Below are 144,179 nucleotides of genomic sequence, written 5' to 3' on the forward strand. Positions count from 1 at the left end.
AAATACATACTGTAGCACTATTATTAGACAAAAATCCAGTGGTTGTGTCATTAAAACATACGGGCTACTAAGAAAGAAATATAAATATTCGCAGGGACTTTGTGATCTCTCATTATATCAACCTAATATTTACTATCTTTATTTGTATAGTAAAAAATATTAAAATTGCATTAAGACATTGTTAATAAAGACTGTTATAGTCTGTGCAGCGTTAGCTTGAAAATAAGCTAAGTTTCTCATAACAATTAAAAGTATCCATAGCATGTATTACAATGTAATTTCCTAGCTGAAAAAAAGTAAATAAATTGAAATATTTGCATAATTTTAAGTGAAGAACAGAACCTGTTTACAAAATAAAGATCAAAAAAATAAATTTGTAAGCAGCAATTCAGTAAATAGAGGAGAGGAGAGGAGAGGAGAGGAGAGGAGAGGAGAGGAGAGGAGAGGAGAGGAGAGGAGAGGAGAGGAGAGGAGAGGAGAGGAGAGGAGAGGAGAGGAGAGGAGAGGAGAGGAGAGGAGAGGAGAGGAGAGGAGAGGAGAGGAGAGGAGAGGAGAGGAGAGGAGAGGAGAGGAGAGGAGAGGAGAGGAGAGGAGAGGAGAGGAGAGGAGAGGAGAGGAGAGGAGAGGAGAGGAGAGGAGAGGAGAGGAGAGGAGAGGAGAGGAGAGGAGAGGAGAGGAGAGGAGAGGAGAGGAGAGGAGAGGAGAGGTTCTTATTAGTATCTCTTGTGTATAACCTCTCACGCTAGGACATTCTGATTTTGTCTTCTATTTCCAATTCCTTAGGTTGGAGAGAAGATCTGTAGCTCTGGGATGTGCATATACACTCTTCCACGCCCCCACCCCCCCCAGCACATACACACACATAGAACTACAGAAGCTTCCGTGTACACACATACATTAACATAAAAATGTATGTACATGTATACAAATGTCTCTGTACATGTGTATCTATAAATATTGACACACATCCATAAACACATTGTAAAGTAAATGTTTAATACTATAATAATAAAATTGTGAGTGTTCAGATGCTGTGCTAATAGAAAGCAGTCTAAAAATTCATGCTAGTCAGCAAAACAGATTGCCAAAGCATTTCAGTACTAAAACGTATATAAACTTCAACATCCAGGTAACAAAATTCTCTACTCACAATTGCCTTTAATTAAATATATAATCATAAAAAAATGTAGAATTGTAAATGTTCCAACTTCAAGGTTATTACGTATCATGTATAGATCTTTGTTGCTTAAAAAACAAACTTCAAAGAATTCTTTGGAATGTGAATTGATTTTGATTTTTTTATTGATTTTTTTTTTGACCATTCAATATTCAGTTACAAAGTACAAAATAAAATTGTCAGTTATCCACAGGAGAATTGTGGCCCTTTTTGATTTAAGTTGGTTGATAGCATGTAAATGTGGTAACCTTTTGACTCTACTCCAATATTATTTCACTGCAATCTTTTTCATGAAAAGTAGATATTGTATAAATCAAATTATGAGTGAAAGTCTTCTCTTATCCTGCTTTTCAGCACAGTTGGTTGCAAGATTGGCTCTTTTACAGCTCCACTGCTCAGTTTTCACAGATACATTATGATTTAAATTATCTATTGTCCATATTTCCACATCAATGACCAAGAAAAAACTAAGATTAAGAAGATAAATAACCAGTGCAGAAATGAAGACAGATTATGGGGCAAATTTTCAGTTGACATAAATGGGTGCCACTCTAGAGAATTCAATGAAAATAGCTTGGTAAATGTAGCTGAAAACCATGGTACAATCCATCTTGCAAAAATAAACAACTTGATACTTTTTATACTGCACTATATATGGCCTAGTTGAGCAGATGATTTGCTCATGAAAATAAAATATTTTATTATGGTGGAGGTATTCATGCTTTTAAGATGAAGTTTCTCTTAAAATGGTTGATATATAGCAGGAAAAAAAAAATCACAACCAACAAAAAAAACAGCAGGCTGCATAGATCTGAAGAAGAGTTGAAGAGCAAAAAAAGTTAAAAAGCTGGGCAAGAAATGTAAAATAATGAGAATGGGATCGTGAAGTATTGAGTCAGGCTAGGGCATGTAAGCCATGTTAACAGGTACCCCTTTGTGATGTAATGTTATTAAACGTGTATCTACGGAATGTCAAATTGGTAAGTATTGCACATTGTTTTGCCACCTAATTTTCTGATCCTTTTACTCATTCTATACATCTATAGGAATTTGCCACCAGAGAGCAAAAGATGAGCTTACAGCCAGGAGGCCTACAAGATTCAGCTCTGCTCTATATTTCCTTAACTTCCTATCATTCACTTTGAAGGAAAGTATTTTTCAGGAGTAGTTAAAGATTACAGAGAGGAACCTAATGGGATTTTCAAAATGCCTAGACACCTAAATCCAATTAACCTTTATCTCAAGTGCCTTTAGGAGTTTCTGAAAATTCTAACCTAAGAAAATACTCAAACTGGAAGTATTGCGGCAACACATGTAAACTTGGATGGAGAAAAATAAAAGTAAAGTTGAAGTCCTCCCTCCCCCTTTATATTTTATCATGCAAAATATAACAGGCTCAGTGTTCACATTTTTGGTTTTGATTTTTGTGTAGAAAAAATGTCTGATATCTTAGTATCTACTGCTATGCCTGCCTTTCATCCTTCTTCCTCTATGCTGCAATTATTGATCGGCCAAATTATTTGCCAATGATAAAATATTAACATAGTCTTTACATATTGATTATGTGAACTTAAAACCCTGTGTGTTTTCTGATACAGACTTGTTATTGCTGTGAATTCTAGAGAAGTCATTGATTATTTCATCCTGTAACCTACCCTTGCTTCAAATCCTTTATAAACAGAATTCTCACAGACATGACTCCTGTCCGACTTTCGAAAAATGCAGGAGACTAAAATTAGGCTTAGCATGAATTCATGAACCAAAAAGTCATCGAGAATGACAACTCTGAAAACTTTCATTTGCAACCTTAGAGTTTCCTAAACTACTTAATCACCTCAGCAGTGTTTCTCAGGCACTTAAATTTATGCTTCCTTCTACACTTAGATGCATGTTGATTTGTCAGCATGCATTACCTGCTTCTTTTTCAAGAATTATTAATATACTAGCTCACACCGTTCTTCGAGAATAAATTGGAACTTATGATCCTGTTCTAACAATAAAGCTACTGAGTCATGCTCTTTTCGCCTCTCATTTCATCTTACTGAGTCCTCTTCTCTGTGAAATGGCACAAGTTCAGCAAGCACAGGAAGATTCACGTTCCTTCTGTTAGATGCCTGGTTCTTCAGGAGGCAGCAGTTGGAGCACCTCTGAAGTATGGAAATGCACTTTTGATTCCTGAAATGTAAAGAAGTAGTTGAGTCTTACCATCTGATGATCCTCACAAAGCTCTAATGTGGTTTCACTGTGATGTGACTTCATTGACTATCCATACCTCTATGTTTATGTAAGTTGTCTGTAGATTGTTTTCCATGGTTCTTTTTATTATATCTTCAGTTATTTTGGTTTCATACTGATGAGACTACAGTCCCCAAGAGTGTCTGTTTTTGAAATTATACTCTCCATTGAAATCTGAGGGATAATTTTGCAGTCATACATGTTGAGTATGATTGTGATGGATAATGCAAAATTTAGACTCATAGAACTATTGAAGCTAGAAGGCCCCTGTGGAGACCATCTGGTACAAATCCTTGTGGTGGCATCACCGTCCCTGGGGGTATTTAAGGAAAGGCTGGACATGGTGCTTAGGGACATGGTTTAGTGGGTGACATGGGTAGTAGGGTGATGATGGAACCAGATATCTTGAATGTCTTTTCCAACCTTAATGATGATTCTATTTTATGATTCTGCTCAAAGTAGGGTCAGCCAAAGCAGGTTGCCCAGGAGCACATTGAGACAACTTTTGAATATAAGGATGGAACTTCCACAACTCTCTGGGCAACCTTTTCTAATGTTTGACCACTTTCTCTGGAAAACATTTTTTTCTTAGGTTTAAAGAGAATTTCTCTTATTTCAGTTTATGTCCTTACCCTCTTGTCCCATCACTGAATGCCATGGCGAAGAATAAAGAAGCCACTCCACCCCCAATCATGTATTTACACACATGGATAAGACCTGCACCCCCCCCAATCCTTCTTTCATCCAGGCTCAACTGTCCCAGCTCTCTCAGCCTCTGTTCACATGTCAGATGTTCCAGTCCTTTAAACATCTCCAAAGTCCTTTGCTGGACTTGAAGCCGGATATCCATGCCTCATCATGGGTAGCCCAGAACAGGACACAGTTCAAGTTCTCTCAAGGTGTGTCTTACTGGTGCTGAGAGGAAGGATCACCTCCATCTACCTGCTAGCAACACTTCTAATATACCCCAGGAGACTGATGTCCATTTTTTTTTTTTCCACAAGTGTGTATTGTTGGTTCATGTTCAACTTTGTGTTTACCAAGATCCCCAGGGCCTGTTCTGCCCAAGGGCCAGGACTCCCCAACAAGCAGGCTTTATGTGCTTGGAAAGAGAATCTTACACTGTTCCATCTAAAGTATTGATGCTATCTGTTCACTTTGAAATTGTCTGTGTAGAGGATGATAGGTTTGACTAAGATACTGAAATAAACTCTTATTTGTACTGACAAGTATGATGCATGTGCCATGACAGCAGACTTTCTCCATATTCTTTTGTTTGTATATTGTTTTCTTTTGTTTTGTTCTTCAGTAATCAGTCAGATCAGGATAAATATTTCATCAGTTAACGATTCACAGACACTAAGGACCATATTCTCGAAGACTAGTCAATACTCCACCTAACCTTGCAATAGCATGCTGCCTGAAAACAACTTCTATGCACTGGAATCCCAGGGATTTAGTGTATACTTTGTGGAAAATAAAACTGCTGAAGAAAGAATCCTCTGAGACGAGTGCATCAGAAACTACTTAATGTGGCTCCGAAAAAAACAAAGAAGAAGAAGAAGAACAAACTTATTTTCTGAATAATAGAAAGTTCCGAAAGAAATGTTAAGATCTTGTCTCCCTTTTGTCCTTCCTCCTTACTCCAATTCAGACTTAAACCACGTTTAGAAGTTGTAGAGATTCCTGCACTAGTGCTGACTCAAGCTAGAATGAAAGTAGTGCAACATGTCTAGAAGAAATGCAGACTTTTCTTGAAGAAGTCCAGTGCTCATGGTGCTGTAAAAAGACGTGAGCATCAAGATTTTGAATGATTCTGATTTGCCTGGAATCAAGTGTAGACATCCCTTAATTGTTTGCACAAGGTACAAACAGACTTGACCTTACCATATGCTCTTGGGTACATGTTTTTTCTTCCAAAGTCTTTCCCTTCCATCAGTCAAAAACTTGACAGAACGCCAGAATTTTGTATACAGGAAGCCAGGGAACGGAAGTTCCAGGCAGTCTGGCAGCAGCAAAGTATTGCATTAGTTTAGACAAGTAATAGCCAACACCTGCTTTCTATCAGTTAGATTTCCAAAGTCACTCACGGAAACTTAATTTCTATACTACAAGTAAACACTGCTTTGTATGTTTACTAATTATTTTATGGTTTGCTAAGTATCCTTACTTGGCTAACACACACATATACCAACAAATATCCTGATTATTCATTTACCACATGCATCGCATCTGTCATTGTACCTTTTGACATATTCTATATATACGATTTTCTAAAAATCTTGCTTAAATCACTGGAACTGCAGGTTCTTGATTTTAGTTAGCATAAGAATAACTCTGCATGATTTATCACACTAAATAGCTCCTGCCTAAACTAACAGCTTCCTTTGTCTTGTACAATTTTAGGCTCAGATAGGTTCAGATTTACGCTGGAGACTTGGGTTCATGACTGTATCAAAAATGACAATTACTGCCCCAGGGCTTTTGTGGCTTGTTACATAGGAATGTGCTTTCCAAGACCTTACACCAGGCTTGGGTTGCTTTCCCATATACATCTGTCATTGCACAATTAGAAGTATACAGAAAGGAGGCACCTATTTTACAAGCTGGAGGGGACTTTTTTTCTTTCTTTTTTTCTTTTTTGACTATCAGCCTAAAAGATATTAAAGCATACCTAGCCCTACAAACCTAACAACCTAAGAATTCAAGTGCTGAGGATGGGAATGTACTTATATACCTTTTTTTTTTCAGTCAGTGATGATATTTCATAACATGAAATGAAAGAAAAATTGCATATTTTGACAATAAAAGAATAAGCTTATCAGTCATGAGTTTTTTCATGTTTGTTTTTTCAAGTGATACCCTTTCAAGCTGGACTGCTTATGTTGACTGTATTATTTTTTGTGTACCAAATATATACATGCAATTTTGTAACAACAAGAGAAATGGCACTTGTTTCATTTTTGGACAACCCATTCTTCACATGCATGGTCCAGGCCAAGTTAAGATTCATGAGCCAGGAATTACATACATTACTACAGTAAGATAAGGTGCCCAATCAGCATTTTGTAGCATATTTTTAGTAGAAAGCGAAGTCCAAATTTCAAAAGGTTTTCTACTAAAATTTATGGAGAGTCATGAAAATTAAGATATAGAAGATCCTTCTATATCCTTCTAGTGGCAAGTCAGGTCCCTCATCAGGTGGGTTATATTATTATAATTAGTTTTTTAATTTTAAGAGGAGGATCCTGAATACAGCATTTTCTTTTCTGTAGGTTTCCTTCTAATAACATTTACAAGAGCAATTCAGTATGCATTTTTTTAATGTTATCATGTTTTGATTTACTGCTTAAAATGATGTGGGTGGCTAGTTTAGACTATATCATTGAAAAGAACCCTTCCATATGCCACCCATAAACAATGAAAAACTGAGGGTAGGAAAGTAGCTGAATCAGTGATGAATCAGTATAAAACTCAATAAAGGTATGTACTTTATTAAAAGGAGCATAAGCAACCTTACCAAGTTCTTCCTATATAAAGTCAGAGTAGCTCAAATGCTAACTCTGATATGTTCAAATTAATCACAGGTGGACACAGAATTCTGGTATAAGCTGCACTTATGTATGTATGACTGTCTGTCTATGTACACACAGGTATATGCGCATACATTTTTTTCTTTCCTGTACCTAAAATACTCATAGACAGTAATGCTAAAAAATACCTGTTTAAATTAATTCTGTTTACCAAGAAATTCACTTTTCTAAAGTACTTATACAAATATAATAGCCTTGTATTCATTTTTTATCATTATAGGAGTTTTTATTGCTGCAAATCAGTAGCAATTTTTATATTAGTTTCTATATCACTGATGACAGTATTGAATAGATTCAAGACTGCAGACAGTGCTTTTGAAATACTTCCTTTTGAGATTGATGTGACTGTGACTTTCACAATTATTTTGGAGATCATATAACCTATTCTTAAATATAGCATATAATGACAGTTTTTTTATCATGATGTCATGTTTTACTACATCACTGTTTTCCAAATTTCCAAATTGCTCAGGGACCTGGATGCACTTGGTGGGTAATGCAAAAGAATGGGGAGGTCCGGTGTGTACCTCAAGGGGATTTAATACTGGGTGAGAATAGCCCATGAGTTGAATTGTATTACGTTAATTATTATACAATACTGTATGTCATCACTACCATGATTGCTATATACCATAGATGTAAATGGTGATTAATTAGAATGTATTGGAAAGAGTGTAACCTGAGCATGACATAAATGGTATGGAATAAGGGGTGGATATATGTCCTGGTTTCAGTTAGGACAGAGTTAATTTCCCTCCTAGTAGCTGGTAGGGTGCTATGTTTTGGATTAGGATGAGAAGAGCGCTGATAACATGCTGATGTTTTAATTGTTGCAGAGCAGTGCTTACACCAGGCCAAGGACTTTTCGGCTTCTCGCTCTGTCCTGCCAGCGAGCAGGCTGGGGGTGCAGCAGGAGCTGGGAGGGGACAGACCCAGGACAGCTGACCCAAACTGGCCAAAGGGGTATTCCATACCATCTGACATCAAGCTAAACAATATATAGGGGTGGCTGGCCGGGGTGGGGGGCCGGCTGCTCGGGGATAGGCTGGGTATCGGTCAACGGGTGGTGAGCAATTGCATTGTGCATCACTTGTTTCATACACATTATTAGTAGTAGTACTATTATTATTATTATTTTCCTGTCTTAATAAACTGTCTTTATCTCAATTTTCACTTTCTTTGTCAGCCAAACTAAAATTCTCTTTCCACATAGTAAGAGTTATTTGTCAAATTTTATTTTCCATATAATCTCTTCTACCCTTTAATTACTTATTAATATCCTGTTTTCCCATCTAGGACTGATACTATACTGTGAGTCTCTGGATAATCCAAGTGTGTTGTTCTCCCTTACAGAATATTGATTGTAATACAGTGACAGTATCTTTAGTGTCGAAAGCTGGCATCAGCAGAACATGCTTATGCGGCATTCATGTAGTAGATTCTGCATAGTGCTGTTTCTGAAAAGTAATATATAATATGGATGAGATGCCGTTGTATTAAGTGCCACACATATTTGTCTTCCCAAACTGAAGAAATTATGATCACTGTATTTGCTTTCAAATGCTAAAATGAATTTATACTTTCAGAATCAGAGGCATGTGATACGTCTGTGGAAGACTATACCATTACAGCCTGTAAAACATGCATGTAAATGACTAATTTGGTAGTGTTCTGAACTCAAAATATTTCTGACGGTGTATACAGAGTACACCTAAGTATGGTCTTTGTAGGAGTCTTGAGAGATTCACAGGTATTCATTATGTAGAGTAAGATATTTCCTACAGGATTGCTGGTATTACAAAGTATTCAGTAAAAAATAATTTACAGAGCAGGCAAATTGAACCTTTATGAGGTGACTTTTTTGACCTCTTCTTTCATACCCTCTCAGCTAATTAAAATAAGATCTGCTACGTCTGGTGACCTTCTGAATCCATTGCGTGGCTGGAGATCCATGCCCTTTTATCCCATCCAGTCTCTCTCAAAAATAAAGATGCCGTAGGTAACACCTGGAAATTTTATCCTTTTGTGCTGACGCAAGGCACCTCAGTCTCTCAGTGTCTTCATTCTCAGCATTCTTCATATGTTGAAGAATGACCTAGTCAGGCTTGAGAAAAGATTGTTAACTATCAACCTATTAATATACTACCACTGTAAATAAATTTAAATAGTAAGTAAAGAACCAAAGCTAATAGAGAATATATATAGGTGGCTTTATATCATGTGTAAACCCATCTCAGATTTTTCACACGTTGCTATGTAACAAATCACGTCTCTCTAATAATAGTAAAAATAGATAGGAAAAATTAAACTTTGTCAGCTACAAGTCATTTTTTAATTTATAGAAATACAATCTGTCATTGTTCAAAGTATATTTATTTTTGACCTTTGTCTTTCAAGAATATTAGATAAGAATTCTAGTACCAGAATTTCTCTTATTCATGACCTTTATTTGAATAGCTGCTATAATAAGAAATACTTTAACATCAGATAGTGCTTTGGATGAGCATAACATTTTTATGGATATATTTTTAATGCTCCTTATTAATTTTTGTCGGATAGTGACTGATGTTATCACATTTTCTCAGTGTAGGCCACAAAGTTGGTTAAATAACCAAACAAAATCGCCTTTGAGACAATGGACAAGAAGGGCAGGGAAAGTTATACAATTTATTGCAGTTTATAATACAGTTTAGTTCATCGACATATTTTAAAAATGTTTTTATACTGGAGTCCTACCAAAAAAAAAAAAAAAGTTACTTTGATGACAAATAAGTTTCTTCAATTACCTCAGATACCTCAAGTTCCATATTCCATATTAAATCTTCTATTTGATAGAGTTACATTAATTTCTGGAGTAATTTTGGTGATCTCTCCTCTGCCTGCAGTCAGATGTAGCTGATGATAGTGTCCCAGGACAGATCACCTCCTGGTCAATGTAATACAGACAGGGGACACTGTCATTACCATAATGCTCTTGAGCACTGTGGGCTTTTGATTTGTTTTACCTGCAGCATCTTGTCAGTTGATTTTTATGTCCTTGCAATTCATGCAGCATTTCTCCTTCAAGTTTCCTCAGACTTCTCTTCTCTGATGAGAAGATGAGAGGTGCATCTAGGACCCCTCCACATCCCACCGAGGGAATAAATAAATAAATAAATAAATAAATAAATAAATAAATAAATAAATAAATAGTTGAATAGGACTTCCCAGAGCAGAATGACCATGGGACTACACAATCACAAATATCTGGTTCTGATCTTGTGTTAGCAGTCATTTCAGGTGCTGAAGGTCAGTTAACAGAAACCTAGTAAAGTAGAGGGCATATGGGACTAGTCATGTGCAGTGGGTTTATGTGGCAATGGTTTGGTAGCAAGGGGCTGCAGGCGTGGCCTCTGTGAGCAGAGCGCAGCAGCTGCCCCATGTCAGATCAGAGCCAGCTCCAGCCGGCTCCAGAAGGCTTTAAAAGGGACCATGGCCACAGCCGAGCCATGGAGCAATGCTGGGTGGGCCTCTGGGAGAGCAGATTGAAGGAGGGGGAAAAATAACTGCTGCACAACTGCAGCTGGAAGAGAGAAAGGTGAGAGAGCCAGTCCTGCAGTCCCCAAGGTCAGTGCAGCAGGAGGGCAGGAGGTGCTCCAGGCACGAAAGCAGAATTTCCCTGCGGCCTGTGGAGAGGCCCCTGGTGGAGCAGGCTGTCCCCCTGCAGCCCACGGGTCCCACACGGAGCAGATCTCCACGCTGCAGCCCGTGGGTGGAGGAGCCCCCGGTGGAGCAGGTGGATGTGGCCTGGAGGAGGCTGCGGCCCATGGAGAGCCCCCACAGGAAGGAATATATACCTTAATTATATATATGGCATAATTAAGGCATATATACTGTAATTGCACAGATAAATAGCTGAATTAATATACTGACCAGCTGAAGAACCTAATTTAATTTGACCTGCTGCAACAGAAGAATTAAGCATCTAGACATCTACGTGACAGAAAGGAGCAGAGCCTTTACATTTTGCAGGTGACTTTATATTATGTCACTTGAGTATGGCTGTATTAGGCAATGTTGATGAGAGGATTTTTTCGTCTTACATCTCTCTTGTTCTGGTATGTGGCTTGGGTAGACTATTGCAAATGAGTATTTGCTTAATAATAATAATAATAACGCTTATTGAAAAATGATTAAAATATTAATTTTATATTATATAATAAAGTTTAATAGTTCTGGTCATACTGATAATTATTCTTCATTCCCTGTCAGTGAGATAATATAATTTAAAAAGTTGCCCCTGCTTCCTGAAGTGAAGCTCTTCAACTTTGTTGGCACAACTGGCTTTGAAATTTAAGTTGCAGGGCACATTGCTGATGAATTTGACACTAGTTTTACTCTCGATTCAGTGCAGATGCTCCTCATTTATGCAGGCAGATGTGAAATCAGAACCAGGCCCTCAGGAGCTATTTCCTCATTAAATAACTGTCTTGTTTTAAAACCTGCAAAGTTCCCCATCAGACACAAAAAAAGTACAATGTGAAGACTAACTCTGGTGGAAAAAAAATAATCTGAAAAGCAAATTTCATAAAACATATATGTATATATATAATGGAAAAATATCTATCTGTATCATCTCTATCTCTGTCTACATATCCTTTCTATATACTTCTGAAGAACACCCCTTTATCCTTGCAGCTAGTGATGGGGCCAAAGTAAAGTAGCCTTGAAATCTTCAGCCAATGCTGCAATCACTAAACTTTGTTTAAACTAGGATTCATATCTCCTTTTCAGGTACAGACAAGCAATAAGGGTGAAAGAATTGGCTAGCAAATAAAGACTATTTCCTGTGAAATTGAAAATCTAGGCAGACTCAAGAATCCTTACTTAAACCTTTTTTCTCTTCTGCTGGCTTGTCAGAAAAAAAAAAAAAAAAAGAACAGTTCAGCTGTAGAGTGCTTGAAGTCAATATGACAAAGTAGACAGATGTGTATACCTGTTAGATATCTATTATGTGACTGTTAGGTACCTTTGGCATAAAAATGACATTCCTGCTGCTAGCTTGATTTCTTTGTCACAGCATGACCCTTCACAAATTAAAGCTTTATATCCCCAAAATAACTGTAAGGTGCTTAAATTGGTATAATTACATAGTCATTAGTAGCACACTTTTTCTGTTTGGTGCCATAAAAATATCACACGTCCCAGATACTGTAACTGGTGCTCTCTCTTCCTCATTTCATGTACTGTAACTTACATAAGGCAGACAACATTGACATTACATTTCTGCTTTCTCCCAGAATTTACTTTGTTGTGATTATTTTACCCCCAAACTTTTTAATTGCTTAGGAATTAAAAGACAGTAGGAAGTGGGTGGTAGAATGAAATTTCATAGTTTCTTTGTTTCTCAAACTATTTCTTAGTTTAAGAAACAACTTTGCTGACTTATCAATAGTGTTAAATACTTCCTTTGCTACTAGGGAGACACACTAAAAAATGCTTAAAGAACAATACACTACCATAGGCATTCCTTGTTCCTGATGAATTAGCAACACCTAAAATTTAGGAATAGATATGAGATTTACCTATTATATCTAATCTCCCTTTTCTTCATTTATTTCCATAAGATTCTGCTCTTCTTCCACAACCGCACTCTGTGTTTTCTCCCCAGCTGCTTGAAAGGTGCCACATAGTCATGTGTTTTGCCAAAATAAGTTGAACCTTTAGTTAGTTGGCTCATAGAGGAACTAGACATGGAAGGACAGATATTTTTTATTCTTGAAGCTTTAATAGAATTCTCTTTCAGGAGTTTTGAAATCCTATCATTTTGCTTTTAAATACCAGTTTTATGTCAAAAGAGATTTCACATACACACACACACACACACAAAGGATAAATCAAAGGTAAAAGAGGTTACCTTTGTATTGCAGCAGGCACTCCTGAATTTCTAGTGGATGCAGAGGCTTTTCCTTGCCCAGGCCAAGAGCAGTTTTAGAGGTGAGAGGCTGGGGAGGCCCAGTGTAGACCCAGTGGAGGTGGTGTAGATGTCTGCCAGACAAAGCTGATGTAGGTTGCCCCTCACAACCACGCTGGGGATACACTTTCCAGAGGCAGTAACAGTTTGATAGCAAATTTATTTGATAAATTTTTTTGCATGAACTTTGATTTTTGCCTTTGTGCTTCCCTCTTTTTTTTTTTTATCTTTTGCTTCTCCTGTTTAACATTGCCCCTTTCTTGGCATGAACGTAACCAAGGCCCCCCAGTTCAGACTCTGCTGAAGCTCCGTGGCTGATTGTCTCCATCCACTTTTCCTTTCCTTGATGTCTCGTGTCATGCACAGAGACCTCACCTCTGCAGAAAAGCACACTGTCCCTGAGGCAAATACAGGAGCTCCAGTCTCCCTGCATCTCACACTGCAGCTGGTAGCGCTGCCCCATCTGTCCCTCCTGCACTACCACCTGCACATACTGTTTTTTACGTTGGCACTCTTTATCTCTGAGCAGCTTCCTTCTCTTCTGTATGTCAATGCACCACACTAACAATTACTTTCTCTCCTACTCCTACAATAACTGTCTTCCATCCAGCTTCCTGGCTTACGATTTGACGTCTTCAAACTTTCTATGTTCCCCTTGGGACTCACAATTATGTTGTCCTGCTTGCTGCTCTGCCTTCATTCTCTCTGTTCAAATGCTCTGCACTCTGATGTTGTCTCAGTGATATTTCCATTGTTTTCTACTTCTGTCTACCACCGATGTCTTACTTAATGACCTCCTCAAACAAGTTCTTTAATCCAGCCTGGACAAATAGTCTCTCCATGGGTGCTCACCAGGCTACCTCCTGTCTAACTGGATTTCTCTGAGTCCTTTAGTCTCACAGACCATTTGATTATGCTTTTTTGTTTCCTTTATATCGTCTAACAACACTGAAAAGTAAACCCATCTTGGTGGGAGTCTCCTTTATGGAGAATATACCCTCCATGTGCATGCAATTGCATACAAACGGCAATAAATAGACACAAATCTAGTGTTTCACTATGAGAGAGACTGAATGAAAATGCTACCTTTCCCTATAGGTGTACGAGATTGGGGGGATGATGGGTCTATTTCTTAATTAAAATAGATTGAAAGATTTTTAATGTTTGCCAAAACACTTTGTGATATCCTCAGAGTTTTAAGGGGGCCTTTTGTGTGTTGTTTGGGTTGTTGGCAGGTTTTTGGTTTTGGTTTTGGTTTTTGCTTAGCTGGCCCACCAGTACAGACAAAACTGAATAACAATGTTAAATTAGATTTGATTTTCACTCAAATAGAATCTCCATGAGTGTCAGAGGACTCTTGTAGAAGAATGTGCAAAGGAAGGTTGCCAATGTGCATGAAGAAATTTCTGGCAGTCTGATTCTACTCAGGCTGATGGAGTATGTCTTTTCTAAGAGCAATGAAATGGGATGGGAGTTTATTATGACTATGTAAACTTGCAGTATCATTGTATTTTTGTTATAAATGGGGTAGATGTTTGTTAGAGACAGCACAGTTCCATCAAAGAGCTTGGGGAATTATTATAGTGAAATTGCAGGCAAGTGCATTATAAGGTTATTAATTATATTGTTACTAGATTCTTTGTTTAATAAACTAAGAATATTTTTACCAAAATCAAAGTCGGTGTAGGTATTTCAATCTACAAAAATAACAAGGCAAAATAAGATTTTATCAAGCATCAATATAGATAAACAATGCCACTTTACTTGTGTTAATATGCTGATATCTTCTGCTAATCTGTTATACTGGAAATGAATCTTGAAATAGTTATGTTTCATTTTTGATAACTATTAATATTCTTAATTTTGGAAGAGCAAATTTACAGTACACTAGCAAAGCATGTGGGTCTAAAGACAGCAAGTCATTTAGATAATGAAAGTCAGTATTTACATGGCAAATACTTTGTAAAGTAATATGTTATCTTCTACATGAACTGCATTAGGAATCAAGAAAAGCTGAATTTTTAGTTAATGACTGTGATGAAAAATAAATATGAAATTATTTTTTTCCCTTCATAAATACTGGTTCACCTAAGTGTGAGTGTACTGATAAATTATACATAGGCAGGGAACTTTATTTGTTTCTGGAATTTCTTCATCTAAACTGACAAATTGTTAAATGGTGCCTGATACAGTCAGGCTACCTAGCAACATCTCAGGCTGTCACTGAGAATAGTACAGGAGTTGGCAGAGGCTGAGCAGGTGGGTCAGGGTGATTCATGTCACCCAATATTCTCCTTTAAACATTCAGAGTGACGTGGTACAAGCAGTCAAACCTAGCCTCTGCCTTTAATCATTTATTTCATACTTCTCTCACAATCATTATGTTAGGAGTATTGGAAGGTATATCTTTTAGTATCTTTTTAAGGAGCTATTTAGAGTGGTATGCTACTGTATTCTCCTGCCTCCCTATTGCATACTTACACATGAATAATTTTAGCGAGCAGTTTGCACCACTTGATGCTTGAGCATCAGATGAGAAAAAAATGATTGAATTGTATGTAGCGATAAAAGTTTGCATAGAAATAATATTTTGAGACAACAGTGGAGGAAGGAAATTGGGAACTACTTTGAAGATGTTGAGGAATCCAGAGATGGTATCTCTGACATGGAGCTTTGCATAAGTGGAAAATCAGTCCTATGGCTTTGAAGAATAAATATGCTTATTGAAATGTTTATTTTGAAACCATTGGCTCCATTGCTTGTTTCTTCATTTTCTTTTAAATATCATTATTCTGTAAATATCATTATTCTGTATTCCATGGGGAAATTCTCTATTTACTGTTAATGAGACTGCAGATGTCTCTTGACAGACTACTTCCATCCATCTTAAGTAATTATCTCAAATTCATGTTCTTCAGTCATTTATCTCAGCTTCGTATTAAGACACAAGGATCTTCCGGCATTTTCTGTACTTCTTAGGGTGACATCTTCCATCCCAAGAGATGGGAATGAAAGTACCTGTCCCAAATCACACAATATAGGTATTAGAACTTGAACCTTCCATATCTAGAGAATTAACCAAAGTGCAGTTTGCTGTCTGGATATTAATCTTATGAGGTATATCTATATTGTCAATTTGAGGGTAATGCTGAAGTCTGGATTTATATCATGCCTTTCTGCAAATTCCTCTTCAGGACAAGAAATGGTCACATGCCATTTCATCCTATTCAGGGAAATGTGACCATATGGGCCAAGAGGCAACCACAGCACATGTTGATAGATCTCACAGTCTTACTAGGACTGAGACCAAAAAGCATACTGCAGACAGGACTTGGCTCACAACCTTAATCTGATTTATCACTGGAGACTCCTACAAAAGACATCTAATTGAATTCTGCTTCTTTTTCTCACCAGTATTGGAACACTACATGCTCTCTCTTGCAGTTTCATTAAATTCCACTTTTCAGCAGTCTAGTAGGATATAATATACTCTGAAAAAAATTATTTGTTTTTAAAACGTAATAGCTATTAATGGTAACTTAATATTTTTGTTGCTGATTAAATACAATCTTCTGCACATAGTTAAAAATATATCAATGATAGTGTAACTTTCAGAAATTTTCTGAACTATAAATTGTTTTAGCACATTACAGCATGATTTTAACTTGCATTAAATTTCTTTCAGAAAATTGCATGTTAGGAAAACATTGTAGCAAAATATATGATACTCACTCACTGTCCCCCAAATCGGGGTACGTGCTATTGCCTTCTCTGTTGTGATTTCTCTTTTTCTGTGAGCTTTCCTTTTTCTTTCCAGTTTTCAACTCAAGACTTTGACCAGGAATTGCTTAGCAAAATGACAGGCACAATTCCAGTGTGTAGCAAAAAGGGGTTTCTTGAGGTCAATAAGATGTGATTAAAATGCTTTTGCTGGAGCTTTGAAGGGTAGAGAGTTGGATCTAAGTTAGAACAGTTTTTATTATGCTAAGAACTGCACAGTTCTTGACTGGCATGAAGAGCTGGTCATTTGTTAATGTAATTTAAAGTAATGTTTTTCTGCTGTGTTTATGTGGTGTTTTGTTGTTGTTGGTGGTGGTGGTGGTGGTGATTTTTTTCTTGCACTCCAGAGGTGTGAACAGATGCCTTAGAAATTATCTAAAGAAAACAGAACATGGGGAGTAAGAGGCTCTAATGTCATTAAAGCCATAGATCATCTTTCTGTGGATTTTTTTTTAAATTTTTATTTCAATTTTCTTTTGAGCCTTGTATTCTGACTTACCTCAGTGGCCTCCACAGAGCAAAGTCACTGACAATTCTTCATGCTCATCTCTATCATTATTTGTTTCTTCTGTGTACCTTTGGTCTTTGCACTTGACCTCTTAATTCCAAGAGAACCATAGAATGGTTTGGGTTGGACAGGACCATAAAGATCATCTAACTCCAACCCCCCTGCCATTGGCAGGGGCACCTTCCACTTGACCAGGTTACTCAAAGAGCCATCCAACGTGGTCTTGAACACCTCCAGGGATGGGGAGTTGAACCATCCATGTGGGAGATAATGTATACTAGCCATTTAAAATATTTTGCTACCAACGTTTTTTATGTGTGGTGAAATTGAAAAAATATTTTTATTTAATAAGTTTATAATGTATTGATAAAAATTGCAATAGTTTCATCCCATAATGAAAAGCAATTTCACTGTAGCCATTCTTGGTTATTTGCGAGAATGTGGTTATATGAGCTTTGAATGATGGGAAAGTACCACACTGCCAGTGCTGCCAGGACATCCAGCACATCAAAATCACCTTTACTTGCAATACTTCCTGACGTGTCTTGGTGATTTAGCTTTTTAACAGAGAAATGTACTGATTACCAGCTCTCAGACCATGACTGACTGCAGTGAAAAAAAACTTATTTTTCTCCCATTTAATTAAACTACAGAAATTTCAGTGAATGTTGAACAAGGCAGACATACATTGATTTTTCCATGCCTTGGTTACATCTATCTTTATCAAAATCACAAAGCTGTAAAAGCTGTAGAGACTTCAATCATTTCATATAGTTTATGTTTTTTTCACCTCATACTTTATGTGGACAAAGAAACACACTTCATAAGTAGGCCACAAATTTATTAGTAGTCTAATCAAAACTAAACAAAAGAGTTATTATTTCAGTTAGAATGATACTAATAATCATAGCACAAATTGCCCAATTATTAGAAAATATAGAAATTATAGAATTATATTATAGAAATTATAGAAATTATAGAAATTATAATTATAGATTATTATATTATATTATTATAATTATAGAAAAAAAATCCTCATTAACCATGCAGTTGAGAGTTTAAGATTTATTTCTCTGTTTTATTTGTTGTTGTTGGGTATTTTTGGTGGTTTTTCTTAGATCACTGTTCTGGTTCTTTGCACTGTAAGGTCAACGATGCTTATCATACTCAAGGAGAACAGAGCAGGTGGGAGTCCGCAACAAAGTCATCATCTGCCTAGGCTTTTCATAAGAAGTGTGATCGTGATACTGGAGGATCCAGAGTCCTCCCACAGTTATTTTTCACTGTTTTTACATGGTCTTTAGCCCACTGTTCATTTACATAGCACTTACTGAGTTTTGTTACCATATAAAGTTAAACCAAGCTATTGCAATCTCGACATTAAGCTATAGCAAAATAAAATGTTAAAAACCATTATTATAGAAAATACTCCTCCTGGCCCCATCCTGTCTTTTGCAGTTTCTGCAGTCACTACTAAAAAAAATATATATATATATATATTTCCAGTTAAGTCCTGAGACCTAAATATTAAGATATTGTGAAGCCAGTGACCTGCTTCTTGCAATTGCAAAACTACGTTTACTCTTTACTTCATAAAGGACATCCTCTTTACTTTATAAAGGACCCACTAAAACCTTGCAATGTCAATGACTTTTTGATCAAATTCACTTCTTTACAAGTTACTCCTTAGCTAACTGTACTTGCAAAATTATTACCTCAGAATGATAGTAATAATATTTTGCAATTAATGGTATAACTATCTAGGTCAGAATATGGTCCTAAAAAATGGATTTTAGACAATAAGTTCTCCATAGCAGGAACCATTCTGCTGTTGATATTGGGGGTGGGGAGAGTGTGTTTCTTTTGTGTCACAATAACCAGAAATGTGCTTTTATTTTCAGGTAAAATCACTGATAAATTGTCATAATGCTGATAAAATGTCATAATCAAATTGTTGTAATATGTTCTTCAGCAAATATTTAGAAATTTTAGATAAAAATGTAGATTTTTTCTGTCTTCAACACATGATGGGCTCTGGGACCCCAGCTGAACTGAGTTGGAAGGGCCGTGACCGCGGGAATGATAAACTCCCAGTTAACCCCAAACTCGTGTGGGATTTGCTGCTCCACCTGGATGCATACAAGTCCATGGGCCCTGATGGGATTCATCCCAGAGTAGTCAGAGAGCTGACTGATGTCATCACAGGACCTCTCTCAATTATTTTTCAATGGTCTTGGGAATCCGAAGAGATCTCAGTTGACTGGAAGCTGGCAAATGTGGTCCCAATTTTCAAGAAGGGCAAGAAAGAAGATCCTGGCAATTACAGGCCCATCAGTCTCACTTCAGTGCCTGGTAAAATTATGGAGAAGATTTTTCTGAGAGTTATTTAAAAACACTTAAAGGACAATGCAGTCATTGGTCAGAGCCAACATGGGATCACTAGGGGAAGGTCATGTCTAAAACACTTAACTTCCTCCTATGATGAGATCATCCAGCTTGTTGACCAAAGTAAGCTTATTGATATGATCATTCTGGATTACAGTAGAGCTTTCAATACTGTCCCTCACAGTGTCCTTCTGGACAAAATGACCAGAATACAGTTAGATAAAAGCATAATGAGATGGGTGAACAATTGGCTGATGGGTTGGGCCCAGAGGGTTCTTGTAAATGGGATTACATCTGTCTGGCAACCTGTCACTAGTGGAGTTCCCCAGGGCTCCATTTTAGGATCAGTCCTCTTCAATGTTTTCATAAATGATTGGGATGAAGGACCTGAAGGTTTTTTGAGCAAGTTCATGGACGATATCAAATTGGGTGGAGCTGTTGACTCCTTCAAGGGTGGTAAGGCCTTGTAGAGAGATCTGGACAAATTAGAGAGCTGGGCAATCACCAACAATATGAAGTTTAACAAGAGCAAGTGCCGGATTCTGTACCTGGGAAGGGGCAACCCTGGCAATATGTACAAACTGGGGGACGAGATGCTGGAGAGCAGCCCCACAGAAAAGGATCTGGGGATTTTGATCAACAGCAAGCTGAACATGAGCCAGCAGTGTGCCTTGGCAGCCAGGAGAGCCAACTGTACCCTGGGGTCCATCAGACATGGCACTGCTAGCTGGTCGAGGGAAGAGACTGTCCCACTCTGCTCTGCACTGGTGAGGCCTCACCTTGAGCACTGTGTTCAGTTCTGGGTGCCACAGTACAAGAAAGATATAAAACTGTTAGAGCGTATTCAAAGGAGGGGAACAAAGATGGCAAAGGGTCAAAAGGGAAGATATATGAGGTGTGGATGAAATCATTTAGTTTGTTCAGCCCAGAGAAGAGGAGACTGAGGGGAGGCCTTATGGCGGCCTGCAGCTTCCTCACGAGGGGAGCGGAGGGGCAGGCGCTGAGCTCTGCTCTCTGGGGACAGCGACAGGACCCGAGGGAACGGCATGGAGCTGGGACAGGGGAGGGTCAGGCTGGGGGTTAGCAAAAGGTTCTGCACCAAGCGGGTGGTCGGGCACTGGGACAGACGCCCCAGGGAAGTGGTCACAGCACCATGCCTCAAACACATGACCTATTCATTTTTTGTATGGCCCTTTGGGAACCCAGGAGTTGGACTTGATGATCCTTGTGGGTCCCTTCCAACTTGGATATTCTATGATTGCCTGAAAGATAATCTCTGTCTCTAAAGAGAAAATTCAGAAACTATTGAAGAAATGCTTTATGATCTGATTCCAAGTTTTTTAAAAGAACATCACTTATAAAATGTAATGTTGAGTACATTCCAAAATGATGCATGTCTTGAAATCCATCATTGTATTTTTAAAATGCCATTGTCTATTTAACTTCTATCCACTCTTTAAAACATTTTCATTTTTTTTTCAAATTACAAATACATTTCATTAAGCAAGCCTGTAGTCTATGTGTGTGAAAATTTCTATATATACATCAATCTTTATGTTTTTCTATTTTTTTTTCTCTTCAGAAATATTTATACTGAGACCAACTTGATCTTATTGTCTATGGTGTTTAGCAACAGCTCATTGGATCGTCATACTGTTGTAAGTGTCATACTAAAAGGGAGAACATTAACAAAATGTTTTGCAAATGAATGCATAATACTTTTAAAATTATAATTGTGTGGGTTTGAAACACACTTCAGAGAACCCTATTTTCATGCTACACAATATAGCAATTAAGGGAAACATTAGAAAGGACAACGAATTCATGTTTTCCTATTATGTATAACAAAGGGCCAAGAGATTATTTTTATAAATTTTGCTTATCTGCTTTTATGTTTCGGCTGTGAGTGGGGTCCAGAGCTGCAGTTCACTGTGGCTCAGGGGTACATCTACAGCAGTGATAATGGCTCTGCAATGTTTGTCAGGGTAGACCGCTTTTCCTTCAGCTCTCCACTCCAAGGCTCTTGTACCACTGCAGTAGGATCCAGCAGCTTCTGGGAAGGCATTCTTTGGTTGCCAGCATTTAGAAACACTTTGTGAGAGATGATGCTGAAGACAGCTGGAGCCCTTGAAAGTTTCTAAGTCCCCAGGCACTGAAGGCTTTGTAGTAATCACAGCGATTTTTTGCGCCTACATAGCACTTTAGAAACATTCATTTTTTAATTGTCAGAAACTTTCTGCGAGTGTTATCCTCACAGGACGAGCACACAGAATGAAACACAGAAATTAAGCCAATACTTCTGCAACTGCCTGTGCATAGCTACACTTGTGAATAATGATCTGCTGCTCAGAGCTGCTCAGCTTGGGCACCTCTCACGGTCTCTGTGGTTTGATACTAGCGCTAGGTGTTCAGGTTTCCCAGTGCAACCTGTCAGCTGTGACAAATGAAACCTCTGTCAGGATTGAGACCATTTCTTTGGTCTTCATTCTTTGTTCAGTGTGCTGGAACTACTGCCTCTTCACTGTGAAACTTCATCTCCTCATGGCTGGAGGAACACAGATGCATGGTGAAGGTGCCCAAGGGCTGTGCTCCGAGCTGGAACACCTCTCAGGGAAGGGGTGGCATTGCCTTCTGCAGCTGCCAGCTCAGTGGTGCCTTTTTAAAGTATCAAATGCATCATGGGTATGATTTTCCCCTAGCTTCAAAGCTCGTGATTATGAAAAACTTTAGCCTTAAGGCTTTGCCACTTTTTTCCTTTCTTTCTTTCCTTCTTTTTTTTTAAACATGCTAGCTGCAATAACACATTTAGTATGTATCACCTTATCTTTTTAAGAATTATTTCTACAATAAAAGATTAATTGGGCCTATTTCGTTTCATATTTTTGTTTTCTTAAGGATGCATTGACCTGCAGAAGTCTGAAGTTTTACATTAATAAACTCATGTTATAATAGCAATTTTAACAAATCTAGATTTCAGAACAGGGTAAGGGGAAGCAGATAGCAAGCAAAATTCAGAAGGCCTAGGCAAGGGACATTCAAAAGCCATTCAAAAGCAACCTGCTCTAGGTGACCTTGCTTGAGTAGGGGGGTTGGATCAGATGACCTCCAGATATCTTTTCAAATCTCAGTCATTCTGTGATTCTGTGACATTACAGGCTTAGATCATATCAAAGAAGGACCATATATAAATTGACCTTGTTTCAGGTAAACTTGTACAAAACTCTGAAGATGATCCTAAGGGATTATATTAGTATTCCTGAAAATACAGGCAGTGATCTCAAAGAAATGAACTTGTATCAACACTGAGAGACTGAAATGATGTTCAGACTTACATTTATGAAAATAATAATTTAACTCTAACTCTTTGTTTACAGATCACGCAAAATAGATCATTTTCAAAAAGAATACCTCATAGCCAGAGTTACAGGCGCTTATCCCAAGACTACCGCTACTCCTGAAACAGTTTGTTCACTGTTGTGTTCATTCTCAAGCATGATCTAATGAACTACATACATTTCTTGGCACATGAATTTACAGGTAGTGATTGTCAAGGTATTTTTATATGAATTATAAGTTTACATAAACAAAAATCTGTATACCAAAACCTGAGCCTTGTTGGGAAGAGGCATTTAGAAGAAAGAAGTTAGTGATTTCCTTAAACTTAAATATTGGTTGAGATGTTAGCACTTTCTATTTATTGTCTAGACAGAGACATTAGCACTTCTCAGGTTGGGGCAGGAAGGGCAGTCAATAAACCTATAGGCACAATGTTACAAACTGACATCCCGATTAAGTGATGAACTACCACAGAGTTGTGGTGCAGCAAGGACAAATGTCTGAATCTGAATGGAACCTGCAAAAAGCAAAGGGGTGTATAGTGACAAATGCATCCCACAGTCTAGATCTCCTTCAAAATAAAGCAATAACCAACCTGCAGGTCTTGCCATACAAATGGATTTCAGCCAGTAAATCATGTCAGCATGGTTACAGTTTGTTAGCTAAGTGAAACAGATAGACAACCTAAAGTGTTATTGTTGCTTTTATATATAGATATATCTCTCTAAGCACTGCAGTGCTTTATCTTGGTTAATCTTTAGATTTCTAAAGATTAATTACCTACTTCTACTTTAATGCTTGTCTAATGCAGAGGTGAGTTTAAAGGACCAGCAAACTATGCCTAGATTTGGAGTGATTCATAAACCACTTGCCAAACATACCACTAAAAGATATATTAGGTAACAAATGATAGTGGGAATATTCTTCAGCTAACTGGCTTTTTATTCCATGGTAAATATGCTATTGCTATGGCAGAAAAGTTTCTTCCACTAGGAAATCATATTCAACATATACTTGGTATGGGGCAAGACTGGGAAAGGGCCTAAATTTCAAGGGTCAGTACCATTACAGATGTCGTTCATGAAAAATCATAGCAGGATCTGAATTCTAACCAAAGTTAATGGTGGATTTCTCATACAACCTCTCCTCCTCATCCAATAAAGCTAAGACCAAAAACAGTGGAACATCATTCTGATAAAACAGTGACTAAGCATTCCGATAAATATTGAAATAATTATTCAATAAATAAATATTGAAACATTTGCTTATTACTAAACTTTGAGAAATTTTTGAACTACAAAATTATTTGAATTTAGTAGTCTTCAGAGCTTATTTAAAAATATCTAATGGGCTTAAGCTTCACTTAATCCTCAGTTGTTTTCATGGCCCAGATACCTGATTGGTTAATGGTGTTGTCCTTCCAGATCTTCTTTTAGCACTAAGTCTTTGGGGAAAATATATATATATTTGGATTTTCCAAAGGGATCCATGACACTAAGAACTGTTAAAAATAGTTATTATTTATAAAACCATATGTTTTTGTGGCTGGAGGATTTTTGAAGGATTTTATACTGCCTTTAGTAAAGAATTTGGTGGTAGATCAGTTAATATAAATTTAACCAAATATTTCTGTAGTTAAAATCATTTAGTTACTAAAGGCATAGTAAGTGAAGGTCACTGATGACTCCTCTATGTTTAGATAGCAACAGGTTTCATGGCAATTAGTATTTCTAGTATATCCTAGATTGTACCTTTACAGCCAAATGCAAGTCTTTTCATGGAAAAACTTCAACTACTGCACACTGTCTGCAAGGTGATGTTCATGGTGTTGTTCAATAATCCTCTAACAAATTAAATATGTTGAAAAATGCCAATTCATTGAGCTAAAAATGACTAATCTGAAGTACTTTGGATTCCAGAAACCCTCACCAAAATGAGAAAAGGTTTTGAGTAAAACCTTCTGTACTGGGTTTACATGGCAGGGGTTTGACAACACGGTGGCTGCAGGGGTGGCCTCTGTGAGCAGAGCCCAGCAGCTGCCCCATGGCAGACCAGAGCCAGCTCCAGCTGGCTCCAAAAGGGACCTGCTGCTGGCCAGAGCCGAGCCAGGGAGCGACGCTGGGTGGGCCTCTGGGAGAGCAGATTAAAGAAAAAGGAAAACTGCTGCACAACTGCAGCTGGGAGAGAGGAGTGAGAACATGCAAGAAAACTATCCCTGCAGACCCCAAGGATGCTAAGAAACAGAGAAAATTAAAACCATTTTCCTCCCACCTAGCCTCAAATTCACTCCTTTATTCCTGACTACTGTCACCTCCTCCTTCCCCTGTGAAAGAGTGGCACAGGGAGACATAGAATAGGGTTTGAGTTCAGTCCATAATGCTACATCTCTAGTGCTCCATCATCATTCTCTTCTCCAGCTCCAATGTGGGGTCCCTCCCACAGGATGTCATCCTTTCCAAACTGATCCTACTGGATCCCACAGACTGCAGTTTTTCAAGAACTGCTCCAATATGGGTCTTCACCATGGGTGCAGTTCATCAGAAACAGACCGCTCCAGCATGGATCTCCTGTGGGCTGATAATCTTCTCCAGCATAGGCTCATCTCCAGCCAGGGGCTGCACTTCCAGCTCAGAGTCTGCTCCTGCATGGGTTTCTCCATACGCTGCAGAGTCCCCTTCTCTCACAGCTGCTGTACAGCGTCGTGGTGTGGTTTTTATTTATTTATTTATTTTTATTTTTTACACGGTTCTAAATTTGTTGTCACACAGGAGCCTCCAACATCACTGATGGACTCAGCTTTGGCCAGTGGTGGCTTCTCCTTTTGGAGCTGGATGGAACTGGCTGTGTCCAACTTGGGGGCAGACCTCATCTCTTTGACAGAAGCTGCCTCTGCAGTTCCTCTATTACCAAAATCTTTCCATGTAAACCCAATACAGACTAATATTGAAATGATAGATTATGGGTGCATATAGCTGATTCCACATATACTAGGACATTTAATTTACACAAAAATGTTAAGCCAGACCTCATGAAATGGCTTTACATTCCTGTCCATTCGTTATTCTGTTTGGTATATTTTCATCTTTTGGTGCTTTCTAGGGCAGCAGCTGTTGGAAGGTGGTTGTGGAAATTGCTGCTTTAATCTCTGAAGCTTCACATAAAAATACTGTTAATTCTAAAGACAGAATGGAAAATATCCTGAAAAATAATGTCTATTTGTGATTAGCTTTGAGCATTTTTTTTACATTGGATTACACAGTGTAAATTTCCATCCTTTTTTTAAGACAAGCTTATGTGTAGAACACCGTCCAACAGTGACAAATTTCTGCTGCTTCACATCAATTACTTATAAAACAAATGGAATCAAGACAGTACTCTTCATCTGTTCTCTTAGAAATTGTACTGTCCTCTTGCATCCTGCAGGATAAATTATCTCCTGATATAGTATCTTCTATCAGATCAAAAGTATGCCCTCATGATAACGTGATTTTAGTTCATCACTGCCATGAGCCTTTTCTCATCTCCATAGCCATCCAGGCTCAGTAGTTGATTGAAAAGAGTTTGAAGTTATGTTCTAGAGAAATCCATATGGATTTCCAGTATGGCTTTCATGTGGTCATAAATGAGTAAAATATCTTGTGTGGGTATGAAATGCTCTCTAGCGAGTGTAGTAAGTACAATTGTGAAAACAGATTGATAGTATGCTTATTTTGTTAAGAATACAGGATAATCAATCTCCAGTAGGGGACTAGAACAGAGGGCTAAAATTTTGCCTTCCATGTCAAACTGTCATTAAGAGTATCTCCACTGAGGTAAGTCAGATTTATAGATGAGACAGTATTTGATACTAAGTCTTCAAAACAAGCTAAAAGAAAACTGCTCACTTCTGAAGGGATGGCTTTTATGTATATTCCTGAGCCCCAAGGTATGTCAATTTGTGAGTTCACTATAAAATTGAAGGAAGGTTGAGCTGAAGCAACTAGAACACTAAGCACCACAGAGACTTTTAGATCCAGGAAGGTCAAAGCCTTTTTTCTTACCTTTGGTTTCAGATCTGTAAAGATAAGCCTATGGGCTTATCTTTTTGCATAGTGACATATCCCACTGAGGTAAACAGTACTGCTTAAGTTATATGAAATAAAACACTTGCATAAACCTTTGTAGAACATCTGTAAGTAGTTTACAGTAACCTTGGTTATTTTGATGCAGTATGCTCAAGCATAGTAAGTAAAATATTCAGAAAAGAGGTGTAGTTTAAGTAGCATAAAAATTAAAGAGCTACAAAAGTTAAGTAGGAGAATAAAGTTTAAGTTAAACTGAACAGTAAGAAGAGTTATGTGAGTTGAGTGCATGAAGATCCCCCCCCCCCCCCCGACTATTTTTTTTAAAACAGAGATACATATCACTGAAGGAAGAATGGGATGGCCATTCTGATGAGGAGAAAGTCCTGAGACAAGAAATGAGATAAGATTAACAGTAATAAATAGGTTAATTCCATATTATCTATACTATCTATATATACTTTCTTTATCTACTCTGAGCAACAGCTGAGTAGTTTAGGATGCCAAAAAAAAAGAGGAATTTACGTTAGAAAAATTAGTCTAGGCTTCATCTAAAATTTATGGATTGTTATTGTACACAATTCAAGAGCTATGTTCTCCTCGGATTAACCATTCATTTAGAAGAAGCTAAAGAAGGTGAACTGTTTTTAATAACCCACTGCCCAGTCATGAAAAAACATGTTGTTGATGCTTTTATTTGTTTCTTTTATCATGTGTCTTGCTGAAGACAGAAAAATGCTGAATGCATTGAATGAGAAAAAGTTATTTGACTCCTCCTTTGTCATGGCCAGACTTTTGTCCAAACCCAAGTTGCCACAGAGTATCTTCCAAAGGGAAACTTTAATTTTCCTAATATAAGTAAATTATATAAGTGAGAATAGAAGGATTAAACAATAGAAGTTCAGCAGCCCAAAAAGACAACCGCATCCTGGACTGCATCAAAAGAAGCATCACCAGCAGGTTGAGAGGGGTGATTCTTCCCCTCTACTCTGCTCTTCTGAGACCTCACCTGGAGTACTGCATTCAGCTCTGGGGAAGCAACCCAGGAAGGACATGGTCTTGTTAGAATGAGTCCAGAGGAGAGCCATGAAGATGATCAGAGGGCTGGAGCACCTCTCCTATGAAGCCAGGCTAAGGGAGTTGGGGTTGTTCAGCCTGGGGAAGCGAAAGCTCCAGGGAAACCTTATAGCGGCCTTCCAGTACCTAAAGGGGACCTATGGGAGAGCTTGGGAGGGACTCCTTGTCAGGGGGTTTAGGACAAAGAGTAATGGCTTTACACTAAAAGAGGGCAGATTTAGGTTAGATATTCAGAGGAAATTCTTTACTGAGGGTGGTGTGTGGTAAGGCACTGGAACAGGTTGCCCAAAGAAACTGTGGATGCCCCATCTGTGGAAGTGTTCAAGGCCAGGATGGGGCTTTGAGCAACCTGGTCTAGTGGGTGGCATCCCTGCGCACGGCAGGGGGGTTAGAACTAGGTGATCTTTAAGGTCCCTTCCAATCCAAGCCATTTGATGGTTCACAATTAACTCTGTCATCAAACCTAAAGCAGAGGCCCTGTTATTATAACTATCTTTGATCCCAGTAAGATTTCTGAGAGACCTGATGTACTTCACAAGATTCACTGAGTTCTACTACAGGCCATGTAATTTAAAATGGATTTTCAATTGAAATCAGATTAAAGCTTAAATTAAATGAACAAATGAGAAAATGCATATATATATGCACCTAACATATAATATACACACTTAGCAAATGAGGTAAGACCAGCATCACAGTAAATACACCTTCAATCCAGAGATATCATAAGCTGCATATTACTCTTCAAAAGGGGGGGGGGGGGATGATAATAAAATTTGCATCTTTTTTTTTGAGCCTAGAAAAGTCACCTCTTTTTTTTTTTTTTTTTTTTTTCCCACTCTTATGAAATGCTACCAAAGAGAGTTGCCTGTTGAACAGCATCAACAGACAGGAATGATACAGAAATGTGAAGGCAATCTTCCCAGGAGCTGCTAATGAAGGATTTGAAGGTGTTAATAAGCTTCTCCAACAAAAGAAAATGAGGCATTGGAGGAATCTAAATAGTGAGCACAAGAGTAAGTTCTCAGGAGCCCAAGTAATTTAAGTTGATTAATATGTTTGTTTCTAATGATTAAAGGAATATTAGGTTTTTGAAAGACATAGAGATTTTGTTAGAAAATAGAAGAGACTGTAGTATCTATTGGCTAGCAGAAATATAGTAATAAGCTTTATTATATGTCAAGCCACTAAGATTAACTAAAAAGTCCTCATCTTGACATCTTAGCAGCCGCCAATATATATTGGCATACAGCATTGGACTCTGCATATCTGGCATACACCTACAGAGTTAAGACTGTGTGATGTAACGTATGTGTGGTCACACTGGATCAGTCACCTATGGTACTCTGCACTAGTTGTACAGTTTTATAGCAAAAATAGCCAGACAATAAAACCAGTAGAAATAAAAGGGGTATTGAAGATTGGTATTTTAAAAGTGTTCCCCCACTGAGACGTTATAATGCCTGCCACTTATATTTCTGGCAAGCTGAGAGTTTGAGTGAAATTGCATGCATATTTTGTTATTATTACTGACTTTGATTTTTGCTTTGTTTAGTTTTTGGCTGTGAACACAAACAGCTCAACAAGAAGCTTTTTATGTTTGAAGTGATAAATAACAAGTGAATTGTAACAGAAATAGCAAATGAATTTGGAATTTAATTTACTTTGCTTTTACCTAAATGTTCTTATGAGAATGGCAAAGGTTATTTTAAAATAGTACATTAGATCTGAATTTGGATTTAACCACAAATAAAACAAATAATCATAATAATTAAAAACAAAAACAAAACAAACAAAAAATAGAGAGGGATAATTCTGTAACAGGATTTAGAAAAGAATAACCAAAACTATTCCATTTCTCAGCTGAACCTCTGATATTTGTACCTTTTATTTTTCCTTCTTATCTACTTATTTTTTAATTTTATTTATTCTGGTGTCTTTCTATAGCATTTATTTCCACATAAAATAACTTTTCCCTCTTAATATCTTGTAATAAGTGGTGGAGGCAATACATATTAGAAAATTATCTGATAAATCAGCTGTTCAGTATGCATGTGTGTATGTTTGTATGCTTACACACCAATCTTTTTATGTATGCAGACTAATAAATATATGTTGTATAAATATTTGTATCACAAATGCAGTCAATGATCCCAGTCATAAAGAGTTGGTTGATTTTCAAGTACATATAGAAAGATAATAGAAAAAGTATATTCTATATAAAAACTTTAAAATAGTATAAAGCACTGCAATCAATGAGAATTGGTGTCGAGAATAGCTGTGAGGCTGGAAGCTTTCTTTTTCCCTGTACTTTTACATTTCACTTTTGGAAACCTGTGCTGTCCTCACCTCATTTTTATTTTTTTTCAATAGAAAAAAAATCTACTTAAAGTACAACTGCATAGCTTTTCTGAGTTTTGTAGAAAGATTTAAAATACAGATATGATTACTAGAACTTTGAAATAATGGAAAAGTTTACAAGATATTTTATCAATTAAATCTTCCAACTACATCTTTTCTGCAGAGTACTGAGTAATAATGAAGGTATTTAACCATCACTGAGTCTTTATCTTCACATGCTGTAGGTATTGAAAACAATTAAAAACAGTTTAGGAGAAGCTGTAAGAAGAAAAATCTGAATTACTAACTTCCATGGTGCTGATATGCAGTTACATGAATTACAGTATGCCAACATAACCAAATTTGTCCAGAGCTAAGCCCCTATCAAGAGCACATTCTTTAAAGGACAGTCACTTCACCATGAAAACAGTAAGAGAAGAAGCTGACAGCTATCTCATCAAGTCAAATTTCTTTCATCTCTTCCTGGTTGGAGGTAAAAAGGAATTAAGTCTTATTCAGCGGGTAAAATGTTGCTAAATATTTAGTTAAATTAATAACAATTAACTTTTCTTTTTTCTTTGTGCCGATGGCGTTCTGAACTGCATTTATCATTTGAAATGATTTGTGATTTATTTTTTCTTTTTTACAAGCTTGTTTTCTGTTTGAATTGTGCAATATAAGTAGTTTATGAGAAATTTGTTGTTTTATTTATTGGTTCTTATGAGATTGTTATTATGTTTTACATTGTACTGTTTTAGTTTTAAAGCCTGTGAGCTTAGTGCTTGCTTTTGTACTTATTCCTGCCAGTAAGGCTCAATTACTTGAAAGAATACTGAAAGCAAACATGAAACAGCAATGTTATGGTTCTACTGAAATTTACCTTTGAATTCAAGTGGATCATCAAAGGAATTTAAGAAGATGGGCTTTGTGCATTCTTGCCCTCTTTACATCGCCAAGCAGTGTCAAAATGTTTTAGAGTGAGTCAGACTCCAACTCTGCATTTATTTAAACTCACAGACATCAAACTGCACCATTACGAGCACTTCCTTTCCTTACACATAAATGACTGCCTCGGAGTACATGGCTTTCATAAACTGAAAGGCAAAACTTCACAGATGCTGGGATGTTTAATTATTCAACTTTTATAAAAGACAAAATATTCCCTGTATTCCCTGACTATTTTTCAAGGTGTTTTGTTGTTGTTGTTGTTCCACCCCCCCACCCCCCCCAACCCCCATTTCATAGTCCTAAAGTGCAACTCAATTCATTGTATTCTATCCAAAGAATAAAACAAATTTATTTCCAGCTTTCTGCCAGGTCTCTCATGCTTGCTGCCATGCTCATTGAACCTTTCTTTGATGCAAACTCCAAAAAGCTGATGAGAGAAGCCCAGCTAATAATTGTCTCTGGATTAGGCTCTCTGTATATTAACAATTTTCAGAGTCCTAATTACAGTTCTACTTCAGTTCTGCTTGTACTGATGGTTACAGCTGATGGACAAAAGATTGGAAAATATAAATTTGAAAAGCGTGAAACTTTATTTGAAACAAATAATTATATTTTTCTTCAGAATTTACAGTAAATCAGTATTTCTTGGAAACCCCCATTGCAGATGGAGCTAGCTGTTTTGTCTGTTCCCTGGTGAGCATGTCTAAAATTTACAGTATTACTGAAAAGCTACAGGAAGATTTATAGCTGTCCTCCCAGGACTGAATTCGCTAAAGATTTTCTGCTTTTTACAACTGCAGCAAATCAGCAGAAATGTCCAGCATTTTTCTCCAGATACACACTTTAGAGACCTGTCAAAAGCTCAGAAACCCTGAGAATAATAAATAAGCAAATACCTTTATTTATTTATCTATTTATTTATTTATTTAATGGAGCACTATTTTCATCTGAAAATTAAGTTCCTTTCCTGAAGTCCAACCAACCTCTACAACTCTACCTGGCTTCACAAAATAGGCATCAACTATCGTTGAGTTGAGTGCTCTGGCTCTTTTTGATAACATCTTAGAGTACAGTTTGCCAAATAGCCTCTAAGATACTCGAGAGCTGAAATTAAGTCCTACATCTCCTTCTGAGAATTTCAGCTTAAGTTTCTTCTTAGAAATCTGCAAGAACTATGCCCCTAACATAAATCATTTGTTGATTTTCTACAGGGAACAGTCTGTTTAACACCATTAAATATATAAATCCTTAAATAATAAAGAAATGAAGAGAGCTTGATTCTTCACTGGGTGGTTATGACATAACCTTAGCACAGGAAGAACTGTTGGATTTGTCATTATTCCAGTAAATTCTTAAGATAAAAATACAGAGTGAAAATATTGAATGACTTATTCACTGAAACTGTTCGGGGCTTAAGTTGCACGTAATACAATGTGCTTGTGGTATGGAAATGTATGGAGGACAAGATGACCCTGTTTCACTTTGTTTTGATTTGTTTTCTGTAAACTTGATCATTACTTTATGTGAGCAAATTCTTGCGAGCCCCAAACAAAAGCTGTCTTCCAACGTTGTACAGGGATCCAGCAGTACTCAGCATCATTACTTCTATGAATCAAAACCTCAGACGACCACACACTAGAATGTGATACCAACTGTTTCTAAGGCCACATATTCTGGTTTGTTGGATTATTGCATACTGAAAAGCTAATTCGTCTCAAACACATACATAAGCAGTTAAAATACCTTGATACTTTTCTGGTAATAATATATACTAAACACCAAAATAATTCTGAACAAAGACACAGCTGTATCTATTAAAAAAATAAATAATTTTTTTTTGTGTCCTTTAACAATTTTTTAATCATTTTTTTCAATAATTTATAAATCTTGAATATGGAATTTCTCACCATCTTGAATTATAATATTTTAATCTTGGAACACAAATTATTTCACAGTGCAAAACAATTTTAGGCTACTTTTCCCAGTGGTTAACTGTTGGAGAACTTTGGGGTCCATGAAAGACTACATTTTTCATCAGATATTACATGATGGAAGCTACTATGACTAAAGGAGAAGATATCACAGAATCACGGAACCACAGAATCATCTAGGTTGGAAGAGACCTCCAAGATCATCTAGTCCAACCTCTGACCTAACACTAACAAGACCTCCACTAAACCATATCACTAAGCTCTAAATCTAAATGTCTTTTAAAGACCTCCAGGGATGGTGACTCAACCACTTCCCTGGGCAGCCCATTCCAATGCCTAACAACCCTTTCAGTAAAGAAGTTCTTTCTAATATCCAACCTAAACCTCTCCTGGTGTAACTTTAGCCCATTCCCCCTCGTCCTGTCACCAGGCACGTGGGAGAATAGACTAACCCCCACCTCTCTACAGCCTCCTTTAACCTATCATATAACTTTGTCAAGGGGCAACAAGTCCTGACCTGCAGTGTTAAAAACAATTTACTGTTTCCACAGTTTAAAATGAAATCTTCTGGATAAATTCAACAAAGTGAAATGAGATGTTTTAATTTTATCTATATCCAGCCAGTCTCATACAACCAAAAATCACCTGAGCAGTATTAAAGATAAATCATGCTGAATGCCCATCCAATGAAAAATTCCCTATTATATCAGGAATATTAATGTTAAAATGATGAATTTCCTTTGTATAGCAGAACATACAAATGTCCTTTTGTTCTAATTTTAACATTAACATCAACATAAATATTGTGAAAAGAAGTAAACATGACAACAGCTTAACTGGATTGACATTCAGTATTGGGTTTTATGTAGCATGACAATTAAGGATGCTTAAGTCCTTTCATAATAAAATATCAGATTGAGGGTTGTGGAGTGGGTTCAGGAATAATTTCAAATCCTGCTGTTCTTGTTCTGCCATCTCTGTGGCAGTTCCTTCTTGTAAAGGTAGCTTAGTGCTTGAGACATAGTGAAAGATACTCTTCACAAATACACCTAACAATCTTCCCACTCATAAACTACCTGTAAGCAGTTCAGTATGACTGTGCTCATCAATCATTGTGATTAAGGAATGCTTCATATGAGAGAACATGGTCTTGTATCCTATACCGAAGCCTTCTTGCAAGACCCTGGGAAAACATTGTGTTCTTTTCTATTCCAGTGTTAAAATATATAGAGATAATACTATTATTTCCTTCAGTTTTGTCACTTTTGATTTTAAACTCTAAGAGTAAGGAACCAAATCAGGAACATGAGTTCGATTCCTACCTTGTAGATATGCCCGTAGGACAATTGCACATGACAGAAACCCTTGGAAAGATGTTTACATTAAGCATTATTTTTATTGAGGTAAAGAACTGTTTGAAGAATGCAAAATGAATAGTTGTAACTTCAGATGGTTACAATTTTCTACTAGTAGACCATATATGGTCTAAACAAGCAAAATGTATATTAGATCTCTAATGGGTTTTAAAATATTATTTTTCTGTGGAAGTAAAACTTTTATGAAAAAAACAGAGGGAAGAAAAACTAAAACTAAACTAAACTAAACTAAAATAATGAATACCTGTGGGAAATGCTTAAAAGATAAATGCAGCAACACCCTTAATGCTGGCTGAAATTCTTCATGAGGTCCACACTGCATTCAGAGGGAGCTGAAGATAACTATCATCCAGATTTGCCCACCTTTAACACAATTAGGTCAAATTAGGGCACAGGGGCTACCTTATCGCTCTCTATAGGTACCTTAAAGGAGGCTGTATTGAGGTGGGGGTTGGTCTATTCTCCCAGGTGCCCGGTGATAGGATGAGGGGGAATGGGTTAAAGTTGCACCAGGGGAGGTTTAGGTTGGATATTAGGAAAAACTTCTTTACCGAAAGGGTTTTTAGGCGTTGGAATGGGCTGCCCAGGGAAGTGGTTGAGTCACTATCCCTGGAGGTCTTTAAAAGACATTTAGATTTAGAGCTTAGTGATATGGTTTAGTGGAGGACTTGTGATTCTGTGAAAAGGACTGCCTCTGGCATAGGGGCTATGAGAACCTGCACACTTTCTGGCACATATGGGAAAGCCACAATGGCACATCCCATGAATGTAGGTCCCCTCATCTCTCTGATGCACTTTTTGGTAACTGTATGCAAGAGAACCTAACACAGCAGTTTATAAAAAAGCCAGTGATGAGAAGATATTTGGGCTGTAACCTGCCCATGTTTCTGACTCAAAGTATTCAGGGATATGAGGGACCTGGTTCTCAAAATCTGAAATTCTCTCAGGTACAAAGAGCATGTCTAATAGTGGTGGACAAAAGTAGAATTTAAAGAACAAAGGACAGTGAGTCATTATTTTTTTCATAAATTCTTCACAATACAGTTGCCATCAGAGATGTCAGATATATGCATTTTAATTCTCTCTCACACACAAAATCTACAGAATTCTCACCAGTTATATGAGTGTTTTTTTTTTCCTTTAGTTCAGCTACAAAGTTAGAAAAGTTTGAGTAATAGAAGTACCCAGACACAAGATGGTGCAACACCAAAAGACTACTTCATTAAAATTGCCAGCCAGAATACAGCTTAAGAGTTCACTTAATGGAATTCTGACTTGGGAATCACAGTCTCAGTTAGTATTCAGTTAAACTGACAGTATGTAGAAGTTCCCTACTTACAAAGCACCCTGGTTCATGACAATTTATTATTTTCTTGACTATAAATACAGTGAATTCCTATTTGTGTAGTATGACTATTAATTTCCTGGATACTCTGTATGTGAATGAGAATGAGATTTTTTTATTTTTTTATTTTTTAACTGTCTTGCATTCATGTAATTGGTGCTGCCCCTATGAACCTGCTCACTTCTTTGAGAAAATTAGATGGCTTGTGAGGACAAGAAAGGTCAGTGTCACTGAGAATATCAGCATGACAAGGCCAGACCTGGAGCTGGAATATCACCAAGGTAAGTGATTAGGAGAGACCAAGGACATGACCACAGAACAAATCCTGAAATAAACAGAAATAGACATGTGCATACCTCCCTTTTGGCAGCGGGATTTTTTTTATTTTTTTTTTCATGAAGTTGTGGGTAACTTGAGTTTCCAGACACCTTTGTTTAAAGAGAAATTTTCTTCTGTTATATTGTGTCCTAAAGCAAACTACCCACCAGGTTGCCTTGGGCAAACATCTTCCTCTTCATTTGAATTAAGAGGGGTATGTATATTGGATAGGTTTATGGGGAACAAATATATGGATTTGGTTCAGGACAGAAAATATCAGAACTCACATGAGTTCTTTTGAGTTACAATTACAATGCGATTAATGTACATTAGAGTGCAACCTCACTTACATGGTTTGGAACCGCAGCACTAATAATTTCAATAAAAGCACTCTCTGATGCAGTTGATTTGTGCAATGTGTGTAACTCTGGGCTAGGAGGAGGTTAGTTATTGATATTTGTATCCTGTGATTTGACTAAATCTTAGACCAGCAGCGTTTGGGCTGAATTCTTCCCCCTAATCATCCTCTACCTTATACACACACATAGTGCCTGTACAGCACTTTAAAATAGCCATTTAGTGTCTGTTACAATCTAGACTTAAAAGTGAAGATAAGCCACATGTATAGGAACAAATTAACAAGAATAAAAGGAAGATTAGGGGACTTTTAGGCTCTCATTGTCATTGGGATTGGTTGATACAGAACATGGTACCACATTATGTGAGACATTTTGTGACTGTGCAGCCCCTACATCTAATCTTGGTTGTATCCTACTCTTTTTATTACACAAACTGTACAGCTAAATATATCCCCTGAAATTTAGCTTTCCTCACTGTAAGGTAGCTATATAAATAAGGCCTGATTACTTCTACACTATTTCCCACGCAAATCTTCTTTAATTGACACATTTCTGGTACTGGTCAATCAGGCTCTATCAGGTTTCTTGCTCACAAAAACTGTGTTTCAAATAATTAGCCAAAATGACAAATCAAAAAACTTTGTTGCTAAGAGATTCTTTCCAAATTTAACCCCTTCTCCTTCTACAATAAAAATATACTTTCTTAATAGTTTTGTAACTTTTCTAACCCTTCGAATATTGCCTACAGTTAGAGGAGTTATTGGATGACCTGGATTCAGCTCCTGAATTTCAGTCTTTTGTTTTTATTTCTGCATTACACTTTAAATATAATCAGGTTTTCTGAAACCTTTTTTTATATAACAGGTGGTACTGGTCTTCAGTTGAGTGGTGTATGCTTAATACTTTTAACAACTAGGTGCTCAGGGAAAAACTCCTTCAGGAACCATAAAGGGCCAGAGTTGGCTTAAGTTCAGCACTGTGAAAGAAGTCAAATATGCTGCTTTAGAAAGCAGAAAGCCTAGCTAATTTGAACTCAGACTCCCTCTTGCTTTAGTTCCCATTGAACCATAAATGCCTGCCCAGGGCAGAGAAATAAGGAAATATGAGGAGTCTGCATTTCAAAGTCATGCCACCTTTACAAAGAAAGAATAGCCACTGATTCAGATGCCGATTATACATGGCAGTTTTGTACTCGGGGAAAAAAAAAAAAAAAAAAAAAGAGAAAGAGAAAGAAAGAAAGAAAGGAAGAAAATCCATACAGATTAGATATAGCTACATGTATTTTTCATTTCCAATAGCTAGGAAACTAGGTTGTCCTAGATCATCTGTCTTCCACTTTCTTCCATTCATACCCAGAAGCAGCCACAGTCTGGAAAAGGAAGCAGTCATGGGAATGTCAGCCCTGTCATAATTAATGAAATATCTCTTTAAATGTCAGCTAGCCAAACGTATCATGAACATTTCTAATCTATCTAAATACTGCCTCATAAATTTTAGCCCTAGGTATGATATTGCCTTGCATTTAGGACAGCTAATATGCCATTGTCTATTGCAGCAGGCTCTACAGCACAAAAGATGCATTCTGGAGTCTTGTTTTATTTTAATGTGTGCCATAAACAGCCCTAAAGGCAAGTGTCCATTTCTTCCACACATGGTTTCATTGAGTGAATACGTTTCTTTTTTTAACCTACAGAATATAGATATGTTGGATACGAAATGGCCTTATCATGCTTGTAAGTCATTCTTTACAATGGTAGCTAGAAAAGCTTTAAGTCCAGTCCTCCCAATGCTATGTTCATACTTGTCTGTAGTTGCATGTGCAGTTCAGTTGAAAGCTTTACTTTCTGCACCACACAGCATGTAAATGGAACTGCTCAGGCAGGATGCAACATTTTCTTCAGGTGATTTCCTGCCCAAAGAAACAAGTTATTCTAAGAAGTAGCCATGTTCCTGATCCGCTTTTTTCGTCACGTTTTCAGTTGTCTCATGGAAAGTAGAGGACAAGGAAGTAAACAGGGCATAAATTTGGCCAGGAAATTAGATTTTAAATTCTCTCCCTTTCCGTGACAACTTTGCTACATAAAATCTCATGTTCTAAATACCAACATGGACCAGTAGGTAAACCAGAGCTCTGAGTTAATTTTCATGTCTAGCAATAGCATATATTTTGCATCTCACATATATATTAAAAGAAAAAAAAAAAGGAGGGGAGGGAGAGGATAAATTCTATTTCTATTGAAATATAAAATGAACATTCGTTATTGTGGTGTCATGAAAAAATTGCCCAATTCCTGAAGGTCTGTTAAGGTCCATTTAAAGATGCAAATTAGTCATCAGAGACTCCTCTGCACCTAATAACTAACTAAATCTCATTTGGAATAGAACAATTAAATGATGGAAGGTGAAATATTGCAAATCAGTGAGTGAACAAGTCTCCGATCAAAATTAGGTGATGATAAGTATTCCATCATGATAATGAAATCAATTTCTTAGGGAGGGAGAGAGAGAAAAATATATGGAAGACCTGTGCTAAAAGTAATGTTTGCCTTCCTTTGGCTGTTCTTCCCTGAAGAGAAGGTATTCCCTTGTATTAAAAAATGGGCATTTTTTTCTGCTTTTATTGCACAATAGCCAAAGAACCTCTATTCAAAATATCTAAAAAACAAAATTTTATAAGTTAAGGTCATTTAAGGAAGGACGACTATTAATGGAGAAGAGCAATCACCTGTTTTATCATTTCTCTTCAAGAAAAAAAAAAAAAAAAGAAAAAAAGAAAGCAAACCTCTCAGACTGCTCATATCCCTTAGGCAAAAAATGTAATAATAAAAGTTATGTAAAGACTGTCAAACAGTACAAATTTTAGAAAATTGAAATCATATACAGAATAGGTCAAATTCATCCCAGATGAAACTCTATTGACTTGAATGGGCTTACAGTAGCTATTGCAATTGTATACTACATAATAATTCAGACAGAATTGTTTGTGCTTCAGTTGTTTCTAAGAGCATCTGTACTTGAAAACTCATGAATGCTGAGGATCACATTTTCATTATTCCCAGAAACATTGCTTTATGTTATGTTTGATGGGAAAGTAACTTGAGCTACATGTCACTGCTGTTTTGCATTAATTTTATCATTAAAGTGTATCTTCATTAGAGACAGCAACAAAACCTATGATGAGAGAGTCCAGACGTGTTTTCTTAAAAGCAAGGAAGTATTTTTATAATGGCTAGATAAGGCCTAATCTGAAACATTAAATCACCGACAGAGGTCTGTGGTGGTTTGTTTGTTTGTTTGTTTAGTTGTTTGATTCTTGTTTTGTATGTTTGTTTTTGTTTTTCAAGGAAAGGATCGTTTACTTACTTAATCGCTTATTTACTGTAAGTTGGATCTGGACTTCAGCTTCAAGTCCAGATACCCAAAGCTGTTTAGGTTTAATTGTTCTCATGGGAATTAGGATCTTAGGCAGCTTTAAAAATTTTCACATAAGAACCAAGGATCCAGTGTGAGGCTGAGAAATTTCAATTCCCTTTGAAGTCAGTTGAAATCAAGCAGTCCTTAGACAACAGTCTGTACATTGCAGGTTTGAACCGTAAGACAGTATCTCTAGTTTTTAAAGTTTCTCACTTTAAATAAACTGGGAAAAGAAAAAAAAAAAAAAAGAGGAAATACTGAAAAAAATCAATTTAGAAATGAGTCTATGCAAAGGGTTCTTTAATCTTCCATCATGCCAGAAGAGGAAAACACAATGTATCTAGAGCAAGACATTTTATTTCTTTCTAGCTACTGTTTCCTATATTGTCTTAATTTTCATAATGTCTCAGTTGCTTTTACACAACAGAGGGGAAACTATGTGAAATCATAAAGAGGAGAATTTCTGCAAAGGGGGCACTGTCACACTGCTAAATGTTTCAGTAGCAAAGATTTTAACAATCTTGTAAACAAACGAAACCTTCATCCTCAAATTTTGTGTTCCTTCAAAGAGCAGGGGAAAAAAAGTTAAAAAAAATAAGTTGAAAAATGATGTACTTAAACTCATCAATAGAAAATGCTGAGGAGAGGCACCTATTCTAGACTAGAAGACAGTTCAGCTACATTTTTGTTCTATTTTTTGAACAGTCTGTTTTCTTTTTCACAAAGTCCATGATTAACAGTATACACAGCTTGACTAAGTATATCTTCACCAGGTTTAGGAGAAGTCTCTGCCTGGAGTGCTCATTGAGAAGAGCAAAGAGAAAATGCAAATGTAAGCTGTATATTACTAGGATATTGCAAATAATGTAAATATATTCTGTTGCTATAAATCTTTTGAATGAAGAAGGGGTGAATAGTACATCTCATCTCATGAAATCAGCTAAACCTAATTTCCTCAATGAACCCTAATTACAACAATTAAGAGTTATGAGAATATTTTCTGCCTCAAAATATTTCTGGACTAGTCTTTTGTGATCACACAGGACTTACATTAACAATAAAAAATCCTTGGTTGTATGTAATAATACATGCAAAACAGATTAGTTAGATTGAACTCCCAGTTAAAGACATGTATTAAAAGTCCTGTTTATGACTTTTGAAGACAGTATAATGTAATATAAACATTAGACTAATTCTGCCCAGCTCCCCAGTACACTGCCAATCAAATTCATAGCATGTAGTGACAAAATCAAAGGGTAGCTTTTCAACACAATTTTAGCAATTAACAGTTTAGGTTTATAACTGAAGAATGACAATACGCTAAAATAGAACTAATACTATAAAGTATTTATTGGACAGGATGACATATTTGCAGTCCAGCAAGATGTCATTTTGCTTTGCACTCAAAAAAAAAGGAGTCGTGCTTGGGATACAACCTGAATGATTCTATGATTCTGTGATTCTACAATCATTAGAGCACTTCTCTCTCTTCCAAAGCCATGAACTTTCTGGTTAAAATTAAGATCTTACTGCTGATGTTTAAAAGGAAAACTTAGCATTTTATCTCTAAATAGATGAAATCATGAATACTCAAAAGCAAGAAAAAGAAGCCAAAAATCCTTTATTCTATTCCTATAACTGTCCTCTCTCTCTCTCTCTCTCTCTCTCTCCCACTCTCTCTCTCTCTCTCTCTCTCTCTCTCTGACTCTAAGTTTATTGAAATCAAAACCCCATTTCCAAGCTCAGCCTTCCAGCTCTTTTTGTTAACCTTTCTGGTGACATTACTTATTCCCGATTTTTTATACATTTTCTTCTTTCAACTCAATTTATTGAGTTTATGAACTATCTACTTGGAATATATAATTATATAGGCATAAACCTTCAGAGTCCTCAGGGGTAGAGAGCACTCCATTCCCTTTTGTTAGGGAATGGGAGGAAGAATGACCATGGAGATTCTTTGTTAGGTATATTCAGAAGTCTAAGAAGCACCAGAAAGAAAAAGGGTGTTTGGTCTCAACTATTGTCAAACAGAGGAAAGCATAAATATAGTAAAAGCCGGTTTATGAATTTTCTACAAGGACATTTCTGAATTTAGTAGAATAGGAGAATAGTGTATGCAGAACTGAACTGAAAGACGAAGGGAAAGAATCTGCCTCATGGTGGCAAGAACCCTCTTCTGGGTGTTAGTCCTGGGGTTGCTCTGCTACAAGGAGGAACTTGTCATGTGAGGTGATGCAAAGTAGCTCTTTCATGTTATTCAATGCAGACCTTTGGTGAAGTTGCAGAGAATACATGCAGAGATGAGAGACTAAGTACTTGTTTGCATAAATGTCTTTTGGGATCCTGAGATTGTCCTGTTCACAAGCCCTGAACTGTGAGTGCAGTTTATTGGTTTGGTAAGTAAATAGATAAGGATAATGAATATTTCTCATCAGAACATAGAAAATTTTGGTACTGAATTACTATTACCACAAATGGGTAATGGGTATTATTTGTCATTCTTACATTTAGAAATATTGCTACTTTGTTTTCCCATCTCAATGCAACTTTCCACCTTACCTTATTATTATTCCTTATTATACACTCTGTAAGGATTTATGAGTAGCAAATTACTTCTTCTTAATAGTCCCAGAGAACGACTTTTGGATGAGAGCTGGAACTAATGGTAACTGACTAGGTGGTTATGACTGCATAAGGTTCCCTGTTTTCTTTAACTTACCATTTGAATAGATAGCTGTATAAAATAAATAAATAAATAAATTTAAAAAAAAAATCACATAATGATCAGCACTGGCTAATAAAGAAAGGAACTCTCAGCTGCCCTTCCCACACTGTCTTTTCCGGTCTGTTTTCTGTTGTATTCTATCAACACTACTACAACACAATCACCTTAACAATCTCCTTCATATTTAAACTTTTAGAATCCATGCTATGTCTGAAATGCTAACACTTTATAAAAAGTCATGAGATAAAGAGCTTCTGACATACAGTTGTAGAGTAAAAGTAAAGTAGAAAATACACAGGAGCATAATCTCAGCCAGCATATTGAGTACTTTCTCCTAAATGTATGGTTTTTCTCTTGTTGCCTCCTCTCCTACCATTCAGAGGTAAGATAGAGCCCCTTCTCCAGGCTGATGCTTTCGCTTCTCTATATACAGTTAGTGGGAGTAGAATGGAAATTAATCTGAACAAAATATATACATTTGTGACAGGCCTTTGCATATAATCTGATTATCTGGTTCCATTTTATGGTAAACAGAAAGGAACACAAATTTCCAGGGGCAATTCTATTTATCTACAAACATACATCAAATTCATCAACCTTAGTAGGTTTCCATTCTTCCTTTGTGTGTAATGGGACTCCTCTTGACTAACGGATGTCTAGAAAGGTGTCTAGATGTTGGAGACTGGGTAGGTGTATCCCTTTCTGAATATTTATAACTGTTTCTGCTGAAGTCAGCGGTAAAACACACTGATGTCAGTGTGAAATAAAGAACTAAAAATCCCCTACAGAAAACTTATTTATTTATTTATTTTTGTTTTGTTTTGTTTTCTTTTTCATTCTTGCCTCCCACAGGCATTATGTTTACAATAACGTAAGAAGTGAGAAAAGGAGATTATTTTGATCAGGGTTTTTGAAAACTCTGTTCCTCTTAGATACTTCACTGATAAAATGGCAATTGATTACAATACAGCAGTTGAATAAGAGTCTCTGTACTGAAAATGTGTTTCTTCCTTCCTTTTTTCAGCCCTCCATACAATGGGTAGACTGCTCTGTAAAGTCTACACATCAGGATATGGAATAAAGTGACTATTTTCTGAGTTTTCTGCAAACCAAATACTTAGGCAAACTGCAAAGTGTTCTGTAAGAAAGAGATCTGGCTACTTTGGTTCTGTAAATTTTGAAAGGGAGCTAGAGAGGAGCTTTGGACAGGCAAGCTTGCTTTGTAACCTAGATGAATTATCTAGGTGTTGACAAAATATATTTCATTTTAAATAGAGATGACAAAATCATCTATTGTCCCAAGAACTACATTTTTCCAGGAAGTTTTGTATGAAAATTACAAAGAAAATAAACATTTGTTTCCAATATAACTACGTTGTTAGGATTTTTTTGTTAGTTTAACTTTCTCTCTTCTGAACTACCTTACATAAGACAAAAGTCAAATGGATAATGAGACTTTTTTAAACAGTTTTTTGGATTTTATCTTCAACTGTATTTAATGTTGTTGAAAAGACAGTGTCCACTCATTCCATCTCACTGCAGAAACAATCATTTCCTGTATTAGTTGCAATGATAAAAAGTAAAAATATGTTTTCCTTTGTATTTTTTCTCCTGTTAGTTTCTCTTCAATGGCAGTGAAATTATTTTAGACTGATTAGTAAATGAGGCAGTAACTATAAAAGCCTTTTATGGATGCCAGTTTCACACAGATAAGGCATTTCACTGCATTTTACCTCTGAGAAATTGTGCTCAGGTTCTTCTTTCCTCTACTCCAAATTGCCTGCTCCGTGTAATTCAAGACAGAGAATTAACAAGAAGCACTCAGATAAATGTATCCTCATACAGTCAAATTACTTTCATGTTCTTTTGGTGCCTTTTCTATTGTCAAATTTTGTTTTGTTTTGTTTTGTTTTTTCACATTTTCTTAATTATACAAACTTCATAATTACATTGTTTTCTGAAGGTATTTCTTATGAATTGTTACACATTGAACTCATTATAATTGTTACTATAACTTATGCTTGAGAACTCACGTTATGTTATTAAATTGTGATGATAATAGTTATTGATCATTTTTATAGGAAATATGGAAGATATAATAAATTATCACAGTGAGCTGTTCTTCTATGAGACTTAAATGTAAGACTACAGATCCACAGTTGATGCAATAATTTCCAAAATCTTAAATTCTTTTTTTAAGGATATTTTGTTTGATTTATATTATATATATATTATTATTGTTTATTCTAAATAGAATCATTCTGAAGAAAGATTATTCAGATAAAATAATCCCAGTATAGGTCATAAAACTGAAGATTAAATCCATATTCTATCTGGGACATATTTATTGTGGAAATTTTCTTCATATCCTTCATCAAAATGTCTTCAATGTAAACCTGATCCTTCACTTAATGGCACTTTTTCCATTGACTTCAGTGGTAGATGATTAAAGTTACGGTTAAAACAAAACCGAGAACTACCAACTGTATGTATGCATCTCTCAGTCTTTCTAGAAGAAAAACAAACAAAAAATCACTCTAAAGCAAAAAGTCTCATTGCTTACAGGAAGCAGTAAATAGCCTAGAAATCAACTAAGGCCCAAAGCTAGCTCAAATCACTCATGATGAATCTGCAAGCTTGGTTCTGGAATTAAACACCTGGAAAAGGAGTTAAGTTTTCTTTTGGTACTGAGCAACTGCTCTCAGACAAGGTGGATGAGGTACGAAGTATCTTTGTGGCATCTGCTGAATGCTGCCATTTGATGTTCCCTAGTATAGAAAAGACTTATACACGGCTGAATTACTTTGTTGTTTTGTTCCAGCTTCTAACTTCCTTGAAACAAGAGTTCTCTCATCCCTAATATTAACAGTGATAGACCTAAGACGAGACAGGCATAAGTTAATAGTAATGAAGGATGAATTATATAATCGCTTTTTTTTTTTTCAACAAAAAAGGGGGGTTTGGCATGATGTAGCTGTTATAAGTAGATATACAGAGTTTAGAGCATTAGCAATTGCATAAGCTTATTTTATGACCAGAAATGTATCACCTTTCAGAACATCTAGGAAGAAATGCATCTATGAAGGTAAATGCATCCCAAAAACTTCTTGAAAACATGAACTTTCTATACTTTCAGACTTTCTACATTTCTACGCAACAGACAAACATGCTGCCAGTTGCACTACCAAAATAACAAAGCAGATGATTTATAAAGTTCTATACATGCTTCTGATCCTCAAAATACTACATTTCATATTCATTACTGAGTAGGTCTAGAATATCTAAGACCAAAATATAAAGCAGTGTACTATTCCAAAGCTGTAACACTCTGTAACCAGCATTGATTTTATGACCATAAGTTGTTCAATGAATCAGTCAGATCTCCAGTGGTGTTTGCAAGAGGAAAATATTTAGTCTTCCCAAGATACAAACTGCCACAAAATCTTCTGTTGTTGTAACACATTTTATCACTATGGTAACTCATCAGTATAATTTTACAAAATCTGTCGCTACAGATATTCTTTACTTTTAAAAACAAAACAAAACAAATACAACCAAAAAGCTCCCTCCCATATGTTTTAATTTACCTGTGACAGATCTAGATATGTCCATAGAGGGGAGTAACTCAGGAAAATAGGAGTGTAACAGTGAATTGAAGCCTTTAAATCTCAGGCCTTACGTAGTCCATAGGTTTTATTTCAGGCTAGATTTAATGCAGTCTCCACAGCAGAATGTCCCTACTGTGTGTGTGGGTTGAGACTACTTGGTGTGCAGCAGCTGATCTGTGAATCCAACTAGCAAACAGGGAATGGAGACTTCTGTGAATTCCTTTCAAAACTGGACTAACACTCAGGTCCAAAAGACTGAAGTAAATGTACAGTATTGAGGATCCCTTTCTTCAATGAAAGAACACTCCTTATGTCAGGGAATAGTATTATTTCTACAACAAACAATGCTAGTCTACTACATTTACAGAAAAATATTTACCTGTGCTCATATTTTCATAATTCTGTTAAAGAAATATTACAGTTGCAAAGTAATGAAATCAAAAAGTGAAAAGGAAAAATGGGCTTCAGTATTTTGAGACTTCACATTTTAATAATGCTTTTTTCCTAGTTTTCATGACACTAAATGAGCTAGGACCATTCTTTAATGGTCCTATAAAACATTAAGAGATAATGTTAATATTATATTATCCGTTGCTTTCACAGGAAATATATTCAAAGACATGAAAACAGAGAGAATTTGAATAATGTTGGAAAGAGAAAGTTCTGGGACTCACTGACAGGTAGACAGTCATCAGACAGTCATCTCCATTTGAATTAGTGATCGAGGTTCTTTTATAGTGTATGCAGGAAAACAAGCATTTTTATGGTAAAATTCCTTTTGTTATAATCTAGATGTCAAAAAATAAAAATCAGATGACTCACACCATAGTAGTCCTTCAACTTCTTTCTCATCTGACTATACAGGAATTCCAGATCACTATCTCAGTTGTAGGTGTCTTCAAGATAGACATCTAACATTTATGCTTTTGTGCTCTATGTCATTGTCGGTCTGCATATAATGTTGATATGATGCATATTTTTAAATGTAAAGAGGTTCTTTTACTCAAACATCTTTATTCTGTCAGAGCATTTTCTGGCACAGTGTTTTCTGCGTTATCTGTATGTAAATCAGTACTAGAAGGCAGAACTGAACATTTAATACTGGCGACATATTCAGCTATTAAAAATTAATCCTTCTGATGTTAAGGAGGGAGGAGTGAGATTCTTGATTAAGGTCTTTTGGCCAGCTCAGAAATTTCAATTATTTAAATAATCTTTCTCCTCCTCTCCCAGAAGTGGAGGAATGTGAATACAAAATCATAGTAGAAAAATTCCTACTTAGAGTCATTTGTACATTAGGAAAAATAAAACCTGACACTTTAATCCAAAAGATAGGATAATCATATTCATAAACCATTTGTTGCACTGCTCAAACAAATTTGTTCATTTATTCCCTCAGTTTTCCTCCTGGCAGTAGTCTGCTTCAGCCCTTAGCACAACTGAAATTTGTGGGGAAAAGCATTAATTACCTACTTCAGTTTAGAAATGGAGGCAGATTTGAAGCTTGCTATACCTATTTAAAGAAACAAAAATGTGTTGATGAACATTCAGAAAAAAAATAAATAAAAAAATGAGGTGATCTAAGTATGCATTTTTTTCCCCATCCTAAAGCCTGGATACCTCAAGTAACCTGAAAGGCAGCTGGAGCTAGGCCTCCTAGATGTCTTTACGTATGTTGAAGAAATCCTGGTCTGTGAGCTCATGCTTTATACGAAGACAAAGCCATATATGTGTGTGTATATATATATATATATATATATAAGCCATATATATGGATATATATATATACATATTTATACATAGCTGTATATATATATATAACCATAAATATATATGTGTGTGTGTGTGTATATATATATCCACCAGATATAATGATTTCATAACTATTTCTGAGGCAAATTTGGAACTACAACAGAAAGAGACAGAAACTGATACTCAACTCCACAAATACAGTACCATGCTATGCAGTATGAAATGGTCATCCAGAAAGCACAGATTCAGCCCCTACAACATCCTCTTCCATGTCCATGAAGGCCCAGCCTTAAACAAAGCTCCAGATCTCCTTCAAGTAGCCACAAGGAGGCAACTGAGCCTGGATTGTTAGCTAAAATAAAAAGGCACATTTTTACCCGTATACACTACGGAGTGAGCACTAGCATACAATTGTTTATCCTAATAAATTGTTAGAAATATCTGGCTTGGTTTTATACTGCAGTAAACTATTCTCTGGTGCTGTTTAGGAATCAGACTCAGGAAACTTCCAAACATGTTGTTTGGACATGGTCTTTTCACCTTGGAAGCTAACAACAGATGCAGACCATTCTTTCCTAGGTTCAAATATAGAAGACAGACCTTGGTACATTTAATCTTCTAGTAGATGTGCAGCCACTAAGTCCAAGCCTTGAGAATTCAATCAGATACGTGATTCTGTGAGGGAAAACTTCACAGGGTGTTCTCTTTAACATCTTCACCGTTTAAAGTAGGCAGTGTAGGATTAGTGGATCAGAGAGCAAAGGTGCTTGCTTAGCAGGAGAAAGGACCAACTGCAGGGTCGCTGTTTATTTATTTTGTTGAACTATTTTATTTATTTTTTTAATATTAAATAACTGATTCAAAGAAACAGTACTGCTTATAGGAAGAAAGCCCATTGTAGCTGAAGTTGAAGGATACTAAGGACTAGTAATCTGCATTTTTGTTTTCTTAATTTCTGTGGACACATAATGAAGCTATAAGGATATTTTGCTTAACTTTAAGATCCATAGAACATGACCTGTGTTTAGCTTCCTTGCCTTCTGAGTAGTTCTGCTTAAGGGTATAATCCAAAGAGTACTTTGTGAGCAGTCAGTCTTAACGGATTTCTGAATATATCTACAGAGTCTATGCTCTTGAACTCTAGAAAGTGTCCTAAATATTTTGTGTAAGTCTCTAGTTCACTTAGACCTTTTATTAATGCTCGAACCTTGTCCCTCTGGGAACATTTGGTTACTATACAACACTGCATGGATGTTAAAATTATCTAGAATTTTGGACCCGAGCAAGAGTATTTTCAGGTTATGTTGTGCTCACACGAGTCATTTTACAGACTATGTTAAAATGCTTGCAAATATAATTATATTGTGTATCTTTCACCTTTTCCCCTTTTGTACTTTTTAGGTCTTCTAGTGCCATGTGCTTGAAAAGGAAAAAAAATTAAAAAAAAAAGTCTTCCTGCTCCTGCGTGGACTCCTCCCTACAGGCTGCAGCTCTGGCCCAGGGCTCTCCATGGGCCGCAGCCTCCTCCAGGCCACATCCACCTGCTCCACCGGGGGCTCCTCCACGGGCTGCAGCGTGGAGATCTGCTCCGTGTGGGACCCGTGGGCTGCAGGGGGACAGCCTGCTCCACCAGGGGCCTCTCCACAGGCCGCAGGGGAACTGCTGCTGCGTGCCTGGAGCCCCTCCTGCCCTCCTGCTGCACTGACCATGGGGGCTGCAGCGTTGCTTCTCTCTCAGTTCTCACCCCTCTCTCCCAGCTGCTGTTGCACAGCAGCTTTTTTTTTTTTTTTTCCTTTTCTTTTTCTTTCCCCTTTCTTCAATCCGCTTTCCCAGAGGCACGACCAGTGCCTCTCTCTGGCTCAGCTCTGGCCAGCGGCGGGCCCCTTTTGGAGCCGGCTGGAGCTGGCTCTGATCTGACACGGGGCAGCTGCTGGGCTCTGCTCACAGAGGCCACCCCTGCAGCCCCCTGCTACCAAAACTTTGCCAGGTAAGCTCAAAGTCTGTTCCAACCTCAGCTATTCTGTGATTCTGTGATCTCCATTCCTCAGACTTCACATTTGATTTATCAGCCACACAAAGACCTAAATTCAAAAGTGCTTTGTCCTGGGTAAGTCAGCCTCTCTGTGCTGTGAGTTTAACATTACAAATATTTAATTTTATGAAATTGCTTTGTTTGATAAAGGTCAGTTGCTGTCAACACAGAAAAATGCTAAAATTCAAAGTAGCTTATTTGCTCAAAAGACTGAGCTTTTAAATTGTTGATATGTATTAATAGCACTTAGTGTTCACAGTAAATAAACACTAATATGAAATTCTCTAATTATCCATATGTATTTGGGTTCTGAAAGATATCATGGAGGCTTTTAGAAAAATGTCTGTGAGGGTTATGGGACTGAAAGTCTGTATTGTCAGTGCTTCATTTCATCATAAATATTACAGCCAAAGTTTCTGTAGTATTCTAAATTGGTATGAGTTAGGAAGTCATTTTATAATTGATACACCTGTAATTTTCTGAGTAAGAATTTTTGTAAAGTTACTGCTATATATCTAAAAGTCATAGCACAATTTTTGCTTGCTTAGATTTTATAGAAATGGAGGCAGCAGATGCCTTCCCCCTATACTGTGACTTCTAAATCCTTCATCCACACCATTAAATGGCTGGCTCTAGCTCTGTCCGTTATCTCACAGAATTTCTGCTCTCACCAGAAGGAGAGGAGGTTCCTCAAAGAGGGGAGTCTACAGGTTTCTGTGTACCCACATCCATGCTAGTAGGAGTTCTCAGTAAGAACTGCAACACTGGACACAGAGTAAAATTTAGAAGGTGAAAACAGACCAAAATCTCACAAGAGATTTTAGCAAACTGCTTCCACAATACCTAACGTATACGCCAAGCAGAATTTGTTCTAGCCATAGAAAGAAACTACAATGGGGGACTGTTTGAAAGGTAAATTGGATTAACCTTCTCTATAGAAAATAAGTAACTATTACTATGATTACTTACAGAGGTCGTGATGGCATGACATCATTAGATGATAGACCATGAACTCAAGTGGATCAGAAACTGTTAAATTGCATCTGCTTTCCCTTTAAAGAGGTCAGTAGCTTGTCTTTGATCAAACTATAACTTGTTTTCAGTTAAATAAAGGAATGTGTGCTTAGCATAGATGCAGTGTGTTTGAGATCAAAATTGGTTAAGATGCCACAAAGGGCAAAAAAATAAAATATTCAATTCATAATTATTCATCAGGTATCATGATGCTGGATAAAACATATGATGCATAGGAATTTCCCACTTAGGAGCATAGATATGACCTATTGGGTAGTATTAAACCTTGGTGATATGATCTGTGTGACTTCGTGTTAAAAATCGGTATGCATGAACTCTTTAAAAAGAACCGAGTGGGAGATTCATTCTGTATCAAAAAATGTCATCATCCATTTTGAAATCAATTATAGCTCATAAGGAATTCATCTTGACTATTTGAGTATCAAAATTCTAACATATAAAGTATAAATAGATGGTGTCTCCTACAAACCACCAAGTCACAGTGGAGAACTGAATGTCAGTTTCTGAAGTCTTTATCCCTGATGTGTTGGGGGAAAAGAACTGCTTTATTTTGGGACTTCAACATGAATGGCATATACTTAATTCACGTTCCATAGGTACTGAAACAGCCTTAAAATATAGAAGCATTATAGCAATCAGTTCTCCATTTCAGAAAAAGTTACAGCCAACACACGAAGACTTTCCCTCTTATAGACAGGGAAAGAAGTATCACAGCCCTAAAATTAGTGATAGATGGGGAACAACAAATGTTGGTCTCTTTACATTCACTCTGATAGTGGGAAAGAAAGCAGTGCACTAGATGTGCCACTTTCCCATAGTTGGAATCAGGCACGGATAAAATCACTGAAAAAGGTTTTGAATTTAAAATTGTAAATGATCATTGTCAAATCTTGTAAAAAATCTTGTAAAAGTATTTTGTCAGGTGTAAAAATTCTAGAATGAAAGAGGCTACGGTAAACAAAGAATCCAATTTATACAGTTTAAAATGGAAAAACATCATTTTAAAATAACTTGAAAACATTAACTATAAAACACGATAGGAGAAATGTGATTCTCAGGACAAGATGCAAAGCTATTTTTTCCTTCAGTCGCCCTCATGAATGTTCCCTCCAACTAATTGTCTTAACTTTCGGTCTTTCAGAGTAGAGCTTATTCTGAGATACTTAGTAGACTTTGAACTTAAGCACACTTACAGTGCTCAAACTGAGTAGTGGCAAGACAGGAAGAAAAACTTCCAGCCAAAGACAAACTTGTGAGCATAGCAGCTTTTAAGTTCCTCAATATTATCCTTTTCCGTCCTACAACTTGTCCAGTCTCACTCATAGTGGTGATCCTTTCATGAAAGGCTTCATCCATATAGAAGACTTCTGGCATCATCATTTATCACTCTTGTCCAGAAGACATTAATCTTAAGGTAACTCCTAAAGCCTGACAAAATGGCATACATTGTCTCTTATTCAAAACATATTCCAAGCAAAAGGGAGAATTTTACCCACCTATGTTTCAGACAGATGGGTCTTTTTTCATCCAGATTATGAAAATACTTGTAGCATTTTTTCCTTTTCCTTTAGGTGGGCACCCAGATAGAATTCTCTGCCACTGCTAAAATTTGGTTTATTGATTGGGGGATGTTGTTTATTGACGTAGGACATTTCCTAAATAAATATTTTTCTCATTATTAGGGTGATCATTTATCTGCAAAGAGCAGGTCTCTACTGTTATGTGAGAAATTGAAACGTTTGTCATCAATTTATCCCAAGTAGCCCCATCACCCTATCTTGCCCACAGAAAATCCAAGCAGTTGCCATGAAAAAGCATTTTGGGGGGCATCAGTTGTGAAGGAGGATATCCATTACAGAAATTTACCAAGGTTTATGATAGACTCTACATCATTAGAAATGTGATTGAGATGGGTTTTTAAAAATAAATTATTTTCTAATAATTAAAACTATGATCCGTTGTTGCAATGCACTCCTATGGTTAACACTATCCACAAGGTCAAGCTAGGCAACACTGTGGCCATCTACTAGCTTTAAAAACCATCAGCCTCAAGTGTCCTTCAAAAATCATAAAACTTTGAGATGAATACATCAGCCTGTAAATGATTCTCCATTCCCCTTGGTACTTTGTTGTAGTGGTTCATTACCATTAAAGTGAACACCTTGTTTTTATTTGAATTTGTCTTTCTTCTATATTCTTATTACAGCTTTTATCAATAAATAATTGTCCTTGTAATATTTGATATTTCTGCTTTGTGAAATAACTGTCATTCTTTAATCAGGTTACTTCTTCATCCTGATAATCTGAATGAATTGAACCCTTTTAATCTCCTTTTTGAGCACGCTCTCCTTTGCTTGTTTGTTTTTGGTCTTTTTTTTTTTCCTTTCTTCTTGGTGAGTCTTCTAACAGTATGAACTCCAGGAATGGTTATGGTGATCTAATTTATGCTTACATGGAGGAGAAACATCTTTGAGGTGTTGTTTATTGTTCAATACCAGAGGGGAAGAAAAAAAAAAAAAGATGAATAGAAACATCAAATGTACTAGCAAAGCAAAGTGAGTTTTCTAATTTACAGCCTAAATGTATGGAACATACAGAAACTCCTTCTGGAAGTGTACCTGCTAAGTAACAACCATTAAGAAATATCTTCACGCCACCACCATCCTTCCCCACCTGATAATTACAGGTAGGAGACATTATTCCCTTAGCTGTAACATACCTCATTATAGTGCTACTCCAGGCTATACTGTAATATTTTAAGAAAATGAAGGAAAAAAAGACAATATGCTGAGTCAAATTCTTTTTTTGTATCTTAAGTAGTTCTGTCTTTCACAACTTAGATGACAAATTTGTGTGAAGAAGTACAAAAAAAAATGAAGTAAATAAAACTGATCTAGTGCTTTTATTTTAAATCTCCTTTGATGTTACCTAAACAGTATTGCACCATTGATCCTGTTTAAAGTCACGACAAAGAATTTCATTGAGGACATTTCCTTATTTTCGTTTTATATGGCAGTTTGGTTAACACTTTAATAAAAATAAACAAGAAGCTGGGAACGCTGAATTTGCCATTCTGGATCAGTGCACTCACCTATCAAATCTACCATACTATCCTACAGGGTATATAATGGAAATTGGAAAGGTACCTTGTAGAATTCATCGTTATACAATTTCTACAGAAAGGGCAAACAGTGCCTAATGTAGTAAAAATCTTACTGCAATTTGTTCTTTGAAAATGAGACTTAAAGACACTTAGATTTGTGCACCTTGAGCTTCAAACATTTGAGAAAAAGTAATTCTTAACAGATATTAGTACCTTCACAGTGTTTTATAGCTTCATAAAGGCAGCATGGGCTGTTGTGATCTATGTAGAATTAATTTCTCCTATAAACCATGTTACAGGAATTTCCTGAATTATTTCCTATTTCAAGTGCTAAGTGAGGTCCAGCCTGGGACCAATCCAGTCTGGCCACTGAGGCCCAGCTCAGTGCCTGGGGATGCAGCTGCCACTTTCCCTTTGCAGATTTAGCCAGCAGCAAATCTGAGCATGTGTCCCAGAGACACACAGACATGCAGACGGAGACAGAACACTGCCACAGCTGGGCACACACACTGCCACAGCTACGCTGTTGGCTGCCTTCAACAGCACCTACACACAGGACTTGGGTAAAACATGGCCGTAGACAGCTGAGACCCTTGCTCCTCTATGACTAGTAGAGATGGAAGTTCACTGGTGCAGTCACACACACAGCATGCTCTGGATTCACAAACACACAATGTATTTGTGGATCCTTCGAGTACCTGTCATGGCCCCTCTGTCTATCCAGCACCCCTGCCTGTATCACAGGCCCCCTCATCTCCTTCATGGGTCTCCTGCCCTCACCTCACTCATGCTGGTTCCTTTACCCCAGTAGCTGTTTTGGGAACACCAAAGGCCCTCACCTGCACCATTAGCTGACAGCGCAGGCCGGGGGTACCCACACCCCCAGTCTGACTCCAGTAGCTGGCATCCAGTTCACTCACAGTGATCCCCAGTAACTGGCTCCAGGCACAAAGTCTGTAGGACACTTTCAGATTAAGATAGCAATCCCTTCCCCTTCTCCCCCCGAACTACTGATGCCAAGACCCCCACTTGCTCCAGTAACAGGCACCACATCCCACAGGCCTACACCCACAGACATGACCCCACTTGCAGGGGACAATTTCGCTCACACACACAGGTCTCACCAGTAGCAGGCATGTTGTCCTTGCACATACACACAGGAGAAAGTGCAAATAAAAGAAGGGAGAAGTAAGAAAAGGTTTAAGGAGGAAATAGAAGAAGATAGGACATCAGTAGCAAGCATACTGACCAGCCCTGTTTTACACACAAACAGTCCTTTTCTACCATTGTCTACCGATCCTCCATTTTGTTCCTCCTGCTCCCCTTCCCCCCTGCACACCTGCAGCAGAGCTCTGCATTTTCTGCACCCTCCCAGTCCAGAGCCCCCTGGTTCATGATCTTATCAGCTGCAAAGTCCGTGTTGATCTTCCTGAAAAAAGTGCCTGTAGTTTGATAGCCCACCAATTAGTGAGACCATGAGGTTTGTATGTGGTCGTTGTCTGTCATCTTAGAAGTCCTCAAACGGATAACGCTGCTGTAGAAAACACTCCTACATTCTCACATGCACTCAGAAATTATTGTGACTGACCAGACTCAGTTCACATCACTGCCTCCCTTTCCTATTATCCCATGTGGCCTTGGAAAAGGTCCTGGACCTTATACCCTTAAAAGAGCATACACGCTCCTTTTACATACTGTTATATCAAGTACAACATATCATCAGAAACATTGCCAAACAGAGGTGAAAAATTTTCACTGAAGGTGATCCCATTAAAATGCATTGTGGTTTTTTGAGTGGCTAATCCTGATTACAATGAAAAGTTATTCTTCCTTATTACTCATATTAATTTGTCTTATTTCTTTTTCCAGTGATTGGCTCTTATTATAATTTTCCTTCTTCCACTTCTTCTTAATATGTATTCTACGTAGATTTTTTTGATAAATTTAATGAACGGTGCTCCAAGAATGTAGAGTCTGCTTTTCAATAAGTACATACATAGGTTTTCTCTAAAACCTCTCCAGGTAATCTAAATAAGATTTCGATGTTCGTTACCAGATGTAATATTCCAGAATCAACAAATTTCTCTCATTTTTTTTGCCTTTTTATTTTTGATCTTTGTGTGTCATAAGCTACTTCACAGAATCCTTTATAGATGGAAAAAAACATCTTTTTTTTTTACTGTTTTTAGTAAAATTACCAGAATTAATATATTTGAAACAATTGTTTAATGGGAAAAAAAGAAGAAGAAGAAGAAAGACCGATTTCCAATCTTAGTATGAATCTTGTAGGCCTTTTGAAATGTTGAAATAAATTCGTAGAGAATATGGCAGATTCATGATTTTATATTTTATGTTTATTTTATGAAGAACATTCCTTACAGAAGAAAGGAAACAATATAAAAAAAAATCACTTAATATAAAAAAGCATGAGAAAATGTGCTGATTTTTTCTACTATTTTTTTTCTAAATCACGTTTGAAAAGAAAATCATGGAGCTGTATACCCAGGAGAAGAAACAGCGTTGTAGATAAAGCATATTTCAGAAATGACTAATTTCTTATCTTGAAGCATTTGACATAATTTTATTTGGTTTAATAGATAGAACTAATTTGTTTCTTTCAAGAGTTTTCAGGTAAGAAGCAACATTTATGGTTCCCTCAAATTTGTAAGCTCTTTATTGTAGAACCAAAATTGAGAGATTTGGACCTTGATTATCACAGAACAAGATGTTGTAACCAAGTATTTATTAGTACAGTTGATATTGCAAGGCTTCATCCTCATCACGAAGAGCAAGCATTGCTCAACTTTTCTAGTCTGTCCAGGCCTCCAGGCCTTTAATGCGTGAACAGCTTGCACTGCAGTTCAATTTAGCTAAATTCATGCGTCTCAGATATTTTCTTTTGGGGGAACTAAGATTTTGATTATATGCTCAAAATAATTAATACCAGAATCCTCATGAGTGTTATCTTCTTTATATTTCCTTTCATAAAGTTGAGGTGACCCAGCTTTTTTTGCCTTACTTGCAGGATTTTCAAGCTAAATAGTACCTAGGCAGGGTATGTGGGATCTTGAGTTACTGCACATCTAGAATTTCTGCCATAGTGTCATGACTAAAAGCTGAGGAGGCAAGGTGAGCATTTGCCATTTCCCCCTCAAGTTCAAAGTTGGATCATTAAAAAAATTATAATTATTCCTTTGGGTTTTGTTTGTTTGTTTGTTTTTTAAGTTTAGCCTTACAGAACACTGCAACTGAGCAACAAGAACAAACCAGTTTTAAGCTTTAAAACTTATTGTTGCTAAAATCACATAAGCATCCTAGCAATACTGAGCCTCTAATTTCTTATTCCTACTTTTAATCTTTTAATTCCTTCAGTACAGAAGGTAGATGATGAATAACAGCTATCAGATTTAGGCACAACAGCCTTTTTTTTTTTTTTTTTTTTTTTCCCCTTGGAAGCAGACTGTTTCTTATTACTTGTGACCTATATATATAGTTATGTAACATATCTAGTATGCTGGAATACCTTACTTGGTTAGGCATTATATTTATATTGCTTCAGCATTAACAGATACATAGCAATAACTTAACGTGCGGTTTTCAGAGCCTAGTCTGGCAAACATCTTAAAATCTTTTGTGTTTACTCCATAAACATCTTAATGATCAGATTCATCTCATCTAATGTTCAGTTATTGATTGCATCTCAATCAGTAATCTAGTTTTCTTCTGTTGGCAGCAGGAAGATGTAATTTCCAAAGCCTTACTTCTCATTCTCTGTGTGTTATAAATGGCAGGATGTATTGTGGCAGGATGTATTGCTTCCAGCAGCTGACTCTACTGATACTGAATGAGACTACCTTGCATTTCTGTTTTACAAACAGGAGAACTCTCAATTAATCAGGTCTTTCAAGAGCTTAGTTACTTCCTGCTTTAGTGAAAACTGCAATATAGCCAAAACAATCTAAAACAAAAAAGTGGTTTTCCCAAGTAAAATTCTATGAATTCTCCTACACTACACAGCAATGTGAACAGTCATTAGTTGTTTTCCTGTTTGTTTTCAGTGATCTAAGGTACCCATTTTATCCACTGTTTTTTTCAGCTTTGTATGGCACCAGTTCATCTAGAAGAACAATTTTAATCACCTCATTGCAGACCTTTCCAACAGTACTACTTCCCACGTATCAGGTTTCTACACTTCTGCTCTCACAGACTCTTCTCTATTACCCCTAACCAGTCCCAGCTTAGCTCACATATTTGAAATGACTTTCCCAGTTGATTTCTGCCTTTCATTTCGCTTTCCTTCAACAGAAAATCTGAGATAATTCTTTTCCAATCTTCTTTTCCCCAGTCTTTCACAAGTCCATACAGGGCCTGCTTTCCTATCAACTCTTTGCTATTGGGAAGCAAAAAAAAATAAATACAATCCAGACACATTTGCCTACTACTTCTCTGTTTCCCTAGGTTCTTAGGCGCACCACAGTTTCCAAAATACCTTGAGTCAAACTTGTGACAAACTGCATGACCTGGATCAGTCTTCCATGGGAGCAGATCATTATTTTCTAGATGTCTTAAAAGGAAGGTTGTTTGGTAAAAATGCTATTCTTTTATTGTTTGTGGCAATTTTTATATTAGCTAGGAAGAATGAAGCTACAGTTATCTTCTAGTGAAAATGAGGTACATTTTATTCAACAAAACCTGCAAAAGAAAAAAAAAACATTGACTTGGGAATTTGCAAGAACTGTAAAATTTAAAACTTGGAATTGTAGATGAGGCTTAATGTGAAACTATTGTTTGAAAATGTTCAACTATCCTCTATTTCCAGTTATTTTAATCTTATTATTCCATTCGTTTTTTTCCAACTCTCTGTTCATAATCCTGATCTTTTGGTTGCTTCTCTATAGAGAATCATTAGCTCATCTAAAAGCTGTCAAACAGTTCAGGAAATTATTAGTGGTTTTTTTTGTTTTGTTTGTTTTGTTTGTTTGTTTTTGGTCATAGTTACTGAAGGATCTCATAGAGTATATTAAAAGTAAATTTTAGCTTTGGTTATTTTAGTACCTCTACAAAGGTGGTTATTTATCTGGAGGTGGACCAGAATGAATAACAACACTGCTGTTTTTAAATGTAGTTTTTCCTTCAATATCACAAGCAAGTTTATGCTTTCTGTAGTATGAGCACTTTCCATGTGGATTATACAGTTAAAAGGAAAAGCGCTAAGCAGGAGGAAATCAGTAGTGTACATCATTTTTATGCTTGTTGTCATAGACGGAAGTTAGAAACTAAACAGAAGGAAAAACCTAAGGCAAGGTATAGCAACATTTGACTCATCCTGGAAGCCTGTATCAAGAGTTTAAAACATATATTTATAGAGCAAAATCTAGTATAATGTTCTATTTTGTGTGGAAATATCTTAGTTTGTTGGGTGGATATGATCACCTTTGCAAATAGTAAACAAACAACAAAATAACATTTTTTTCAACCAAAGAACCTTAGGCTGTTGCCATTCCTGTTGTTTTGTTTTTATTTTTTATTTTCCCCCAGAATTGCAGCATGAGAACTGGTGCATCAGAATGATGCAAATAAAAGACTTTACTATAAAAGAACTATTCAAGCTTTCCAGGAAGATCAATCACAAATAATAATATCTCTTTTTAACACATTAAATAATTAAAAAATGATCTACAGCACTGTGCCTTAGTTCTTAGATACGTAATCAGATATGACAATTTTTTTTTTTTTTAATGTGAAAAAAATGGTCCAGTAGATCTAGAGGTTTCAGTCATTTGGGTAATACTTTACCATATTCCAAAGCCAGAGAGCTTTTTCAGTTGTTGCTAGTCATTCTAGACAGTCTGATGACCACAGGTCAGTGCATGACATTACTTTGTCATTGTGGATTCAGATGAAAGCAGGAATACAAGCTGAACCTCATAAAGACATAGATTTCATATTTTGAATATGGTGATTAGTCATAAGAATTACTTCAAATTTACATATCAAGATTAGGATATAAGGTAAAAGCTATTTTCATCCAACTGAATCTCAGAATTGGCTATCAGCTCTGTACTTAAATGGAAGCATAATTCACAGCAAGAAATTGTTTGCTGGTATATATTGTAAAGCAGTAATTTTTCTTGTCATACCTTTTATTCCTGAGATAATAAAGCACTTATGAACGTATTCAATTTACTGATATGGAAGCTAGTCCATTATAGAGTTGATTTTAATGAAAAATACATTCCTTTCTGATTGATAGTCTTCTCAGAGAGAAGACCCTGTTTCAAACCATTGATTTCATCAATGTGAATTGCCCTGTTGTGTGGCCTGTCTCTCTTCACTGACTACAGAGGGGGACTACCTAACAATGTTCCTCTAACTGAGGTGTCTCAGCTAGGCAGCTTAATTAGAGAAGTAAATCCATGTGAAAATGTTCTCCACAACAGCTCTCTGAAGATGATTAATGCTTGTTTTGATTAGTACTTCCAGGTTGACACAAAGATTCGATCTTCATTCCGTTAAATGAACATACCACAGGATAACTATATTTCAGGCCTTACTAGTGAGGAACACAAAGAGGTTAAGAAAAATAAATTGGAGGTTAATCCACATAAAGGGAGTTAATGAAATTCAAGTAAAGGATTCAAAGTGGCAGCCCTATCGCTTCTATTCAGCTGTCATTTAACTCTAGAGACACATACAAGCACTAGGTGCCCCAATTTTTATTACTTTTTTTTTTTTCCAAAATAAATGGACATGTTACTTACTGTTTTGCTCCTGGATACACATGGAAACATGTCATGCTTCTTGTGGATAAGCAATGCAGTGCTTGCTTGTCTGTCTCATTTTGGCACTTCAGCCTGGTAGATGAACAAATGCAGGCTATTAAACTCACCTCAAATGGCAACAGTAATTATTACATGACTCCTTGTACAATTGAATACTGTACAAACCTAAAGTGGTAGATGGTCTCATCTGTATACTACATACTCCACACAAAGTGGATAGAAAATGGAAGAAACAAGTAAAGTGAAGGTAAATACAGTAAATATTGTGTGAATTAAATTAAAAAATTAAATATAGTATTCAGTGCAAAATATCTATAAGATGCAGCATAATGTTCAGTCAGGATATAAAATGTCTGTGTTTTCTTTTCTTTTCTTTCTGAATAGCAAGCTAACAAGCAAAAACCAAAACAAACAAAAAAAACCTTCTGTTTTACTTGTCTCTTCTTTGTATCACATCTAATGCAATATTCATTACGGAAAATGCACTCTTGGGAAGGGTTTTGTTATGTTTATTTTAACATTTGGGTGATACAGCTTACATGCTGCAATATTCCCTTTGGGAAATCTCATGTGATTTTATAGAAAGCTGCTAGCATATCCTGTGTCTATTTTAATAACAGATGACCAAAAAAAAAAAAAAGGCAGCTAGTCCTTTCATTTTTATGGATTTAGACAGAGATTATATTAAGCTGGGTGGTTTAAATCCTATTTCCTGATCATTTTAGTACAAGATAGCCATCAGAACTTCTGTAGAAATGTCTTCCTCTTTCCCATTTTGCTGAGTTTCAGAAACAGTACATGTCACTATTAGACAATGAGTTGCAAGTCAGTTTATGAAAAAAATAAAAGAGATTTTGCACGTAGGATGGGAGAAATGAGAAGGTATTGAAAAAGAAAGAAGACTTAAGTATCATCTGAGGTTTATCCCATTACTAGGGTGGAGAGAGTGAGGATAAGGTTTGGCCCTAAATCCATCAGAATCAACTCAAACCTTTTATTCGTTTAAACTCAGTTTTGAAGTAGACCCCATCTCTGGACAATCTACTTGTTTCACAACGTCTTGACTTGTAAATCTGCTATTATAGTAAGGCTTTGATAATTATTACATCAATGCCATTTAGAGGTGATCAAATTAACCCTGTACAGGAACTTCCTATATTGTCTAAATAGCTGAAAATCATAGTGAAATACTTGAAACCAAAATTAGAATAGAGGATTATTTTGGTCTGATATCTTGATTAAAAACACTTAGTAAACAAAGCATGTTGTTTCGATAGGTTAACATAAAACTACAGCAAACCCCAATTCAGAGAACCTGTAGAATAATCAAAGGTTACAAGAAGATCTGAAATGAAAAAGGAGTTGGAGGATTGTTTTTCTCTTTCCTCCACATACTCTCAATGAGCACGAATGTCAATTACAAAGTTAATGCTGTGATGTTTAAGGTTGAAAGGGTTTTTCTAAGACATACTGCTCAAAGCATTATTCTCTAGAAAACAAATTCTTATTTACCCACTGTGTAAAACTCAATCAAGCACTTCCTGACAAGGTGCAAAGAGACAGTGTTTTGATGTTTCTTCCCCTGAAATATAGTTTTAAAAGATTTTTTCCCTGTTTCTTGTTTCTGGCTTTCTTAGGTTTTATGCTTTATCCTTTCTGAAACGTTCCTGCCTTTCCAATTTATTTTAAATCCTACAGTTATTCCATAAGTTTGAGATATTTTCTTTTAACCCTTCTTTTATTGTCAATCACACCACGTGGCTTTGATGTCAAAAATACTCATAAGTCACTTAAAACATAGTCCAATTACTATGTTTACTGGCCGTGTTTTTGTTTATGTATGAGCCAGCTTTGGTTCCCTTAGATGTGTTCAGCCTTTCTTTCCAAATTTTTACCTTTCCTAACAGCGTTACAATTTCCCCTAACAATGACATTTTTTTCATTGCTGTGAAGTCTTTGTGACTAAAACGTAATTTGTGAAATACATTTATCTGCCAAAATAACAGCAGACGCCTGAATGCATCAAGCGATATATAATAGGATACATGGAACTTTCAACTTTTGGACATTGCTTCAATCGCCATCGGTCAGGACTGAAAAATTTTTGTGACATCTTTTCATATCCTAAGTTCATTTCTTAGACCACATCTGAGACGGCATTGTGATACACATAGTGGTAAGTTCAGCTGAAAAGAATTATGTCACCAGTGATATAAATAGGAACATGTTGCTCAACAGTATTGTACAAAGCCACAGTGGCTTCATATCTGAATACCATGTCTGGTTTTGGACTGGTAACCTCAACAGAAGTGTCTATGTGTGGTGTAAAAGTTCAGTACAGTAAAAAACTCTCTTGCAACTGACAAAACATTCAAAACATTCTGTGCGTAGATAAACCATTAAAAAGTAGACACAAAAGGTTATAAAGTAAAAATCATAACACTGAGCGCATACATTAGCTTATGCTTAACAGATAGTTAATACATATCATTTTTGTTCTGTAGAAAAGTGGGATTCTTCCGAGGAGAATTTATGGTTCGTTTGAGTCCCTGTGCAAAGTACCCTAGAATGTTCGTGAAGCCAAAGCCATAATGATTTAAATCTGAAAGCACAGAGTATCATTTTAATAAGATAATTAATAACGAAATGTCTACCTATTATGCCTGCAGGGTCAAAACAAAAAATCACTTGTCTTAACATGGTACCGTGAGAATTCTTGGTATTTTAGTTTCTTCTCTCTTTTTCATCCAAAAAGTGAAGATTTACTTGTCTGGCTGTACACTAGTTTGCTGTATGACAGACTTTTCCTACTGAATGTATAATAGATAGAAATAACCTCAGCTACCCTTAGGTATTATTCAAAAGTGAAACATCTGAATCTCAGCTAGGCACCGTTGGATCCCTTTAAAGTCAATAGAAGAAATAAGCATTTCTGAAGCACAATTCATGCTGCATAATCTAGACACATGTTAGGATGAGATGAATAACCCTATGAAGATGCCTATTTTTCTCTACTGACTACAAAGTCTTAAATGTCTAACTTTTAGATGTATAAATTAGGAAAGTTGAATTCCACCCTAACTCATTAGTGTTTGTTGTTTGTTGCCATTTTGATAGCTCATTAGTGGACTTTGCTTTGTGAAGCTTATTCTGCAGCTAAATAAATCAAAACAAATGATGATAAAACTGCATTGAATTTTGTAAGGTATCTGGTAATTGCCATTTTTTCTCTGTAGTTTACATAATTTTCTGTCCTCAGGTTACTTTGTCATCACGGGGAGAAAAAAAAAGATCTCCTAATATGATGGCAGTATTTAGATATGACAACCATTTAGCAAGCCATGAGAACAATACTGCTAAGAAAGGAACATAATTTACGGTAACTATCACTCATTCCTCCTTTCTCTTTCCCCCATTCTCCCTTCAGGGTTTCCATTTAAAGTGCCTTTTCATAAACATTTTTCAAAGTTTTCTTTATTCAAAGGAAATTTAATGTATTTTTTCAGTCTCAAAAACAACATACTCTTGTTTTGGTGTATGTTCCCACTCTTCTTTCTATATTTGTTAATATTACAATGTTCTCTGAAATGATTGTCTAAAGCTTCACTACAATAAACATTATGTATGAGGTAAAAAGTTGTCTCTTTGTTACAGTCCAAAACAAAAAGAGATAAAATTATACCATTGTCTTTATCGTATGATATTTAAAATGTACTTTGAAAGATTGTCATTTACATTATGAGGGACACAGGAGGCATGAAGCTTTTGAAATAAGTAGCTAGATCTGTCCTTTTATAAAATATTATGATTTGACTCATTTCTTACAGGGAAAGCAACTGACTGCTTGAATTAGTTGCATGCCTGGCAGACACAGTAAATCTGCTACTGAACTGTTATTTTGCCTGCAAAGACAGTGTACCCTAGTGTCAAAATTCAAAAGCTTCAGTATAACTTTTGCATAGAAGAATCTCCTGTTTACTCAAAATCTGAATTACGGAGCCTGAGGTCTCTGGCTTTTGGAAAATATTGAAGCTGCAAGGTCTCATGTCCCCTTCTGGTCTCAGGAGACATTCAAAATGGCCAGTCTCCTGACTGCTTCCAAAGCTCTGCAGATTTTCTTTAAAGTTCTCTCCATACTTACTTGACATTTATGTTCTTTTCTGCCCATTTCTCAGCTATGAATAAAACCTTCTCGAGTCCTCAACAAGACACTATACTATGATTTAAAATAAGCAGAAGGTTACTGTTTAGCTCATTGTCACTGATATAATTCTGGCGAAAACAGATAATATGAAGGCCATACTTCTGACTTCCATGGGATGCGAAGTCTATATTGCAACAGTTTATACTCTACTGTTTATGTCTTACTATTTATTGACCTTCCTAAGTAGTAAACACACAGTAAAGGACTATATAGATGTTATTGTACACAGTGTTGAAATGCTGTCCTTTCTAAAATAGATCTATTGTCAAACTACAAATGATGCCTTTTCATTACTTTTTAAAAATGGTTATGTATAAACCTCTACTGATGTTTATGATTGCCTGACAGCTTCACATATTCCCTCTCAATCCCTCTGTAATTTATACTTTCCTGCCATTTCCTATGTGTATTTTGTGACAGGTTATTTATAAACATCATATTTATATTACCAGCCTTTTCTGGTGATATAAGACTCCCTGAAAGTGCACGTGTGAGCTAGCTACACACTTCTGACACCGTCACTTGAAGAGCTTGGAGTTTCTTCTTCAGGTAAGCAGAGCTGCAAATACCTTCAGCATTTCATTTTTATTCTCTTGCCCCCTCCTGCCCATTTATCACATGAACAGTATCAGGCTTTGTGCTGGACCACCTATGTCCAAAAAAATGCATGAAGTTGTATATGAAGGAATAATTTACTTAAAAGGGTATTTGTATAGGGGAAAGATGCACTCTGATAGTACAGCTTCACCTATATGCAGGAAACTTCTTTTAAAAAGTAATATCCGAATACAGTAGTGACTGTTCTGGCAGTAAGGTGGTGAAGTTGTCCTGAAGGACTTTGCTGATAGCCAAGTTAGCTGCTGGCTGGCCGCTTCAGCCAGAGAAGATACTCTTGCCCCTTCTTGGGCTCCAGGCCTACGATCCCTGTTGCCACAGGGCACCACCAGACTTGCGCAGCTGTGGCTCAGGGTCCCAGAGGCTCTGTAGCATCGTGCCAGTAGGGATGCTGTGGGAAAGGAAGGACTGGCAAAGGCTTACACTCACACCCACCCTTCACTCACGCATGCTCACACAACATTTGTGCTTGTTCTCTTGGTGTCCTGCGCACCCAGTCTTTCTAGGAGCTAGTCCTTTTCTAGAGATTGGAGATGGATTCTTGTTGGGGCAAGGGCCAGGAGGTTGGAAGGTTTGGTTCCTTCTAACATCTGCAAGCAGAGTTTCTGATGTTGAGGAGTAAAAGGTAGTTTTCTACTGACTGGAAGCAACTATTGCGAGGGTCTATGGACCTGACCCCTGTGGTCCCCTTTACCCCTGGTCTCAACTATATATCCATGTAGTCTGTGTGTTGCTCTCGTGCTGGCAGTTTACTAGCACCTGACTGATGGCAGAAGAATCCACCTTTTGGGATGAAAAGCAGGTCACAAATGTCCTGATTTTCTGAGGAGCATAGTATTGCAGTGTCTACTGAATTCAAAGTCAGATTAATCTTCCTGGGCAGCTGTTTGTTGTTATCCTGACATAATGGTAGCCTGAATGTAAGACCTGCAGATTGGTACTTTGGAGATCCAGAGTTCTTCCTCTGATTGTGCTTTTTACGTTTTTTCTTTTAGACATGCCTTTGCCGAAGAAAGATGCTAGAAGACTGCTGAGACTCCTAGCAAGAGAGACAGGCAGCAAAAGTTCAGACAAGCCTATTAGTTTTAAGTCATTTCATCTCTTTATTGTCAACTTGTTGTGCATTACTGCACAACACATAGACCATGAAGCTGGCGTTTTTGTTCTTTAGGTTGGAGTCTGTGGTTTTGAGCCCTTGCACATCCTCCACCAGAAAAGCAGCTCCTTCCTGGTTTGGAGGCCTTTGAGAATGTTTTAGATTCCTGTGGATGTCGTTGATTGCCTTAATTCTGGAAGCTGCACAATTGCTTTTGCCTTTGGGCCCTCTCAGTGCCTCCCTCATCTGCAGCTCTTTAGGCTTAGGGAGCCTCCCCTCTGAAGAGATGTCGCCTCTTTGAACTTTTGGGTTTTCTTCTTCACAGACACTTTGAACTGGCAGCCCAGCAGCTCCTTGGTGACGTGGCCGTCTTACAGAATGTCCATGGCCCTTGATGATTTCGTTCATGGCTCTCATTCTGGCAGAAGCAGACGGCATGGTGCTTTTGGGCTGGCGTAGTGCTTCCCTCGGCCGTGCCAGTGGAATGGTCTGGTCTCCTCAAAAGGGAGATGCTCCACTCCCTTAATCATCCTCGTGGCTCTGTGCTGGACTCTCTCAAGCAGTTCCCTGTCCTTCTTGAACTGGGGGGCCCAGAACTGGACGCAATATTGCAGATGTGGTCTCACTAGGGCAGAGTAGAGGGGGAGGAGAACCTCTCTCGACCTACTAACCACAGCCCTGCTAATACACCCCAGGATGCCATTGGCCTTCTTGGCCACAAGGGCACAGTGCTGGCTCATGGTCAGCCGGCTCTCCACCAGGACACCCACGTCCCTTTCCCCTTTGCTGCTCTCTAGCAGGTCAGTCAGCAACTTATCCTGGTGTCTGGGGTTGTTCTTGCCCCGATGCAGGCCTCTACACTTGCCCTCGTTATATTTCATGAACTTTCTCCCCGCCTGATGCTCCAACCTGTTGAGACAGGCAGCAAAAGTTCAGACAAGTCTGTTAGTTTTGAGTCACTTCATCTCTTTATTGTCAACTTGTTGTGCATTACTGCACAACACAGAGACTGTGACGCTTGCGTCTTTGTTCTTCAGGCCGGATTCTGTTGTTTTGAACCCTTGCGCATCCTCCACCAGAAAAGCAGCCCCTTCCTGGTTTGGACGCCTTTGAGAATGGTGTAGGTTCCTGTGGATGTCGTTGATGGCCTTAATTCTGGAAGCCGCACAATTGCTTCTGCTTTTGGGTTGTCTCAGTGGCTCCCTCATCTGTGGCTCCCTAGGCTTAGGGAGCATCTCGTCTGAATAGATGGCGCCTCTTTGAACCTTTGGGTTTTCTTGTGCACATACACTTAGAACTGGCAGCCCAGCAGCTCCTTGGTGACGTGGCCGTCTTACAGAATGTGCATGGCTCTTGATGATTGCATTCACGGCTCTCATTCTGGCAAGAGCAGACGGCATGGTGCTTTTGGGCTGGTGCAGTGCTTCGCTCGGCAGTGCCAGTGGAATTGCCTGGTCCAGATAGCCCTCGACATTTTGACGCTTGTCTTCGTTTTTCCTCAAGTTGAGAGTTTCTGTGCATCTGAGGAACTGGTGACAGAAAACATAGCCTTTTAGAGACTGAAAGCAGGGAAAGAAGAGGCTTCCTTCATCAGAGAAGGAAAGGAAAAGCAGAAGCGTTTGAGTTCAACTTTCAGTTGTGTTTGTCATGTAGTAGAAGTACTTGCTGAATTACAGGTTGTACTAAATACCACCTTGTGTGCCCGTCATTGCTAAGCTCCGTATATTCCTACTGCTTTCACAGGTTGCATTTTCAATTGCAACTACATTGTAAAAATAGAAATTCAGACTGTATTTGACAGACTGATGTCTACTCTTACTATAAAGGCACAGACCTTGCCATCTGGTACAGATGTTGCAGTCTCTCTGTCTATGGGAACAGCGTTTTCCTCTGCTGTCCTTTCCATCTGATGGTCACACACCTCTGTGGAAGTCTTTGGGACCTCCACTTCCACAGCTGCATTGCTTACTGCAATGGAAAGAATAATAATTACTATTATTATTAAAAAAAAAAAAAAAAAGTAAATGAACAACGGACAATATGAAGAGAAGAAATACATAGGAAATGGATGGAAGAAGTGTTGAGGGACACGTTATCTATGGCCTGCTGTTTTGCCGTACCTGAATTGCCTGAATGTCACGGCTCGCAGAGGACTGAGGTCTTTGTGTTAACCAAACGCGTGAATTCTAATACCAGGACTAGACTGCGGAAGCAGCACCTCAGCACCGTGATCGTGATCTCCAGGCCTGTTCAGCTTGGCTATAAATTGAGCCTTTATCATCCACAGTTTCGGCTATACAGGGGCAAGGGTTTGCGTGTGTCTTCAGACATCTCTTAAAATGCCCCGCTCTTTCCAGCAGCTCAGCACAAATTTGAAGCTACCTCCTTCTGCCAAACTCCTCTCTGTGTACCAGCACGGAAACCTGTTTCTTAGGTCCCACTGAGACCAATGAATGTGCTTAACTGAGGAAGGAGGCACTGAACAACTTGGAGCAATGTCCTGTATCTGTATCCTAAAAGCAGCCCCACATTTGTGCCAGTAAAGACAGTTGCCAAGAACTTGGTTTGTCGTGCTCCTTTGGGAGCCATTACTCTCAAGCCACTTCTTACCTGCTTCATCAGTATGCCGGGTGAGTGTAGAAGCCCCGTTTGTCTCTGGAGTCACTTGCTCCCCGAGAGAAACCTGTGCACAAAACCTTCACGTTACTGCGGGATTTAGTGCAACATGGAAGAATACTCCATATTTCGGCTGCTGTCTTTGAAACATCACAGAGAAGTCTGAGTGGGAAGCCCCATTCATTACCACATCCAAACAACCCTGTCTAGGACACTGTTTTAAAACCAAATGATATAATTGTTAATTGATAAAGTTACCTCTTTGCTTTGAAAGGCTTCTAGTGGGGCTTCTTTGGAGCTCGTCGCACTGCACTCAGCTTCCCTGGTGCTGCTTGATAGTGGGAGCTGAGTGGTACTTGAGGTCTCCTGAAAACAAATACAAAGAATCACATAATTAACAGTAATCTGGATTTGTGTTTCTGCCTGTGAAGGGCTGTCACAAATCAGTTCTACTTTAACAGATGTTAAGCCCAAATGGTTCCTTTATGGCAGTGTACCGTGATGATTTAGGGGATCACGAGCACCACAAGGAACCCATGTGATGAGAAGTTTGAACCGTTAAAGTTAGGTGAGGCTCGAGGAGGGCAAGTTGAAAAGAAAATGGGGTGCAAATTTTTCCAGGGACACCGGGAATGGTGAATCCTGGAATCAAGCAAATAATGTTATTTTCCTCTCGAGCTCTTTAACAGGGGAAACCTAATTTGTTAGTATTCAAAATGCCATTGTTACCTCTGCAGATTTGTGCTGGTGCTGGGAGTGAGCAAAGGTGGTCATTGAAGGGGTCATCTGCCCGTTCTCAAAGTGTTTCCTCACTGCAGCCAGGCCCCCGGGCACAGTGCAGGACTTGATTTCCTCTGAGGTCTAGAGTGATCAAATAAGGCCAGGTGTTTTCCATTTGCAGTAAGAACATACCATCCATTTCAACAAGTAAAGGCAAGGTGTTATAGGGTGTAAATGAAGCAGTTCATATGTTCTCAACACAGTTCGGTTGGGTCAGGCTTCCTCCAGTTCTTCCTTTTGGGGAGAGAGAGCTAACAGCACCATTGCTGGCAGTGTTGGGAGGAGGGAATTGGAACCTTCTTGGCCCAAAGAACCGCAGGAATCTGTTCCAAATACACAAGGGCAATTAGGAAATCAAGAAGACAGTGGGCAGGAATTGCATGGTTTGAAAACACCTGGACTCTGAAGGCGAGCGTGGCTGTTGGCTGCTTCCCTCAGGTGGCTTCTGGGCTACCTGAGCACCCATAGCTGAGCTGTTTTATCATGCGGTAATTTCAAATTCTTCAGCTCGAGCAGCAAGAGCTCTAAAGTCACTGTGCTCCTGAATAGGATTTTATTATTTGGCGATAGAGAATAGTTGTTGTGGTAAGGAAACTGCCTTGTTTTGTCATCATAGGATAACCGTGTTGCTGATCTCTCTCTCACCCATGATCCTCATACATGAAGTTCAGGCAAAGGTGGACTGAAAGGAAGAGCACTTCCATGAAGTAATGGGGATTGTCCAAAAGACCAAAGGCATCTAGCGTGAAAAACCTCATTTGGTAGAGAGAGAGACTGATGGATGACTATGTTTGCTCTGTAGGTTTCCTAATTTGGGATTTAAATTTTGATCCACCCTATGATCCACCTGATAGCTTGCTTGTAGAAATAAAGATGGTTACGATCTGTCCCTGGGCAAAGCAAACGTAGAATTAAGAAGATATTGAGACATTGGTATCTTACATTGGCAAAGCGGTTGCTGTTCTCTGCCTTTGACACCGCAGCCTGATACAGAGCCATTTTGTCTTTCAAGGAGACATTCTCCTGGAATTCCATCAGCGTGTTTCCAGTGTGTGGAGGGCTCTCTTCTTGAAGTCCTCCTACAGCTTTGCAGCCACCCACTGCAACCACAAAGAGACGTCGTAGTTGGGGAGAGGGAGATGGGTGCATGTGTTTCAAAGCTTGAAAGAAAAGCAGTAAGCAAAACAAACAGTATTGCCAACATTTTGCCAACTGTGTCGTACTTTTACTTTAGAACACATAAAGTACGGAGCATTGAATTTGTGGAAACCAGAATGCCTTTAACTAATAAAAGTTAACGCATTGTTACCAAAGCAACAAGTTGCTAAATCCAAACTATCTTCACCAAAGAAGAAAATGAAGATACCACTTTTTCGTAATTGATGAATGCTGCCCATAGTTTTGATATCATATTTGTAATCTGGGCTGTCTTCATCAAAAGTTATCTTCTCAAAACGTAAGACACCATTCTGTTGTGTTTTGTTCAAAAAGTATTTAATGGGCATCAGGCACTCCTCCGTAATACAAAAGACAAAATGGAGAAATCTGGAAAGCTTGTTTTGCATTGAGAAGAACGCCACGTTCTCTCCCTGGGCGGCCTGGGGGCTGCCCTGATGAGGTGAGTGTGCTTGCCCCTTGTCACCTCAGAGATGGAGTGCCTTGAACTAAAGGGAGAAATCCGATCCAAGTGGTAAGGCTAACCTTCAGTGTTGGTGGTCTGTCCATTGCCTGAGGACATCTTCTCAAAGATTGCCCTCCCCCGTTTCACGCTGGACACTTCCATCAGAGAAATGTCTGTCTGGCTCCCAGGCTGAGTGGCCAGTGCTGGTGGCAGTGAGCTTCTGCCACTTTCCGCTTCCTGTTGGAAGACATGGAGGGGATGTGAGCTAGAAGCTACTGGGAGGAGCCAGGTAGGGTTTTCAGGGGGCAGAAAGGATATGAAGAGGCAGCAGATTGGAAGGGGGTGCTGTTCTGGCAGTAGTGTTCTCCAAGTCCTCAGTGAGAGCGCGGGAATCCTTTTCAGCTGCGGAACCTGCGTGCACTCACCTTCCTGCCACCCAGGGTCTCAAAGTGGCTCTGCAGCTCCTTGACGGAGATGGGGAAGGTCTCAGTCCGGCGAGGGCCACCCAGGGTGACGTCCGCCCTCCCGCTGTCTGCCGCGGCTTCCTCCACGGTGCTGCCTGGGCTGGCTTTCTCTGGTGCCAGGGACCGTGGGGCTGGCAGGCGTTGGAAGGCCAGGCTAGGTGTCAGAGCACTGGCGGCCTCCCATCTCTTCATGAGGAGCTTCACAGAGCTCTTCTGCACGGTCAAGTCGGGCAGCTCCATCGCGCCCTGCCAATGCAACGGGTACCTCATGACATAGCTTGTATTTCAGACCAGGGTTTGAGTGGTTTGCAGTATTTCATGGGGGAGGAAGAAGCACAGGAGAAGCGCTAGGTTTCTGCAACCCAAGGGTACTCATGAAGGAAATTCCCCTGGGACACGTGCACTTGTCAGCAAAGAATTTGACTTTAGGCCGCAACCTGACTTTAAGCCACTTTTGCCACCTGCTCACGGCCGCTTAAATCACTACAGAATGCTGAGGGCAATTCATTCTTAAGTCAAATACTTGGTGAAGACTGCACGTCTGACACTGTCAGGGCCTTGAATTGTTTCCCAGGCTTCGTAGAACCTTCTTAGCCTTTATGAAAATGCAGGAAGAAAATTGGGGGAATACGAAAACCCAAAGAGGTATGGAGCTGGGCTTCAATGGCCTTTAGCATGTCATACCGCCTTTGCCGACTGTACTTCCTAACTTTTGCTGGCCACTTCTAAAGTTATCATGCTTAAAACGTGCCAGAGGAAGGCACAAACTAAGGGCTTGGCTGCTTTTTGTTCGATGGCCATGCTTAGTCACCATGCTGGTGACTAATATTCACTGGCCACGGTACTAGAGGATCTCTTCTCCACTAAAGACTCCCTGAAAGTGCACGTGAGAGCTAGCTGCACGCTTCTGACACTGTCACTGGAAGAGCGTGCAGTTTTTCTTCTGCAGGTAAGCAGAGCCACAAGTATCTGAAGCATTTCATTTTTTTTTCTTTTGCTCCCTCTCGCCCATTTATCACATGAAGAGTATCAGGCTTTGCGCTAGGCCACCTACGTCCAAAAAAATGCACGAACTTGTGTATTCGTAAGGAGCTAATCTTACCGCTTGGCTCTTCTCAGTTGAATTTTCCTTTTGTGACTCTGCTGCACACATTGCGTGCCTGTTGAAAGGAAGGCAAATTTAAACATTCTCTTATTCACTGGTCTCATTTGACTAATGAATGTGAAGCTAGATCGACAGTTCACAGTATGCATTGGAGAAAAGCCTCATCCTACCTCGTCCGTCACAACCTCACTTCCAAGAAGTGATGGCTGCAGGAAGAGGCGCCGCCTTTTAACCTGCCTGTCTGCATTGTGAGCACACAGTCAGTCCACAGTGTCCAGGTTGCCGTCTCCATGTGTGGGCATACGGAAACCAAGGCAACCAAGCCGGCCTCCTGGCTTTCCTTACCCCAACAGACCCACCAGAGAGTCCTTGGAATCTGTTGAGATTCTGTTGGTGGTGGTGCACAACCTCTCCCAGAAAGAACTTGGTGTCCTTAGGGACAAGTTCTTGGGCAGACCGTTGTGGTAGACAATAAATGCCCTCAAACAGAGAGACCATTGGCTTTTCATTTTTATTCTCCGTTACTCAGCTAACTTCAAATTCTCTCTTAGAGCTAACTGGCAGAATTGTTAGACTAGCTCTGGCATGCTGTGCTTGGTTTTCTTTCATTCACTCATGCTGGTGTTTTTTGTGTGTGTGTTTTTTGATACCGAAGAGAAATATCAAAATGTTGGGTAATTTACCCTTGGGGGCGTTCTCTCTTCCTGTAGTATGGGGGAGACTTCTGACTCTCAGGCTACAGCTCTTTGGCCAACAAAAGTTTTGAAGGACTCTCTAGTAAGCCAACCCATTTTATGATGCCACAAAAGTACAAGGGCAGAAGCAGAGAAAGCTAAGGACTGTAGATTTAAAGTAGAGAGTTAACATTTGGCAGTTAGGTACCTTCCTTTGGAAAAGGATCAGGGAGATCAAGGTGACTTAATCAAAAAAGTGATTACTTAGATGAAAATATCAAGGAAAACGCAGATTTCAATACTAAGAAAGGAAAGAAGTCTAATTTAATGGAACAACTCTTTGGAAGTAGCGCCAGTACCGTCCTCCTTTCTAGAAGTAACGACATGACACCTTTTGACATAGACTGGGAGTTTAGTAATACTCTTCTTGTTGATAAAAACAGTAAAGTCAAAGTAAAAGAAGACAATGATCTTTTCAGTGAAAGAAGAAACCTAAACAGACACAGTCTGCAATGAACTACACTCAAGCCAGGAGTTAAAACCTGCCTTACGCTAGGTCTGGCTGGGATGGAATTGACTTTCCCTGGAGCAGCCCATACAGTGCTGTGTTCTGCAATTGTAGCTCAAACAGCACTGGTATCACACCAGTGTTTTTTTCTATTAGTGAGCAATACTGGCACCACATCAAGACTCCCTCCAAGCCCCAAGAGCCAGCAGGCTGGGGGTGGGCAAGTGACGGGGAGGGGACATCACCGGTGCAGCTGACCTAAACTGACCAAAGGGATATTCCATGCCATGTGATGTCACACTCAGCAATAAAAGGTGGGAAAGGGGAAGGAGGCGGGGGGGGCTCTTGTTGTGGAAGCGTCTGTCCTCCTGAAAAACCACCACGCATATTGAGGCCCTGCTTCCCAGGACGTGGCTGAACAGCCCCCATTGATGGGAAGTAGAACCACAAAAAGACGAACCACAAAAGATGATGGGAGAAATTCCTGCCTTCTAGCATAGAAAGATTATTATAATTTGATTAATTGCTTTAATGGGATACGCAGGGAGATGGTTCCTGCTGCAGGCCAACTGGTCTTCCACTTCCGGTCCCCAGGAGAGTGGACATCAAACAAAATTCTCTGAGGATCATCCAACAAAGATGTTCAGATGTCAGGACACACTTGACATAGGAAATAGGAAATTTTAAGAAAAAAGATTTTTTTCTCTTTGCGGAAGTACAGATGAAAAGTTTTTTTTGGGGGGGATCATAGTAGATAATCTGTCACGCAAGAAAAGAGATTTGAGTTGGAGGAGGAGAACTTGGAATGCCCTTCACAACTCTGAAGTGAAGCCTGAAGAAGACTACAGTAGTAAGAACAATGAACTGGGAAATGCTGCAAAGGATTGACCATTTTTCTCATATCTGTGGTGTCTTTGCACTAGCTAAGGAGTAAAAAAAGTGATTTTTCAGAACCCTCATAAACGCTGTGCTTCTAATGATGCTTTGCTTGTTGCATATATATCTAAGGAGGTGAACTGCAAATCTATAATGCTTCCAGAATGGGGCTGCTTGGAGAGGATGTGCTTCAGCTACCTGGTAGCCTCAGGCTCATTGCTGGTGCTGAGGCAGAAGGTCTAATGCAGCCAGCCCAGAGCCCATTAGCTTTGCCAGGGGGTACGAAAGAATATCTGGTCTGGCATGGTAGGAGTAGGAATTCGATCAGGAAAGTGTCTTGAGGCAAGTGGCTACAAGAGCCCCAGCAGGGCTTTCCTGGATACTTGTGCACCAGAGTGCTCAGGGTGAGCCTTTACTATTCAAGAGAATTATAATAAACTCCGCATAGTGCTCTAAAGCCAAGACTAGAAAGAATCAAGCTGCCGATTGCAGGAAGGGAGGTTTTGTTCCCTGAGCTGCACGGCTTCGCTAAGTGTGACCTGTTCGTGTTCTGACATGACAAATTTCAGCCTGAGAGATGCCCTGGGTGACTGCTCACTTAGAAAATTCCCCCCCCCACTTTTTTTTTTTGGGGGGGGGGGGGGGGGGGGACCAAATTTAACATGGTCTCCTGTTCCAAATTGTCTCTGATTATCTGCAAAGTCTTGGTGTCAGCAGGAGGAGAACAGCTGCATCAGCGTGTGCTGTCAGCCAGGACTCGGGGCTGCAGGGACTTGCTGGGATGCCTCTGCAAGGCATGGCTCACTGGGGTAACCACTGACATGGTTTGCATGAGGCTGTCTGATAACATAACTGCAGTCATTTCTCTCTAAACTGCCTTCACCTCCTCTACTCCCCACCTGTTTCTTTCCTCACGCTGGAGCTTCCTACCAGCAGTGCCACGCTGTTTCTTCTCGCCTGATGGAAGCAATGTTGCAGCAGAGTAGGAAGGCCTCGTATGAAAGGGAGGTGGTCTTACTTCAAAAGTGGTTTCCCTTCCACTCCTCACCCACACATGAGCGCTAACATGGATGTACTCAAGTGCTCTGGCCAGCGGCCTGGCACCAAGACACTTGTACCTGGTTGGCCTGGTCAGGGGTCCTTGCGGCAGCCCAGAGCACAAGGCTTGCCTGCTCTGAAGTCCTCCTCGCGTCTGCTGTTGGCTGTTTGGGCTGGGGAGGGTTTGCAAGTGCCTTTCCTGCTCTTACTGCTTCTCCTCTGAGAGTCATTAGGGTTTTCTCACTGTCCATTCTCATCTCCTCTGAGCTGCCAAGTGCTCCAAGCTGATCTTTATCTTCCCACCATCACCCCTTAATGGCTTACATTTTTCTTTTACCCTGGGTATCGGCTGCCCCCGGTATTCCAAGCAACCACAAAAAGCTGCACGTTGCTCTGATAGGATCTTGAATTCTCATGAAACTAAACCCTGAACTGCCTGTGTGAACCAAGCACCAAGCCCTGGCAATAATTCTTATTTAGCCAGCAATCTTTACTTTGTTTGCTTGGTACCCATTTTTCTTTGTCTCATAAATTATCTTCTAGAATAACAGCAATGATGTCCAGGTTTTAGTGAAAATTTTGCCTCAGCGTGCTCTCTAATCCTGTTGGCTTCACAGCACCCATGTGAACATCCTGAGAAAATGAGAGGTACAGAAGATCTTCTCTGAGTCCCACCGGCTGCTGACAGAATTTAGACCAGAAGTGTCTATATTCTCACTCCTAGCATGGCACCACTCCACTCCCATGTGCGTATAGGCATCCTCTATCCAAATCTCAGATATTTGAATGCAAAGGCTTTCAACTAATGATCAGTCCTGGAATGAACTGCAAGATGGATTATTTTTTTTTCCGTCAAGGAAATGCACAAACCTAGGATGAAAGTCTTCTTCTTAAGAATACTCTAATGTCTTCTGAAAAAAAAAAATAATAATAATAAAATAAATTGTCTTGGAGTTTGTTTGCTTCCAGTGAATACACTGTATATGCTGTCACAGGATGCAGTTTTGCTTTAATTGATAAGCACCCTCGTGACACTATGCCTTCAATCCAGGGGAAAAAAGCACGAGTAACATTTACAACATTCACTGAAAATATTTAATTCAATGCTATATTGATATTTCTGTGTTCTCCTCAATTATAAGGTACACTCTGAGATCTAGAGTTCATCCAAAACCTAATCCAGTAAATCCTCACTTTAACGAGTGGTAATCACAAAACCTGGGAATAATTGTCCTGATTTTCTGAGGAGCATAGTATTGCAGTGCGTACTGAATTCAAAGTAAGATTAATCTTCCTGGGCAGCAGATTGTTGTTATCCTGACATAATGGCAGCCCATATATAAGACCTGCAGATTGGTACTTTGGAGATCTAGAGTTCTTCCCCTGACTGTGATTTTTACAGTTTTTCTTTTCAGACATGCCTTTGCCAAAGAAAGATGCTAGAAGACTGCTGAGACGCCTAGGAATCACAGAATCACTGAATGTTAGGGATTGGAAGGGACCTTGGAAGATCGTCTGGTCCAATGCCCCTGCCGGAGCAGGAGCAGCTAGATCAGGTCACACAGGATCGCGTCCAGGCAGGTTTTGAGTGTCTCTGGAGAAGGAAACTCCACGACCCTCCTTTGGGTAGCCTGTTCTCGTGCTCTGTCACCCTCACCATAAAAAAGTTTTGTCTCACATTTAAGTGGAACCTCCTATGTTCCAGCTTACACCCATTGCCCCTTGTCCTATCATTAGATGTCACTGAGAAGAGCCTAGCTCCGTCCTCCTGACACTCTCCCTTTACATATTTATAAACGTTAATAAGGTCACCTCTGACTCTCCTCTTCTCTAACTAAAGAGACCCAGCTCCCTCAGCCTTTCCTCAAAAGGGAGATGCTCCACTCCCTTAATCATCCTCGTGGCTCTGTGCTGGACTCTCTCAAGCAGTTCCCTGTCCTTCTTGAACTGGGGGGCCCAGAACTGGACGCAATATTGCAGATGTGGTCTCACTAGGGCAGAGTAGAGGGGGAGGAGAACCTCTCTCGACCTACTAACCACAGCCCTGCTAATACACCCCAGGATGCCATTGGCCTTCTTGGCCACAAGGGCACAGTGCTGGCTCATGGTCAGCCGGCTCTCCACCAGGACACCCACGTCCCTTTCCCCTTTGCTGCTCTCTAGCAGGTCAGTCAGCAACTTATCCTGGTGTCTGGGGTTGTTCTTGCCCCGATGCAGGCCTCTACACTTGCCCTCGTTATATTTCATGAACTTTCTCCCCGCCTGATGCTCCAACCTGTTGAGACAGGCAGCAAAAGTTCAGACAAGTCTGTTAGTTTTGAGTCACTTCATCTCTTTATTGTCAACTTGTTGTGCATTACTGCACAACACAGAGACTGTGACGCTTGCGTCTTTGTTCTTCAGGCCGGATGCTGTTGTTTTGAACCCTTGCGCATCCTCCAGCAGAAAAGCAGCCCCTTCCTGGTTTGGACGCCTTTGAGAATGGTGTAGGTTCCTGTGGATGTCGTTGATGGCCTTAATTCTGGAAGCCGCACAATTGCTTCTGCTTTTGGGTTGTCTCAGTGGCTCCCTCATCTGTGGCTCCCTAGGCTTAGGGAGCATCTCGTCTGAATAGATGGCGCCTCTTTGAACCTTTGGGTTTTCTTGTGCACATACACTTAGAACTGGCAGCCCAGCAGCTCCTTGGTGACATGGCCGTCTTACAGAATGTGCATGGCTCTTGATGATTGCATTCACGGCTCTCATTCTGGCAAGAGCAGACGGCATGGTGCTTTTGGGCTGGTACAGTGCTTCGCTCGGCAGTGCCAGTGGAATTGCCTGGTCCAGATAGCCCTCGACATTTTGACGCTTGTCTTCGTTTTTCCTCAAGTTGAGAGTTTCTGTGCATCTGAGGAACTGGTGACAGAAAACATAGCCTTTTAGAGACTGAAAGCAGGGAAAGAAGAGGCTTCCTTCATCAGAGAAGGAAAGGAAAAGCAGAAGCGTTTGAGTTCAACTTTCAGTTGTGTTTGTCATGTAGTAGAAGTACTTGCTGAATTACAGGTTGTACTAAATACCACCTTGTGTGCCCGTCATTGCTAAGCTCCGTATATTCCTACTGCTTTCACAGGTTGCATTTTCAATTGCAACTACATTGTAAAAATAGAAATTCAGACTGTATTTGACAGACTGATGTCTACTCTTACTATAAAGGCACAGACCTTGCCATCTGGTACAGATGTTGCAGTCTCTCTGTCTATGGGAACAGCGTTTTCCTCTGCTGTCCTTTCCATCTGATGGTCACACACCTCTGTGGAAGTCTTTGGGACCTCCACTTCCACAGCTGCATTGCTTACTGCAATGGAAAGAATAATAATTACTATTATTATTAAAAAAAAAAAAAAAAAGTAAATGAACAACGGACAATATGAAGAGAAGAAATACATAGGAAATGGATGGAAGAAGTGTTGAGGGACACGTTATCTATGGCCTGCTGTTTTGCCGTACCTGAATTGCCTGAATGTCACGGCTCGCAGAGGACTGAGGTCTTTGTGTTAACCAAACGCGTGAATTCCAATACCAGGACTAGACTGCGGAAGCAGCACCTCAGCACCGTGATCGTGATCTCCAGGCCTGTTCAGCTTGGCTATAAATTGAGCCTTTATCATCCACAGTTTCGGCTATACAGGGGCAAGGGTTTGCGTGTGTCTTCAGACATCTCTTAAAATGCCCCGCTCTTTCCAGCAGCTCAGCACAAATTTGAAGCTACCTCCTTCTGCCGAACTCCTCTCTGTGTACCAGCACGGAAACCTGTTTCTTAGGTCCCACTGAGACCAATGAATGTGCTTAACTGAGGAAGGAGGCACTGAACAACTTGGAGCAATGTCCTGTATCTGTATCCTAAAAGCAGCCCCACGTTTGTGCCAGTAAAGACAGTTGCCAAGAACTTGGTTTGTCGTGCTCCTTTGGGAGCCAGTACTCTCAAGCCACTTCTTACCTGCTTCATCAGTATGCCAGGTGAGTGTAGAAGCCCCGTTTGTCTCTGGAGTCACTTGCTCCCCGAGAGAAACCTGTGCACAAAACCTTCACGTTACTGCGGGATTTAGTGCAACATGGAAGAATACTCCATATTTCGGCTGCTGTCTTTGAAACATCACAGAGAAGTCTGAGTGGGAAGCCCCATTCATTACCACATCCAAACAACCCTGTCTAGGACACTGTTTTAAAACCAAATGATATAATTGTTAATTGATAAAGTTACCTCTTTGCTTTGAAAGGCTTCTAGTGGGGCTTCTTTGGAGCTCGTCGCACTGCACTCAGCTTCCCTGGTGCTGCTTGATAGTGGGAGCTGAGTGGTACTTGAGGTCTCCTGAAAACAAATACAAAGAATCACATAATTAACAGTAATCTGGATTTGTGTTTCTGCCTGTGAAGGGCTGTCACAAATCAGTTCTACTTTAACAGATGTTAAGCCCAAATGGTTCCTTTACGGCAGTGTACCGTGATGATTTAGGGGATTACAAGCACCACAAGGAACCCATGTGATGAGAAGTTTGAACCGTTAAAGTTAGATGAGGCTCGAGGAGGGCAAGTTGAAAAGAAAATGGGGTGCAAATTTTTCCAGGGACACCGGGAATGGTGAATCCTGGAATCAAGCAAATAATGTTATTTTCCTCTCGAGCTCTTTAACAGGGGAAACCTAATTTGTTAGTATTCAAAATGCCATTGTTACCTCTGCAGATTTGTGCTGGTGCTGGGAGTGAGCAAAGGTGGTCATTGAAGGGGTCATCTGCCCGTTCTCAAAGTGTTTCCTCACTGCAGCCAGGCCCCCGGGCACAGTGCAGGACTTGATTTCCTCTGAGGTCTAGAGTGATCAAATAAGGCCAGGTGTTTTCCATTTGCAGTAAGAACATACCATCCATTTCAACAAGTAAGGGCAAGGTGTTATAGGGTGTAAATGAAGCAGTTCATATGTTCTCAACACAGTTCGGTTGGGTCAGGCTTCCTCCAGTTCTTCCTTTTGGGGAGAGAGAGCTAACAGCACCATTGCTGGCAGTGTTGGGAGGAGGGAGTTGGAACCTTCTTGGCCCAAAGAACCGCAGGAATCTGTTCCAAATACACAAGGGCAATTAGGAAATCAAGAAGACAGTGGGCAGGAATTGCGTGGTTTGAAAACACCTGGACTCTGAAGGCGAGCGTGGCTGTTGGCTGCTTCCCTCAGGTGGCTTCTGGGCTACCTGAGCACCCATAGCTGAGCTGTTTTATCATGCGGTAATTTCAAATTCTTCAGCTCGAGCAGCAAGAGCTCTAAAGTCACTGTGCTCCTGAATAGGATTTTATTATTTGGCGATAGAGAATAGTTGTTGTGGTAAGGAAACTGCCTTGTTTTGTCATCATAGGATAACCGTGTTGCTGATCTCTCTCTCACCCATGATCCTCATACATGAAGTTCAGGCAAAGGTGGACTGAAAGGAAGAGCACTTCCATGAAGTAATGGGGATTGTCCAAAAGACCAAAGGCATCTAGCGTGAAAAACCTCATTTGGTAGAGAGAGAGACTGATGGATGACTATGTTTGCTCTGTAGGTTTCCTAATTTGGGATTTAAATTTTGATCCACCCTATGATCCACCTGATAGCTTGCTTGTAGAAATAAAGATGGTTACGATCTGTCCCTGGGCAAAGCAAACGTAGAATTAAGAAGATATTGAGACATTGGTATCTTACATTGGCAAAGCGGTTGCTGTTCTCTGCCTTTGACACCGCAGCCTGATACAGAGCCATTTTGTCTTTCAAGGAGACATTCTCCTGGAATTCCATCAGCGTGTTTCCAGTGTGTGGAGGGCTCTCTTCTTGAAGTCCTCCCACAGCTTTGCAGCCACCCACTGCAACCACAAAGAGACGTCATAGTTGGGGAGAGGGAGATGGGTGCATGTGTTTCAAAGCTTGAAAGAAAAGCAGTAAGCAAAACAAACAGTATTGCCAACATTTTGCCAACTGTGTCGTACTTTTACTTTAGAACACATAAAGTACGGAGCATTGAATTTGTGGAAACCAGAATGCCTTTAACTAATAAAAGTTAACGCATTGTTACCAAAGCAACAAGTTGCTAAATCCAAACTATCTTCACCAAAGAAGAAAATGAAGATACCACTTTTTCGTAATTGATGAATGCTGCCCAAGTTTTGATATCATATTTGTAATCTGGGCTGTCTTCATCAAAAGTTATCTTCTCAAAACATAAGACACCATTCTGTTGTGTTTTGTTCAAAAAGTATTTAATGGGCATCAGGCACTCCTCCGTAATACAAAAGACAAAATGGAGAAATCTGGAAAGCTTGTTTTGCATTGGGAAGAACGCCACGTTCTCTCCCTGGGCGGCCTGGGGGCTGCCCTGATGAGGTGAGTGTGCTTGCCCCTTGTCACCTCAGAGATGGAGTGCATTGAACTAAAGGGAGAAATCCGATCCAAGTGGTAAGGCTAACCTTCAGTGTTGGTGGTCTGTCCGTTGCCTGAGGACATCTTCTCAAAGATTGCCCTCCCCCGTTTCACGCTGGACACTTCCATCAGAGAAATGTCTGTCTGGCTCCCAGGCTGAGTGGCCAGTGCTGGTGGCAGTGAGCTTCTGCCACTTTCCGCTTCCTGTTGGAAGACATGGAGGGGATGTGAGCTAGAAGCTACTGGGAGGAGCCAGGTAGGGTTTTCAGGGGGCAGAAAGGATATGAAGAGGCAGCAGATTGGAAGGGGGTGCTGTTCTGGCAGTAGTGTTCTCCAAGTCCTCAGTGAGAGCGCGGGAATCCTTTTCAGCTGCGGAACCTGCGTGCACTCACCTTCCTGCCACCCAGGGTCTCAAAGTGGCTCTGCAGCTCCTTGACGGAGATGGGGAAGGTCTCAGTCCGGCGAGGGCCACCCAGGGTGACGTCCGCCCTCCCGCTGTCTGCCGCGGCTTCCTCCACGGTGCTGCCTGGGCTGGCTTTCTCTGGTGCCAGGGACCGTGGGGCTGGCAGGCGTTGGAAGGCCAGGCTAGGTGTCAGAGCACTGGCGGCCTCCCATCTCTTCATGAGGAGCTTCACAGAGCTCTTCTGCACGGTCAAGTCGGGCAGCTCCATCGCGCCCTGCCAATGCAACGGGTACCTCATGACATAGCTTGTATTTCAGACCAGGGTTTGAGTGGTTTGCAGTATTTCATGGGGGAGGAAGAAGCACAGGAGAAGCGCTAGGTTTCTGCAACCCAAGGGTACTCATGAAGGAAATTCCCCTGGGACACGTGCACTTGTCAGCAAAGAATTTGACTTTAGGCCGCAACCTGACTTTAAGCCACTTTTGCCACCTGCTCACGGCCGCTTAAATCACTACAGAATGCTGAGGGCAATTCATTCTTAAGTCAAATACTTGGTGAAGACTGCACGTCTGACACTGTCAGGGCCTTGAATTGTTTCCCAGGCTTCGTAGAACCTTCTTAGCCTTTATGAAAATGCAGGAAGAAAATTGGGGGAATACGAAAACCCAAAGAGGTATGGAGCTGGGCTTCAATGGCCTTTAGCATGTCATACCGCCTTCGCCGACTGTACTTCCTAACTTTTGCTGGCCACTTCTAAAGTTATCATGCTTAAAACGTGCCAGAGGAAGGCACAAACTAAGGGCTTGGCTGCTTTTTGTTCGATGGCCATGCTGGGCAGGAAGGCAGAGGGATGCGAGAGAGAGAACCAGAAGCTGCTTCAGTTCTTCCCTCTGTCTGGTGACTAATATTCACTGGCCATGGTACTAGAGGATCTCTTCTCCACTAAAGACTCCCTGAAAGTGCACGTGAGAGCTAGCTGCACGCTTCTGACACTGTCACTGGAAGAGCGTGCAGTTTTTCTTCTGCAGGTAAGCAGAGCCACAAGTATCTGAAGCATTTCATTTTTTTTTCTTTTGCTCCCTCTCGCCCATTTATCACATGAAGAGTATCAGGCTTTGCGCTAGACCACCTACGTCCAAAAAAATGCACGAACTTGTGTATTCGTAAGGAGCTAATCTTACCGCTTGGCTCTTCTCAGTTGAATTTTCCTTTTGTGACTCTGCTGCACACATTGCGTGCCTGTTGAAAGGAAGGCAAATTTAAACATTCTCTTATTCACTGGTCTCATTTGACTAATGAATGTGAAGCTAGATCGACAGTTCACAGTATGCATTGGAGAAAAGCCTCATCCTACCTCGTCCGTCACAACCTCACTTCCAAGAAGTGATGGCTGCAGGAAGAGGCGCCGCCTTTTAACCTGCCTGTCTGCATTGTGAGCACACAGTCAGTCCACAGTGTCCAGGTTACCGTTTCCATGTGTGGGCATACGGAAACCAAGGCAACCAAGCCAGCATCGCAGCTTTCCTTATCCCAGAAGACCGGCCAGAGACTCCCGAGGGCAGAATCTGTTGTTGGTGCACAACCTCTCCCAGAAAAAACTTGGTGTCCTTAGGGACAAGTTATTGGGCGGACCATTGTGGTAGATATAAAAGCCCTCCAACGGAGAGAGCATTTTTCATTTTTATTCTCCACTACTCAGCTAACTTCAAATTTTGTCTTAGAGCTAACTGGCAGAAGTGTTTGACCAGCTCTGCCATGCTGTGCTTGGTTTTCTTTCACTTACACATGTTGATGGTTTTGTGTGTGTTTATGTGAATGGTGCAGAATGTGCATGAATGTGCATGGTTCTTGATGATTGCATTAATGGCTCTCACTTGGGAAGCAGCAGACAGCATTGTGCTTTGGGACTGGCATAGTGCTTTCCTCATGTGTGCCAGTGGAATTGTCTGCCCTCACCTTTTGGACACTTGTCTTCATTTCTCAAACTGACACTTTGGACAGTCTGGATAATTTTTATCCAGAAATATTCCTTTTTATCACTCCTGGTGTAGATATGTTTACATGTCAACTAATTCTAAAAACTTTAGAAAGGTCCCAATTATTGTATTATGAAGATGTGTGTTTTATCCTTTTCAAATATTTTGAAAAATAATAATAACACATTACAATAAAAATAAATAAATAAATAGAAACTCAATAAAACCCTGTATGAAATGTAATCCAAGTTGTCACTATTTTTATATTGTAGTACCCTATGTCTTAAGAATCAATTATGATAAATGAGGTAAATATATATTAAAAACAAACAAACAGCACAATAGAACAAAACCTAAAGATCTTAAAATCTGAGCAGCTACATCTAGAAGTTCCTTCAGAAATAACTATTACTTTAATTGCCCAGAAACAATCTAGGCACCAGCTTTAAAATATTTTGATAACTGACTTTTTATTTCATGCATCTACTGTAACACAAGGTACAACTGGACCATTTCAGAAAAATTTTAAAAAATGCTGAGTATTTGTATACATATATATATATACATATTTGTGTGTGTGTGAAGAAAAAGTTGCATGGAATAATAACCTGACTTTCAGGCAGCCATGCACAGCATTTCTGTGCTAGAAGATAAAAACATCTTTGTGAGATTTTCTACATTTACTTTCCCTGCAAATTGTAGTCATTTCAAGTATTCACTCAATGGAGTGCAGGCATACAGATACTTCCAGTCTTGGGTGCATATTCCCTGTGTGAAAAGTTCAGAAAAGGGGTTACTTAGCCTTAAAGTAATACTTCAGTGATTCTTTTTATGGCTTTCAGAAGAAAAAGAATTCAGTGCGACCAGCTCATTATACTTACTCATCGTTGAACATAGTAAATAAATAATTAAGGTGTTACATTTCTTCATATTCCATTTTCTTTCTTCTCGCTATTCTATGCCATGCGTTATGCAGAAGATGCGAATTAACACTGGGAAAATGATAACAGTGATTTCACTTGGTATTAGCATATTTACAACAATGTATTTCAGACGTAACTGTAATAGAATTTCAGATATAGATAATTTCATACCAAAAGAACACCAAATGCATGTGTTAAGAATTCTTTTTTTTTCCTTGATCAAGTTAAAATCCTAATTACGTTAAAACTGTGAAGTTGTCTTAGTGTGCTATAAAAGGAAAACAATGTGTCCTATTGTGGCTTTCGTTTCATGCACATTTGACAGTGAAAACAGTGGAATATGGGCAAGATTATTTTCCTGGAACAAATAAATGTTCTAGAATATGAAACAGATAAGACTAATAACTGGAAGCCATAAAATTCAGTAAGATTTTGAATTTGCATTTCCCCAAACATGACTACTTTTCACATATACATGCATAACCTTATTTGCTTTCAGAGGACTAACAGTCTGCCTGTCAGTCATCATGAGAAATCATCTAGATTTGAACTTCTATGTAGCATATTTTTAACATCTTTGAAAGTCAACTCAGAGACTTAGCCTTAACTCAGCCTATTCTACAGTGAAGTCCTTTTAGATAGGAATATTAAGAAAATTTTATCACATATTCTACTGTAATTTCCTGAAGTGTAGAAGTAACTGGCACTTTTCTTAACTGTTTGGTTCTTTATATAGTAATTCAGACACTGATTTTCTATTTCAGACTGTGCATTATTATTTTAAGTGAGGTTGACATACTTTAGTTGAAAGTGAAAATACCTATCCATCATATTAATATATTTATATATTATTTTATATATGTAATTGTATGTTTTCCTTCTGTGAAGGATGAGCAACCTATAAGTAATGTGTTGCACACTCTGGCCATGAAGGCACATAAGTAGATTGGGCGAAACATCAATAAATGCATACCAGCAAAGTGGCAACGAGATTGTGCTATCCAAAAAGCCAATACTTCAACAGAGAAACAATTTGATACTATAGGAGCCTCATCCCTTCCCCCTCTGCCCCCCCCCCCCAAAAAAAAAAAAAAAGGAAAAACAGTAAGACAAAGCTACATTAGGCTTGTCCATCTTTCTCACCATAACTGCCTAACTGCTGTGCAAAATTTTTCTGGAGGCAAAACATGTTTTTACATTGCATCAGTGTAATACTGTTTATTTTATGCCAATATGTAGCAACATACAGGTGGTACCTTTTAGGAGTATCAGTCCAAATGTACTCCACAAGAGTAAAACCAGAAAAAATAAATAAATAAAAGCCATGCACCTACTTTTTTCTTCTGCATGAGCAGCATGTCTTATGGAAGCAACTGGATTCAAATACAGACTCTTCTGGCCTTTAAAACAGTACAAAGCAGGAAGGTGAGATATACGCAAGCTCCCTTCAATCTATTTCAGTAGTGTACAAAAAGACCAGGCACAGCAAATTAGTGTTACAGTCACCTAATGAAAGGAGTGTGACTTCTGAACCTCTCACTTCTCTCCTCTTCCTTTAGGAACAGAAGGAATCTTCAACATCTGTAATTAACCGCTAGCATCTGCTGCTCAGCCTGCCTTTCAGAATACTAAAATTGCTAATGAAGCTTATCTGTAGGAATAATTCTTTCTGTGCCGTTTACGAGATAAATAATTAGGGCCATTGGAGTTTTTTGTACAATCTCTGAGCAATTCAGTGTTCACAGTTCCACACTGCTTTTATTTTAAAGCATCTCGGACATTTTTAAGGCTGGTAAGGCTTTTTAAAAGATTCTTGAATTTTACTGATGAGAAGTATTGTACAAATGCTAATAAATGTAGTTTTTTCAATAGATCAACCTGGTGAGAGAAAGCAGTTGTGCTCTAATGAAAACAAAGAGGGAAATATATAGCAGTGTTACAAAGGTTATCCTTAACACTGGGAGTCTTGTGATAGCAGCTGAAGCGCTCAGTTCCTCTCTTCCAGAAGCAGAAATTGAAATCCCTCAAAGTTCTTTCAGTGTCTTCAGCAGCCTATACTGGACAAGTTCAGCAGGTTCTGGAAATCTATTGTATTCTCCACATCACGGTGGGGCTGATGGACTAAGCTGGCAAAAGAATTTACCTAATATGTAATTAAAATAGTCATTTAGGCTTATCTTTTGGATAATTTGTAATTTTCTCATTAGCAAATGTCTGTAGACGTTTTTAAATGTCATTTTATTATGTAAGGAACAGAAAAGCCAGAATCTTCTTTGACTGAGTGAACACCTTGTGCCTCTACAGCCAGAATGCAACTCTTAGGCTGGAAGGTACAGTTCTTCCAGAAAGTGTGCCCTATGTTGTTAATGGATGTATCCAAATCTTGCATGCAAAAGTGTTTTTCCTCTGCTTTTATACTAATTTAGGAAGCAATTAAGTGATTTTTATTTAATCAGGGCTGGAACAATAGGATCCTCTTCCCAAGGAGCAGACCACTGTGGCAATGTCTGAATAGAAGCTCAGCCATGTCGTCTGAAAGGTTTCCTCTGGGACTTCTTGCAATTGTTATGGCTTTGGCATTGTTTTGATTACAGTTAACTATCTGAATATATGTGGGATGAACCAGAAAACAAGCTAACAGTAAGATAAGCACCATGAATTTGGTCCTGGGAGAAATAAGATTCTTTTAAGCACAGGACTGTATGGAAAGAGTTTTAATTTCTAAACAAGGAAACTGGTGTTTTCTTTTTCCCCCTGTAAAGTATGACTTATGATCTCCTTTATTCTTCTATTCTAGAAAGTCATGCTAAAAAGCTTTTCTGCTTATACTTGCTATTAGAAGACTCTTCTTCCTCCCAAAACACTCTGTCAGTGGCTCTCTAGGCACATTATTTGGTTAAGTGGAAAGGCACAGATTTTCCCACTGGATGCCTTGAAAATTATGCATGTGGATCCTAGCCACTGAAAAAGTGCTCCAAAAGCTTACTTGGAACAAGGTTATCGGTTGTATAAAATGAAAGGCCCACTGTATGTTTGCCCACGGGTACGTTGCACATTTTTAGGAGTCAGGTTAAAATAAAATCAAATGAAAGCATTTATTCACAAAATACAAAACGGGGATTAATTACAAGGACACAAGTGACAAGGAAGAGTAACCATATTAAATTTACTTTATGCAAGATCCGTTCCAAAAGGCCTTCCCCTGCCCCCAATTTTCTGACAACTAGTAACAATACCCCATGCATTCAACAGCTCAGACCCTAGTTCATCTTCCACATGCGCACTGCAAAGAATCTTCAGCTAAGGAAGAACATTACCTTTTTGGTGATTTTCAAAAGCCACCTGGACATGGTCCTGGGTAACCTACTCCAGGTTTGCGTCCAGACAGCCTCAAGAGGTCCCTTTCAACCTTAACCATTCTGTGATTCTGTGATCACCCCTCTTTTTTTCCTAAGGTTCATTAAAATTCAATTCATTCATTCAACTGGCAAATCATGAGCCATAAATAGCAAAATTGTGGAAGAGTAGAATGCCTTTTCCCAATCATTAAGATAAAGTGTAAATAATAATGTAAAATCTTCAACATAAAATTGTAAATTGAGAACTGTGATTTATGGAAGGCTACAGGGGGGTGACTTCCTGTGACCTTTACCTTCATTTTGGAATGAGAATACACTTAGATTGATTGATGTAATCCCCAATCATACCTTAAGGTCTGTCACAACTACCAGGAAAAGAGAACTCTTCAAATCAATTCTATTTAAATAACTGTTGTTGAATCTAATCAATACTTGACTCATGCCAATAGATTCTTCTTCGATAGAAAATAATGTGGCAAGACCTTGTAAGAGTTAAGGGATGGAGTGCCCTGGATCTGCATCTGTGGTTGTTCCTCTGTACTTACGGAATAAAGAAGAAATTAGTATTAGTATTATTAGTATTAGTATATTAGCATTAGTAAAGCGGTTAAAAATGTTTCTAATCAGCTGGTTGGGAAAAAAAATAGGCCAGATTAAAAGTGAGTTTTAAAAGTGCCATTTTCTTTCACTTAGGCACTGTCTCTGTGCCATTCTGCCCTACAACTGCTTTTCATCCAGCTCACACATCCCAGTCACTGCCAAATCATTCTTTTATTTAAATACCAGATCACTTAGAGAAGATTTTTCTTCTTAAGGAAGTGCTTTTAGATTTATAAGATACTTGGGTTTTATTTCAGAATTCTAAAGTGGCTGATCTATTTGCATGTGACATGATCTTTTAATTGTATTTTCACTAAAAGAAAACAAAAGGCTCAGAATGATTTCTACTGTCTCACAAGCAAACATCTGCGGCTTTAAGACAGGGATCTTGTTGCAGTCATTTGTGTCCAGATGGAAGACATGAAACAAAGAACTGTGAATCACTATGAATTACTGTAAGTATGCAGGGCTCGGCATAAGAAATTTCTGTAAGACCCTCTTTCTACATGCTGATTGCTTATGTATTATGTTGCACCAGAAACATCTGCTACTGTTTAAGACCTTTTGCTCATGTATGCACCAGTGATGTGGTTCATATTTATAACATTAGCACAGCTAATGGAAGGAGGCACTAATCAGGTTTGTAAATTTAAATAGGGAAGGCAGAACTTCAGGTTAGCTGTGACACTTGATAAGAGGTGTCAGGTTTGTGAAATGGCTTGGAATAAGCTAACTAATAATTTTTTTGTTTGGACTTATTGATTGACTCATTCACTTTTATATGTTCTGTTTGTCCATTTTCAATGTGAGGGCTTGAGACAAGCATATTCATCATATTCCAGGTGGGACTCATCTTCTGTTGTAAACAGAAGGAGACAGATGCCTTTAGAGGGTGATTTTGTCCACTCCAAGTACAAGTATGTCTTGGAATGGGGTGAAGAGCCTTATCGCTCTCTACAGTTACCTTAAAGGAGGCTGTAGAGAGGTGGGGGTTGGTCTGTTCTCCCACGTGCCTGGTGACAGGACGAGGGGGAATGGGCGAAAGTTGCGACAGGGGAGTTTTAGGTTGGATGTTAGGAAGTACTTCTTTACCGAAAGGGTTATTAAGCATTGGAACGGGCTGCCCAGGGAGGTGGTGGAGTCACCATCCCTGGAGGTCTTTAAAAGACGTTTAGATGTAGAGCTTAGCGATATGGTTTAGTGGAGTACTTAGTGTTAGGTCGGAGGTTGGACTCGATGATCTTGAGGTCTCTTCCAACCTAGAAATCTGTGATACTGTGATACTGTGATACTGTGAAGTTTCCTCAGAATATGTCTCTGTCTCTCCATTGTTTAGAGAGGTAGTGTGGTGCACCAACTTCATTGTCTAACATGCAGATGGTACATCTGCATAAGATAAATACCAAATAAATGTTTGTCTATGACTAAGAGTTGTGAAACACTCTTACCGCTTATGTCCTGATAGATCATTTCTGATCAGTAATTGGGGTACAGGTGCAAGATAATGTTTCCACTTTTTTTCCTGCTTTTTCCTTCTGACGCTTTTTGCTTTCATTCTGTGTACGATCCAAGCAGATGAAATTTTCTTCCAGGAAAAAACTTGACATGTCTGGTTAAGAAGGCAAGGCTTATGTTTTGCCTTAGGATCTGCTATCAGCTCACAAATTGCTTCTCCTTCCTCATTGAATTTCATGTTTGTAGTTACAGGCTTATTTTAAATGTCATGCCTTAGAAACCATTAGTATACAAATACATAAATAAGAACCCAGATAAATAATTTAAAAGACTTTGGATAAAATATTTTTTGTACAATTTCCGAGGCTAATCTGCAGATTTCTATTGCCCTAACCATCATATGTCTTTGGGGTATTTGCTCTGATGTGAGTAAGATACTTAGTATTTTGAAAGCAATCTATATTTAAAAGAGTGGTTTAGTTAAAAGTTCACCAAAATAACATTTTGGTTTGTCATTTATGAGTTTTGATTTGCCATTTATAGGTATTTTTTCAAGGAAAATGATATAGATATATTTAAATCTAAGAACTAGATCTTTAGTAGGAGAATAAATACCATGTTTAAGTTTCTTCTTAGCTGGCAATAACTTTTAAGCATGATATGGCATCCTGATTAATAATAAAATAATGAAATAAATCAAGAAGCTGTACATCCAAAGTATATGTTCTATTTCTAGATATATAGTTGAATCATAATTTGAGTATTTTCATAACTCTCAAGAGATTGATTGTTAACATATCAGTTTTTAATATAAAATTATAGTCATAGAAACTTAATGTTTATTCCATGTAATCTGCTAGAACAATGCATAGTTTATTAAATTATAGATATATGTGAAATCATGAAAAGAATAAATTTTATCTAAATTAGACTGCTTACTGACTTCGCTATTAATTTAACAAGCAGTTCAGAAACTTTATATAAATGCATAATTACTTCTGATAATACAATGTAGGGAATCTACTTTTGGGAATTTTACATGCTTAGCAGAAAAGGATGAATGTTAAGAATAGTTAACTAAAAATATTTTTACACAGTATGGAATGAAATTACGAAAATCAAGTATGTTCAGTGTAATGGTTACAAGTTTTTTAGCTTATGACTGGAGAAACAAAAAGTTAAAGCTATTAGTGGATCTTTCTGGAAAAGAAGAACTCTCTTTTGCAATAAACCTAGAACTGACATCTAGTCTTGTGTTGTTTTGAAATAATGAGCTCCATAACCATGACATTTGGGTCATTGTCCAGCAATGAATGCAAAAGTTTGGAAACATGGAAATAAATCAGCTCTACTGAGTCATCCTGGTCCTTTCTGAAAGGACTACGGATTATATCTTTGTCAATTTATACTGTCTAGGTTTGTGTGGCATTGTGTGGCAGTGTGGATTAGGACTTCTACCCAGTGGCAGCAAACACATAAAGTGAGATGTATCTCTGGAAAGGCTCAGCAGAGTACTCAAGGACCTGTCAGCATTAAATAGCTCCCATCTGCCTTGCCTTCAAATAAATAGGCAGTATTTACAGAAACATATTCAGAGAGAATAAGATAGGAATATTTCTCTTCCCATTCCCAGCTCTGTGAGTACTTGAACATGGGCTTTGCATTTTTCTGCCATAGAAAGTCTGAGTAAAGGGAAGGAGAGAGACTACAGAAAGGACAGCTGCTGTAAAAACAAGGGGAAAAACCATCACTTACAAAGTCACAAGCTAGAATGTAGAGGTAAATAGAGACTTTTCCTTAATCCAGAATGCTGACAAAATCTAATGGGCTGCAGGAGGGAGACTACTGATTGGAAAAGTTACCAAAAATAGATTACAGCAAAGCCTAAAGGGCATTGCTCCATTGCTCAGTGGTAACCATATGTTGAAAAATAAGAAGTCTGGTTCTTTTCACTACTTCTGCTGTGCATGTAGACGGGTCCAAGAAAGTTGGAAGAAGCTTACCTGAAAAGTACCTCTTGTATAGATATGACTCCTGTACTACATAAGAGTGATATTCCTTTTGGAAATGGGTGAGATGTCTTTACCTTTAAAGTATGTATAAGAGCACAGACCAAGAGCCTTGGGTTCGTCATGTGGGATATATTCATCAAAAGAACCAAATGACAAGGACTAGAATGGGATTCAGCCAATATTGTAGCAATATATGTGCATATATATATGTATGAGAGAAAATTGGTATATTAAAGAAAAACAAAGTGTTAGTTCTTTGCAAGAAGTTCACTTTTTAACTCTCTTTTTAGAATCTGAGAACATAAAAATAGTGAATATCATCTTTTGTTTGGCAAAGATGCTTGATAACCTGTCTCAGGGCATTAAAACATAAATATTGAAGTCATTCAAGAGCTTTATATAAGTTTCTCATTATTACTTTTTTTTTTCACATTCAAAAATTTCACTATCAAAGCTGCATTTTCATAATTGCAGATTTATAATATGTACAAAATCACAGTGTATAGTTAGAGAACAGCTGCTTGAATTATAGGTAAAAATCTGTTTATCTTGGATACTTTGTGTCAATATATTGCCTTCAAAAATATTTTTCCCATTACATGAGATTCAATAGTGTCTGTTCTCTGACTAAACATATTATATGCATAAAAAAAGGGGGGGGGGGGGGGAGAAAGTGGCTATGACACTAACACAACACATTCAAGAATATAAAGCAAATAGAGGCAAATAGTGGCAAAAAGGATGGTTACTCAGAAGAACATAAGTCAGATAAAGATTCTGCATAGAAAACAAACAGAAAACTTCAAATTGTGTGTTATTGTCATGCACTAATCCTTCCAGCTTTAATCACCCAGAGCAATGATAGGTGGCAGATAAAGATGGAGTGTAGCGGAATTTATATATAGCTTTATATATAGTGTAGCTTTCTCATTGATCCAGGTTGATATGGTATGTCTGTCCAGGATTTGTAAATGCCAAATGACCCATTTACCGTAGGAATAATTTTGAATGTGCTGCATGGCTCCCAGAAATCCTAGGCAAATGTTCATTGCATGTACAAGCTGATCTGCATATCTGCAGTATATTTGATCTCTTCCTCTTCCACCCACTGTGAATTCTCTACAAATTTATAGTAGACAATCTCTGCACACTATCTACCTGTGCAGTATTCATCAGTGAACTGGAAATATGCCTGTACTTTTGTCCGGGTTTTCCCAGACATACAGATAGACATCTTAAAACATTCTTCCATGCCATGTGCTCCAATCTCTAAGCAAGGATCAAGGTACACGTGTTCTGCATAGCTGGTGCACCTACTAAACCATAAGAAGCAAGAGAATTTGTTTTGTTCAGACTTAAGAAGAGAAGAGGCTAGTTTATTGCTGTCTTCAACTACTTAATGGGAGGGAACAGAAAATAGATCTAGACTTTTCTCAAAGACGAACAGTAACAGGAGAAAAGTCAAAAACACAGTTTGGAACATGGACAGTTCCTACCAGCTATAAGAAAAGACTTCACCATGCAAATGATCAAATATTCCAATGGTCAAATATTGGTTCAAGTTGACAAGAGGGGTAGTGGAGTTTCCATCACTGGAGATGCTCAAAATTCAGCTGCAGGATGCCCTGGGCAGCATCACCCATTAAGCCTGCTTCCAGCAGGAGGCTGGATTAGGTGGCTTCCAGAGGTCCCTACATGATTCTGTAATTCTGTAAACTGTCTGGAAAAGATTGAAATTGGACTCTGTTGCTAAAGGTCTGAAAATCACACTGTATCACTTTGTCACTTAGATGGCGTTGCTATTGTTTAGCATAAAGTAAAAGTAAATGTAATAGAAAGCAAGCTTTTGTTGATTTCTGTCCCCTCCAACAAGACAGTAATTTGTTCCAGAGCCTTAATTTGTCCTGATAACCATCCCAGGCTGTTTTCTGTTCTTTCTGTGGTTATTTCCAAGAAAATAAATTTCCAGAAACCCTTGTCAGATTCCAGGTTGATTATCTAAATAAATGTTTGGCATTAGAATTACTGTGATCTGCAGTCCTTCTATTTTTTTTCAGTTGATTTTTTTTTTTTTTTATAAATTAACATTGAAAGAATTAATTGAATCAGAAATTTTAGAAAAGCTTTTTTTTTTTTAATATTTTTATTGATCTGGAATTGCCTACCAGATTTTTTTTTTTTACCCAAATCTTTACTTCTTCAAGCAATTATTAATATATGTATATTAAGTACAGGTTACTACTAGCAGAACTTAACTCATTTGTTTGCCTTCAGTGATATAACTCCTTCACCCTCTTTAAATAGTGTAGAATAATCTTGGACTCTCAAAGCATAATTGAGCAGTAGGATTTAGATTCTAAGAACATTTTTAGGCATAAAGAACCTAGTGAAATTCAATAGAAAATTATAGTTCTATGCTTCTGATTAAATGAACAGCAGCATTTAGAATCAGGATTTGGATGAAAATACAGAGATCAGTTCATCTAAAATGTATTCTTTATGATTATTACCCAATAAGCTTTTTCTTTTCCATAACACAAGGATTCATTCAGTAAAGTGTTAGCGATAACTGAATATAGAAAATACCTCTTTTTGTACTCATGGTACTATTTTTCACATCTGTATGAAATTTCTGTGAACAACAGTTGATGATGCTAGCTTACACTCCTTTCCCAAGATATTCAGAATAGATTCAGATCTTTTGTTTCAGCTCCTGACATTTGGGAAATTAATCTTGTGTCAACATTGCTAGATTAAAAAGCATGTATGATGATACTACTTTCTTAATTATCTTTCCTCTCAGAAAATACACCACAGTAAAGAAAAGGAAAATGCTCAGAACGGGCATGCTCTCTGTTCTCAGGGAATATTCTGCTGCTCTAGGACAGAAACAAATATTGGTAGGAGTCTACACCTGCACAGATAACAGCAGAGGACATTATTCACTATATATGTGTGGTCCTCTGGGCATAAGTTGCTACATAATAATCACATCTCATCAGGGAGTTTTTTGAGAATCTTTGTCACTTGTTCCTCACTGATCTATTTAACAAGAGAACTTCAAAATTACAAGTGACCACTAATGGAGTCTGTAGTAGGTCTTACAAGTATAATCCTTTATTGGTGTATCTGTACTAACATCTGATTTAGGTCCTAATTACCTAATTTGGTTCCTTTTAGAAAGCTCTGAGTCAAGGTATTTTTGTTGGTGTTGTTAGCACTTGAATTACCAAGCAAGCTAGACTTAGCCAGAATATTAAGGAAAAAAAAATAATGTTTGCTAGGGGTGTATAAAACCTTTGTCAATGTTGTGCTATTATCTCATAGTTACAGTTGTGGTAGCCAAAAATATGTACAAGCAATATCTTCAAGTGCCAGAGGAAAACTCATCGAGAGAACTCAGTAGCCGTGCTTTTGATTTCACTTTAATTTTGAGCTAGTACTAAAATCTGTGTGGTTGTTTTTTTGTTTGGGTGTTTTTTGTTTGTTTTGTTTTGTTTTTTGGAGAGGGAAGCTGTATACATATTTAGCAGCTGCACTCTATCACTGCAAAGCCCACCTCAGGAAGAGTCCATAGATATTATAGGTTTGGATCTGAAGTACCTGAAAAAGTTCCAGCTCTAAATAATCAAGCTGGCATCATGTCCATCAGATCTGGGCCATAAGCTCCTTCTGACCGATATCCTCTGCTGTGACCTCATCCTGGGACAAGGACCCATTCTCAGCCCTGTGTGAAGTTTAACAGCTGCTGGGCCTGTGCAAATATGCCTGGGCGCATTCAGATATTTGGCCATAGACATTTGGCCGTGACCACATGACAGGAAGAGCACATTATGTTTTTGTGTGTTCTCTGGAAAGGTGCCCTAACATTTTCAGTGCCAGACTTGGCACTAGAGAAGCCCAGGCTGTCTTGCTTCAGCTGGTCATGTAGTTTAGCAGCACTGCTCTGCAACCATTTTGTTTCTAGTTGAGGGGACTTAATGCCTACCAGAATCAGAGAAGCCTTGTGGAAGCACAAATGCTCACTTCAACAGCTATTAAAACGCTTTGTGGATACTTTTTGTTGTTGTTGTTGTTAGCTTTATTATTAATAGACAGCATGATGTGATTTATTCTGAATTTGTACAGCCAAAACACCTATGAACCAGGGCAGTGCTGCCAAGCCATGTTGTGTTAGTTCATATACAAAAATCAGGCAAATCAAAACAAAACAAACAAAACCACATGGGTTCTGCTCCAGCTACTTACAATCTAAAGACAAGGACAGTTGCAATCTGAGGACAAAACAGAGTATAGAGAAACGGGAGAAAAGAGTACAAAGAAAAAGAAAAAAAAGAAAGAAAGAAAGAAAAGAAAAAAAAAAAACAACAAGGAGTTGATAAGACAGAAAAAAAAAATGAAAAAAAAAAAAAAATGTGCATTTCTTAGATCAACTCAGGAATTCAGCACAGCATATCACATTCTATGTAAGAAACATACCTGGCCTCTTAGAGCTTTTTCATTAGCAAAGTCCTCTACTTACTAGCTAAATATTCTAAGACTGCCTCACACACAGTCAGCTTTGAATCAGGAATGTACTTGTACTTCTTTATACCGTCCATAAAAATTATTTCTATTTAAAATGAGAGGCTGTAATCTCAGCAGGCCAGCAGCCTGATTATCTAAAAGCAGATCAGAAGAGTACTTAAGCAAGATGACCAAGTAACTTTGCAGATATCTAGAAGGGTTTACAAAGATCAAACAAGCCTGTTTGGGAGAGGCTGGCATAAGATATTGGCCAAGGGCAGGAAATGACCATTTGGTACAAACTGGAGGGCTAATTTGCTGAGCAGCAAATCATAAAGGATCAGGAAAGCAACGAAAAATGGTTCATCTCTGGAACACAAGGCAGCTGGCAGAGGCATGAATGGAGAGGGGATATATGGTCAAAGCAATAGGCTTTGCAGTATAGGTCAAAAGTGCAGAAAGTCAAGACAAGTGAAAAAGTTGTTTCAGTAGCAGAGAGGGAAGATGTTAGGAGCTTGGCTGAAGATTTATAGATGAGCATCTCAACAGGAAGGATAATTTTTATTAGTCTGGCAGTAAACTCTTAGCTAGTTTCAACTATATAAATTCCCTAGTCTTACTGAGTTGCTGCCAAGACAGAACATTTAATCACTGCAGGGGGCTGCAAAGTCAGATGTAGTAGCTATCACAGTATTTTCAGATTTTCCTCTAACATATGTAGCCAGTTTGATGGTTTGACTGCCAAGGCTTGAGCCTCCATTTGCTATCTACTGGCTGCACATGCAAGAATTCTCTCACAGATCTGTTAGCATGTCCTCTGCCCTACGGCAGAGGCATTTGGGGACAAACTTGCTCAGCAAAACAATGGATGAAGTAAAGATTCATGTACACACAACCAGGACAGTAGCACCAATTGCCTTGTCAGGCAAGGTTATTGGCAATATGCAAGGCAGAGGATGATTCAGTATGGTTCCTAGTAGCAACACCATCTCTCACTCCTGAGGGAAAATGGAAAACATTAAGAAAAAAAAACAAGAATGAAAAAAAAAAAAATCAGCCAAACAAAAGAACCCCTGCAAAACCCCAAACTATTTACCAGAGTCCTTGAATGGTAAATGGGGAAAAAATTGATTTCCTGACATTTTATTTCCTTTCCCAGGGCTACTTCTATATGATTGAGTGACTAATTCTGTAACCAGTATGAATAAATTATTTTTTCCTTAACTAAATGTTAATATAATTATGGGAGAACTGAATATTTAGAGTTTACTTTGAGTGTCTTTTTGCTCATCTATTACATCTTCAAATTTCACCTTCAAACTTTACTTCCTTTCAATATTAAATCAGGCAGTATAAGTGAGAGTTTATATCTCTACTACTGTTTTCTAGTCACAAATAAAACACATTCATAGCTTAAGCCAAATAACTTAAATACATGAAAGTAAATTAAAAAGCATTACTTGTTTCCAGAGTGTAAAGCATAACAAGCTTTGATGTGAAGTCCACAAGTCTTGCTGTAATACAAGTAAATAATATTAGCAGCTGTAATACTAGTAGTAACAACAACAGCAACAATAATAATAATGGCACCCAACACTGGCATTAAAAAGCTGTAAGTGGTGAGGGAATTGAGAAAAAAATATAGTATTCATAAAACGTATTGATAACATGACATATATTCTAAAAAAATCACCAAACAGTTCTGTAGCTCAGAGACTCAAGTTTTCAGAAGAAATTTCTACTCCATTCCCTTGATACCTTTTCCTGATAAGCCCCATACCTGGGAGGTTCACAGTTTAATTCCCTTAGTAAATTTACTCTGTATTTCAACTTAACTGCATAACGGCTAAGTAAAGACAAAACATAAACTCTTCTTTCTCCTTTTTTTTTTCCTTTTTCATAACATCCTTTCAAATAGAGGATTATTGTGTGGGGATCTGTAATCGTTTAATCAACAGGCTATAAAAGAGACAGGTTTTGTTTTGTTTTGTTTTTAAAAAGTAATGATTTTTTTTTCTAATCTCCTATTTGTGGTTCTTTAATTTGAAGAATCCTGTAGATATTTCCAAAATGCTCAATTGCATAGATTTCCAAAATGCTCAATTGCAGAGAATTGTTTGGCTGACAAACGTAATTCTGCTTTTACATGAGCACAGTACAAAAGGTCTATGCACCATTTAGCTCCCACTTCAGCTAAGAAAACACAGCATTAACACAACTTCAGTGATGCATAGACTTGTGCAAGTCCACTGCAGAGGGTGAATTTCACCCTGAGGGAAGGCTGGGAAGTACTTTGTGTATTGAAATGAATGGCTCGGTTTGAAAATTCTCAGAATAACAACACTACAGGGCATTCTGCTCAGGGACACACAAATGTTTGTCCAAGAACTGGCCCTCTGATAATGAATACCTGCCAGATTTGCTAGTCCTTATAATCACCAAGCCATTCCTGGATGTTTAGATTCCTCCTTGTTTGGATCAATACCTCTGTCTTGACTATTGGATACACTGCTGTAAGTGTATACAGTGTACAAAATAACAAAAATGGAAGTCTTAGCCTTTCTGATGCCAGGCCAGGATCTGTTTGCATGCTTATACTGCAATTATTATTTCAGCTGTTTCATTACTTATATCAATCTGGCAACACAAAAGAAGTATACAACACGAATCAGACAGAGAAAAGTAAGTAGGAATACTTTGATGCATTCCACTGTTATTACTGTCCTTTTTATTCTTCTGCATTGTCTTCTGTGTGATTTTATACTTGCACCTGAAAATGAGAGTGCATCTAGTTTTAGTTGCTGTCTGTCCTCATCTGCATTTCATTGTCTTGATTGTGCACAAATACAAGTTAAAGCAAGTTTCAGTATGAATTTGAAATAGGTTCTGCTTCTCAGAAGTTCATAATGTGAATTTCATTGTTTCAGTGTCAAAAATAATGTATTTTCCAGTGAAGGGAAAAAAAAAATGGGAAAATGAAAATGTTATGTTTTACTGTGCTTCTTTTTTTTCTTTCTCCAGACCAGAAAAAAAAAAAAAGTAAAATAAAACATTTTAACTTTCCCATTTTTCTGTTCACAGGTAAATATGAATGCTCTTTCATGTCAATCTTTGATTTCAAGTAACTAGAATGATACTGACAAACTCATTTTCATGTGATGTCCTCAAACAGGAATCTCTCTCTCTTAAACTAATGAATGGTATTTCTGATTAAGAACAGATGACTGTGAGCAGTAAAAAACTATTGTGATTGTCTACATTTTAGCTCTAAATTAAACATGTAGAGGGTGACCATTTAATCACTCATCTTGGGGAACAGATTCCTTAGTACTGTTGCACCTCTATGAGAGTATTTTAGCCTTTACTATTACTCCCCCCTCAGGCCATAGAAGACAGTAATTAAATCCCTTTTTACCATAATCTTCTCAAGGTTAAATAAACCAAGTTCCCTCAGTCTCTTCTCATATGTAATGTGCTCCAGCCTCCTAACAGTTTTGGTGGCTCTTTGCCTCTTGCTCCACTTCATCATTATCTCTTCTACTGGATCAAAGATGTACACAGAATCCCAAATGCAGCCTTACAAAAGCTGAAGAGAGGGTTAAAATCCCTTGCCTTAACCTGCTGGTTGTACTTATGAAATTTGACAGCAAGGTAGTTCACAGTCTGCATCAACGTAGAGAGAGCTATTCTGTCCCAAGTCCAAGACTTCACATATATGTTCACAAGTTTTTTTTTGGCACATTCCTCCGGTTGTTTAGGTCATCTGAGTGGCAGTGCTGGCCTCCAGTGTAGCAATCATTCCCTCCAGTTTGGGGCTATCCACAAACTTGCAACTTGCAAATGCTCTTGGATAGCATACTTCTGAAATGTTTCTAAGCATGTTCAGGTGCATGCATGTATTTAGGGATTTTTAGTATGAGTGGGCACCTGATTCCATATGAATCATTCTCTTATGCACAAGCATTTAATTCTGCCTTGTTCATAACCTAGCAGCTCGTCTTTTGTGCTTAATCTCTCTGTGCCTCTGTTCTTTATCAGTAATAAAAGGACATGATAGAAATAATGGCTTGTGGTAAAGATAATTATCTCTGTTCTGCCAAATGATATTTCCAAAACACCAAAATTATCATCATATGAGAAATAACAATATCTGTCTTTGACAAACTCTCATCCGAATGAGCAATTGAACCAACTGGGAACCTGCCTTGTTCTAAAGGCATTGCAACAAAAGGAAGAGACATTCAGTGTAGCAAAAAGGAGTGGACTAATTTGAGAAGGCATTTTATTACATAGGTAGTATGAAAGACATTGCAGGGAATCTGATGAAATTCTGCAACAGACTTGGCTTTGCCTGGGAAAGCATTTATATTATTACCCATTTTCTTTCTCCTGCAACATACATGAATGAACAGAGAGGTTCAGCAGAATAAGAGCAGCACTGACCGCTGGTATTCCTGGAGTCTTGCAGGTGGCACTCCAGTATCTCTGTGCTAGGCTTGTTGCTATTTCTCCTTCATCTCTTACATAAATATATACAAAATACAGCCCCTACACAACCACAAAACAAATCGAAGCAAAGCAAAGCAAAGCAAAACAAAACCAAAACAAACAGAAAAAATAACAAAAACACCTTTGGCTTAATTATTTTTTCTCTAAAAGATAATAACCAATCTGAAAAATACAGTTTCTGCTAGCAAGTTGTGCATATACACAAAACGCAGAATAGCTCATATGCTAGCATGAAGGTGGAGCACAGCTGTTTTCTTTTTTCCATTTTGGATGACAATTCTGTCTCCTCTGATGTTACAATTTCAATTATTTCAATTCTCCTGCAATAAGTCTTTTTAAAATGAAAATCTGCTTCGCTGATATGAATTAACATGGAAACTAAAGTTACAACTTTACAAATGGTTGTGATTTCATTTATTAAACTGTATAATTTTAGGGCCAGGTGAATAATTCATATTTAAAAAAAAAATCAATTAACCTCCCCATTTTGGTTGTACTTGTATTGTCTACCCATCGATTAAAACCTTCTCTACATTTGACTTATTCAAAATTAATTTTCAGAATAAATTTAGTAATTAATTCTTGGTCTTTGGATTATTCATGAGTAATTCAAAGAGAATATTGTGTATTTGTACAATGTTAAATATTGGTTAGTTTTGAATGAAACTGTCAGCTCCGACAGTAATCTAAGAATTTTATGAAAACTTAAAAATTCTCTGAGAAGACTAATTTAATAAAAATAAAACCTTCTGATTGCTCATCTCTTTTTTCCTAAGACCATTTAATATATGTCTGTCACTCACCCAGACTTTTCCCTTTCTGGAAATTAGCTTCATAATAATATTGGACAATTAAAATGTAAATTCTTACACTCTTTCTATAACATGACTTCAGTGAAAGAAAAGAAAATTGTTCAGAGATATGCTTGTATTTATAGGCTATGTGTTTTTGCTGTATGACAAAAGAAAATCTGAAAGCAGTTTTGTTATTCACAACCACTGCTTCAAGCTATACCTAAAATGATGAAATGACGGGATTTCAGGAAAAGGTAAATTTAATGTAAGTTTGTTGTGTTCTTGCAAGAAATTTTAATAAAAAAAGACACTTTTTTATGTTATGTTAACCAATCTAAGGTTTTATCCAGCACAAGGATACAAACTTGCTGGTCTAGGAAATCTTTTCAGATTCCCTCTGCTGGTCTTTTAATATTTGCTAAAATGATGAAGGCCACTCAAGGAGCTTTTAATCAGTCTTGAAGTCTTCTGGCCGAATGTAAGTCTAATAACCTCAGACTTGCATCCTAAATCAAAATTTTCCTATACAGTTGCAAAATCTCTAAGGAAAGTTTTTAGCGCAATCAGTTCTAAATAAATTATGAGACACCTGGATGTCTAATGAGAAAATTAAAGCATAAGATGAAAAATATGTAATTTTGCATGTATTAAAATGGTACCATCAGTGTTGTAGGTTGCAGGAAGTAAAAATGTGTAGTCCAGGAAGGTAATTATAAAGAGATTATTATATATATAATATTAATTTCAGCTTATTATACTAAAACAACATAATTTTTAAAGCACCTTTTCAAAAATATGTTAACAACTAAATGTATTACTTTTCTTCCTTTTTTTTTGATTCCAGAGAAAATTTGACAGAAATTTTCAGAAATTTTCAGAAAATCTCTATTAATACTTATTTTTAGCGTTATTGTTCATATTCACTTGCCACTAACATCGCTCAAAGAGAATTTGGTCTGTAAATATTAAATATATCATAATGAAACCTTAACAGGTTGGATATCATTTTTCAACTGATGTACTTTAAATTGGCTGCGAACCAGAAACAAAGTGTTAACTAGAACAGGGAACTCTGCAGATGAGAGTGGTGGATCTGATTGTGTAATTAAAGAAATGATCTCTGCACTTGGTTAAGGAAACATCCTAGATACTGTGAAAACACTGGATATTACTGCATATTCACTAATGTATTGACAGCAGAATAGGTAAGAGACTAGATGTGATTTTTTTCTTCTGCATTTTGTTTCTTTCCATAAAAAAGAAAAATGCTGGTACAGCTCAAAAATGTCAAATTTTATTTTAAAAAGCAAAGTTTATTGAAATTTAGTGTCAAGGTTGAAAACCCATTACTGGAGTTCTCTCCAAAACTTCATGGTCATATAATATATTATGAAGACAGCAATAACCTTTGCTACAGATGCCTAGGAAAGTTCTCTGGTCTGTGGTGGTATTTGGAAATCTTATATTTGAACTTTCTCTCAATTAAGCCAAATAGCTATTCTACAATCTCTTACTTCCCCACCCCCCCCTTTTTTTTTTAACCTTCTTCCCTCAGGTACAAAGATCATTTCCATCATTTCCTTTTTTTTCACAGTCAGATCCACCATTCCCTCTAAAATCCACAATATTTGGCTAATAACTTCAAAGATACAATTTCAGAAACTGTTCTTAGAATGAACTGAAAGCTTCACTCTCTGACTTTCTAGCAAGAAATCTGGCCTCCTCCAGATAGGTATAACCTAATATATTGCCTACTGACTCAATAGTCCTCACCCCAAGGACAGGAAACTACAAGATAGACAGGAAAAAAAAAAAAAAAAAAACAGTTTTATTGCTTCCTGTGAAGCTTTTTCTGATATGGAAAGGTTCTGGACATCTATATAAATAGATAAAGAATACATATTTAGATGATTTATTTCGCTCCAGAATCGCATCTGATTTTCTACCGCAGTCAGCCAAATACTGGAAGGAGTTTTATATTGACCTGAGTCTCATACTTAGGTTTTTAGGGTGGAATTTTGTCTTTGGGTGCAAAGGGTGCTCAGGAAATTTGATATAACTATTGGCTATTTTTGGATTACTTTCATTGTATTTTGAAATGGTAGCCTAAGTTTAACTATAAAAGTAAGCACGGGGGTTAACTTAATGAACCCCTGGGGTCCCTTTCAGTCTGAAATAGTCTATGATTTTGAGATTTTACAGAAGTGATGGATGGAAAGAAAAGAGATCATAGATCACATCTGTAAGGCTTATAAGTGATGCAGCTTGTCAAGTCCGTGAATTTTGGATGTGAAAGCCATCTGCAGAGGTTTATGATACCACCAGTTCTTTGATGGTGAAGGGATTTTGAAACTAGCCTTTGGAAAAGGTTGAGAGAACAAATCCAGAGTAACCTCTTGAGTGATGGCCTAATCTCTTTTTGTTCCTTGCTATTGATGGTACTTTAACAGTTCTTACTGTGGGCAAGACAATGCCATCAATTTTTAAGCACAAGTCCTCATTAATATAAACGTGGTTTTTTTCTACTTAGCAACAGATAAGATCCCAAGTCTTCACTCTCCCTTAGCACTCCCTTAGCACACGTTTTTCCTTTTTCTTCCTTAAAAAAAAAAATAAAATAAAATAAATGTTTTTTCCCTAACTAGTTACTTGACTCATCTCAAATCTATGATCTTGATAGTTGTAACCATCCTCCATGGAGCCAGATTATACTACAGTCTGTACTTCTCATGATTATTCAGTAAAAATCATCAGATAATTTGACTTCTGGGTGGCATTCAACCAATAGCTACAATGCTTATGTAAATAAAGATTGTTCAGATGCTTACAACTGGAGCAAATATTAACACGTTTATGCCAATGCAGATATCTCTGACATCCAGGCAAACACCTGTCAAAATGTCAAGTCCTGCTTCCAAAGCAGAGGAGCTGCTATGTCTTCTCATTCAAGAGGTTGCAGGAGGGGTTTTGTATTACACTTGCTCTAAAAATTTGCAGGACCTTGATGCACAATGCACATTTAGGGAGGCAGACCTCACAAATAGTGCTCACTGACCTTGACTCTATCTTTTATCAATCCCATGTGTTGTGGGATAGGAAGGCTATGCGATCCCACACACCAACAATCTACCTTCAATGAGCAAGTGGGAATTACAGTGAGAGTTGTTCTTTAGCATTTCTAGAAGTGCTGAGATGAGACCATGCTTTCATTTTCTAAGTAGAAATCTTCATTGACATAAATGGGCAATTCTGATTAATAATCAAAAGAAACATCTGGCCCTCAGTCTTCTCTGTGTTTTCACAATATTTAATTTTTGTTTCTATGGCAGATACAGACTTGTTTTCTAAGCTGCCACTGGTATCCTGCTTTGACCACATCACCAGTTTCCTTCTACATCTAAGTTTTCCCTCATTTGTCTTTATTTTTTAATTCTAAATTGGTACATTGTGAACTTGTTTTAGTTTTCCCAGAACTAATTAAAAATCTGAGTTGAATACATTGCAATTGAACATGTTCAGTTTAGCAAGTTACTTCCACAAATTTCATGTTTCCTTTTTTTTTTGTAAAATATTTACTATCATCAAAGCTGCAATACTGTTTTTCCATCTTTTTTTATTTCACTTTTAATAACAAATTTATGCATAAACTGAACAACAGTGTTTTCTCCATGATATGTTCATAAAGTATTCTTTATCTTAGTGTGAAAGTACTAATGAGGAGATCAAAGCAAAAGTAAAATAAAATCATCCTTGGTGATGGCCTGATGCAATTTTTAAATTGCTAAACTGAATAGAAGTATTAGTGAGTTCTAGTCTGTCCTTTGGTTTTCTTGAAAATGGGATTGAGCATCACAGATTTTACTCAGTGCCTTGAACTCAAATCAGATCTGAAAATTGATTTATTGCATTGGGCAGCAGGATGTCTGGAGTTCCCAGAGAACAAGTGGAGTCATTACATCTGGCAGAAGATAGGGGCAAACCCCCTAGTTCTGTGCTTAGGCAATAACTATTGAAGAATGACAAGAATCGTGATGAGCAACTTTCAAGTAAAAATGTGGACAATGGTTGTAACTTTTGGTTATTCAAGCCCTTTAGCATGGATGGAATTTTATATTTGATCATAGGACCCACCAAAGAATTTCTCTACACACCAAATCAGCTTCTAAAACGTTGTTTCTTTCTTCACTATTAGCACTTGGAGATGGAGAGACACTATTAACACTTGGAGATGGAGAGTCCCCCAGCTAAAATCTGATTGGCATTACCAGAGTTCGTATGGGTGAGGACATTTTACCACATATAGTTAATAAATACATAGCCATATTTTATTTTTCTCTCACTTTGTTAAAAGATATACATGTTACATGACCAGCATGTAACAAAAATTCTTTTTTTTTTAATAGAAAACTCATTAAATAATTTAAAATATAAGAACAAGATTAAATGCACATGGGTAGTGAGCATATAGATTAAGAACAATCTAAAATCCAAAGGTGATATTATACTCAGACTCCCATGCAGCTGATGAAAAAGTTAGTAGTATAAAAGCTAAAGAATAAACTGTGGTTGGACATACACTCAAGGGAATAATAAAAATAATAAAATAGTAGTAGTAATAGTTAGCTTTATCTTAAAATAGTACTTCAGGGCAATAGGGATTGTCCATCTGTAAAATATTAGTGCTTACAAAAGCAGATGATCATTCTGACATACCAAATTCCAATCTGATATCCAAATTGCTTCATAAAGTATTGATTGACAGACGTTGGCCAAGGTCTACTGAATGGTAAAGGTAAGTGTTGAAAAGAGAACTGCAGAAGCAGGTCATGTCCTAAACTGACCCACTTGTAATTTGGTCTCAGTATTCATCCTATCTGAACTGGGAACCTGATTGCCTAGTACACCCTATATTATGACTCCTAGGGAAAATTCAGCTTTTTCCTTTCCTTGGATCTAGGAAGAGCTGAAGCAAGTATCTTACCTGCTAACTTAGATGACTCAATGTCTTTAAAAAACCTGTCAGACATAATTATATTCAATTTCTATTCTCTGTCTGCAGTGATATCACAAAATTACTCTTAACTCTGAATAGAACTGAACAGGCAGTTTCCACCTGTCTTTGAATGGTCACAAGAGCTTGATAATGCATGTGATTTACATACTGATAAATCACAAAAGAATTTTTCATATATGTATATTTTTTGTCAAGATGATGATTTTGGTGGAACTAATGTGAATAGTAAAAGAACATGATAGAAGTATATTGCAGTCAGTGTTAAAAATGTACAGATTTTTCAACTGCCACGGTTCAATCTGGATCCCCAAACCAGTTTTTAATCAATAAAATATTATTTCTAGTGTAATTTTTCAGCCCGCAACCAAATATCTTTTATACATTAAACAAACAAACAAACAAACCACTACAACAAAAACCATTCATTTGTAACTAAGTAGGTTGTTTCCACTGAATTTCAGACCTCACCATGATCTATGTCATGGCAGTCAGGCGAAGTCCCTGATGACTGGAAAAGGGTAAACATCACTCCCATTTTTAAAAAGGGTAGAAATGAAGACCCAGGGAACTACAGACTGTTGAGCCTCACCTCTGTGCCTGGGAAGATCATGGAGCAGATCCTCCTGGAAGCAATATTAAGGTATGTGCAAGACAAGGAGGTGGTCTAAGACAGATAGCACAGCTTCACCAAAGCTGGTCTAAGTGGAAGGTGACCCTGCCTACAGCAGGGGCTTTGGAACTAGAGGATCTTTACGGTCCCTTCCAACCTGAGCCATTCTATGATGCTATGATTCTATGATGTATGTTGTATGTTTGTTCTATGGTTCTATGATATTGTGTCTCGCATCAGTGTTTTGTGTTTTGTTGTTTTGTTGTTTTTCAGAAAATGTATATAACACCAGATCAAAGACTTCACTCTACTGGAACCTTGTATATTCTATTTCTTTCACTGCACCCAATTTAATTTTTTATAAGATTTAGATTTATACTCCTGAATAGACACAATTTTGTAAATTTGCCAAGTATATATACACGTTTTCTTGTAGACTGGATTTATCAGTACTTTTTAAGTCCAAGAAACCAGATTAATTTTAAGACTATTTTCCTTTGCCAGGGCAGAGAAAAAAAAGCAACTGTAACGTGAATACAGTAAGTTTTAAATGTATAAAACTTACAAGCTTATGATTTCCTAAGATAAAAATGCCTACTACAATATGGATGAGGTAGTGGATGCAAGTGGATGCAAGTTTGTGAGAGCCTCAGTATGGTTGTTAAGGAAAAAAAATGAGGAGAATTATTGCTTCCTATGCAAGATAACATGATTTTTAACTTGACTAAATTTAGCTATTGACTACTTTTTGCATTTACTTCAAGATGGTATAAGCAGTACTGGCCATAATCCAAGTGTAGGAAATCCAAAGAATTGGATATGTGCAGTTTGAAAACATTCACTGCTGATAAAGAAATGATTTGCTCCTTTCGAAGCTTTCTTTCCAAGCAGTACACCTTTCAAGTGTTTGGATTCCATCTTTTGCCTGCTAAAAATTCTGAGTGGCAGATAGGATGAGTGTTTTTAACTATTCATTGTTAGACATGTAAAGTTTAAATAACAGGAAAGGATAATTGTAGTGCTTTGAAGACTTACTCCCTAACTTCCACTGCTAATTCTAAAATAGAATATCCTAAGTGTCTCTTCTTCTTGTACAAATGCTCTAGAGGAGGAAATAGTTCCTGCACTGATCCTGCAAATATTATGTGCAATAATGAGGGACTCCCATGAAAAAGTCAGAAGACAAACACAATTACATAATGATAATACCCAGAGTATACAACAAAAAATTCATTGTCTTGTTGCACGTTGATGTTGATACAGTTGTTTGTGAAGGAAAACTTTTTTTCTTCCCTATCACACTTTCTTCTTCTGTTTAGTTTTTCTAACTACAAGCTGTATTAGGCCAAATATTCCAATTAAAAAAAAAAAAAAAAGACTTTTTTTTCAAGGAATAATATATTTTACCAGCCACTGAGCAAATATCCAAGTAGAACTAGTCACTTTTTTCTTGTCACAACTATCTTATGACAGAGGGGTTTTGTTCTGTTTTGTTTTTAAGATAGAGAAAATATCTATAGTTTGGAAAAAAACCAAAAACTTAGTAAGGATAAAAACAAAATAAAACAAACCCTCCAAGCTTCCATCTGAAAAGTAAAATCCTGCAGAGTAATTCTCTTTTAAAGCATGACAACAGTCTGAGAATTAAGCCTTCAGTCACTAACAAGTACTATCTAGCATAATAATAAAAGGGAAGAGTACTCTGTACCATGAGTTATCTTTGCCCATAAGACTAACCCTAAGAGGGGAAAGGATCCATGAGGCATGAGTCTGAAGCTCTCAGAAATGCTTTGACAGCCTTTCAGATTTATTTTCTTTGTGTCAGAAGTGTTTGTGCTCGTTACTTAATCAAATCATTGATTTCATCTGTAGCTCCACGACATCTCTGGGCAACCTGTGCCAGTGCTCTGTCACCCTCAGAGCAGTGCTTCCAGATGTTCAGATGGGCAGTTTGTGCAGGTTGCCTCCTGTCCTGTCCCTGAGTCCCACTGAAAAGAACCTGGCTCCATTTTCTTTTCACCCTTCCTTTAAGTATTTATATACATCGATGTGATCCCCCCAAGCCTTCTCTTCTCCTGGCTGAACAGTCCCAGCAGGCAGAATTCGTACAAGGAGATTGATGGTTCCTTGAGAGATGAAATGTGAGAAGTTTCTGGAGAGCTACAGTGCAATACCTCCAGAGCGACCTTGTTGAGCAAGCTTCCTGACTGACTGTGAAATGCTGCAGAAGGGCAGAGCCCCCATACAAAGTCAGTCCTTACTAGGAAAAATAACCACTGTTCTTACAGACTTTGGCAGGGGCTTTGTAGATTGTGCTGAAAACAACCACTACAACAAAAATATAAAAATCTGAATTGAAATCAGAAGAAGGGATTCTTCACGGTTTTGTAGAATCAATAAAAGTCTCTCTATAAATTAATCTAAAATAGACTGAATAGGTATGAGTGCTTCAGAGGAATTTAATTTACCTGAACTGGTTCTTCATTCATTACTGTCAACAGACAATGCCTAAGATCCTAGGTAAAGAATGTGGATGCTCATCTGCCTGATTCTTTACTGCACTGCATTTCTTCTTTTTTTCTGCCTTTTTAAGTTTTACATTCCTGTGTGTTATGCCCATGATTCTTTCCCACCCCCACCTTTTTTTTTCTTTTTTTCTTTTTTTTCTGGTCAGATATGTAAAAGGAATAAATAATGGAAAAATTGAAAATGGAAAAAAAAAAAGCAAGGAAATTTTGTATAAAACATAAAAAGGTATTTAAATATATAAAAAGCAAAGAGGTCTGTCAGGGATTACTTGACCCATTAAGGGATGAGTGGGAATTTAGTGACAGATACTCTAGGTGACAGCGTGAAAGAATTCTTTGCTTCATTATTCACACAAATAAACTGAGGGTCAAATCCTAGAGAGTAAGGAACCGTAAATTTTCCTGTGGAGTGAATTAAAAACTGTGGAACAGGGAAAGTTTAGAGGCTTTATGTCTGCACCAGAGCAAATAGTTCAAAATAGTCTAGTAAAGGTAGTAAAGGCATTGAGCCTATATATCTTATAGCTGTGAATGATGATGGAAACAGCAGGGGATCCAGGAAAGGTACCATACGGGCTTTGGAAAGTATGTAAACAGCTAGTGAAAGTAATATCACAGAATTGCCAGCTGTCCCTGTCAAGAGCAGGATGAAGGGGAGAGGTGGGAATAGTGAAGAAAATTTTGTTCTTACTGAGAAACTCTGAGAAGAGCCTAAAATATGTCCTATCACTTGCATTTGCTAGAGAACTGAAACTGGGTTGTTGTGGAGTAAACAGAAATAGATTTGAAGGAGGTTAAATCCAAAATAGTCTCAGCAGGGACAGAGAAGCTCCCTGCACCATCCAAAGCACCCCTGCACCTGTGGTCCCCAAAGACCTGCCTGTATCTTTCTTCCCTCCCTCCTTAATTCAGCCACTACTGAAACCTCACTATTGCTATGAATTTCTGTGCTGACATTAAGGAAATATCCAAGAGTTCTGTTTTGTCTGGTATTCTCTCCCTTTCAGCTCAACAGAGGACTAAAAATATAAATAAATAACATGAAGAAAAAGAAAAAAAAATGATGAGAAGAGTGACTGACTCCCTGGTATGGACTAAAAGTGTAGGGAGGTATGATGGAGAGTGTCTTTCACTTGTGCTCTGTAGTCCCGTAGACTTTATTGGTTAGTGTGTAGCTGTAGTGAGTTTACGTGGCAAGGCTTTGGTAGCAGGGGGCCATAGGGGTGGCTTCTGTGAGAAAGATCTAGAAGCTGCCCCATGTTTGGTAAGGGCCCCACTGCTGACCAGAGCTGAGCCAATAAGTGATGTTGTTTTGCGCCTCTGTGAGAGCATATTTAAGACAGGGGAAAAAAACGCTGGGCCACACAGCAGCTGGGAGAGTGAGAGGAGTGAGGAACAGCCTTGCAGGCGCCAAGGTCAGTGAAGAAGGAGGGGGAGAGGTGCTGCAGGCACTGGAGCAGAAGTCCCCTCCGGCCTGTGGTGAGGACCATGGTGAAGCAGGCTGTCCCCCTGCAGCCCATGGAGTACCACGGTGGAGCAGGTGGACCTGCAGTGACGGAGGCTGCGGCCTGTGGAAGACCCCTGCCGGAGCAGAATCCGGGCCGGACCTGTAGGCCGTGGAGAGGAGACCACACAGGAGCAGGTGACCTGGCAGGAGCTGCTGCCTGTGGGGGATCCAGGTTGGAGCAGTTTGCTCCTGAGGGATGGACCCCGTGGTACGGACCCGTATCTGGAGCAGTTCTTGAAGAGCTGCTGCCTGTGGGCAGCCCACGCCGGATCAGTTCAGCAAGGACTGCATCCCGTGGGAGGGACCCCACAGCACAGGGGACGAGAGTGACCGAGAAGGAGCGGCGGCAAAGAAGCGCTATAGCCTGACCATAACCCCCATTTCCCCGTTCCCCTGCGCCGCTCGGGGGGAGGAGGTGGAAGAGGGTGTATGGGGGGGAAGGTGCTTTCGGTTTCTTTCCTTTGTTTCTCACTTCTCTAGCTTGTTAGTAATAGGTAATAAATCTTACTATCTCCCTATGCTGAGTCTGTTTTGCCCATCACAATAATTACTGCGTGATCTCTCTGTCCTTATCTCAACCCTTGAGCCTTTTTCATCGTATTTTCTCCCTGTTCCTCTTTGAGGAGGGGGAGTGAGCGGTTGTGGTGGAGCTCGGCCACCCACCTGAGTAAAACCACTGCAGTAGCTCATGATACTGCTTTTTGCCTACCCATTTTTTTCAGCTGTAGCAGCTCAAAGGGGTAGCTGAAACAATGCTCAGTAGCATCCAGTTCTACCAATGGACATGAGAACGGGTATGAAGTATGTAGAAATTACATTGTTTATGTGGTGTTTTTTTTTTTTCCCCTGCTTCATACTGTTTCTTTAGGCAGTCTTTGAAATCACAGGAAACTGTGTTTGAATGGAACATCCCAAATTGAGTTATTTTCAATCCTTGCTGCAACTGAAACAATAAAAATAGGCTTTCTTTTTCGTGTGATAGTCTTAGACTAATGACTCAAGGTCAAATGTTCTAATAATTGGGAAGTAATATTATTGTCTAAAGGTCTCTAGTTTTATATGCAACTTCTGAATAAAACATTATCTCTTGTTAAAAATAACTGAAAACACATTGGGGACCTTTTAAAGGAATTGTCTTAATTAAGAAATTAGACATGACAGTGCATTTATGTTAATTTATTTTCTACTTCCTGGATTATAGAAGTCATTTGGTTTTCAGCTTGAGAATATTACAGTGAGCTTAAAACAAAAAAGCAGAATGCATAGTCAGTATTGATTAACTTATTAATGAAAATAGTTTCATCCCCTGAGAAGAAGCCTAGCTAGCCTTGCCTTATTCCCACACTTTTTCTGGTCCCATCCCTATTCCTGGTCTCTGATGGTTTACGATCAATGCACTGTTTCCATGTAACTTGCATTTTTAGACATTCTGTCTTCCTCTCCTAAGTGAATAGAAAGAAAGTCATTTGAGGAATATATATTGACCAAAACTTTCAGCTAGAGCAAATAACTGATGTCAGATTTGCAATAACAATGATGTAACCCACTCCAGCTACTGTTCAGAAAGCACTAAAACTGGGAGAGGTGAGTAAACTCAAAATTCTTTCTGGGAAAATTGGACCAACTTTTCTTTCTGCTAACAGAACATGTCTCGTTTCTCTTTCACTGATGTCTAAAAAGCAAAGCAAAGCAATGATATACACATAAAATGGAACAGTTGCTCATAAAGGTACAGTATGAAAGAGATGGTGAGTTAGTTGCACCTGTTCGGCTGGGAGGAGGTGGATTTTGTTTGTTTGTTTGTTTGTTTGTTTGTTTCAATCAATATGTTCTTTGGGGAAAATAGATGTGCAAATTCTTATTAAACAGGAACATGGGCAATTCTTCCTGAAGATATGGAGAAACTCTCTTACTGTGAGGATGACTGAACATAAATTGTCCAGAGAGATTGTGGAGTCTCCGTCCTTGGAATTATTCAAAAGCCATCTGGACATGATTCTGGGCAACTAACTTGAACAGGGGTAGGCAGGAAGAAATGACTTCCAAAGGTTCCTTCCAACCTTAACTATTCTGTGTTTCTGTGAGATGTTTATGGCCTGAAACTTCAATAGTCTTTTATGTTTCAATTTATAATGGGTAATTTTAAAATTATTTGATTTAGAATCCTATGTGGGGATGTATTTATTTATTTATTTTGTCCAAACTAAATTTGTATATGACAAACCTTTCTTTAAAACAAAGTGAATTAAAGTATCTTCCATATTAATTTTATTAGAAGTGAAGGAAGTCAATAATCGCTGTAAGTCCCTCTGGGTACTCTAAACTGGATATTTTTTTTTTATTTTTTTTTCTCAGTAACCAGAGTCTGTGCAAGATTGCAAGCAGCAAATACTGATCTGTTCAGCATAGCCTTCATTAGCAAATATGCTATTCAAAATCAGCAGTTCTCTGTGTATCCAAAAAAATAAAAAATAAAAAAGATGTGAAATATGAAAAAAGTGTGAGTTCTGAAATGTCTTAAATGGGATGAAATTATTAATCAATCTATAGCTGTTATAATGGCTTTGTCTGAGAGAGCTGAAAATGTTTCTTCTATGTGTAGTTTACAGCTAAGGAAATCTTCTTTTAGCTTTTTGTCAGACATTAAGAAGTGAGTAACTGAAGAGCCATGAAGATAAATTTTTCATCACTCCCTAATGCTAGGAAAAGATGTGTAACTTGCTGGGAACTTCTCTTCTCAGTGGACTGAGAATGCTAGCTCCTCAAATTTGGCTAAGTGGTGCAAATTAGGTAAAGGATATCTTGTTCATTTTCAGAAGAAAATGTCTTAAATCTAAGTTAAACTAAAATTAATCTACATTGAAAAGACATTTAATGTGTCTCAGTACCATCAAAGGAGAAAATCGCCCTGCAATCTCAAAAGTTGCTCTTAGTAATAATGCAGTTAGGAAAATATATTTAAGAAAAAATTCTGTTCTTTTGGTGATTCTCCAAGACCACTCAGAATCAGTAGGAGCATCTGAGACTGATTGTCATGCTTTGATTTTGTTACAATTATTCAAGACAAATAAAAGACAAAGCAAGACTTGAGTGGGGAGGAATAAGTAACAATGAAATGAAGAAAATAGGGAGAACTTATCATGCCAATTGCTTTAATTCATTTCATCACAACTGCAGTGGAGATTATTCATAGACGCCAGTTGGAATCAATTTATGAAGGCTTTTGAGTACTCATCTAAATCATAAACAACTTAATACTTTACATATGGTTCATTGCTTAAAATCTAAATACTTAAAAAAATCCTGAATTCCTTTTTGTAAATCCCATATCTCCTTAAGTCTTAGTATGACACATACATATTAAATGTCATTCAAATGTTTTACATCAAACTTCATATTTAGGTATTAAAGTGCTTCCTAGCAATGATGGTAATTAATGTCGCCAAAATAACAATCTTTTTAGTCATACTCAGTAACAGATACAAACATTATAGAATGTCTGAGGCTAATTGCTGATGTAATTCAAAAACAATATAAGAGTTTTGTACAGGTAGCATTTTCCAGAATTTTCAGGAACAGTGCGTTCATATTTGGTTCTTTTGAAAAGATAGCTAAAAGACATCTGTCCCGTATCCTTGCTTAAAATGGATGTTGTTTATTCCAGAGATTATTCCTGCCTTATCAGAAGAAAGAAGGTGACAAATACAAGTTCTTTTATCATAAAATACCTTTATACTTCCCACCTACCTTTTAAAAGTAGCAAATTGAGATAAGGCAATAAAGTCAATCTGATAAAACACCAAGTTGTGATCCACTTGCTTCTGATACCGTCTTTCATGGCATATAGTTTTCAATATTCTCTACAGCAATATGACATTCAGAATTATGCATCAAACAAGGTTGTGCTCTGTCTCAGTGAATAGTTGTAAAATGTGCCAAGATTCAGTGTTACGTTTTGATGCTTATAAATCAGACTCTCTTCAGAAGTATCACCACAATACATCATACAGATAGGGATCTATAGAACAAATTATGAAAGTCTGAAAAGTCTTTTCTTCATCACAGCGACACTAAGACACATCCGTTCCTGTATTTAGCAGACTTAGAGTTTTGAATCTGCAGTTAATCTGAGTTCCATCTACTTAAAACATGATGTGGTCACTTGCACATATGAAAGATGTCTGTCAGCCATAAGCAGGCAACTAGTAAAATACTTTTGTATAAACAGGATAGTGACCAAAGAACAAGACTGAACAGTGCTTCTATGTGGACTGCTGGTTCTAATTTAGTAGGTTTTAACATGGAAGCCATCCTTTAATAGGAAAACTGACCATTGCATTTGACACATAAAAGATTTTTCAATTTATTAATATAAATCACATACTGGGATTCACCTCACTGTGATATGCCATGTGTTTATAGTCTATGAAACAACTTTGTTCTTAACAGAAAGAGCTAAAGAAGAAAATGTCATAGACACATGAAAAATATCACAGGCATAGTAGTATATCCAACAAATAATCCGTCTGTCATCAGTGATGATGAACTTCTAGTGGTTGAACACTTTACTGTCTCTATAGATGTGGTAATTCAGTCACAACTGTTACAGTTACTTGCCCTTAATAGCAGAACACTTGAAAGTTCTGCAAGCTTTACTGATATATCACAAACAGTGAGATGAGCTGAAAACATTCCCAAAAATTCAACAATTAGAAAACCTGAAAATGTGTAAGCAGATAAAAGCAGTCTCGAATTGGTAGAATATGTAGGTAATTCCACCCCATGCAATCAGCATCTTTTTAAATTCCATATAAATTGATTTCAGTCATTAAAAAAAAAAAAAAACTCAGTACTTATGTAGGTACCAAAATGCTTGTTTGTGGTTTTCCTATTTGTGAATCTGTGGAGCTAATGTAATTATGTTTCATCAACAAGTATACAGTGCACACACCATTTGTAAAATCCACAATGCCATATGATGCTACAAAAGTGTCACTGTGGACTTCATTTAGATATTAGAAATACTTCTGACATGCATATGGATTTATATGTCCATTTTACATGAAAACACACAAAAAAAAAACTTCATGGTTGCAACTGAAATTGTATATGCAAGCACATACATTATTATAATATTTATTTTCTATGGAAGAAATCCTCAGACTTAGATGTATAATTGCATAATCAGAATGCCGTTTTGTGTTATACTAAAAGGGTTATATTAAATCTAACAAGGCATGTGACTCTATGAAATTTGAAGTTTCATAATTTTAACATCAAACCTATTTAATCCTGACATAAAACTTCTTCAGTGCTTTGTGGAGCTGGATGAATGTTCTCAAAAAGTATTTACAAGAAAACATGGAAATTAAAACTGATTTCATTTCAGTCCATCTACTGAGTAGGAAGAAGACTCCAAAAAGAGCTGTAAAATAAAATTAAAAAATAATTTTAAAAAATAATAATAATTTTGACTTCTATTTTTGTCTTAGTTTTGTTTGTTTGTTTGTTTTTGATTTTGGGAGGAAATCCAGTGTTGCCAACTTTAAGACTTCAAAAGTGAGTTCAAAAGGTGTTCAAAACACCAATTATGTCTTAAGAAAATCACAAATTTTGTCTTGAATTTAGGATTTGCTTTATTTACCTCTAGCTCTCTCTTCCTGCTGCTATCATTTCTCTGTTTCTCTTCACCCTTTAACAAAAAACTGTCAAAGAGCAACCTTATTAAGAAGGGATATTTAATTTTTTACGTATATATTTTGGTACAGGATGGAAGGTGAATATTTCACAGAAAGATATTGACATCATGAATTATATCCAAAAAAATGTTCTTGTATTTTCTTCCTAAAGGACTGATAACCATCTAAGCAGTGCACATAAAAATACCCAAGCAGGTGCCACAGTGTGTGGTGAGTGAAAAACATACATGCTATGTGTGTATTGAGAGTGAAGAATATTTATAATTTCACAATTTAATATAGATAGAACATTCAAATTGCAACTTTTCTGTAGATATTTCACAATACGTTCAATCAAAACAGCAGGAGTAAGTAGGTAGAAATAATCTAGGGAGAACAGAAGGATAGAAAAATGCTATGGAAAGAAATGAAGTAAACTGAATGGAAATTAGAAGTTGGAGAGAGACTGTTGGTCTTCCTTTCACAGAAAAAGCACTTCCAGTTGCTAATGACCTGTGTCATCACTTTTCTGATGTAAAAGAGTAGAAATGTCAGTGGTGTCAACTGCATGAGGCACTGCCTTTTGTGTTTCACAGCCAGGTGGTCAGATGCTATCTGTACTTGGAAGGAGTCTTTCACTGTCCTAGACCTATAGCAAACAAACAAACAAACAAACACACCACTCTTAGAAGAAGCTAGCAGGAAAATAACAAATAGATATGTAGGGATCCTTAAGTAAAATGTGACTCCCCACTCATAGATCATTGACATACATTGCAATAAAGATAATTAAGATTATAGTACAGGTGGCACAAGGAGCAGCAGGTAACTCAGAAAGAAATGTGACTGGATCAGAGCTGCATCTTGGCTATAGCAATGAAAGGTCAGTTGCAGAAAGGGAGAAAGAATTAATCTGGTCTCTTTCATGGAAATCAGTCAGATGAATCATAGAGTCACTTCTTTCCCTGCAGAGATGCATTCAGATTAGGAAGCAAAGCCTAGCCCATAATTAATATATCATTGGTTTTTTCAATTCAGTTACAAATTTTATTTTAAATATACAAACAAAACAAAACAAATGAAAAAAACAGTTTGGTCTCAGTCTTTACAGTGCCTTTATAGAATGCTAAATGAGTAAACAATATTGAATCAAACTAAAAACATTATCTACAATATTTAGCAAGTAACTACTTATCCTTTACATAAGACTGTTTATGCCCATTTCCATGCACAGTCTCTATCTTACAGAATGCTGCATTTGAATGCAGATCACAAATTCCATAAATTTACCTGGACTCTCATCTAATCTGTTAAATTATAGAAGTTATATTCCCTATAACAAACACAATACTCATCAGTACCTTAACATCTCATCCAAATCTAAACACAATCCCAGTTTCTGAAGTACTTTGGGGATTTTGACAACTCAGGTGTTCTTAAGTATCCTGTGAAAGTAATTAGCATTAGCCATAGCCATTTGTTTGACAGAGTTTTATCTTGATTCCTGAAAAGAACATTTTGCATTCCTTCATAAAGAACATTTATAAAAATACCAGAGTACTGTTCTGTATGAGGAAAAATTCCAGAATATTTCAGTCAATGGGATTTAGACACAAAAGGTGAACACTTTTGAAATATCTGTGCCTGCCATCACAAAACCCCAGCAGCAATACCACTTAAGTCATTGACTACTAAAAAGACTACAGCTATGGATTTGGACCATGGCTTGACTACTGTGCATCAGAAGCAATTCAAATAAGGAGGACATCCGTTCAGCTTCACATGGATCTCTTAAGATTTTTAGATTCTTGGAGTAGTTTTTAATAGTTATCCTGTCCTGTCCTGTCCTGTCCCCTCCCCTCCCTTCCCCTCCCTTCCCCTCCCTCCCCATCCCCTCCCCTCCCCTCCCCTCCCCTCCCCTTCCCTCCCCTTCTTTTTTCCACCATGGACATTTCCAAAGGTGCCTTCAAATTCTTTTTCTCTTTTTACTTTCTCCTAGTCTGTTCAGAGCTGCCTTCTTTCTCCAGGAGACAATATATTCGTGGATGTAATATTGAATTACTGCAGCTCTCACAATGATACCTGTGTAAACTCTATGTGGGTGGAAATCTTCTGCCTAGAGCACCACTGACTTCATGGGAGTGAAGCTGTTATGTGCTAAGCAAAAGAGAAGCATTGCCGATGTGCAACATTTCCTTAGGCTTCCTGAAAAATGAGGACAAAACCTGGTGTCTGAGCATCATTTGTAGTAAATGAGCTTTATTTCCTGGGTCTGTCTTAATGGTGGATAATTGTGGGAATAAAAATGTTGTTTTTGCAGAGTTACATTGTTTAAAGGTAAGGAATGGAGTATTGAGATATGCTTGCAGTGATAAGAAAACTTAGCAGGTGACCTTGTAAAATGCAGACAACCAGACTCCTTAGAACAATTAGGTGAAAATCACGGTGTTAAGTCAAGTCAGATAAGTGAAGAAACATTACCACTTCAAACAGTAAAAAAAGTCAAAAGAAATTTGAAATTTAACAGGCCGGCAACTGAAGGCCATGCATTGTCTATGAAGCATCAGATAGATTGTGAACCTGGATTATCCACTCAGTGGGGAAACAGGGGAGGGTCCTGTCATCAAAAAGTATATAAACTGTGTTTTGGAACCAGTAGGTGCGCTCTCCTGCTTGTGGGGCGCCCGCCATTGCAATCGCGAATAAATTACTACTTCACTGAGATCCTCGCCTGAGCCTAAGTTAGTGGCTACGGAGTGTTTCTCACAATAAGACACATAGAATCACCCCAGCATTTCTTTATGGCATGGCATTTCTAGCCCCTGGCAGCCATAATTTTATACAAGGTTGTATGAAATAGTTACTTTCAGTACTTTGAAGTTCTGAGAACCAAATAAAGTAAACTTCATGATGGCTCAGAGACACCCAGATTCTTCAGAAGGTGTCACTGTATGGCACAGAATAACATTTTTAACTGTGCTCTTTTTTTTAATCAAATAATAAGAAGCTCTCTCACACTATTTGATGTTTTTAAAGCAAACTTACTACTTTGCAAAAATGTACTATTACAATGAATTATTTCAGAATTAATTTGCAAAGCACCTACTTGTAGATATATTTGTGTTCTAGACATTCTTACACAGCTGTAATTATCAGTTGTCTATAAAGAGGACTATAACGTGACTTCTTTCTTGCATTTTTTCGAGAATTGAATTTGATATTAAATCTCATACAAAGAAACACTAGATCTTAAGTTAGTTTCTTAAAAGTTGGAAAGGGGTATATGTAGTTCTTTTCTTATGAATATGCAGAAGTCATAATAGGGCACATCAGTAAGAAAATTACTAGTTTTTCCAAAAAAATAAATAATACCTTTGATAGAATCACATTTTAGGCCACTTGCTGTGTTCCTGTGGTGTAGCACAAACTTTTCTATACAATGAAACCTGTAATAAAGAGCTTTAAATATCAGAAAAGTAAAGCTCCAATTCAAATAGAAAAATGGCTTAATAGCTTTCCTGGTTATAATTAAAAGGAGTTTTGTTCAACTCACTGTCCACAGTCAATGTAATTATTACCTGAAACAACATTTCAATAGAGTCGAACTACATAATGAAGCCTCTTTACCCTGCTAATTAACAAGGTTAAATGTCATTTCTGTAGCACAGAAAAAAGTATTGTTTAAATACATCCCTAGTCTGATTGAATGAAGAGAAATAATCAGCAATAAAAGCATTTATTTTAAATGTTCTGATTTCCATGTAAAGTGAAAAACTTCTAAATATCCCATAGGGATTTTTATAATCACATGCATTCAAAATAACAAAAAAAAAACCAGCAAATAAAAACATAAGAAAAATGAAAACAAACTACATTTTTCAATAACAATATTTTTCCCTCTCAGTACTGCATTTAAGACTATACAAATTACTTCAGCGTAAAAATGAAAAATGTTGATGCTATATATAGCAGATAAACTGTGATGTGTTTGCATTTCATCTTACAGTTTGAAGACGTGGTATTACATTATCAAACGAGTTCGTATCATCCTTTTTAATTCTGATCTTGAAATTCTTTGATGACTCTTGTTAGAGTACTTTTAGACACTTCCATTTTGAGGGAGAACTATTTTCCAACAGTTAAAATTCTGGTTCTGTAACATGGCTGCTTTCTCATTCCCATGTCCAATTATTAACCATTTATCTGTTTTTCAGAATCTGGGTCAAAGATACAACCCTGATCCTTTGTGATATTTCATGAAGGTTATCTTTAATTAGTTCAATATAACAATTTTTGTTAAATTATGTAACAATTTGGCAGACAAAAATAATGTTGGATTTTACTATCGTAGTATGATTCTATGTAGTGTTCAAAATACAGACAAATGAATAGTCATGTATATTTGACTGGCTTTATTTGTATATGGGTAAGCATATACAATATATAGTATATATGGGTAAGCATATACATATATATAGGATCTTAACCGGATCGAGGTCCTCAATATTACTTAATAGTTTACCAACTTGAATGCAAGTTTCTAGATCAAGGTCTTTAAATTGTAATATCTAAAACTTTAAATAAACTGCAAGACTCCAGGTATGTTTTCAGGCATTTTGGGATGTCTATGTATGCACAGAAAATACAAGCAGGGTTTTCCAAAATACTTTTGGATCAAATGCCTTATTTCCTGAATTTCTTCTATTTCTGTCAAGCCTTATAGTCAATCTTATGTATCATATACCTATGTATCGTAGCAGCAACTGGTCACCTTAAAAAGCAACTATAACAGAACTAAGCTTTGAACTATATTGTTAATGGAGATTGATTTTCCCTTTCTCATACCGTCTGCAAACAAAACTTATATGGTACTGCTTCAAGTGTAATCTACTGAATTTCACATCAGCACTGAAACGCCTACATTTCTGAACTGCTCCTGACCAGATGAGAACTTACCAAACTATGAATTAAAAAAAAAAAAAGAGGGCTGGCTAAAAAAGTAGATTATAAAATTGAAACCCTTAAATTTATGTATATGTAGTCTCTTCCTGTCATAGTATGAAAGAAAAATAAGGAGATAAGGAGTTCAACAGTAGGGAGCAATAAAAGATACACGTTTTAGATGTTATGATTTTTTCTTTACTCTTATTATCCCATTCTTTTTAGTATTCTTTACTCTCTTAGTCCACTTAAAATTGTATTCTTTATCTTAGATCCTAGTAGTTGGCAGATGGTAAGTGGACTATGCCTAGAGTTCAGAGCTGCTGATGGCTGATTATAGCTGCACAGAGATGGTGAGTTACATGTCTGCCATGTGGTTCTGGTTATTTTTACAAAGTTCAAATGTCACTCTGATTTTTAGCTGGTAAAGTGGAATTAGATTCCATTACTAAGATAAAAGTGTTATCCCTTTTCTGGAGAGTATCAATAAATATAAATTTTTCATTTTTAAAAGATTTTAAATAACATTTTATCCTTTTTTCTGGTTATAACATATTCTATTTTCTCTAGTTCAGAGTTATAAAATTAAGTATATGTGTGATTGAACTGTAACTGGGGTCAGGGATGCTATAAAATGTGGGGAAACATGAGAAGAACTGAGATATTCAGTCTGGAAGAAGAGAGACAAAAGAGAGGCAAGTAACTACCTGCAAACAAAGAAAAGGGTGACACGGGGATTCTTTCACAATGTTCGGACACTTCTGATAATGAACTGCCAATAACAGAAACAGTGAGACAAAGCTATAAACAACTGCATTTGGGTTACATATTATCAGGGAAAAAAAAAAAATCCGTATTAGCGTGTCTGGCAGCAAAACAGGTGAACAAAAGATAATTTAGAAACAATTTCACTCAGTATGCAAGTGTGATCTAGTCACACATTTGACAGATACGTTCCAAAACAAATCAAGTCCTTTCTTCAAGTGGAAGGACAAAGCACTTCTCTCTGATCTCTCTTATTGTCTCCCAAACCCTGACTTCCCATACTCTGCTGGCTTGCAGCATGTGGGTACAGTTCCTGGCAGTTTGGGGCAGAGGTGCTATAGAAGGAGAGCATGAAATACCTACTCAGTAGTAGGAATACTTCTGATATGAAACCAAAGACAATTTTCCAAAGCCTAGATTGGAAGGCAAAGTCCTGAGTGAGTGTCTCTAACAGGAAACCTAATATCCCAACCTAAGTGAGCGAGCTGATCTACATCATTGTGTTACTGAAATTTGAGAAAGGACTCTTTTAGTAAGTCAAATTCCTGAAAAATGAGGATTCCTCTATCCAGTCTATACATCTACTCATCGAGGAGAGTGATAATAAAAATTGTCTTTTTGATTTGAAAAACTCCACACTGCATAGCGGATCTTTTCAACAATGAAAAAGTCATCTAGCTCAAAACTGATGCCAGTTTTGAAAAGATGCCAGTCATTCTCTTGCTATGGAAGGCTAGGGAAGTGACTCCAATATTGATTTGCAGATATCTGAGATTCTGAGTTTACTCGGCACATAAAAACATAAAGCTCCTCTGCCTACCAGCAAAAGAAGAAAATTGGTGGCTGCTAGAGATATGGAAGAAAGTCAGTTTGTTGTTAGAACAGCTTAAATTGAAAGCCATTTTGCATTTGTGGAGGGAGAGATGGGCTTCCTGAAAAGTGGAAGCATTTTTTTAGCAATTTCCGTTTGTTAATAGCTGTCAAGGGGACACACAATAATACACAGGTATTCTTAGTCGTTTTAATAATCTATCTACACTTAGGGTCCCAAGGACAACAAAATATGTGTATATCATTGAGTATGCAGAGTTCAATGCAACAACAAAATGGGAAACAGAATGGGAAACTCAGTGACAGAATGAGCACTATTTCTTCAAGTCAGCCAAAAAAGAGACTGTTCCTCTCCTTTTAGCTATGGAAGTAGTTGTCATTTTAGGGACTCAGCCTGCAAGGTGCTGTGTATTATGAGCTTGGTGATGCTGCCTGGTCAGAGGCAGAAAAGTGAAGGAGTCGTGTACTCCATCTTCTAGAGTGTGATTGTCAGAATTAATGAAAGCAAATAGCAGTATAGGAATGAATTGAAAAGTCAGAGCTTCTGCCTTCTGATAATTACAGTAAGACTGCTAAAAAAGTGTGCCTGTGTTTAAAACAATTCTCCTTACAATCCTTTCAAATTTAATTTGCAATACTAGGCAGATAACCATGTAAATGTTACATATAATTGGAACGAAAATGGTAAATAATGCAAAATAAAATTTAGTAAGCTTGGGGAAAAGTCTATTTATTTCAGACTTCAATAACAGTCTGATGTACTGTTTTATCAATATTCTCAGAAAAATGAAAAAAATGACTTGATGTCTTTTGCATATGTACTTTCATAAGGATAGTGGCAGCTGGGAATTACTAAGTCTGTATTACCATGTTTATAATAATAATAATAAAAATAACAACAACAACAACAACAATAACAACAATATAGGTATAGTGTCTACCGGCCAAGTATCCTATGCTAAAATATGTCATGCCTTAGGTCATTTTGGAAAAGTTAAGGATTTTAATTTGACATCATATTTAGCAAGCCGATGCAAAAGTATTCTTCATTTAAAAAAAAAAAAAAAGTATTCATTAAAATTTACACATCTCTGTCTCACAGCAACCCATGCACTGGGCAACATTTGTGCTGTCAGGAAGTGCTCTGAAGAATTAAATAACAACATCAGCATTGTGAATGGAAAACTACTATAAAAATGGGCTAAGCTTTACAAAAATGTGACTCTTTATACTATTTGTTTATTTTTTTTAATTAGAGAGTTTTACTAAGGAAATCTGTGCCCCTTTTCATTCTCTAGGGGTATCTGTTGTATCTTTTTCTACCTTTTTTTTGCTAGATTTTTGACAAGAACAGAATCAAAACTGTCTCACCTGTTGTTTTTTGGTTTGGTTTGGTTTGGTTTGGTTTTGTGTGTGTGTTTTCCTTCAGCTTTGCTAGACTGAGCTGAGCTACCTCTGACTACTAACAAGAGTTTAAGCTATTTGTTGTTTATCACACACATTATTTATAAGGCACTCTTCAATAGCTTAGATACAGAAGCAGGCATGTCTCACATTTTGTCAAAATGCTGCAATTGCTCTCAATTTCACGAACACTCACACTCTTGTGAAGAAGTGGATCAGATACGTGAAAATGGGACATCCTGATCCTGGCACTTCAGCTGGGAAACGTTTATACTCACTGACTGTTGCTATCACAGTGTGTGCTTTGAACACATGCACACATGCACACACAGATGAAGCTGTAAGACTAACCTACAGGCATGATCTGAGCCACGTGGTGACATGCTTGCTTCTAGAGCTAATGGCCTGATCTGAAATATTAATCAAAAAATATTTGTCTCTCATAGTTCATAAAAGGTCCTAAAAATGTTCTGTATCTTTAGCTTGTATAATTGGTTAGGCATTTACAGTTTTGGCAGCACTGAGCATTTGAAAATCAGGAGTCATTTGAAAATATCAAATGTTAAGCTCATTTTAAACAAAACAGTCTTTTTGTCATATGACACTTCAGGATATCCTGAGCTCTTCAAGATTCCTTGTGCAGCCACAAGGGAACGGGAAATTTGCTTTTTCTAAATATTTTTATGTGACAGCTGAGATTATGGTATCATTATCTGATTCCAGGAGTGAGAGATTAAAATTAATTTCCAAATTCTATGAGAAAATAAAATTGAACAGCTATCAGAATGGAGAGACAGCCAAAAAGATGAAAGAAGAAAATGATATCTCTTTTCATTATTATTAGGACCAGTTGAGGAACTTAAACAGAGGATGAATCTTTCTGTTCTCTAATTGGAGGAAGAAGGAGAAGGTATGAATTCAAGCTAAGGGGGCAGTGCCAAGGAAAAGCTGAATACAGTTGTTACATATAAATCAGGATGTCATCCCTTTCATGCAAAATCCTGATGGAGAATTCTAATATTGGTGCTCAGGGGAACATTTTCCAGGGGAAGAAGGTAGCAGTAATGTCTCTCCCTGTGATAATGTTACTGAGCAGAGCCAACCTGTATGTCAGGGGATGGATGGCAAAAGCACTGTAGCAGAACACTGCCCTTCAGGCCCTTCACTGCCACCACCACATCATCATCCAGGCTTCCCAAAGCTATGCACACTGTCCCCAGCTAGCCATGGTTTCTTGGAAGATCTCACAGGCACATTCAAATAACTGTCTGCCCAGCTATAAGTAATCTTTTGTGAACCTCTGTGTCCTTCAGAGGGTGACAAGTGGAGAGAGAGGCCAAAGAGTGCTTGTGACCTGTACAGGCACATACACAAGTGTGCGAAGTTACCAGCCTCTGAGATGCATTTCAGAAACGAATGCAGCACACTTATAATTTATTATAAACAAAAGCACGAGTAAGAGGTTCCCATTGGCTAAAGTCTTTGGTCAGCCAGCTGGCCTTGGAAGAAATAAAGAGTACTTGTAATTCTATAATTGTGTCCCCATTTTAAGACCCTGTGTGAAAGTGCACGTGACAGTAACTTCCAGCCCAGCTGCAGAAAGGATACCAGAATTTCAGCCAGTCAGGTTTTCTCTGCCCAGTCCCATCAATGATGACATCTGATGTTGCTGAGGGAACCTGGCACAGACCCCACAGAAAGCAGCCTTAGTGCCTGAGGGCTCACTGCAGGGGCCCAGGAGGCCACAGCCAAGCCTTAGGCTAAGACTATTGTGTTGACCCTACTGGTGCACCTTCTGGGCTGCCCCATCCACCTGCCATGAGGCAGGGAGACTGTGTGAGGAATCACTGTGCTGACTCCTCTAATGAAGTGGACATCTCCCCATAGTGGGATCTGGATGTTGAGTCCCCCATCAACATTAAATATATCAGTTACTAAACATGCTTTGGCACCTAAGTTCATCTAGTCCCCTCACTGTCAGCTCACTGTCAAACCATGACAGACACCAATATCACAAGGGCTGGAATATGCACTGCAATGGTGAAATCAGGACACGTGCCATGCCAGGAGTGCCCTTGCCATAGGTAAGTACCCCATTCCATCACATTATCATGGCATTTCCCATTTCTTCATCCTCCTTTTCAGCACATTGGTACCTCCCTTTCACTGCATCAGGCCCCTCTTAAATGAACAATCTGTTCCCCAAATACTTTATCTCTATTGGTGCCATGTTTGCTACATCTGTACAAAAATTTGGTATTTTTGATATCATCACACAAATATTCTTATATATATACAAGAATATATCTATCCATAAGAGAATATATATATATAAGAATATACACACACATATATATATTATTACTGTTATGATTACCTGAGTAGTGCTAGCCTCTTAAGAGTCTACTACTCTGAAGGTCCTTGACTCTGAAGGTACCTTCGACTACCTGGGAAGTACACCTGTTTTTCCTATAACTCCCTTGGAACTACCTTTGAAATCCAGCTATCCCTCGTGGCACTATCTGTAACTTCTGCCTGCTTTTTGCATTGTTATCTGCCACGACTGGCAATTTCTCATTCCCTATCATCTCTTAGGTCCCCTTCAATTAGCTTAACCTTAGAACAAAGACAAGTGAGTCTCTTAGTCACCTGCCTGCAGCCCTAACAGGGCATATCACCCATTTTTTGCATCAGAAAAGTAAACATGACATTGAATTACACTGGATGTTCAAGAAGACTCAAGAAGACTACCAAGGTCTGAACTTATGTATAGTTTTATATTTCAATCTTGAAAAGTAAAATTAAGCAAATAATTATTTTGTCCACTGCACTTGACTGAATATATAAAAATGATATTTATATGACAAATAGATAACTGACTGCAGTTTTAGAAATTCATCTGTTTATTTAAGATGCATTGTCTCATACATAGATTCTGAATCTTGAGGTACAGGCAGAATTTTTCTTAATCTATATCATTAAAACTGCCTTTCTTTAATATTTTTAATGCCATTTTTAAATATTGACTTTAATAGTCAAGCATAATTGTTGGCCTGCTGCTTTTTATAAAAGCACTTACCATGTATTGGACTTTCACTTTTATTTCTTCAGCGTGGGCAGACTGACAGAGGTGAGCTGTTCTCCATCAAAGATCTTTTTATACTGGGGCAAAATAGTCTTTCATTTTGACATTGCATTTTCTGTATTTTTCCTTTTTCAACAGCTTTGTTCACTTTGCCTGCCCTTCATTAATCTAACCCCCAGTCATTCATTTGTTTGACTGCATATAATTGTGTTACATACAATTGGGTATATTTTATTTAAATGGATCAAATAAAAGATGTTTTCTGAAGTCACTGGTTGTTGTTGTTTTCTTTTTTTTTTTTTTTTTAAGGTGGTGAGTTAAAAAAATCTTCAAAATCATTCTAAAGCCAATGTTTCCATACTAAAAAGAAATGTCAAAGAGAATGTGTACTGTGTTTTTAAAACACTTCAATTCATTGAATTGAGTGGGAAGGGATTTACTGATATGGATAGAAACTGGTAATTAGAGTAGAGACATGTTCTGGGAAAAAAAAAAAAAAAGTGCCCAGTTTTTTAAAAGAATATGAATTTTTTTTAAATGTACTGTGAGGTTCATATTGTCCTACAGGTAAACGGTCTATTTAAACATTAATTCAGACAAAACATTGAGCTATAGGGCCTTGGCAAGTTAGCACACTTATAAAATGAGTTACAGTGACTCTAAAGTCATCCAAGAGTCAATAATTGTGTGAGCACTCTTATCCTGTCCAATAGATATGATTGCCCTTCACAACAAAATTTGACTTGCTGACACATAAAGTTGATGACACTAGTACTTTTCTCACAGCCTTTTTTATCAGAATTAAGGCTCCACCAGGACTAATACTTTTGAATTAAAAAGTCACTTATGTTGTTATTAACTGTTTGCTGAGCAGAACTAGATAATAATGGAGAAAGCAGAAAGACCTTTCTAAGCTGATTTTGCAAAGTCGTACAGAGGCTGGACTGGCTCTGATCCTGAACAGTCCTAGGAGACTTTGCCTTCTGTTTATTTCCACTTTTTATAAAAATAAGTTTTCTTATTGATCTCACCAGGCAGTAGGATATGGGTCACAGGCTACCCAGAGGTGGGTAACAACTGGAATTCATCAGGGGTCCACCCTAGGACCTGTCTTATTTGACATCATTAGTGACATAACAATGAAGTGGGCAATGGGCACTGCAGTGTGCTCTCAGGCAGGCAGATAACACCAAACTGAGGTATGCAGCCGATATTCTTGAGGACAGGGCTGCCACCAAGCCAGACATGGAGAGGCTGGAGGTATGGGGCAACAGGAACCTTATGAAATTCAGCAACAATAAATGCCAAGTCATGCACCTGGGAAGGAAAAGCCTTGGGAAAGAAAAGCTCTGCTGAAGAAGCCCTGGTGCTCAACTTGGTAGGCAGCAAGTTTAGCATGTGGCAGCAGAGAGCCCTGGCAGGCAGGATGGCCAACAGCATCCTCGGTTGTACTAGCAGATGTCTGACCAGTAGTTTGAGACCATGTCATTAATGCTACATCCAGTTTGGGCCCCCTAATGCAAGAAAGACATTGATAAACTGAAGCAAGTTTGGTACAGGACCACTGGGTTGGTCAGATCCTGGAGCGCTTTCCCTGTGAGAAGAGGCTGAGGGAGCTGGGCTCGTTCAGCCTGGAGAAGAGAGAGCTCTGGTCGGGACCAAAGAGCAGCTCCCTAGTACCTGCAAAGAGGCCATCAGGAATACAGAGCCAGACTCTTCACAGTGGTGCATTGCCAGTTAACAAATTGTTATAGGGGATTTTCTGACAGGACATAAAGAGAAACATTTTCTCCATGATGACAGTCAGCAGCGGAGCAGATTGCTTAGAGAGGCTGTGCAATTTCTATCCCTGAAGGTTTTCAAAGTAAGACTGGATAAACCCAGTCTGATCTCATAGCTAGCCCTGCTTTGAGCAGGACTGCCTGAAGTCCCTTTTGCCCTGAATTATTCTATGATTCTGTGAAAAGTTTTTGAATGAAACAAAATCCCTTAAAATTGCCAAAAGCAAAAATTAAAATGGCACAGACATAGTACAAGTGCAGTTCTGTGTTAATCAGATGCATCCCTTGGAGTATATTTTATTTTACTTATCCAGGTAGTATTCTTTCTGGCTATCATCCTTTGTGGCTACATTTGAAATACCCTAAAATCCCTAACTGGGAAAATTTACCATTTAAATTTAGGATTATATATATATATATTAGGATTATATATATATATGTATATGGTAAATTATTATATATATAAGTTATGTATATATTATATATATAATTTTTATATATATATATATGATTATATATATATATATTTCTTGTTGCTTGTATGTTCTGCTATTTTCTAGTGCTGAATTTAGCACTTAGCCCAATTTTGACTTTGTGCAGCTCAGAGACCACCCATGTAACCAGAGAATACCTCGTTATGCCAATCTTGATGGTTGAAACAGACATGAAGGGCATCAGTCAGTTTCTAGAACAAGAAATGCTAAACTCAGTGAGACCAGTTTATTCTTCTGATTACTTTGCTAATTCCAATGAGCTGAATAAGGTTCAATAGTCTTAGCATTATCAAAAATAAAAATAAAGGGGGAGGGGGGGGAGGGTGTCATTAAGCAGAGGATACATCTACTTGCAGAGGTAGCCAAAACACCTGTTACATACAGATAGAAAAACACAAGCTTTTGACCATATATTCCTTTAATACAAAAACACAAACTGTGTTTTGCTATATCCAGTGACCACCATACTCACAAAAAATGTACTACTTAAATATTATTACTGCTTAAATATTATTCTTTTTTAGAAGAAGAAAGAAAATTATCTACTAATCTAAAATGCAATGTTTTGGAAAAATGTGTCATTTTTCTAAGATTGCAAAATGAATCCTGAAGGGATTTATTCCACATGTGAATTGTTGGATAGAGCAAGTCTTTTCTTCCTCGAATTTTCCTAGGGATTTTAAAAATTACATTAAAAAAGCACAGAATTTTAAAGTAAATTCTCCATAAATGTAGTGCAAAGCTCCTAACAAGCACAGTCTTTGTGGGATTGAGATCTAAAGACATAGTAATTGCATCAAACTACAACCTGGAGAACTGAAGCATTGTGTATGAAGGCAAGGAAAAGAAAGGTACTTGCCAATGCATGCTAACTAGCTAATTCTGATTTGTATTTTGCCTGGGTATGGGACAATCATATTATGTCACTGTTCAAAAACAATACTCTTTCCTGGGTAATGACTGAAAAAATATTCTGTGCCACAAACTTCTCTTAGAGTCATAAGAGAGATATGGCAAAATGCAGGCATTGGTGCATTCTATAGTGTGTAGGTAAGGGAACAGACCAACATCTCTGTTTTTTTAAAATCTTTCCTCAATTTTAATAGCACAAATCTGCATGCTTTTTGCAAGGTATGAAATCTTAATGCTGCCTGTTTTATTTTCATCATCCATAAAATCCCATTTATAAAAATAAAATTAAATTAAAACAGATAAATTATTGCTTTGTATTTAGGTCTTTTGTCTGTCAACAGACAGTAAAAGAATCTCAAGAAAATTAAAGATGTAATTTTGCCTAGTGATATTGTTAATGCCAGAGGGAGTTTAAGCAATATAAAATTAATACTGTATTTATTCAAGCAATACAAACATCGTTTTTTTTCTTCCCTCCCCAAAACAATGGTGTATAACAACTCAAATTTTTCAGATTTAATAAAATACATATTTAGGCTAACTATTTGTAAACGTATATGTATAAAAAGTGTGTATTCTTAATAAAATAAATATACACTGCTTTATTTTACTGTTTTATTTTCACCTTGCCTTTTTTTGGGGGGGGGGGGGGGGGAATAATAGTTAGAAATTAACATCGGTTTCTCATAAAATAATTGCAGAAATTTTTGCAAGCAATATAATCTATATATTTTGACAGGAAAAAATAAAAAAAAATTAAGACTATTAAGAAGACAAAAGCATTTTTGAAGTTTTGAACCTTAGAGGCACATGAAACTACAAATCTGGAGATAGAAAATATGGCTGGGAGCTGAACTGAACAGTGAAGATTCCCGTGGAGATAAAGAGGCTATTTTAAAATTTCCGCATGTAAATAGATTTCCTATTAGATTTTTCAACATAAAACAAATGGAGAAAAAAAATAAAAAAAAAAAGAAGGGAAGGGGAGGGGACATTGTGGGACTGAGCCATGTTTCTAGTTAAAACTACAGGAATAGGATAAAGGAGCAATGGTTTTAAAGTTCATATAGGCAAGTAAAAAAGGAAAGGTGAGGAAAGTCTATATAGGAAATCAACACGTTCAGTTGACTTTGTCTCTATTGCTTACAAACTTTTTCCTTAATGATATGTCACTATGTTAGCACTCTTTTGCTGGACTAAGTTCATTTAGGTTTTCATCTATCTTCAAAAACCACTGGTACAGTTATTTATAAAGAAGATTATTCTCTTTCTCATCATAAAATTAATTTTTTCTCTCATTTTACTATTAAATCGTAAAAGACAAGGCTTAAGATATGCATTATCAATTTCTTGTGTCCAAAATTATTATCACCCAAAGATCTCTACAACAGCATATCTTAAGCTTCCGTATTAACAGCTAAAGTTTCTGGCATACTGCAGGCAGAACCATTCATATTTTATTTTATCCTCAGAAAAAATCACACTAGCAACTGCTAGGATATATATACTATTTTAGGTTAAATGAGCTGGAGTAGTGGACTGCTGTGTTTTAATTTAAGAAATGCACACAGGAGTCACCAGCCAGAGCTTGTCCACTGGCACGTCTGTCTCCTCTCTTATCTCATGCAGTTGTGACAAATTAAAGAACACCATTGGCAGGAACAGCTATAGAGTAATCCAGGTTTTTAATACAAGTCTGACTTCATCTGTTTTCAAGGGGTTTAACTTTAAATCATTTTTAGACTAAACAGGTATAAAACACACTTTCAGGCATTTTCATTCCATATCAGGAATGATGTACTTTAATTCATTCTTAAAACTTTCTAAAATGTTCTAAGATAAACTGAAAGAGACTTCAAAAATAATAATAATAATAATAAAGTGAAAATATTTACTTTTTTTGAGGCACAGACTTACTAGGGGACTGAAAGATTAGGGGAAGGGTATGTTAGGGTGACTTAGTCTCTTTTTTTTTACCATTGATGGTACCAGAGAATGACGAAATGAGACTGCTCGTGCTACTCTACAGTCTTCACATTAACATCAAACATCTCCATTCTACACACAAGAATTTATGTTAAATGTATTATGTAAAATGTTCCTAGTGGAGAGGTCTGAGAAGACATGTTATCCCTGACATTCCCCCTTCCCCCTGACATTTTTAAAACATGGTCATCCACCACTTGACTTTTTCAAGAGGGACACCATGCAGAATTCCCCACCGCAGGAAAGTGGCAGGTTCAGTCTCTTTCCTTTTTAAAGCAAATGGCTCCTGCATGGCAATTCCCAGTTTTTTCTGAATTCAGCAGGAGCTGTAAGAGCTCAGGGAGACAGTCAGAGAGTTCAAAACTCAGCAGGAGTCTTGGACTCTCACAGAGTCAAATAAACTCTTCAAAATGCAGCCCTTCCTAATTTCCAGCTCCTGCTGAGTGCTGTGAAAGCCCACCTCTTGCTAAGCTGGAAGCCATTACCCCATCTTTTTGTGATCTCAAGCTTCAATACTTGCCTTCACTTTAGCCACAGCACATTTCTTGTAGATAGATTTCTTCATATAGGCACGAGAAAAAAACTGGCAAAATATTGCATACCTTGCTCCTTGTACTCATTTAAAAACAGCTTTCTAAATTATACAGCTCTAAAATTAGTAACTTATCCCAAAGTATGAATTGTAATATAATTACACTTAAAATTGAGAGGGAAAAAAATATGAAAAATTTTAAAAAGAAATTAGAAAAAAAAAATCTTATTGTGCACCTCTCATTCTCCTATTCACAGCAAAATTTGTCTTTTACTGTTTATACCTTCCAATCATAGTCTTAATGCAACTGTGTATATGTTTTGGTGGTGGATCTAATGTAATATTCTAATCTCAACTGGAAATAAATTTAAGAAAAAGAACAGATCTCTGGGAAGGGAATTTCAAAATTAGTTTTACTATTATGTCACCACTGTTGGGAGAAATTGCGTGGCACCACAGCAGTTGCTCCCAGCTATTTATTAGCATTTGTGTAGCCTCAAAAATAAATGTTTATAGGAGTTGAAGGAAAAGGGTGTATTTCTATGTCATTTTGAAGTAACACATGACAGGATGGCATCTCTTGTTCTAGAAAGCTTAAAGATACTTTAAAATGTGCAATAATATCCTAGTCTTCTCATGAAAGGCATGCAAATTCACAAGGAAATTCACTCAGATGAATAATCTATCTCCTGCTGATGTCACTTTGACAGAATCAGTAAATAGTAGTTTCACCAAACTTTATCGTATGTACTGTTCAAAGAGATCAGAGACATTGAAATGCTAAGTGTTATTTGTAAATCAAATCCAGATGGCATGATGGGATGATACAACTGGTTTTTTTTTCTATGCTGAAATTCTATAATGCCTTCTACAATCCATTTGGCATAAAGACAAGTGTTTGATAATTGAATTTGATGCCATGCATTGAAGATCAGACCAAGCTCCAAGTTCCATACATGGATCCATTTTATTGTTTCCAGGTCTCTGTGGAATTCCATTTCAATAGTTTTTTTTACGGAGAAACACTGGAAATTATTGTCTATGCCATTCTTAAAGACATCCAGAAATACATCTATCACACTGATACTGTGCTGAAAGAGAATTAGGCTCTAAACTGAGCACCAGGTAACTTTCTGAGAGCCCTTCAGCTCTCCAATTCTCTTCTTATATCAAAGGTGCCTTCTTATACCGATAGAGAGTGATATAAGAGCAGAACCTCCAAATGTGATTGATAACAGCTGTGAAAAGTATTTTCTGCCAAGTAAACGCAAGTCTTATGTATTAGATAGGGACATACAACCACTCTTTTTAGAGAGCTTAAATAAATTCAAGATCATTGTTGAATTTTTATCCTTCCCTGTCAAAACCTATCTCCCAAGTTGTTTTTTTGTTTGTTTTTATTTTTATTTGTCTGTTTGTTTGTTTTTCTCCCTTTCCAAGAGCTTATCTATTTTCCTTTCTTCAGTCATCACAAGTTTATGGTTTGGGGAGCTCTGTACTTCCAATAACTGCAAGGTAGAAAACTGCTTGCTTCTACTGGTCAGCAGTTGCTTTCATACAAGTCTTTCAGTTTCAATGCACAATCCATATACATATTTGCTCAATGAGATTCTAGAGTCCATAATTAATTCTACATTTAAAAGTTGCAAATTGGGCCATTCTTCTTGCGAGATTGTATTGGATTAGAAACATACAAAACTTGTGTGTTAATACCTACCTAGATAAGGTTTCCAGATCATAACAGTAAGAACAGAAGACATTATGTCTTCTGAAACAAACATCTAGGAAGATATTAAAAATTTCCATACAAAACCTCAATCTAAACAGAAGGATAGGACAATCTAAAAAGTAGCACTATACAGGGTTGGCTGATTTCACTATAAAATGACTTAATGTTACTCAAAGTTTTTCTTACAGAACTTAAAATGTTTAACAATTCTGGGAAATTCAAATCATACTGGCAATAAAACAGAAGTGTTTTGTTATAAGCTCCTTTTTGTTATGAGACATTGAATTAAAGAAAAAAGCCATTGCTCTGTGATAAAAGAGTCTCTTCTTTCATTAATGCACTGAGGACTAACATATAATTCAAATGAAAGAGATTTGGATAAATCCTTGTGTATCCACAGGAAGTCATTTCCTACAGCCTTGATCCTGCAAATAACTCAGCATAATTTTATTTCAGGTATGTGAAAATTTTCACAGACCATGATGCAAGATCAGGAACTAAATGACAAATAGACAAAGATAAACTCATGTTTGATTGCAAAAAACTAAAATGAATTATTAAAGTAAAATATTCTTCTGTCAAGTAAAATGTGTAGGAAAGCCTAATTTCATCTCATTTTTGTTTACTTACTATGAAATATAAAACATCAAAGATCAGGGTTAAAATACAAATAGAAATACCCTCAACATTATAAAGTATTCATTAAATAGCACAATAACAATAGCACAATAGCAATTATATTACTTCATGTTGAATTATTTTAGGAAACTATTTTAATGAAAGATCATTCTTAGCTCCAAGCTGTATTCTTTTAGTAGGCTAATCCCCAATTTCATACTTTAAACAGCCAGTGAGAAAACTTTACTTTTAAATGATGGTTTACATTAATGTTTATGGCATGTCTTTAATTAAATATTTTCTTTAATGTTATTTGAAAAATTGTGCTACTATCTGGCTATATTTCTGAAGAAAAGAAAAAAGCATCCCTATAAATAAAATATCAATAACCGGCTTGTATCTCACTGTGAATATAACTTCACTATTGCTTGAAAAGCAATAAAATGTTTCTGATTTTTGTAAAAGAACTACAAATAGACTAACAAAAAGCTACTTGAAACATTGAATTCAATATATGTTTTTTTTTGAATTGACTTATTTATATAAATCATAGTGTCACTTGATTTTTATAATCAAATTATCAATTCATAAAATTCAGTGGACATTACCTCCTCCCAACACTCTTTCCTGAACATTTATGTCTACTTCAGGCAGGTAAAATATCTACCAAAATATATATAGAACTGATGAATGTTTGTCAAGTACACCCTACTTGCTTGCAGGGCAGCATGAAAAGCCAAAAGTCCTTGACTCAGCATAAGCACTTCTCAGCAACAACTAAAATATTGGTGTGATATGAACATTACTTCTACCTTAAATGCTAAACACAGCATCATGCCATGTCAATAAAATTTGTACAAGTGCTGTGTAGTTTCTAATTTGTGAATGTGGTTTGCACTAGAAGATCTTGAAGACTTACAGAGTCTTATCATTGGTTATAGAATCATAGAATATCCTGAGTTGGAAGGGACCCACAAGGTTCACTGAGTCCAACTCCTGGCTCCACACAGAACCACCAAAAATCAGATCCCGTGGCATCGTCCAAATACTTCCTGAACTCTGGTAGGCTGCATGCTGTGAGCACTGCCCTGGGGAGCCTGTCCCAGTGCCCGACCACCCGCTTGGTGCAGAACCTTTTGCTAACCCCCAGCCTGACCCTCCCCTGTCCCAGCTCCATGCCGTTCCCTCGGGTCCTGTCGCTGTCCCCAGAGAGCAGAGCTCAGCGCCTGCCCCTCCGCTCCCCTCGTGAGGGAGCTGCAGGCCGCCATGAGGCCTCCCCTCAGCCTGCTCTGCTCTGGGCTGAACAAACCAAGGGACCTCAGCTGCTCTTCATAAGTCTTGCCCTCCAGACCCTTCATATTATTGTCTGTTCAGTATAATTTTCTGCTCCTATATGAGTTGAAGTCTTTCCTTTTAAATTTAAGTTTAATAATATTAAGTATAATATTTTCAGCTATGAATTTTAAAATCCAAAAATTCTATCTATTTTTCAAGTAAGTATCATAAACCAATGGTAAGGACAAAATTTTAATTTCTGAGGAAAAAAAAAGATCACATTATTCTCATTCCCCCTAGCTAAAAGGTAGGTAACATGAGTTATAAAACTTCACAACTCTTGTTTGCTTCTGGAAGGAACACAGAGTCTGTGACAGCTGGAACTATCTGCTGGCATGCCATGTGCTATACAACACCACAATACAGTAGAACATTCTCTAATGGCCTTATTGACTCAAAACTCCATTGCCTACTAAGGAAAGCAGTGGCTGGATTTTAATTACTTCAATACACAGTATTCAATGTGGAAAATAAATCTTAAAGAATTGGCTTTTTAAGGACAGGATTGTACTGACACTTATTAATGGAAATACTTAAACATTTTAAGAATCATCCATCTCATGAGATTAGCGCAGTGACCTCTGGCTTTTGGAAAACTGAATACCAATCACAGGTAAAAATAGGTTTGGTTCTATACATTTGCTGGCACTTCTACTTACTTAAGCAAGCCACTGTTGGAGTGTATCCCTAGAGCACTATCACTTTTAATACCATTGACAGTACTGATTAGGAAGTGCCTACAGCTTTTGTTTGCAGATGGCTGCTGATGAGGCAGTCTCAAGCACACATTCATCTGTTGCAATGGGGGTGGTAAGGTAAGGTTGTGTAGGATGGGACACTGAAGGAGCAGCTCAGGCTTATGCACCTCTTGTATGGAACAAGCTGAGTGAGAGCTTGTGGGTCACAACAGAGAGACCAATGAGGGAGTGTATTACAGACCACTTGATCATTGTGGAAAAGTGGATTCAGTATTCTTTAAACAACTCAGCCTGGAGAAGAGATGGTTTCAGTACCTACAAGTAGGTCATTAGGAAGACAAAGCCAGACTCTTCACAGAGACTGTTGTGTGTGCTGGAAAGATGCATGATAATGAAGAAAAGTTGAAACATGATGTTCAGACTGAATATAAGGAGAAACTTATTCCCCATGAGGACAGCCAACCAGCAGGGCAGGCTGCTCAGAGAGGTTGAGCAGTATCCATCTTGGAGTTTTTCAAGACCTGCCCTGAACAACCTCATCTGATCTGACAGCTGACCTCACTTTGAGCAGGAGATCGGACTAGAAACATCCTGAGGTTTCTTCCACCCTGAATAATCCTTTAGTTCTTTGAAAATGGTCTGTTTCTACAGCTCCATCTACTTCACAACTATGAAAGCCTTTTCAGTAATGCTCACTAGGAATATGACACATATAATACTTGTTGCCTTCTGTATCATACTTGCTGACAGAGGAAACTAGGTAATAGAAAACAGAGCAGCTCCAAAGATAAAAATATTACAGAAGAAAAGAAAAAAGGAAAAGAAAATAAAAGAAAAAAAGGAAAGGAAAGGAAAGGAAAGGAAAGGAAAGGAAAGGAAAGGAAAGGAAAGGAAAGGAAAGGAAAGGAAAGGAAAGGAAAGGAAAGGAAAGGAAAGGAAAGGAAAGGAAAGGAAAGGAAAGGAAAGGAAAGGAAAGGAAAGGAAAAAGAAGAGAAGAGAAGAGAAGAGAAGAGAAGAGAAGAGAAGAAAAATATAATTAAATAAATAAATAATATACAATTTGCTAAGGTAGAATGCAAAGGGATCAGTAGATACGCAAATATACAGTATACAAATTCTCCAGCAAGCTCTGATCCTCTGGTGAATAGAAAAATATGCCTGGTATTTCTGAAAAGAGTATGAATAAATCAAATGTCTCAAGTTATGTAAAAGTAATTTGTGAATCTGGGAACCTGTCGATTAATACACTAATAATGTATGCAGTAAAATAATCCATTTATTATTTATGGCTGTAATTGGGGACAGAAACAGGGAAGAAATGTTTATTCAGACCATAACACAAAAGCAGTTCTGGGTAATGAACCCTAAAAGTACATATGGCTGTGATTTTCAGAACTGAATGTAATAGAGACATAACTACCATTAATTTTAATGAGTACTGACTGTGTTAATGATCCTAGACAGCTTTTAAGATCTTATATATCTTTTTTTCCTGTCATCTCTGATGGTCCAAAACAAGGCCATGGAAGTAATTTGAAGTGTTTGCAAGTAAGAAAGTATCTTCAATGAAATTGTTTTCATATTTCCTTTCCTTCATTTTTTATAGACATCAGTGATATGAGGTGTTTTAAGAATTTAGGAGATTCTCCTATTTAACAGTGTGAAAAGGATTGTGACAGGCAATGAGAATCTCTAATAGGAAGTGAAGGCATGTTGACTGAGGCATCAGCAGAAACCTTAAAAACTGTTTATTTATTGGCTAATATTAATTTGTCAGCATAGCTGTAGGTGCCTTCAAGTCCATGACGAGAACAACCCTTGTTCTAATGTAGCAAATGATTAAGCAAAGGCTATTTGAACACTTGGAGTGCCCACAGAAAACCTAAAGTATTCCCAGCACTCCACGGCCTAGAGCCGCAATCCACACAAATTATTACAGCTCTACCAAATCCAAGAGATTTGCCCCAGTTTAGCCAGCAAAACAGCCTCGGTACAAAAATGGGAGTTGGTAACCAGGAAGGCCATGGTATCCACAAGACCCACAACTAATCTGGCTTGTAGCACAGGACACACAGACAAAGAAAACAGTCCACATATGCTTTTAAACAGTAATTGTGATGCCTGTCATTCACCACCTAACCTTTGTGCCAAAGACCATTCTCTTTCTGTAGCTAGCAGAGAGCAATATGCTTCCGTAGAAGGCCATTGAGATAGCATAAGAGGTCTTCTGCCCAAAACTGAACTCTGGACACACATCCTCCTCTGAGTGGCTACACAGAGATGTTCCTGTAAAAATCCTTGTGCCCTGGATTCCCATGGTTAGATCTTGTGACTCCCTGCCTTGCCTTGCCAGAGAGCAGAGATGTTGTAAAAGCAGGAATCAGTTGCCCAATACAGTTCCCCTAAACTTATCAGCTGTTCGCCCTAATCCTTCAGAGCACTACTGCACAGTATTCAGCTGAGAAAATTCCACAGTCAGCAACCTCCTTTTGTCCTTCCTCCCACAGATTTTAAGCCACATTAACAGGTCTTTCTTAGTTCTTTATATCATATAAAAAGTCAAAGCAGACTAAATTCACACAAAGTTTCTCAAATAAGGATGTGAGTTTTACATTTGAAATAACATTTAAAAAAAAAAAGTTGAAGAAGAGTAAGTGGAAAGTATGTGTGGGAGGGATAAAGAAGAGGGAAAACTATTTAAAGGTTTAGAGAAATCTGAATGAGTATTTGAATCTATTGATGCTAATTCAAATAGAACTGCCTGAAGTTTGTCCCAGCACAGCTGGGACAGGATGTGGTGGCTGTCAGTAAATTCCCCATCAGAATGTTACAAACTACTTCAAATGACAAAGCAGAGAGAGGGGACAATAAGGATATAATCCAAAATGTAGCATGGGTTAAAACATGCAGCTGAAAAGAGAATAAATGGTCTAGTCACTTGAAATCTGTGACACAAAAGTTTTGCTTATTGCTATCGTTACTCAGCTGAAAGATCTACTTATTTTTTTTCAAATATAAAAGATACCAATGTTTCAGAAGAATCACTATGGACAGTGGTGTATATTATAAATACTTACCAGCTTGTTTATTAATTCCACATCTAGCTAGAGGAATGTGCTAGCCTATTTAAATGACAAGATTTTGGAAAATCAAAGCATCTTAGGGATACAAGGCAAATATACATATATATATTTAATTAGTGGCATTACTACAGTTCCCACTAAAATTAACATATTTTTGAAAATGACCCTCTCTCCCTAATTGTGCAGGCAAGACACAATTATTGGTTACAGAAATACCTCCAACCACTCATACTTTATATAATCAATTGATTTGCTAATGAGATATTTTGCCAACACCCACGCTTTTTTTTTTCCAGATCCTTAGACTTTTTTTTCTTTCTGTTTCTGCTTTACATAAAGCAGAAGATTTTTTTTTCCAAACAGCCAAAGACATAAAGCCTAAATTTCCATTAAGTAAGTTGTAATTTATTCTCACATCCTGCAAATATGAACTATTTCTGAACAGGATAAATAGCTGATCCCTGTGTCATTGCGGATATATTTATGTTAGTTTTCAGTTTAGATCATGAGAATTATGTGATTATCTTTAGTTAAAGGAAGTTCTTCAGAGCAAGTCGTCCAAGAAACACCTCTCTCTTTTCTCAAGGTCAGTATGACCGAGTAGGTTTTCTATTCAACCGTGCAATTAATTTTATATGAACAATTCTCATTGTTCCTGTATAAAAACAACAAGTTTCATGCATAGCTAAAGATCTTTCGCTGCTTTGATGTATTATATCAAACATTCGTATTCAGATTTTAGTAAGATATTGTCCCAAATTACTACAAAGCATGATTTATGCACCTGCACCTGGGACGGGGCAACCCTGGCTATACGTACAGACTGGGCAATGAGACGCTGGGGAGCAGCCCTGCAGAGAGGGATCTGGGGGTTGTGGTTGACAGCAAGTTGAATGAGCCAGCAGTGTGCCCTGGCAGCCAGGAGG

At 37.7% G+C, this 144,179-nt stretch overlaps 3 protein-coding genes and 2 long non-coding RNA genes across 7 annotated transcripts; 2 read left to right on the forward strand and 3 right to left on the reverse strand.

The window, feature by feature from the left end:
* Positions 1-21,213: 21,213 nt before the first annotated feature.
* Positions 21,214-31,675, forward strand: LOC308193692. Its single transcript, XR_013949854.1, has 3 exons — positions 21,214-21,289; positions 23,006-23,168; positions 28,966-31,675. It is a non-coding gene; the product is annotated as an uncharacterized lncRNA (long non-coding RNA).
* A 16,590-nt stretch (positions 31,676-48,265) lies between these two features.
* Positions 48,266-67,577, forward strand: LOC308192739. 3 transcript variants are annotated; one of them, XR_013949068.1, is made up of 6 exons: positions 48,266-50,208; positions 51,225-51,315; positions 53,864-53,974; positions 64,433-64,552; positions 65,798-65,926; positions 66,988-67,577. It is a non-coding gene; the product is annotated as an uncharacterized lncRNA (long non-coding RNA). The 3 variants fall into 3 exon arrangements; XR_013949069.1 differs by lacking the exon at positions 64,433-64,552; XR_013949070.1 differs by lacking the exon at positions 64,433-64,552 and having other exon boundaries at positions 65,830-65,926.
* Positions 67,578-67,636: 59 nt separating this feature from the next.
* Positions 67,637-77,439, reverse strand: LOC308192437 (uncharacterized protein). The gene is made up of 9 exons (XM_080586024.1): positions 73,672-77,439; positions 72,531-72,815; positions 72,186-72,342; positions 71,427-71,584; positions 70,434-70,565; positions 69,963-70,070; positions 69,699-69,771; positions 68,923-69,056; positions 67,637-68,617 (listed from the first exon to the last, which is right to left on the reverse strand). Exons 1-9 carry the CDS (start codon positions 73,720-73,722, stop codon positions 68,045-68,047), a joined length of 1,671 nt encoding a protein of 556 aa, XP_080442150.1. The 5' UTR covers positions 73,723-77,439; the 3' UTR covers positions 67,637-68,044.
* Positions 77,440-80,301: 2,862 nt separating this feature from the next.
* On the reverse strand, positions 80,302-82,872 carry LOC308192438 (xin actin-binding repeat-containing protein 2-like). Its single transcript, XM_080586025.1, has 4 exons — positions 82,475-82,872; positions 81,482-81,613; positions 81,011-81,118; positions 80,302-80,819 (listed from the first exon to the last, which is right to left on the reverse strand). Exons 1-4 carry the CDS (start codon positions 82,565-82,567, stop codon positions 80,460-80,462), a joined length of 693 nt encoding a protein of 230 aa, XP_080442151.1. The 5' UTR covers positions 82,568-82,872; the 3' UTR covers positions 80,302-80,459.
* Positions 82,873-82,938: 66 nt separating this feature from the next.
* Positions 82,939-88,566, reverse strand: LOC308192439 (uncharacterized protein). The gene is made up of 4 exons (XM_080586026.1): positions 87,822-88,566; positions 86,446-86,556; positions 84,770-84,827; positions 82,939-83,862 (listed from the first exon to the last, which is right to left on the reverse strand). The coding sequence occupies exons 2-4, from the start codon at positions 86,457-86,459 to the stop codon at positions 83,551-83,553; spliced, it is 384 nt and encodes a 127-aa protein (XP_080442152.1). The 5' UTR covers positions 86,460-86,556; positions 87,822-88,566; the 3' UTR covers positions 82,939-83,550.
* Positions 88,567-144,179: the final 55,613 nt, after the last annotated feature.

The sequence above is a fragment of the Anser brachyrhynchus genome (assembly GCF_964034855.1).
Source record: "Anser brachyrhynchus genome assembly, chromosome: 3".
In the NCBI taxonomy this organism is placed as follows: domain Eukaryota; kingdom Metazoa; phylum Chordata; class Aves; order Anseriformes; family Anatidae; genus Anser; species Anser brachyrhynchus.

Excerpts from the sequence above, each read along its gene's own strand:
- LOC308192437 (XM_080586024.1), bottom strand. The coding sequence starts at position 73,722 with ATGTGTGCAGCAGAGTCACAAAAGGAAAATTCAACTGAGAAGAGCCAA. Across the intron at positions 70,566-71,426 it reads ACAGCAACCGCTTTGCCAAT|ACCTCAGAGGAAATCAAGTC; the intron begins GTAAGATACCAA and ends TGATCACTCTAG. Across the intron at positions 69,772-69,962 it reads AAGCCTTTCAAAGCAAAGAG|GTTTCTCTCGGGGAGCAAGT; the intron begins GTAACTTTATCA and ends TTTTGTGCACAG.
- LOC308192438 (XM_080586025.1), bottom strand. The coding sequence starts at position 82,567 with ATGGAATTCCAGGAGAATGTCTCCTTGAAAGACAAAATGGCTCTGTAT. Across the intron at positions 81,614-82,474 it reads ACAGCAACCGCTTTGCCAAT|ACCTCAGAGGAAATCAAGTC; the intron begins GTAAGATACCAA and ends TGATCACTCTAG. Across the intron at positions 81,119-81,481 it reads ACCAGCACAAATCTGCAGAG|GAGACCTCAAGTACCACTCA; the intron begins GTAACAATGGCA and ends ATTTGTTTTCAG.
- LOC308192439 (XM_080586026.1), bottom strand. Across the intron at positions 83,863-84,769 it reads CAACTGAGAAGAGCCAAGCG|GGCGCGATGGAGCTGCCCGA; the intron begins GTAAGATTAGCT and ends TTGCATTGGCAG.